This window comes from Salmo salar, chromosome ssa04 (assembly GCF_905237065.1).
Source record: "Salmo salar chromosome ssa04, Ssal_v3.1, whole genome shotgun sequence".
Lineage (NCBI taxonomy): Eukaryota > Metazoa > Chordata > Actinopteri > Salmoniformes > Salmonidae > Salmo > Salmo salar.
In genome coordinates, this window is record NC_059445.1 from 35679993 (window position 1) to 35824171 (window position 144179).

Below are 144179 nucleotides of genomic sequence, written 5' to 3' on the forward strand. Positions count from 1 at the left end.
TTGACACAATAAATTAGAAAACGAGTCGTTTTCCGTTTTACCAGTCTCCATTTTGACCGATGCAAACCTGTGATGTTAACTCCGTAGATGCTATTCTCGACACAACCAACAGCGATATTTGAAGCCATGATGTCGGCAAGCAGCGATGATCAACACGGTAATCCATTGTGCACCCCAAGGGTCTATTCTCGGTTGGTGAACAGTTCAATGTTAATTGTCATGTTGACTTGTTTAGCCCAAATCACACAATTTATCGGTCTTCAACAGTGCTGGGCAATCTTATCAACAGAGGGCTTTTGTCATGGCAGGGTTATGTTCTTAAACATTATTTAAGGAGACATTATGAATCTAGGAGTATTTATATAAAACTGTATTACAGATTAAATTCATCATATTCTGAGCCAAGACTTATATTATTTGCATCATTGGTGTATCTGGTTGGTCCCACACTGGCCTTTGGTGGATAAGATTTAATACCTTTGCTGAGACAATCCATGGTTGGTGAACAAAACTGCACTCACACTGGCAGCCCTCAGGTTTGCTATGGAGTCTGTACCTTATAATTCCCGTACTGTAAATCTCATTTCATCTGCTGGTTGAGAGAATGCCAAGAGTGTGCAAAGCTGTCATCAAGGGTGGCTACTTTGAAGAATCTGAAATATAAAATATATTTGATTTGTGCAACACTTTTTTGGTTACTACATGATTCTGTGTTATTTCATAATTTTGATGTCTTCATTATTATTTTACAATGTAGAAAATAGTAAAAATAAAGAAAATCCCTTGAATGAGTATGTGTGTCCAAACTTTTGACTGATACTGTATATTTTCCCAGGGAAGAGAACACACTTGGAGCACAACCAGCGAATACCTGAACTTCATGAGGGTGACCGAGGCCTCATACCTGGAGACACTTGAGGCCCAGCGTCTTCTTCTTCTTCTTCTTAGGCAGTCATTATAAAATAATTATTTGTTCTTAACTGACTTACCTAGTTAAATAAAGGTCAAATATTTTTTTTAAAAGAATTATTCAGTGAGGTTTTTCGGTGGTTGGCATCCAACGTTATGGTGCATTATTGCCACCTACTGTGAGGCACAGCGTCAGCAGCAGGATCAGCACTTCAATCAGCTGTGTGAAAATAAGGCAGCAGCCAGGGTGACTGAGATGGCCCAGACAGCCTCGTTTAACAGCCTCAAAGCTGTATTTCGACAGTTTGTCCAGGCCATAAAAGGACATCAGACACCAGCAACAGTCTCGTCACTAGACTAAAGTTGTATGAAAAAAAAAAAAAAAAACGTTTTATTCACTTAAATTTGTGCTACATTAAAAGCATTGTGAATGTGGCTTTCAATTACTGTTCATTGAATTTAGCATACTGTTAGACAATGAAAAAAATGTACATTTTGGAGCATTAAACTTCTGTAAACATGTTTACTTAAACATTGGTCGAAAATAGAAGATACAATTGTGTAGTGGGTAAAAACAGGTCTAATAGTAAAATGAACATAAGGCAGTATATAGTAGTACTTTATTAATCCCCAAGGGTAAATTCATGTAATAGGGGGTAACCACTGAGTTAAGGGACCAGGCTCAGTCTGTCATGCTAGTAGTTTTGTTGGGTTCTCATGGGGACCGCATAAGAACCCTTTTTTTCAAAGAGTGTAGCCTATATCTGCAGACCAGAGATGCGGTAAAGAGGTCAATGGAATGCAGACTGTGGGAGATAGAAGAAGGATGCAGGATTGGCCTACATTCAACAAATCTGATCTAACAAAGTGGATATTCGTCAAATCCGCCATGATTGATGTTACTGTAACAGGCCCACAATGGGGTTACTAAAGTCAGATTTTGATATATTTGGCTGTTTTCACTGCGTAACATTTAGAAGGTTTAGAAGAAATGGCTGCTAAATGCTAACTTCTGTTCGTATAAGCTGGTAGCATAGCTAGCATACAGAGATCGGTGGTGGTAATCGTCGTTTTTAACAGCAATCTATACTATTTAGAATGCAAAATTAAAGAGACGGCATACAGATACTGTACTTTCCCACTCCAACTCTCCCTCAATTATACGTTAACAACGTATTCATTGGACTATTGTTTCCCATAGATTACCATCCTCAGAACTGCACAGAAATGCTATAAACTATATTAGCATTGATCATATCCATGATTACTCAATATCACCAGTGTAACATTAAGGGTAAACTATTATCTCTTGTATTGTGCTCTCATGACAAAAACACCAAATGTTATCTTACCCAGGCAGGCAGACAGCTGTGGCTAGGATGTATATGATCTTCTCTAAAGCAAAAAGACTATAAATACAAAACAAAGCAGAATATGGAAGATCAAAAGATGTTCAGTTTAGTTACATTTATCTAAATGCATAAATTCCCCTAATACAATAGGTTAATCCACTATTCACTACTCTACGTTGACAAGTTATGATCAAACGAGATCTGTGTGTGTCTGTGTGAGCAAACTTTGTTAAAAATGTAGCACAAGCCTCAGGCGGGTCAGGACAGATAAAAACAAAAAACAGGTACCTGCATGTTCCAAGATCTGTTTATTCATTCACATGAGCAAACGTGTCATTTTAGAAATATGTTCACAGACTATTATTATTGTGATCTAACTTTATAAATTGTGAAATTTTACATTCCCGGGGAAAAGCCAGCCAATGATATCCCCATAAATAAAATGGACAAGTGTCTGCCTGTCCCCAGTCTCGATTACATCTCCAACCTTGTATAAAGTCATAGGTTTGTAGCTACAGTAACTGTAATAGGGGAATAAAACGTAAAATGTTTCTACATTCATGCCAAGTTGTATTGTTCATTTCATAAATGTGTTTTAAATAAAACTATTATTGTTAATTCAGTTAAATATTGCTTGACACAATGCACACATGAAAAATGTGCTCAAGCCTATAACAAAACAGATTATGGTTTAGCCAATGCGAAGTAATTATGTTATTAATCGATGATAATACAATTAATGATGATAATAACACTGCATAACATTTAGAAGGTTTAGAAGAAGTAGCTGCTAAATGCTAACCCCCCATTTGTATAAGCTGGTAGCATAGCTAGCATACAGAAATCAGTGGTGGTAGTCAAGGTTGTTTTTAACTGCTTACAGTTGATTGGTGACGATGACATAAACATGTATTCGGGTCGACATCCATACAAGCATTATACTCAGATTTTTCCATTAACATAGTGTCAAATACACATATGAACTAAATGCCTAAATGTAGGTACATTTAGCTGGGGAGGCAATGAGGAGATTCAGGATCTTTCCCACACGGCATATTTCCCCCACACGTTTCCATGGCATTTCCATTATATGGGTCGAGTTCCATTGATCTCTTTACTGCATCTATACTAGCAGACCATATTCTAAGAACATATTCTAAGCATTCTAAATAGTATAGATTTAAAAGGCACAATTCTGTGTGAGTGCAATTATGCTACATTAACGAGATAATGATAAGCTATATTTTTCATGATTATGTTGAACAGCAGCTATAATGGTTTTATAATGGTTCTTCACAGCCACTTGGCTTCCAGCAGCAAAAAAAGTGACGTCACAGTCAACATCAACATGCTGCCATGCTCACTCCACGCTGAACACTGGAGGAGTAGCTCTAAGAGAGAGAGAAGCAAACACAAGTTGAAGTGAAGGACTCGACAGGGGCAGCCTTTCTCACACAAATCTTTGGTCTATTAAATCAAAAGCCCCAATGAGGGAACTTTTTACTTCCATATCACTTCACCATTTCCACTGAAAAGCAAATGATAACCACACAAACATGAATTCTATTGACATAGATCAACCGTTCTGTTTTCATATTAGGGTAACTAGGAAACTCAACTTACAGTTGCTCTCAAATAGCAATGTGGATGCACAGTTTAATGAATGCAGAACTGGAAATAACAGAAGTTTGAAAAAATACTTACTCTTTTCCACAGTGGAAGTTTTTGACACCGTCTCTTTCTGCTTGATGGTGCAGGTGAAGTTCTTGGGCTTGTCGTCGGAAAAGCCAGTGAGGTTGAGACGGCAGGTGGTGATGCCTTCCATGATGGCGACAGCACCACGGTTCTTGAAGGTGGGGTCCTGACTCTTAGCAGGGTCTGTGCTGCCCACCACATTGTTCTCCTGGGTGTATGTGCAGATAGGAACTGGTGTCGCAGCTGTCAGCTCGTATTTACAGTCCATCCTCAGGTTTTTCTCCTTCGTCAGGCAGGAGGTCAGCTTAGTCACCTTCTGGGCTGAGGCAAAACCTACAACACAGGGACGTTACAAAAATGCTTCACCACTCCAACACTCTTTCAAATGTATAAAATAAATAAAGAGAAACACTGTGCATAACAATGCGCCTAGATTTTACTCTTATTTTTTAACTATCAAATGTATCCTCAACAATATGTTAATTTGACTTTTAGGCTATTTTATCAGCTCAGTCACCTTCTGGGTTAAGGCAAACCCTAAATCACAGAGACGGCATACAGATACTGTACTTTCCCACTCCAACTCTCCCTCAATCATATGTCAACAACATATTAATTGGACTATTGTTTTCCATAGATTACCGTCCTCAGAATTGCACAGAAAAGCTATAACCTATATTAGCATTGATCATATCCATGATGACTCAATATCACCAGTGTGACATTAAGGGTAAACTATTATCTCTTGTGACAAAGCATTGTGCTCTCATGATGAAAACAGCAAATGTTATCTTACCCAACAGGCAGACAGCTGTGGCTAGGATGTACATGATCTTCTCAACTTCTCTAAAGCAAAAAGACTATAAATACAAAACAAAGCAGAATACAGAAGATCAAAAGATTACACCCATTTGTACGTGCATCACTCATTCACTATGAGCAAATGTGTCATTTTAGAAATATGTTCACCATCTATTATTATTGTGATCTAAGTATGCAACTTTAGAAATTGTAAAATGTTACATTCGTAGGGAAAAGCCAGCCAATAAAATCTTCTCCCCATACCTAAAAGGGACAAGTCTCTGCCTGTCCCCGGTCTCGATTACATCTCTAACCTTGTATAAAGTCATAGGTTCGTAGCTACAGTAACTGTAATAGGTGAAGAAAACGTAATGCCAAGATGTATTGTTCATTTCATAAATGTGTTTTAAATAAAACAATGTATTATTGTTAATTCAGTTAAATATTGCTTTATACAATGCAGACATCAATAATGTGCTCGAGCCTATAACATACAGATTATGGTTTAGCCAATGTGAGTTATGTTATTAATCGATGATAATACAAGTAATGTCTCTTACCTTAACGTTGAAGGAGTTGAAGCTGTGCTCGGATGTGTGATGTTAGGGGTGGATAATGTCGGCTCTCAATGAGATGCAGAGAGAGGGTTGGGAGAGACAGAGAAAAAAGGAGGGACGGGGTGTGTCAATGTTGTTTATCAAAATGACATTGCACAGTTTAGACTACACACTAGAGGGATTGTGGGAGAACACTGGTAGGCTGCAGGTCTACCAAGGTCTATTTATCTATTTTAGATGGCCAGTTGGCCACAGCATGCATTGCGATAAATATTCAGCCCATGACTGTGCTGTATTTCCTGAATTGTGTAATACAATTATTATAAGATTTTTTTTAAAATTATATCTTAATTCCCTGGCCATCTCTTCAGCTCTCTGTCCTTCCTCACTTGGCCTGAGTGTGTAGCAAATTATTGATGTAAACAGTCATTATAAGGCCTTCTGCTTTTCCATAATGTGGTTGCAGAGGCCATTTCTGAAATGATGTATGCCCATAGGGACTCAACTCCAGTTATCAGACACCACATAGTTCCTGGAATCAATATCCTGAATCTAATGGGTTAGTTCAAGTGTATAGTTTAGTGACAACCAATATAGACGTTTTCATTTGCCATCCAAAATGTTCCTTTTGTGCATAGATATGGTCAGCTTTAATGATTAGTTTTAAACATACAAGATGCAATGTAGCCTATTAATAGACTCTTTTCCTTTTCAAATCTGAAAGCTCCATCACTAGATCAGATTGTTTTATTTAACATGTTGAAAAGTGCAACAAAAGTTAATGTAAATTAGTTTAATGTTCCAGGGACACACAATATGATTTCAGCACCTCACTGCCATGGACAGTGCCCTGGGCTTGTGGAGCTCGGCCGGTCGTTGACAGGTGTCTCCAGCATCCACAAAAAGCTCTCCCCAGAAATGTATGCGATCTGTTGTTGTGTCATTACTATCATTAAATGTGAAGACCGTTATTTTATCAAATCAATTCTGTATGTGTAATTGTTATTACGTGATTAAACTAATCATGTAAACTTAATTAACTAGGAAGTCGGGGCACCATGGAAAATGTTGATTTACAGAGCAATGATATTCCGAATATAACTCTTCAGATATTTTAATATCTGATCGATTCGTCATTCTCATTATTATTACCTTGTTAGGCTCATTACAAATGTCGTAAAATTGTTGGTTATCTGCACGAACCCTACCATAAATTATGAATTAGCGATATGCACATTGGCTTAATTATTTATTTACTAACTAGCTAACTAAATAATCACAGAAATACATGACAAACAAACAGTAGATATTGGTTACTAACAATGATAGGAAAGTCCCTAGTGGGCTTAGCCGATATGACAGCTTGGTAGACAAAAGGAAAGGGTAGGACTGAGAAAGAGCGGGAAAGACAAAATCGATTCATTACACACAGTCTATAAATATATTCATTGAAATGCTAATCCTTTGCACATGAACGGCCGCTCATTTCTGAATAATTGCAATGTATATATATTTACACCTGTATGCCGTTGTTGTCTTCTCTGTTGGAATCCTTGATCATCCTGTAGGGTTCATCGGAGTCTCTGGTTAACTTTCATAGAAATCACAGTCTTTCGTGGTTGTAGGTGGTTAGAATACATACTTCAGAGTACGATTCAGAAATGTTCTCATAGAAAAGTTGCTTCGGCGGGTGTCGGTATTCTCGTTCTAGGTTTACGTAATTTCTAGCTGCAGACTAGTAATTCGTGTAATCTAGAATTTGCTCCTTCTGTAGTGAATCGATAGTCTCAGAGTTTAACCATTTGCAACCTTAGCTTACATCGTGGTTTGCATGGTCCTAACCATTCGAGACGTCTGGCTTACCGTGGGTCTCTTTGGCATGAAATGTACATTTTGTCACGGGTGGTTTTATACGTTTCAGTAGAAAAGGCCGGTTCTATGACGCCGACGTAATGCCTATGCTCACGTGGGCGTGGCCACTGACTAGTTAATCTTTATATGAAAATCCATCTTTTCTCACTTAGAAGGTTAACATCACATTACATCTTTTCACAAATAGTTTCATTCTTAATGACATATGTTTCACAATATTTAGATGGAAACCTGACAGCTGGGAAATGAACACTTTGTTAGATACCGTTATGTGTGTTTCCTGTCCTCCATGAGATCACCAAATGAAACACTCATCATGACTGTCCCCTAAGTGTCCACGGACCATTCCCACATTCTCAAAGGTAGAAATAGATCCTCCCCCCAGGGCATGTCATGACACTGTAGTCAGTACAAAACCATTTAAACATCCGTATCATTGTATATTTTGCAATAAAATGTCAATTCTTACATTAGTTGACAAATATACACTATATATAAAAAAAAGCATGTGGACACCCCTTCAAATTAGAGGATTCGGCTATTTCAGCCACACCCGTTGCTGACAGGTGTATAAAATCAAGCATGCAGCCATGCAATCTCCATAGACAAACATTGGCAGTAGAATGGCCTTACTGAAGAACTCAGTGACACCGTCATATAATGCCGCTTACCAAACAAATCAGTTTGTCAAATTTATGCCCTTCTAGAGCTGCCCCGGTCAACCGTAAGTGCTTTTATTGTGAAGTGGAAACATCTAGGTGCAACAACGGCTCAGCCGCTAAGTGGTAGGTCACACAAGCTCGCAGAACGGGACCGTCGAGTACTGAAGTGCGTAGCACGTAAAAATCGTCCATCCTCGGTTGCAACACTCACTACCGAGTTCCAAACTGCCTCTGGAAGCAATGTCTGCACAAGGACTGTTCATCGGGGGCTTCATGAAATAGGTTTGCATGGCCAAGCAGTCGCACCCAAGCATCGGTTGGAGTAGTGTAATGCTCGCCGCCATTGGACTCTGGAGCAGTGGAAACACGTTCTCTGGAGTGAGGAATTACGCTTCACCATCTGGCAGTCTGACGGATGAATCTGGGTTTAGTGGATGCCAGGAGAGCAATCCCTGCTCGAATGCATAGTGCCAACTGTAAAGTTTGGGGGATGAGGAATAATGGTCTGGAGGTGTTTTTCATGGTTCGGGCTAGGCCCCTTAGGTCCAGTGAAGGGAAATCTTAACGCTACAGCTACAGAAACTGTAACTCGACTGAGGGAAGTCACAGATAATTGTATGTGTGGGGTACACAGATGAGGTACTCAAAAATCATGTTAAACCCTAATATTGCACACAGAGTCCATGCAACCTATTATGTGACTTGTTAAGCAATTTTCTTTCTCCTGAATTGATTTAGGTTGGCCATGACAAAGGGGTTGAATACTTATTGACTTTATGGTTTATTGTGTGTAGGCCAGTGACAAAACATCTCAAATTTAGGCTGTAACAGAACAAAATGTGGAAAAAGTCAAGGGGTGTGAATACTTTATTAAAGCACTGTATGTCTTACTGACACGTAGCTGGATCATGGTGCTATGCACGTAGTACTCAGTGGATTCTCCATGCAGCGGCAGGATTGGACGACGGCTTCGAGGAATATGAAATAAGGAGTGTGTTTCTTTTCATAAATAAAAACTGGTGTGCTGTAACGATCGTCGTATATAGTGGACCAAGGCGCAACGGGTGGAGTGCTCATTTTATCTTTTATTGAACACTAAACAAACAAAACAAGAAACCGTACGAACGAACAGTATTGCAGGCTAACACACAGAAGTGCAAAAACAACTTCCCACACTTCCCATTACAAACACACCCCTACACATACGACCTTCATTCAGTGGCAACGAGGAACAGCTGCCTCTAATTGAAGGCCAATCCCAATTAACTAAAGAGAACTAAACACCCTAGATCTAACATAGAAATACACTAACCTAGAACATAACCCATAAACCCCGGAACACTCTAAACAAACACCCCTCCACATAACACATATCCCAACAAACCCCGAACCACATAAAACAAACACCCCCCTGCCACGTCCTGACCAAACTACAATAACAAATAACCCCTTTACAGGTCAGGACGTGACAGTACCCCCCTCCCAAAGGTGCATACCCCGGATGCACCTCACACAAAAATAAACACAAAAATAAACCCCCTCAACTAAAGGGAGGGAAGAGAGGGTGGCTGCCGTCACCGACGGTTCCCGTGCTACACCCCCCCCCCTCCCCCAAACCTTCTACTGTGGAGGTGGCTCAGGCTCTGGCCTTAGTCCCCCACCTAACCTGTCCACCCCCGCTGAATACCTCGGGCTGAAGCGCGTCGCTGTAGACCTCGGGCTGAAGCGCTTCGCTGTAGACCTCGGGCAGAAGGGCGACTCTAGGAGCTCCGGACTGTAGGGCGACTCTGGGAGCTCCGGACTGTAGGGCGACTCTGGCTGCGACGGTTCCGGACTGTAGGCCGTCTCTCTCGGTCCCGGACTGTAGACCGTCTCACTCGGTTCCGGACTGTAGGCCGTCTCACTCGGTTCCGGACTGTAGGCCGTCTCACTCGGTCCCGGACTGTAGGCCGTCTCACTCGGTCCCGGACTGTCTCTCTCGGTTCCAGACTGTGGGCCGTCTCTCTCGGTTCCGGACTGTGGGCCGTCTCTCTCAGTTCCGGACTGTGGGCCGTCCCTCTCGGTTCCGGACTGTGGGCCGTCTCTCTTGGTTCCGGACTGTGGGCCGTCTCTCTCGGTTCCGGACTGTGGGCCGTCTCTCTCGGTTCCGGACTGTGGGCCGTCTCTCTCGGTTCCGGACTGTGGGCCGTCTCTCTCGGTTCCGGACGGTTCCGGACTCTCTACGGGGCACTGTCGCCGGAAGCTCTGGACGGGGCACTGTCGCCGGACACTCTGGACGAGCACTGTTGCCGGACACTCTGGACGAGGCACTGTTGCCGGAAACTCTGGACTAGGCACTGTTGCCGGACACTCTGGACGAGGCACTGTTGTCGGAAGGCCTGATGCGTGGGGCTGGCTTAGGACGCGCCAGACTAAGGACATGCACCACAGGGCTAGTACGAGGAGCAGGAGCAGGAGCAGGACGAGCTGGACTGGGCTGACGCACTGGAGGCCTAGTGCGTGGGGTGGTAGTGGAGGTACCAGACTGGAGACATGCACCCCAAGGCTAGTGCGAGGAGCAGGAACAGGACGAGTTGGACTGGGCTGACGCACTGGAGGCCTGGTACGTGGGGATGGTACTGGAGGTACCAGACTGGAGACACACACCTCAAGGCTAGTGCGAGGAGCAGGAACAGGACGAGTTGGACTGGGCTGACGCACAGGAAGCCTGGTGCGTGGTGCTGGCTTTGGAGACGCCATACTGGATACACGCACCTCAGGGCTAGTGCGAGGAGCGGGAACAGGATACACTGGGCCGTGAAGGTGCACTGGCGGTCTCGAGTGCAGTACTGGCACCACCCTTACTGGCTGGATGCCCGCTTCCCCCTGGCAAATGCGGGGCGCTGGCACCGCGCACACCTGCCTGTGAATGCTCGGCCTCGACGCCGTGTGCATCACCCCATAGCACGGGTCCTGACCAGTAACATGCTGCCTCCGGTAATCACGGGGAGTTGGCTTGGGTCTTAACCCTGGCCCAGCCAAACTACTCATGTGCCCCCCCCCAAAAAAAATGCTTGGGGCTGCCTCTCAGGCTTAAATGCCAACCGTGTATCAATATAACAGTCCCGGTCCACTCCAGCCTTCCTGCATGGTCCATTCCCAGCTAAAATCTTCTCCCAGGTCCACGACTCCCGATAGCCTTTCTCCAGCTCCTTACCCCGCTGCTTGGTCCATTGTTGGTGGGAAGTTCTCTAACGATCGTCATATATAGTGGACCAAGGCACAGCGGGTTGAGTGCTCATTTTATCTTTTATTGAACACTAAACAAACAAAACAAGAAAATGTACGAATGAACAGTATTGCAGGCTAACACACCGAAGTGCAAAAACAACTTCCCACACTTCCCATTACAAACACACCCCTATACATAGGACCTTCAATCAGAGGCAACGAGGAACAGCTGCCTCTAATTGAAGGCCAATCCCAATTAACTAAACATAGAACTAAACACCCTAGTGTAACGGCCGTCGTTAGAGAAAGACCAAGGTGCAGCGGAGGATGTGTTCATCTTGAATGAATTTGAATACAAAAAGAGAACACTTGACAAAATAAACAAAATGACAGCCGATAGTTCTGTCAGGTACTAACAACGAAACAGAAAGCACTAAACAGAAATAATCACCCACAAAAACCCAAAGGAAAAACAGGCTACTTATGTGTGACTCCCAATCAGCAACAACAAACTACAGCTGTGCCTGACTGGAAGCCACACGGCCAAAATCAACTAAACAAACCAACCTAGAAAAAAGAACATAGAACGCCCACCCAATGTAACACCCTGGCCTAACCAAAATAACAAACAAAAAAAAACTTTCTATGGCCAGGGCGTTACATCTAGATCTAACATAGAAATACACTAACCTAGAACATAACCCATAAACCCCGGAACACTCTAAACAAACACCCCTCTACATAACACATATCCCAACAAACCTCGAACCACATAAAACATACACCCCCCTGCCACGTCCTGACCAAACTACAATATCAAATAACCCCTTTACTGGTCAGGACATGACATGTGCTGCTTCAAGTGTGAAGGAAATCTGAAGCTTTTGCTCACCTGATATTGAATACCTCATGAAAAGCTGCAGATTATTTTATCTACCAAGAGAGTTCTCATCCATAATTATCATGGCTGTCTACATCCCTCCACAAGCCAACATAACTCTTGAACAACAAAATGTATAGGGCCATAAACAAACAAGAAACGCGGGTAGACTTAAAACCGTCCTACCTCACTTTTATCCACACGTCTCCTGTGCCACTAGGGGCGCTAAACCACTTTTATTCTACCCTCATCCTCCCTTTGGCGAATCTGACCATGACTCCATTCTTCTGCTTCCTGTTTACAAACAAAAGCTCAAACAGGAAGTACCAGTGATGCGCTCAATACAGAAGTGGTCGGATAAAGCGGACATGAGGCTACAAGATTGTTTTGCTAGTACAGACTGGAATATGTTCTGGGGTTTCTCCGATAGCATTGAGGAGTTTACCACAACAGTCACAGGCTTCATCAATAAGTGCATAGACGATGCCATCCCCACAGTGACTATAAGAACTTATCCAAACCAAAAACCATGGATTACAGGCAATATCCACGCTGGGCTAAAGGCTAGCGTTATCGCTTACAAGGAACAGGACACGGACATGGAGACATACAATAAAGCCCGCTACGACCTCCGACAATACATCAAACATGCAAAAGAACAATATAGGAGGAAGGTGGAATCCTTTTACCCTGGCTCCAAAGCTAGTCGTATGTGGCAGTGCTGGCAGACGATAACAGATTAAAAAAGGGAAACCCAGCTGTCAGTTGCCCAGCGATGCAGAGCTCCCAAATTAGCTAAATGCCTTTTATGCTCACTGTGCCTTGTGTGAAAGCCGCTGTTTTTCTGTATGACTGAGTGATCTGATGTGAACAAAGTGTTTAAACAGGTTAACAATCACAAGGTGGCCGGGCCAGACGCAATACCAGGGTACGTTCCCAAAGAATGTGCAAACCAGCTGGCAAGTGTCTTCTTGGACATTTTCAATCTCTCCTTGTCCCAGTCTGTAATCCCAACATGTTTCAAGCTGACCATCATTGTCCCTTTTCCCAAGAGCCTAAATGACTATCGCGCTGTAGCACTCACATCTGTAATTATGAAGTGCTTTGAAAGGCTGGTCATGACACACATAAACACTATCATCCCAGATACCCTAGATCCACTGCAATGCGCATACTGCCCCAACAGATCCACAGATGACACAATGTTAATTGCACTTCACACTGCCCTCTCCCACTTGGACAAGAGGGGAAATTACTATGTGAGAATGCTGTTCATAGACTACAGCTCAGCGTTCAACACCATGGTCCCTTCAAAGCTCATCACCAAGCTAGGGACCCTGGACTCATGTACATACAGTGCATTCAGACCCCTTGACTTTTTCCCAAAAATTTTACGTTACAGCCTTCTTCTAAAATGAATTAAATTACATTTTAATGACAAAGCGAAAACATAATTTGTAGACATTTTTGTAAATAACAGAAATACCTTATTAGTATTCAAACCCTATGCAATGAGACTCGAAATTGAGCTCAGTTGCATCCTGTTTCCATTTATCATCCTTGAAGTTTTTCTTGATTGGAGTCCACCTGTGGTAAATTCAACTGATTGGACATGATTTAAAAAGGCACAAACCTGTCTATATGAGGTCCCACAGTTGACAGTGCATGTCAGAGCAAAAACCAAGCCATGAGGTCGAAGGAATTGTCCGTAGAGCTCCGAGACAGGATTGTGTATTATTGTTTACTTTTCTTATCATTACATCCTGTGATGTGATTCTCAAGGATGTCTCTTATTGCCACTTATTCTGTGCGTCCTAACATTGGTCTCCACAACATCTGTGTTCTTCTGGACTCCCCGGGGTCCTCGGATGTTTCCCTGCCTCACCTACATGGAGCACAACCTACGGGTGGATTGAGTTCCCAGGACCTCAGACTGGGGGCGAAGGACTGGGGCAAAGGTTCACCTTCCAACACGACAACGACCCAAAGCACACTGCCAAGACAACGCAGGAGTGGCTTCTGGACAACTCTCTGAATGTCCTTGAGTGGCCCAGCCAGAGCCTGGACTTGAACTCGATCGAACATCTCTGGAGAGACCTCAAAACAGCTGTGCAGCGATGCTCCCCTTCCAACCTGACAGACCTTGAGAGGATCTGCAGAGAAGAATGTGAGAAATTCCCCAAATACAGGTGTGCCAAGCTTGTAGCATCATACCCATGAAGAATTGAGGCTGTAATCGCTGCCAAAGGTGCTTCAACAAAGTACTGAGTAAAGGGTCAAATCAAATCAAATTTTATTCGTCACATACACATGGTTAGCAGATGTTAATGCGAGTGTAGTGAAATGCTTGTGCTTCTAGTTCCGACAATGCAGTAATATCTAACAAGTAATCTACCAAATTCACAACAACTATTTTATGCACACAAATGTAAGGGATGAAAAAGAATATGTACGTACAGTTGAAGTGAAAAGTTTACATACACTTAGGTTGGAGTCATTAAAACTTGTTTTTCAACCACCCCACAAATTTCTTGTTAACAAACTATAGTTTTGGCAAGTCGGCTAGGACATCTACTTTGTGCATGACACAAGTAATTTTTCCAACAATTATTTACAGATTATTTCACTTATAATTCACTGTATCACAATTTCAGTGGGCCAGAAGTTTGCATACAGTTGTTGACTGTGCCTTTAAACAGCTTGGAAAATTCCAGAAAATGATGTCATGGCTTTAAAAGCTTCTGATAGGCTAATTGACATCATTTGAGACAATTGGAGGTGTACCTGTGGATGTATTTCAAGGCCTACCTTTAACTCAGTTCCTCTTTTCTTGACATCATGGGAAAATCAAAAGAAATCATCCAAGACCTCAGAAAAATAGTTGTAGACCTCCACAAGTCTGGTTCATTCTTGGGAGCAATTTCCAAACGCCTGATGGTACCACGTTCATCTGTACAAACAATAGTAAGTAATAAAAATCATGGTACCACGCAGCCGTCACACCGCTCAGGAAGGAGACACGTTCTGTCTCCTAGAGATGAATGTACTTTGGTGCGAAAAGTGCAAATCAATCCCAGAACAACAGCAAAGGACCTTATGAACGCTGGAGGAAACAGGTACAAAAGTATCTATGTCCACAGTAAAACGAGTCCTATATCAACATAACCTGAAAGGCCGCTCAACAAGGAAGAAGCCACTGTTCCAAAACCGCCATAAAAAATCCAAACTATGATTTGCAACTGCTCATGGGGACAAAGATTGTACTTTTTGGAGAAATGTCCTCTGGTCTGATGAAACAAAAATAGAACTGTTTGCCCATAATGACCATCGTTATGTTTGGAGGAAAAAGGGGGATGCTTGCAAGCCGAAGAACACCATCCCAACCATGAGGCACGGGGGTGGCAGCAACATCAAATCAAATTTATTTATATAGCCCTTCTTACATCAGCTGATATCTCAAAGTGCTGTACAGAAACCCAGCCTAAAACCCCAAACAGCAAGCAATGCAGGTGTAGAAGCACGGTGGCTAGGAAAAACTCCCTAGAAAGGCCAAAACCTAGGAAGAAACCTAGAGAGGAACCAGGCTATGAGGGGTGGCCTAGATGTTCAAATGTTCATAAATGACCAGCATTGTCAAATAATAATAATCACAGTAGTTGTCGAGGGTGCAACAAGTCAGTAACACAAGAGTAAGTGTCAGTTGGCTTTTTCATAGCCGATCTTTGAGAGTATCTCTACCGCTCCTGCTGTCTCTAGAGAGTTGAAAACAGCAGGTCTGGGACAGGTAGCACGTCCAGTGAATAGGTCAGGGTTCCAGCAGGTCTGGGACAACAGGTCTGGGACAGGTAGCATGTCCGGTGAACAGGTCAGGGTTCCATAGCTGCAGGCAGAACAGTTGGAACTGGAGCAGCAGCACGGCCAGGTGAACTGGGGACAGCAAGGAGTCATCAAGCCAGGTAGTCCTGAGGCATGGTCCTAGGGCTCAGGTCCTCCGAGAGAGAGAAAGAAAGATAGAGAAAGAGAGAATTAGAGAGAGCATATTTAAATTCACACAGGACACCGGAAAAGGCAAGAGAAATACTCCAGATGTGACAGACTGACCCTAGCCCCCCGACACATAAACTACTGCAGCATAAATACTGGAGGCTGAGACAGGAGGGGTCAGGAGACACTGTGGCCCCATCCGATCATGTTGTGGGGGTGCTTTGCTGCAGGAGGGACCGGTGCACTTCACAAAATAGATGGCATCATTAGGCAGGAAAAGGATGTGGATATATTGAAGCAACATCTCAAGACATCAGTCAGGAAGTTAAAGCTTGGTTGCAAATGGGTCTTACAAATGGACAACGACCCCAAGCATACTTCCAAAGTTGTGGCAAAATGGCTTAAGGATAACAAAGTCAAGGTATTGGAGTGGCCATCACAAAACCCTGACCTCCATCCTGTAGAAAATGTGTGGGCAGAACTGAAAAACTGTGAGCGAGCAAGGAGGCCTACAAACCTGACTCAGTTACACCAGCTCTGTCAGGAGGAATGGGCCAAAAGTTACCCAACTTATTGTGGGAAGCTTGTGGAAGGCTACCCGAAACATTTGACCCAAGTTAAACAATTTAACCTCCCTGGACAAGGTGGGACGCAAATACCTCATAAATGCTATAACTTCAATTTCTCAAACATGTGACTATTTTACAGCTATTTAAAGACAAGACTCTCGTTAATCTAACCACACTGTCCGATTTCAAAAAGGCTTTACAGCGAAAGCAAAACATTAGACTATGTCAGCAGAGTACCCAGCCAGAAATAATCAGACACCCATTTTTTCAAGCTAGCATATAATGTCACAAAAACCCAAACCACAGCTAAATGCAGCACTAACCTTTAATGATCTTCATCAGATGACACTCCTAGGACATTATGTTATACAATGCATGCATGTTTTGTTCAATCAAGTTCATATTTATATCAAAAACCAGCTTTTTACATTAGCATGTATTTGATACATTATGAATATGGTATTCAGGTGAGGTTATCTATGAGATTATCTGTTTACTGTTGTGCGCATTCAGTTTGCCTACAAAATAGCTTTACACACATACCTCAATGGAATATTAAACTAGTAAACTTCCGGCGAATTTACTAACAATTTACTAAATTACTCACGATAAACGTTCACAAAAAGCATAACAATTATTTTAAGAATTATAGATACAGAACTCCTCTATGCACTCGATATGTCTGATTTTAAAATAGCTTTTCGGTGAAAGCACATTTTGCAATATTCTCAGTAGATAGCCCGGCATCACAGGGCTAGCTATTTAGACACCCAGCAAATTTAGCCTTCACCAAAATCAGATTTACTATTACAAAAGTTTGATTACCTTTCCTGTTCTTCGTCAGAATGCACTCCCAGGGCTTCTACTTCAATAACAAATGTTGGTTTGGTCCAAAATAATCCATAGTTATGTTCCAACAGCGGCATTTTGTTTGTGCGTTCTAGACACTATCCGAATGGTAAATAAGGGTCACACGCACGGCGCATTTCGTGACAAAAGATTTCTAAATATTTCATTACCGTACTTCGAAGCATGTCAACCGCTGTTTAAAATCAATTTTTATGCCATTTTTCTCGTAAAAAAGCAATAATATTCCGACCGGGAATCTGCAATTAGGTAAACAGCCGAAAGAAAATATATCACTGGGTCGACTCGGGCACGCGCCTAATTCCTTTGTCCTCTGATCGGCCACTTGGCAAAGGCGATTATGTGTTTCAGCCTGGGGCTGCCTCGATATCATTCAGCTTTTTCCCGGGCTCTGAGAGCCTATTGCAGCCATAGGAAGTGTCACGTTACAGCTAAGATCCTGACTCTTCAATAAACAGAGGCAAGAACAACAACACCTTGTCAGACAGGCCACTTCCTGCATGAAATCTTCTCAGGTTTTTGCCTGCCATATGAGTTCTGTTATACTCACAGACACCATTCAAACAGTTTTAGAAACTTTAGGGTGTTTTCTATCCAAAGACAATAATTATATGCATATTCTAGTTACTGGGCATGAGTAGTAACCAGATTAAATCGGGTACGTTTTTTATCCGGCCGTGCAAATACTGCCCCCTATCCCCAACAGGTTAAGGTGACTAGTGATACCTTTATTAAGTCCATTTATTAGTGGCCAGAGATTTGAGTCTGTATGTTGACAGCAGCCTCTCTATGTTAGAGATGGCTGTTTAACAGTCTGATGGTCTTGAGATAGAACCTGTTTTTCAGTGTCTCAGTCCCAGCTTTGATGCACCTGTACTGACCTCGCCTTCTGGATGATAGCGGGGTGAACAAGTAATGGCTCGGGTGGTCGTTCCTGTGACATCGGGTGCTGTAGGTGTCCTGGAGGGAAAGTAGTTTTCCCCCGGTGATGCGTTGTGCAGACCGCACTACCCTCTGGAGAGCCTTGCGGTTGAGGGCAGTGCAGTTGTCATAACAGACGATGATACAGCCCGACAGGATGCTCTTGTGAGTTTTTAAGTGACAAGCCACATTTTTTCAGCCTCTTGCGTCTTCTTCACCACGCTGTCTGTTTGGGTGGACCATTTCAGTTTGTCCGTGATGTGTACTCCAAGGAACTTAAAACTTTCCACCTTCTCCACTACTATTTCATCTATGTGGATGGGGAGCGCTCCCTCTGCTGTTTCCTGAAGTCCACAATCATCTCCTTTGTTTTGTTGACGTTGAGTGAGAGGTTATTTTCCTGACACCACACTCCGAGGGCACTCACCTCCTCCCTGTAGGCCGTCTCATCATTGTTGGTAATCAAGCCTACCAAACTTGATGATTGAGTTGGAATCGTGCATGGCCACGCAGTCATGGGTGAACAGGGAGTACAGGAGAGGGCTGAGAACGCACCCTTATGGGGCCCCAGTGTTGAGGATCAGCGAAGTGGAGATGTTGTTTCCTACCTTCACCACCTGGGCTCGGCCCGTCAGAAAGTCGAGGACCCAGTTACACAGGGCGGGGTTGAGACCCAGGGTCTCGAGCCTAATGACGAGTTTGGAGGGTACTATGGTATTAAATGCTGAGCTGTAGTCACTGAACAGCATTCTTACATAGGTATTCCTCTTGTCCAGATGGGATAGAGCAGTGTGCACTGTGCAGTGTGATGGCGATTGCATCGTCAGTGGACCTATTGGCGCGGTATGCAAATTGGAGTGGGTCTAGGGTGTCAGGTAGGGTGGAGGTGATATGCCCCTTGACTAGTCTCTCAAAGCACTTCATGATGACAGAAGTGACTGCAACGGGGCGATAGTCTATTTGTTCAATTACCTTAGCTTCCTTGGGAACAGGAACAATGGTGGCCATCTTGAAGCATGTGGGGACAACAGACTGGGATAGGGATTGATTTAATATGTCCGTACACACACCAGCCAGCTGGTCTGCGCATGCTCTGAGGACGCGGCTAGGGATGCCGTATGGGCCTTGCCTTGCGAGGGTTAACACATTTAAATGTTTTACTCATGTTGGCCACGGAGATTGAGAGCCCACAGGCTTTGGTACCGGCCGTGTCAGTGGCACTGTATTGTCCTCAAAGCGAGCAAAGGAGATGTTTCATTTGTCTGGGAGCAAGATGTCGATGTCCGCGACGGCTCTGGTTTTCTTTTTGTAATCTGTGATTGACTGTAGACCCTGCCACATACGTCTCGTGTTTGAGCCGTTGAATAGCGACTCTACTTTTTCTCTATACTGACTCTTTGCTTGTTTGATTGCCTTGCGGAGGTAATAGCTGCACTGTTTGTATTCAGTCATGTTTCCAGTCGCCTTGCCATGATTAAAAGCAGTGGTTTGTGCTTTCAGTTTTGTGTGAATGCTGCCATCAATCCACGGTTTTTGGTTCGGAAATGTTTTAATAGTCACAGTGGGTACAACATCTCCGATGCACTTGCTAATATACTCGCTCACTGAGTCAGCGTATACATCAATATTGTTGTCTGAGGCTATCCAGAACATATCCCAGTTCACGTGATCGAAGCAATCCTGAAGCGTGGTATCTGGTTGGTCAGACCAGCGTTGGACGGACCTGAGCACGGGCGTTTCCTGTTTTAGTTTCTGTCTATAGACTGTGAGCAACAAAATGGAGTCATGGTCAGATTTGCCGAAAGAAGGGCGAGGGAGGGCTTTGTATGCATCACGGAAGTTAGAGTAGCAATGATCCAGAATGCTAGCAGCCCATGTCGCGCATTCGATATGCTGATAGAATTTAGGAAGTCTCGTTCTCAGGTTAGCTCTGTTAAAATCCCCGGCTACAATAAATGCAGTCTCAGGATATATGGTTTCCAGTTTACATAGAGTCCAATGAAGTTATTTCAGGGCCGACAAGGTATCTGTTTGGGGGGATATACACAGCTGTGACAATAATCGAAGAGAATTATCTTGGAAGCTAATGTGTTCTCTGTCAGATGAACAAAAGGACTTAAGTTCCTGTATGTTGTTGTGATTACACCATGAGTCGTTAATCATAAGGCATACACCCCCACCCTTCTTCTTACCAGAGAGATGTTTGTTTCTGTCGGCGGGTTGCATGAAGAAACCGGGTGGCTGTACCGACTCTGACAACATATCCCGAGTGAGCCATGTTTCCGTGAAACAGAGAATGTTACAATCTCTGATGTCTCTCTGGAAGGCAACTCGTGCCCTAATTTTGTCCTCCTTGTTGTCTAGAGATTGGACATTGGCGAGTAATATGCTCGGGAGCGGTGGATGGTGTGCTCGCCTTCTGAGTCTGATCAGTAGGCCGCTCCGTCTGCCTCTCCTGTGGCGCCCACTTTGTTTTGGGTTGGCCTCTGGTATAAGATCCCATGTCCAGGGTGGAGGTCCGAACAAAGGATCCACTTCGGGAAAGACCTATTCCTGGTCGTAATGTTGGTAAGTTTTCATCACTTTAATATCCAATAGTTCTTCCCGGCTGTATGTAATAACACTTGAGATTTCCTGGGCTAACAATGTAAGAAATAATACTTAAAATAATACATAAAAACAAATAACTGCATAGTTTCCTAAGGACCTAAAGCGAAGCGACCATCTCTGTCAGTGCCCTCTTAAATCTGAATACTTAAGTCTGAATACTTATGTAAATGTGATATTAAAGTGTTTTTTTACATATATACACTGCTCAAAAAAATAAAGGGAACACTTCAACAACACATCCTAGATCTGAATGAAAGAAATAATCTTATTAAATACTTTTTTCTTTACATAGTTGAATGTGCTGACAACAAAATCACACAAAAATAATCAATGGAAATCCAATTTATCAACCCATGGAGGTCTGGATTTGGAGTCACACTCAAAATTAAAGTGGAAAACCACACTACAGGCTGATCCAACTTTGATGTAATGTCCTTAAAACAAGTCAAAATGAGGCTCAGTAGTGTGTGTGGCCTCCACGTGCCTGTATGACCTCCCTACAATGCCTGGGCATGCTCCTGATGAGGTGGCGGATGGTCTCCTGAGGGATCTCCTCCCAGACCTGGACTAAAGCATCCGCCAACTCCTGGACAGTCTGTGGTGCAACGTGGCGTTGGTTGATGGAGCGAGACATGATGTCCCAGATGTGCTCAATTGGATTCAGGTCTGGGGAACGGGCGGGCCAGTCCACAGCATCAATGCCTTCCTCTTGCAGGAACTGCTGACACACTCCAGCCACATGAGGTCTAGCATTGTCTTGCATTAGGAGGAACCCAGGGCCAACCGCACCAGCATATGGTCTCACAAGGGTTCTGAGGATCTCATCTCGGTACCTAATGGCAGTCAGGCTACCTCTGGCGAGCACATGGAGGGCTGTGCGGCCCCCCAAAGAAATGCCACCCCACACCATGACTGACCCACCGCCAAACCGGTCATGCTGGAGGATGTTGCAGGCAGCAGAACGTTCTCCACGGCGTCTCCAGGCTCTGTCACGTCTATCACATGTGCTCAGTGTGAACCTGCTTTCATCTGTGAAGAGCACAGGGCGCCAGTGGCGAATTTGCCAATCTTGGTGTTCTCTGGCAAATGCCAAACGTCCTGCACGGTGTTGGGCTGTAAGCACAACCCCCACCTGTGGACGTCGGGCCCTCATACCACCCTCATGGAGTCTGTTTCTGACTGTTTGAGCAGACACATGCACATTTGTGGCCTGCTGGAGGTCATTTTGCAGGGCTCTGGCAGTGCTCCTCCTTGCACAAAGGCGGAGGTAGCGGTCCTGCTGCTGGGTTGTTGCCCTCCTACGGCCTCCTCCACGTCTCCTGATGTACTGGCCTGTCTCCTGGTAGCGCCTCCATGCTCTGGACACTACGCTGACAGACACAGCAAACCTTCTTGCCACAGCTCGCATTGATGTGCCATCCTGGATGAGCTGCACTACCTGAGCCACTTGTGTGGGTTGTAGACTCCGTGTCATGCTACCACTAGAGTGAAAGCACCGCCAGCATTCAAAAGTGACCAAAACATCAGCCAGGAAGCATAGGAACTGAGAAGTGGTCTGTGGTCTCCACCTGCAGAACCACTCCTTTATTGGGGGTGTCTTGCTTATTGCCTATAATTTCCACCTGTTGTCTATTCCATTTGCACAACAGCATGTGAAATTTATTGTCAATCAGTTGTAACGCCCTGGCCATAGAGAGGGGTTTTTTGTTCTTTATTTTGGTTAGGCCAGGGTGTTACATTGGGTGGGCGTTCTATGTTCCTTTTTCTATGTTTTGGTATTTCTTTGTTTTGGGCCATGTGTGTGGCTCCCAATCAGGCACAGCTGAAGCTCGTTGCTGCTGATTGGGAGTCACACATAAGGAGCATGTTTTTCCTTTGGGTTTTGTGGGTAATTGTTTCTGTTTTGAGTATTTTCCTAACAAGACTGTTTGCTGTCGTTTTTTGTTCATTTTGTAGTGTTCTCTTGTTTCTTGAATTAAAATTCTAATGATGAACACATCCTCTGCTGCACCTTGGTCCCCTCTTCCAGACATCCGTTACAGAATTACCCACCGAAAACGGACCAAGCAGCAGAGGAAGGAGAGGCACCAGGAGAAGGACTCATGGACTTTGGAGAAGATGGAGAGGATCGTTCAGGATTCCTGGAGATGGGAGGAATTACTGGACGAAGGTGAACCATGGGCTCAAGCTGGGGAGTATCGCCGCCCGCAGTGGGAGATCGAGGCGGCGAGAGCTGAGAGGCGCTGGTACGAGGCAAGGGAGCGCAACGGACACGGGAGGCAGCCCCACAATTTTTTTTTGGGGGGGGGCACACGGGGAGATTGGCAGAGTCAGGTGGTAGACCTAAGCCAATGCCCCGTGCTTACCGGAAGCAGCGTGGTACTGGTAAGACACCGTGTTATGCTGTGGAGCGCACTGTGTCCCCAGTGTGCGTTCAAAGCCCGGTGCGCTACATACCAGCCCCCCGCAAGTGCCATGTGAGTGCAGGCATCGAGCCAGGGCGGATGGTGCCAGCTCAGCGCGTCTGGTCTTCAGTGCGCCTCCTCGGTCCAGGTTATCCTGCGCCAGCGTTGCGCACTGTGTCTCCAGAGCGCTGGGAGGGTCCAGTTCGCCCAATGCCTGCTCTCCGCCCGTGCCGGGCCAAAGTGGGCATTCAGCCTGGAGTGTGGGTAAAGAGTGTCCGTACCAGAACTCCAGTGCTCCCCCACAGCCCGGTTTATCCTGTGCCTCCTCCTCGGACCAGGCCTCCAGTGGGTCTCCCCATCCTGGTCCATCCTGTGCCACCTCCCAGGACCAGGCCTCCAGTGGGTCTCCCCATCCTGGTCCATCCTGTGCCACCTCCCAGGACTAGGCCTCCAGTGGGTCTCCCCATCCTGGTCCGTCCTGTGCCACCTCCCAGGACTAGGCCTCCAGTGGGTCTCACCTGTCCAGCGCTGCCCGCCAGTCAACAGTCGTCAGAGCTGCCCGCCAGTCAACAGTCGTCAGAGCTGCCCGCCAGTCAACAGTCGTCAGAGCTGCCCGCCAGTCAACAGTCGTCAGAGCTTCCCGCCAGTCAACAGTCGTCAGAGCTTCCCGCCAGTCAACAGTCGTCAGAGCTTCCCGCCAGTCAACAGTCGCCAGAGAGGTCAGACTGCGCTGAACTGCCGGAGTGGCCAGACTGCGCTGAACTGCCGGAGTGGCCAGACTGCGCTGAACTGCCGGAGTGGCCAGACTGCGCTGAACTGCCAGAGTGGCCAGACTGCCCTGAACTGCCAGAGTGGCCAGGGACGCCCGCCAGCCCGGTGAGTCCTGTGCCTACGCCTAGGGCCAGGCCTCTGTCCTGTCTCCCCAGCCTGGTGAGTCCTGTGCCTGTGCCCAGGGCCAGGCATCCATCATGTCTCCCCAGCCTGGTTAATCCTGGGTCAGTGCCGTCGGAGCCGCCAGGGACGCCCGCCAGCCGGGCGCAGCCAGGGACGCCCGCCAGCCGGGCACAGCCAGGGTCGCCCGCCAGCCGGGCGCAACCATCGCCGCCCGCCAGCCGGGCGCAACCAGGGTCGCCCGCCAGCCGGGCGCAACCAGGGGCGCCCACCAGCCGGGCGCAACCATCGCCGGTCGCCAGCCGGGCGCAGCCATCGCCGCCCGCCAGCCGGGCGCAGCCATCGCCGCCCGCCAGCCGGGCGCAGCCATCGCCGCCCGCCAGCCGGGCGCAGTCAGCGTCGCCCGCCAGCCGGGCACAGTCAGCGTCGCCCACCAGACCTTCGGCGCGGCCAGGTGTTCCACATAAGAGGGCGACGTCAAGGGTGGAGCAGAGGCCATGTCCCGCACCTGAGCCGCCGCCGTAAGAAGGCCCACCCAGACCCTCCCCTTCAGAGTCAGGTTTTGCGGCCGGAGTCCGCACCTTTGGGGGGGGGGGGTACTGTAACGCCCTGGCCATAGAGAGGGGTTTTTTGTTCTTTATTTTGGTTAGGCCAGGGTGTTACATTGGGTGGGCGTTCTATGTTCCTTTTTCTATGTTTTGGTATTTCTTTGTTTTGGGCCATGTGTGTGGCTCCCAATCACGCACAGCTGAAGCTCGTTGCTGCTGATTGGGAGTCACACATAAGGAGCATGTTTTTCCTTTGGGTTTTGTGGGTAATTGTTTCTGTTTTGAGTATTTTCCTAACAGGACTGTTTGCTGTCGTTTTTTGTTCATTTTGTAGTGTTCTCTTGTTTCTTGAATTACAATTCTAATGATGAACACATCCTCTGCTGCACCTTGGTCCCCTCTTCCAGACATCCGTTACATCAGTGTTGCTTCCTAAGTGGACAGTTTGATTTCACAGAAGTGTGATTGACTTGGAGTTACATTGTGTTGTTTAAGTGTTCCCTTTATTTTTTTGAGCAGTATATATATATATATTAGCAGAAATGTCTTCACCCGTTTTTGCTTTGTCATTATGAGGTATTGTGTGTAGATTGATAAGGGGGAAAATAACGAATTAATTAATTTTAGAATAAGGCTGTAATGTAACAAAATGTGGAAAAAGTCAAGGGGGCTGAATTCTTTCCGAATGCAGTGTATCTACCTCATACCTTGTACCTCTGCACGTTGGTCTTGTACTGGTGCTCTCTCTATATAGCTCCATTCTTTTGTATTTTATTTTATTCCTTGTGTTCTTGTTTTTAAGCTCTGCATCGTTGGGAAGGGCTCTGAGCAAGTATTTCATGGTAAAGTCTAAAGCAGGTGTATTAGGCGCATGTGAGAAATACAATTTGATTCGATCATACTAATTTGAGTGTCGTGTATTTATGTTTACTGTTACCTCTAATCTATAAAACCAGGCTGGACTGCACAGCAGCCATGTAATCGCCCACGCCCTCCCTACTCTGGCACTGTATCAGCCAATGACTGTATATACGAAGGTATCAGCACGCTTGGCTACATCGCATCTCCTTGCCGGATAGCCTTTGCTGTATCAGGACAGGACGTCACGGCTTTGACCTAGGGCAAAGAAGCACGAGTTACCCCCTTCCATCAGGTAAATGCGACAGAGTTATTTGATTGACTATTTGATAATGTTATATGCTTTCATTCTACAATTGGGTATAATGCACCATCGAAAATAGTAGGCTCTAGCAAATCGCCCTTTTCGAGACGCTTTCAAGCTGTCCTCTATTTAAACTCTCTATAAGGCTATGCTGTAAACGTGCTGTTTCATAGAAGCCGGTTTGGTGCAGTGTTATTTAAAATGAGACCGCATGGGCGTAGGCTTGTCTCCCCGCAGGCTCTTAGGATTTGTGTGGGTCCCGTTTAGACGAAAATATTATGTAGATTGTGCTGGCTGTGTGGGCTCTTTAGCCTACTCTCCAAAATATATGTCCAATGTCATTTTGGCTACAATGCCGAGTTTAACAGCCAAAATATTTTTTTATCCTGTTGGGATGATTTACATTTTTACATGATCGTGGAAGACGTGTGCTCTTGATAAGGCATGCAATGTGAAGGTATTTTTTATTTCACTTCTGGTTCTTAGTAGGGATGTAGTCTATCCCACTATTCACAGTGGTCTTTGTTGAAATTTGGCACGCAGAGCATCTGAACATACTTCAGTTTATCGGGCCGAGCACGCACGAGCCAGCAGGTGCCATGGAGTCGCATCTCTCTGCCACCGCATATCTCGTCCTAGGTAATGCACTCACTCTGCATGACAATCATCTGGGGTTTTTTGGGGGGGGGGGTCTACAAAACCTGCTTTCTAATCTTCCTTTGGCTATGAACTATTTCCTCTGTATTATTGTTTACGTTTCTTATCATTACATCCTGTGATGTGAGTCTCAAGGATGTTTCTTATTGCCTCTTATTCTGTGCGTCCTAGCATTGGTCTCCACAACATCTGGGTTCTTCTGGACTCCCCGAGGTCCTCAGATGTACCCATGCCTCACCTACATGGAGCGCAACCTGCGGGTAGACTGTGAGTTCCCTGTGGAAGACAACCCTGCACACCTAGGCCCCTACTGCGAGTACAAGCAGGACAGCCGACTGGTGGGATTTGATTGTTTTTGATAGATTTTCGTTCTCTTATTTTTCTCTTTCTTTATTTACACTGAGTGTAAAAACATGAGGAACGCCTGCTATTTCCATATCATAGACTGACCAGGTGAATCTAGGTGAAAGCTATTATCCCTTATAGATGTCACATGTTAAATCCACTTTAAATCAGTGTAGATGAAGGGGAGGAGGCAGGTTAAAGAAGGATTTTTAAGCCTTGAGACAATTGAGGCATAGATTGTGTATGTGTGCCATTCAGAGGGTGAATGGGCAAGACAAAAGATTTAAGTGCCTTTGAACGGGGTATGGTAGTAGGTGCCAGGCGCACGTACTGGTTTGGGTGTGTAAAGAACTGCAACGCTGCTGGGTTTTTCACGCTCAACAGTTTCCCACGTGTATCAAGAATGGTCCACCATCCAGCCAACTGTGGGAAGGATATCCAGCCAACTGTGGGAAGCATTGGAGTCAAAATGGGCCAGCATCCCTATGGAATGCTTTCGACACCTTGTAGAGTCCATGCCCCAACGAATTGAGACTGGTCTGAGGGCAAAAGGGGTGCAACTCAATATTAGGAAGGTGTTCCTAATATTTTGTACACTCAGTGTATATTTATTAAATTATTTATTTATTGCATTTAACCTTAATCTTCCCCTATATGCATTTAGCAGCGGCACACTGTTGATTTTAGACGTTTAAGTGTAAACTTAAATGACTAAACCAGATATAAAGTATGTAGAAAATATAATGGTATCAAGGCACAAGGCGAGACCCAAATGCAGACACAGGAGGCAGTTGGAGTCTTACAATGTTTATCAATCCAAAGGGGTAGGCAAGAGAATGGTCGTGGACAGGCAAAAAGGTCAAAACCAGATCAGAGTCCAGGAGGTACAGAGTGGCAGACAGGCTCGTGGTCAAGGCAGGCAGAATGGTCAGGCAGGCAGGTACAAAGTCCAGAAAACAGGCAAGGGTCAAAACCCAGGGGGACTAGAAAAAGGAGAATGCAAAAAGCAGGAGAACTGGAAAAACGCTGGTTGACTTGAAAACATACAAGACGAACTGGCACAGAGAGACAAGAAACACAGGGATAAATCCACTGGGGAAAACAAGCAACACCTGGAGGGAGTGGACAATAACGAGGACAGGTGAAACTGATCAGGCTGTAAGAAATGGAGCAATATATTTAAAAATAAGATCATCTTTGAGAACTAACAATCACCAAAGGGAAAAACTAGACAGACAGTGAGAATCTAAAATACCAAAAATGTCATGAGGCCCCCATTGATTTTGTTATAATGTTTGAGTCACTCAGATAGCATAAGAATAGCATCTGCCACATGGCAAAATGTGTAGAATTGCAGGAAATTAGTTTTCAAACTATAAAATGTTCTCTATGCCCCATAACAAAATGTGTGGAATTGCAAGAAATTAGCTTTAAAATGCCCACTACCACGCTAACTTAGCCACCGCTGCTGAAAATAATCATAGTAGAACACTGAAGCAAGTAAATTAAGAAAAACATCTAATTCACAATAGGTGGGCAGCACCTACCCCAACGCTGTGTCCCTGGTGTCCACAGACAACCGAAGGAGGGCCAACGTGAGCCTGGTCAACCCCACCGTGTGTCGTCTTACCTGGGCTCCGATGGCGGACGATAAGCCCTACACCTACACCTGCAGGGTGTACCAGGGGTCTACCTGGAAGGAGAACAGCATGGCTGTACACCAGCGTGAGTCATCATGGGTACAGGGATGAGCAGGAGGAAGGACAACTGAGATAGGAGTGGGGAGGGGAGTCAATATAGTTGATGGTGCAAACATATACAAACATAAATGATTGCAAAAAATGCAAACATATACAGCATTGGAGTTGTTCAGTGGGTTGCCCAAAGATATTAATTTACTCAATCAAATAAGCAGTAGGGTAGACAAGAATTATGACAAGAATTATGAAAGTATTTCCAAGCAAAATTCTCTTTGTGGATCTCTTTGTGTATATGTAGACCTATTTGTTCTTGTGTTATTGCACATCCATACAGATGAAGTGTGCATTTCGAAAGACATTTGAGTAATTTTAGTCTGGAAAATAAGTATGAAATCAAAAACTAGTACCTAAGTATAATTGAAAGAGAAGTGTGATGACATGATCTTTCAATAATGACTTGATGTAGTAGACAATATTAGCATTTTTCTAAATGCAATTTTATTTGTTGCAAGGGTTTGTTTGTTGTGTTTGTGTACAAGTGTTTAAATCTGATGGTCTGTTTTTGTCTGTCTAGGAATTCTTCCAATCTGTTCAGCCCTCAGCGTGATGTTCCATACTGGGCTATTTCTTCTGTCCCTTGTGATGTCACTTCCTGTAACTATGGGTCTCCTCTCTCCCTGATCTCCTTTCAATGTACAGATAGCTAGATGTTGTTACATGTTTTTAAACAGATTTTCATATCATTATTATAGTACACAATAATAACTACAATTTATTGAGATCATAGTCAATGTGTAATGAAACAGTGGTACGTTGGAGGCTGTGGCTCCATATTCACTGTTTTCTGACCACTTCAATGATCACTTTAAAAACTGATCCATCAGACTAGATCTTATTCTGTATTATCTATTCTCTATACTTTAGGCTTTGCTTTTGGAGTATCAGGTGAGAATCCTGTCAAAACAATTTCTTTATATCAGTCAAACTTTCAGAACGTCCAGACTTTCAGGCTCTCATCAGCCCTTTGGCTCAGGGATGCTAGTACTGGAATGGGTGGTCATGTCCTAAAGAGATTCACAATGGCTATGTTTACACAGGCAGACCAATTTTGATATTTTTCCACTAATCGTTTTTTTAAACAATCAGATTAGTTAAAAGCAGCCTTTGTGTAAAAGCAGCCTTTTTTTGGGGGGGGGGTATATTTTACAATAGTTATCTTGTTATTTTTAGAACCACCCTTCAGCTTCATTCAACCCCTCCCATCTATCTCTGAAAACCCTCAGGTTTTTTGCAGAGTTAGCTCCAGGTAAACGTTGCAATTCTTCAGTACCAAAACAAATGATCTAATGATTCTGTTTCTTCACAGCAAAATCTGCAGAGCTGGGATGGTTGTATAATCATTTAAATTATTTAACTAAGTTTTGAATCCAGCATCATTTTATGTATCAGTTCATGAACCATGAATTCATTAGGCCTATGGATTTTACATGTCTGGGCAGGTGCACAGCCATGGGTGGGTGGGAGCCTTTTATTGTCCCCAGCACAATGTGCACCTGTGTAATGATCATGCTGTTTAATCAGCTTCTTGATATGCCACACCTGTCAAGTGGATGGATTATCTTGGCAAAGGAGAAATGCTCACTAATAGGAATGTAAACACATTTGTGCACAACATTTGAGAGAAATAAGCTTTTTGTGCATATGGAACATATTAGATCTTTTATTTCAGATAATGAAACATGGGACAAACATTTTACATGTTGCTTTTATATATTTGTTCAGTGTATATAGCACAGCTGTATTGTCACAGTTGACTTGGACTGGTGTAAGGCGGAATCAGATGCAGGAGACAGGTGCTGGAGATGAGTGTCCTTTTAATAATTTGACACACAAAACAAAACCGCACAAGGCACAGGGCGCTACAGACAGACTGCCTGGGAAAAACACATTCCCAATGAACAAAATATATATATAAGTGGCACAAAAAGGCACGGGGCGCAGCCCGGTAAATCCTCTCTTCGTGAAACTGTCAGAAACAAACCCATAATAAAACACGGACCACCGTCCTGAGTAGACAATGAACAATCCGACACAAAACCCCAACTGAAAACACACACTAATAAGGCCCCACTAATGACAGACACAAAACAGGTGCGGAACAGACAGACGAAACCAAAAGACACAGAACCAACGATCGGTGGCAGCTAATAGGCCGGCGACGACGACCGCCGAGCACCGCCCGACCGAGGAGGGGCGCCACTTTCGTTGGATCCTGTGACATGTATATTTTTTGCTCCGTAAATGAAACTGGCATACTTTTTTTATTCATCACAATTTTCATTAACCAATTTTGGTCTTTAATGAAGGGGCGACAGACAAGTTTGCAAACGCAGCCTTTGTGAATCTCTTTAGGACATGATCACCCATTCCCATAGTAGCATCCCTGTAGCATTGAGGAGATAGTGGGGGGTGAAAAGTAAGGCCAACACTACCGTATCAGAGTGTGTATTTGGCTCACAGCCCCTGATTCTGGGGCACTTAAAGCTGCAATATTGTATGTAACTTTTTGGTTGACCCAACCAAATTCACATTGAAATGTGATATGTCATTCTCATTAAAAGTCTTAAGAAACTGTGGATCTGTTCTATGTGCGCTATGTCTATGCTTTCCGTGCTTAAGTTTCTTTTTGTATCTTTTATGTTTGGTTTTGTACACCAGCTATAAAGAGCTGGTTATACGTTGTTTTTGTACTTGAAAAAAATTAGGGCAACTATTATAATTTTAGTAACTAGGAAATGGCAGAGTGATTTCTGCCTATTGCATCATTAAGGATTTCCTCTGAATTACCATTAAGATAATGGATGAAATGGAAATGATTGGCTATGGAATGACTAAGATATTTACATGTCAGGTGGTATATGTTGTAACTATTCAATAATTGGTTAATGATCAACTCTTGCCTTTTATTTCAATCTCAAAGTATTTAGAAACCTTTCATGGATGCAAAGAAATCTGACGCTCTCTTTAGTTTGAAAGTTTTGTTTACATTTTGTCATTCCCATATGTTCTTGTAGATTTCATACAGTAGAAGCTTGAGCTTAGCTAAATTGTATATCAAAGGAAACATTACACTTAGTGATATCCCCTGTATTGCATAATTACCGATTGCTGATTAGCCATTGAAAGTTCAAGACATGTCAGGACTGTGTTAAATGTTTTGATACTCAGCTTCACATGGCACATTATTCGTTATTGTAATAATGTATTAAATCTATAGGCAACAATTATATTCAACATTTTGTAATGTTATTTTTAAGAAAATTATTAAGTGGAATTGCTTACAGATGTATCTTGCCAAAAATGATTGATCAAATTGTACTTTCACTGCACCATAGCATTATTTTGGAAATAATTATATAGGTTATTACAAGTAAAAGTCTTTCATATGCTTTGCAGATGTAAAAATTCTTGTAGCAATTTTTTTTAGGACTCATCATGGAGGTCATTCTAGATCTTTGTCCTCAAAAACCTCCAATCACTGTGAATGAGTTCAGAGTCTAGAAGACCACGCTGAAATCGAGGCTGTTTTAGGACAAGCCCAAATGATAGAAAAGTTATTTAGATAATAAGATCAGGTGGTGAATGAATGAGATAGTTATGGTAGTAAATCAAATGAACTAACTAAATGTTTCTGGACAAAAAAACTGACTAACTGAAATTAGCACTTGGAAATGGACCAGGGTCTCTGATACACATGACCATCACGTGTCCTGATAGTCGTTAGTACGTTGATAGTTTGTTGATGTTAGTTTATGGTATGTGCAGAATGAAAGAACATGTAGATGTGATAAATATGTCTAGTTGATGATGTCATTAGCTGCTTTCATTCTCTTCCTTTCTCATTCTAATGCTCTTATTGCTCCCACGCACAGCTTACACTGGCACTGCGCTAGCTATCTGCACATGCTTCAAGTGCCTAGGCTTTTTGAATGCTGCGTTATTGTTCATATCGGTATCTGTGTCCTTGCAGACAATTCTGCTTCTCTTACACGGCACACCTTACTTAGCAAATATCCTATGTGCTGTACCTTTTTGTTTTTATCACTGTAATAATAGTCTAGTCTTCCATGCACTGAAATCTCATTGTAGTTTGACTGCTTTGCAAAGTGGGATTTGTGAATGTGATGTGTACACATTAGTTTGCCAAACCAGTGTTTTCTCTCCTTTCTTTCTTGCCACTGAATGTGTACAAAATGCAATAGCAAGAAATAAAAGGTATAACAGTAAAAATTGTATTTTTGTCTTGCTAACATTTCAGCATCTTCACTTTATTTCCATGATGTTCACAGACAATCTACTGTATATATGCTATTGGCAAGTTTGGTGTTGGTACAGTATACATTCATTTCAGATTTTGGAGGAAGTTATTATAGAATCATAAATCTCTCTTTGGAACATTAAACTTTTTTTGACCAGGTCATGTGTTTTGTTCTCGTCCCTGGGGCCTATGCCTCAGGGCTCCAGTACTGTGACAATGCAGTCTGACACTAGAGAAGAGGAGAGCACCTTCACTGTGGATCAAACCAACACGCTTCTGTAATTGCTGAGGGAGCTGAGGGTACTGCCTGTGTCTCTGTAGCAGAGTTGGAGCAGACCTTATGCCACTAGATGGCGGTCCAATATGAAAATAAACATGGCTGAGAATAGTATTGAGAATTGTGCCATTACAGACCCAGCATGCCCTATATACACTATACAGTGCATTCGGAAAGTATTCAGACCCCTTCCCTTTTTCAACATTCTGTTACATTACAGCCTTATTCTAAAATTGCTTAAATATATTTTTTGTCCTCATGAATTTACACACATAATGACAAAGCAAAAACAGGGTGTAGCGAAATGCTTGTGATCCTAGCGCCAACAGTGCAGTAATATCTAACAATATACAAGAATAAACATGATGGAATGTATAGACATTATGGACAATATATGGATAGAATATGTAGTATATCTGAAGAATACATAGGATAGAATAGGGTATGTTCTCATCAATCTACACGTAATGACAAAGCAAAAATAGGTTTTTAGATTTTTTTGCAAATGTATTAACAATAAAAACAGAAATACCTTATTTACATAAGTATTTAGACCTTTTGCTATGAGACTCGCAATTAAGCTCAGGTGCATCCTGTTTCCATTGATCATCCTTGAGATGTTTCTACAACTTGATTGGAGTCCACCTGAGTTCAATTCAATTGATTGGACATAATTTGGAAAGGCACACATCTATCTATATAAGGTCCCATAGTTGACAGTGCATGTCAGAGCAAAAATCAAGCCATGAGGTCGAAGGAATTGTCCGTAGAGCTCCGAGACAGGATTGTGTCGAGGCACAGATCTGCGGAAGGGTAGCAAAAAAAAGTATGCAGCATTAAAGGTCCCCAAGAACACATTGGCCTCCATCATTCTTAAATGGAAGAACTTTGGAACCACCAAGACTCTTCTTAGAGCTGGCTGCTAGGCCAAACTGAGCAATCAGGGGAGAAGGGCCTTGGTCAGGGAGGTGACCAAGAACCTGGTGCACTCCGACAGAGCTCCAGAGTTCCTCTGTGGAGATGGCAAAACCTTCCAGAAGGACAACCATCTCTGCAGCACTCCACCAATCAGGCCTTTATGGTAGAATGGCTAGACGGAAGCCACTCCTTCGTAAAAGGCACTCGACAGCCCACTTGGAGTTTGCCAAAAGGCACCTAAAGGACTCTCAGACCAAGAGAAACAAGATTCTCTGGTCTGATGAAACCAAGATTGAACTCTTTGTCCTGAATGCCAAGTGTCACGTATGGAAGAAAACTGGCAACATCCCTACGGTGAAGCATGGTGGTGGCAGCATCAATCCAGTCAGGATTGGGGTGAAGATGAACAGAGCAAAGTACAGAGAGATCCTTGACGAAAACCTGCTCCAGAGCACTCAGGACCTCAGACTGGAGCGAACGTTCCCCTTCTAACAGGACAATGACCCTAAGCACACAGCCAAAACAACGCAGGAGTGGCTTCGGGACAAGTCTCTGAATGAGCTTGAGTGGCCCAGCCAGAGCCCGGACTTGAACCTGATGGAACATCTCTGGAGAGACCTGAAAATAGCTGTGCAGCGACGCTCCCCATTTAACCTGACAGAGCTTGATAGGATCTTCAGAGGAGAATGCAAGAAACTTTCCAAATACAGGTGTGCCAAGCTTGTCACGTCATACCCAATAAGACTCAAGGCTGTGATCGCTGCCAAAGGTGCTTCAACAAAAGTACTGAGTAAAGGGTCTGAATACCTATGTAAATGTAATACTTCAGTTTTTTTAATATTTATACATTAGCTAACATTTGTAAAAAAAAACATTTTTTGCTTTGACATTATGGGTTATTGAGTGTAGATTGATGTTTAATTTAATTTAATTCATTTTTAGAATAAGGCTGTAACGTAACAAAATGTGGAAAAAGTCAAGGGGTCTGAATACTTTCCGAATGCAATGTGGGAGTGTATCATCCTATTTCACAGAAGTGCAGATGGCTCCTAATAAGAATACATGTGATAAAGTTTCACCCGACATTTCCTTCGGTAGATTAAACATGAATTCCCCCATCTACATTCAAACCCATCTACACACGTCCTCAGGGCAGTACTGCAGTTATCTAGAAATAGATGGGAAGATAAATTGAGGGCAAGTGGTGGAGTAGAGGTGGGACTACAAATAAAATAAAATGTTATTGGTCAGCATACACATATTTAGCAGATATTATTGAGGGTGTAGCGAAATGCTTGTGTTCCTAGCGCCAACAGTGCAGTAATATTTGACAATATACAATAATACAAATGATGGGATGTATAGACATTTTGGACAGTATATGGACAGAATATGTAGTATATCTGAAGAATACATAGGATAGAATAGTATATGTACAGCAATAGTTAAATAGGATATGCCTTTACAAGAACACAGATTATAATGTACATATGAAGTGGGTAAAACAGTATGCAAAGATTATTAAAGTGACCAATGTTCCATTATTAAAGTGACCAGTGTTTCATGTCTATGTACATAGGCATCAGCCTCTAAGGTGCAGGGTTGAGTAACCAGGTGGTAGCCAGCTAGTGACCATGACTAAAGTTCAGGGCAAGGTAGTGGTGACTATTTAACAGTGATGGCCTTGAGATAGAAGCTGTTTTTCAGTCCCAGCATTGATGCACCTGTACTGACCTCCCTTTCTGGACGGTAGCGGGGTGAACAGGCCGTGGCTCAGGTGGCTGATGTCCTTGAGGATCTTTTTGGCCTTCCTGTGACACCGAGTGCTGTAGATGTCCTAGAGGACAGGCAGTGTGCCACCGGTGATGCATTGGGCAGACCGCACCACCCTCTGGAGAGCCCTGCTGTTACGGACGATGCAGTTTCCGTACCAGGCGGTGATACAGCCTGACAGGATGATCTCAATGGTGCATCTGTAAAAGTATGTGAGGGTCTTGGGGGCCAAGCCACATTTATTCCGCCTCTTGAGATTGAAGAGGCGTTGTTGCGCCTTCTTCACCACACTGTCTGTGTGGGTGGAACATTTTGGATTGTCAGTGATGTGTACGCCGAGGAACTTGAAGCTTTTCACCTTCTCCACTGCCGCCCCGTTGATGTGGATAGGGGCGTGCTCCCTCTGCTGTCTCCTGAAGTCCACGATCAGCTCCTTCATTTTGTTGACGTTCAGGGAGAGGTTATTTTCCTGGCACCACTCCCCCAGGGCCCTGTAGGCTGTCTTGCCGTTTTTGGTAATCAGGCCTACCTCTGTTGTGTTGTCTGCAAACTTGATGATTGAGTTGGAGACGTGGATGGCCACGCAGTCATAGGTGAACAGGGAGTACAGGAGGGGGCTGAGCACACACCCTTGTGGTGCCCCTGTGTTGAGGATCAGTGAAGTGGAGGTGTTGCCTACCTTCACCACCTGGGGGTGGCCGTCAGGAAGTCCAGGACCCAGTTACACAGGGCGGGGTTCAAACCCAAGGCCCCAAGCTTAATGATGAGCTTGGAGGGCACTATGGTGTTGATTGGCTGAGCTGTAATCAATGAACAACATTCTTACATAGGTATTCCTCTTCTCAAGATGGGATAGGGCAGTGCGCAGTGCAATGGTGATTGTGTCATCCGTGAATCTATTGGGGTTGTATGCAAATTGCAGTGGGTCTAGGGTTTCAGCTAAGGTGGGGGTGATATCATCCTTAACTACTATCGCTAAGGGGCGATAGTAATTTAGTTCAGTTACCTTCGCTTTCTTGGGTACATGAACAATGGTGGACATCGTGAAGCAAGTGTTGACAGCAGACTGAGATAGGGAGAGATTAAATATGTTCGGAAACACTCCAGCCAGATGGTCTGTGCATTCATATGGCTACACTGCGTTGTTGAGAGGGAGTGATCTATGAATACTCTGTTGACCACATATGGTAGCAGAGGGAAAAGTACCAACATTTACGAGACCAAAATCCATATGGTCTTGATTCCCAACATATTGCTTTGTATGGGGAAAGGAGGAGTGGAGAAGATACATTCTCATAGAAGTATAGCCTGCATTAATTTATTGTTAAAGGGGAACTGGTAAAAGTATACCGGATTGTTTATTTGATTTAGTGAGAGTGCAATGGTTAGAGATGGGGGGAGAGAAAGGGAGAGCGAGAAAGAGAGAAAAAGATGGGGGGGTGGGGACAGAAACAGTAGAAGTCGTCTAAAGTCAAAATAAAACTGTTACAGAGCTAAGTGAAAGTGAGAGTTAAACATGAAATACAACTCAATACATGTGCAATAAATCTGCCCGGCTGGTTTCTTGACAAAACACAATTTTACTGTTCTCTCTTCCATTCTCCTGCTGCCCCCTCCTCCTATCAGCAGCTTGGTTTTACTTCTGATGTCTATGGGGCTGTGAATTAAGAGAAGTAGTGAAGGTGAAGCTCAACACGATGAGGTGTGACATTGACTATCTGGAAGATGTTCTCTCTCTCTCTCTCTCTCTCTCTAAGGATTTTCCAACGAAAAGATAGGGCGTGACAAACACAATAATGTCCAAACGAGGATATCAAAAGGTTTAGCATATCAAAAATCAGTAAATGGGCCAAAACTTAATAATCTAAAAATAATAACATAAAACCCCCAAAATATTACATACATACCAAAAACAACACAGATAAATACAAATTTAAATATTATTCACAGTTACACCACAATAGAAATGGACTTCAGTTATATCCATTTTTACCTTTAAGGTCCATTAGACAAAGCAATAAAGGGGCCCAAAGTATATTGAAAATCGTTGTTTACCCAGAAGAGAGTACGTTACTTTCTCATAGCTAGCCAGCTGTGCCATAGTTGTGGCCCACTCATCAAATCAAAGGGAGGTGGACAGTCTTTCTTCCAATACCTTAGGCTTCGGAGTAAGTGTTTAGCTGTCATGATGGCCAGAATAAGCCATCTCTGTAACAAAGACACAGGAGTCAGGTGCAGTTGGAGAGTTTAATAAAAACAAACACGTAATGATACAAAAACAAGGACTGCATCTGAACATAGAAACAGAGACAATAACACCTGATGGGAAATAACAACAGAGTGCTATATACAGTGGGGAGAACAAGTATTTGATACACTGCCGATTTTGCAGGTTTTCCTACTTACAAAGCATGTAGAGGTCTGTAATTTTTATCACAGGTACACTTCAACTGTGAGAGACGGAATATAAAACAAAAATCCAGAAAATCACATTGTATGATTTTTAAGTCATTAATTTGCATTTTATTGCATGACAAGTATTTGATCACCTACCAACCAGTAAGAATTCCGGCTCTCACAGACCTGTTCTTTAAGAAGCCCTCCTGTTCTCCACTCATTACCTGTATTAACTGCACCTGTTTGAACTCGTTACCTGTATAAAAGACACCTGTCCACACACTCAATCAAACAGACTCCAACCTCTCCACAATGGCCAAGACCAGAGAGCTGTGTAAGGACATCAGGGATAAAATTGTAGACCTGCCCAAGGCTGGGATGGGCTACAGGACAATAGGCAAGCAGCTTGGTGAGAAGGCAACTGTTGGCTCAATTATTAGAAATGGAAGAAGTTCAAGATGACGGTCAATCACCCTCGGTTTATAGCTCCATGCAAGATCTCACCTCGTGGGGCATCAATGATCATGAGGAATGTGAGGGATCAGCCCAGAACTACAAGAAAGGACCTGGTCAATGACCTGAAGAGAGCTGGGACCACAGTCTCAAAGAAAACCATTAGTAACACACTACGCCACAACTTTGGAATCATGCTTGCGGTCATTGTCCATTTGGAAGACCCAATATCCCTTTGAGCATGGTGAAGTTATTAATTACATTTTGGATGGTGTATCGATACACCCAGTCACTACAAAGATACAGGTGTCCTTCCTAACTCAGTTGCCGGAAAGGAAGGAAACCGTGACGCAGAGAGAAACAAACCGTGACGCAGAGAGAAACAAACACTACTCAAAATATAATAACCCACAAAACCCAGGAAGAAAAACCTCTACTTAAATATGAACTCCAATTAGAGACAACGAGGACCAGCTGCCTCCAATTGGAGATCAACTCCCCAAAAAACAACATAGAAGTAGAAAACTAGAACTAAACATAGATATAGAAAACATAGGGGGAAAAAAATACAAAACACCCCCTGTCACACCCTGACCTACTCTCCCATAGAAAATAACATCTTACTATGGTCAGGACGTGACAGTACCCCCCCCACCCCCCCAAAGGTGCAGACTCCGAATGCCACTAAACAAAACACAAACAAAAACTAAAGGGAGGGTTGGGTGGGTAACTCCTATCTATGGCGGCTCTAGTGCAGTCCACATAACCTTATCCTCCAGCAGAGGAGGCGGCTCCGGTGCGTAACCCCCGCTCCACCCGCTGATCCCTTAGTACCACCGGACCGTGGATCATCGTCGGAGGAACCGGACTGTAGATCATCGCTGGAGGTTCTGGGCTGCAGGCCGCCGCTGGAGGCTCCGGACTGGGGAGCGTCGCTGGAGGCTCCGGACTGGGGAGCGTCGCTGGAGGCTCCGTGCCATGGATCATCACTACAGGTTCCGCGCCATGGATCATCACTGGAGGCTTTGTGCCATGGATTATCACTGGAGGCTTTGTGCCATGGATCATCTCTACAGGCTCCGGGCCATGGATCATCCCTACAGGCTTCTTGCCATGGATTATCCCTACAGACTCCGGGCCATGGATTATCTCTGGAGGCTTCAGACCATAGATAATCACTGGAGGCTTCTTTTGTGGAGCTGGAATAGGTCTCACCGGACTAGAGAATGTAGCTGAGAGTTCTGGACTAGGGAACGTCGCTGGAGGCCAGGTGCGCGGAGCAGGCACAGGGTATACTGGGCCATGGAGGCGCACTGGAGGTCTGGAGCTTATGGCTGGCACAACCCTTCCTGGCTGGATAACCTCCGTGGCCTAGCAAGGGCGGAGCGCTGGCACGGGACGAACTGGGCTGTGCAGGTGCACTGGCGACACAGTGCGCAGAACTGGCGCAGGATATACTGGACCGTGGAGGCGCACTGGAGGTCTGGAGCGTATGGCTGGCACAACCCGACTTTGCTAGATGCTCAACCCAGCTCGACAACTGCAGGGTGCGGGCACAGATCGCACCGGCCTGTGAGTGCACACTGGCGACACAGTGCACATCACCGCATAACACGGTGCCTGCCTCGTCACTTGCTCCCCACGGTAAGCACGGGAAGTTGGCTCAGGTCTCCACCCTGACTCCGCCAATCTCCCCGTGTGCCCCCCTCCCCCAATTTTTTGGGGGGCTGCCTCTCGCACTTGCCTCGTGGTCGGTATAGTGCCTCATAATATCGCCGCTCCGGTTAACCTGTTGAGGGTAGGGGGCAGTATTGACACGGCTGGATAAAAAACGTACCCGATTTAATCTGGTTACTACTCCTGCCCAGTAACTAGAATATGCATATAATTATTGGCTTTGGATAGAAAACACTCAAATGGCAGGTCAAAACCTGAGAGATTCCTTTACAGGAAGTGGCCTGTCTGACCATTTATTGTCTTTCTTTGACATCTCATTCCAAAACTTAGGATCTCTGCGGTAACGTGACACTTCCCACGGCTCCAATAGGCTCTCAGAGCCCGGGAAAAACCTGAATGTCGTCATTCCAGCCCCAGGCTGAAACACATTATCGCCTTTCTCAAGTGGCCGATCATGGGACAGTGGGCTTAGGCGCGTCCACTGGCCGCCCCCGTCTTTGTGTTTTTTCCTCTGTTTACCGAAAAGGAGATTCCCGGTCGGAATATTATCGCTTTTTTACGAGATAAATTACATAAAAATTGATTTTAAACAGCGGTTGACATGCTTCGAAGTACGGTAATGGAATATTTAGAATTTTTTTGTCACGAATTGCGCCTTGCTCGTAACCCTGATTTACCCTTTAGGTTAGTGTCTAGAACGCACGAACAAAACGCCGCTATTTGGATATAACGATGGATTATTTGGGACCAAACCAACATTTGTTATTGAAGTAGAAGTCCTGGGAGTGCATTCTGACGAAGACAACAAAGGTAATAACATTTTTGTTATAGTAAATCTGATTTTGGTGAAGGCTAAACTTGCCGGGTGTCTAAATAGCTAGCCCGTGATGGCTGGGCTATGTACTTAGAATATTGCAAAATGTGCTTTCACCAAAAAGCTATTTTAAAATCGGACATATCGAGTGCATAGAGGAGTTCTGTATCTATAATTCTTAAAATAATTGTTATGTTTTTTGCGAACGTTTATCGTGAGTAATTTAGTAAATTGTTAGTAAATTCCCCGGAAGTTTGCTAGTATGCTAGTTCTGAACGTCACATGCTAATGTAAAAAGCTGTTTTTTGATATAAATATGAACTTGATTGAACAAAACATGCATGTATTGTATAACATAATGTCCTAGGATTGTCATCTGATGAAGATCATCAAAGGTTAGTGCTGCATTTAGCTGTCTTCTGGGTTTTGGTGACATTATATGCTAGCTTGAAAAATGGGTGTCTGATTATTTCTGGCTGGGTACTCTGCTGACATAATAATGTTTTGCTTTCGTTGTAAAGCCTTTTTTAAATCGGACAGTGTGGTTAGATTAACGAGAGTCTTGTCTTTAAATAGCTGTAAAATAGTCATATGTTTGAGAAATTGAAGTAATAGGATTTTTAAGGTATTTGAAAATCGCGCCACTGGATTACACTGGCTGTTGCGTAGGTGGGACGAATTCGTCCCGCCTAGCCCAGAGAGGTTAAAAAAGGCACACGTAGCCTACATATCAATGCATACACACAAACTATCTAGATCAAATAGGGGGAGACACTGTATCATGAGGTGTTGCTTTATCTGTTTTTTGAAACCAGGTTTGCTGTTTATTAGAGCAATATAAGATGGAACGGAGTTGCAATAATGGCTCTATATAATAATGGCTCTATATAAAATGCTTTCTTGAATATGTTTTAGATTTGGGGACTGTAAAAAGACCCCAGGTGGCATGTCTGGTGCTGCAAGAGCTTTATGTAAATTGACTATGCAAACAATTTCGTATTTTCAACACATTAATGTTTCTTATAAAAATAAGTGATGCAGTCAGTCTCTCCTCAACTCTTAGCCAAGAGAGACTGGCATGCATAGTATTTATATCAACCCTCTGACTACAATGAATAGCGAAACATGCCGCTCTGTTCTGGGCCAGCTGCAGCTTAACTAAGTATTTCCTTGCAGCACTGGACCACATGACTGGAGAATAATCAAGATAAGACAAAACTTGAACCTGCAGAACTATTGGAGTGCGGTGTCAAAGAAGCAGAGCATCTCTTAATTACGGACAGATCTCCTCTCCCCATCTTTACAACCATTGAATCAATATGTTTTGACCATGGCAGTTTACAATCTAAAGTAACGCCAAGTAATTTAGTCTCCTCAACTTGCTCAGCAGCCACACCATTCATTACCATATTCAGCTGAGGTCTAATACCAAATACAATGCTCTTAGTTTCAGAGATGTTCAGGACCAGTTTATTACTGGCCACCCATTCCAAAAGGCTACATATATTAATATGGGCTATTTTCAGCCCTTTCCTGGGTAGCTAATCAGAGATAGACATAATACTGGAAAGAGCAAACAAAGCAAGAGAACAAAATACATTCAGCAGTCTATTAATCAATTGGTGTGTGTGTATGTGCTGCGGGGTTAAAGCTACGAACCCATAGGATTGGCTCTCTCATCCCCTCCAGGCTTCTGGGAGGGAGGGTGGACAATGAGCCTGTCATAGCGGATGTAAACAATGTCCTCATGCGCTCTGGCAGCTTTCATGGCTGGGATCAGTTCTTTCCTCCTCTGGCGCACAGCTCTTTCCTCTGGCACACAGCTTCAGGATTATCCTCATTGAGGAAGATATACGTTCCTCTCAAGTTCTTGGCTCTTTCCAGAACAGCTACCTTGTCCTTAAAACTCAGGAACTTGACCACTATCGGCCTGGGCCTGTCACCTGGGCCGGTGATGGGTTTTCCAGTCCTTTGGGTGTGCTCCACCTCAATCTTCTTGTGGTCCATCTTCAATTTATCAGAGATAATTTCCTTCACTTTGTCCTCGGACTCCGTCCAGGTCTAATGTGGAAATTCTGCAATTCAGTCCACAACCATGTTGCTCCGCCTTGATTGTCCCTCAATATTTATCCGTCATTGTTATCATGGATTCACACACAGAACTGATGTATCTCAATGACTTACAGATTGCTGTCATCTTGCCGTTCTCCTGTTTCACCTCATCGAGCTGACCCTGGGAGAACTTCAAACTGATCTTCAGGTCCTGTACCTCTCTGGTCAGGTCGTCCATTCTTTTATTAGTTGAATCGACCAGTATTTGGACAAAACACTTGAAGCTATTTTCTTGTTGTTGTAACAACTGCTTGTAGAACTATTTCTGTTCGTTTAAAAGATCTTTCATGTGTGATAGAGAGACACCACTGTCCTCAATGATACTCCCGCCGGCTTTGGCCTTTGTCATGGTAGCTAGCAACGTAGGTTACAGTGTTAGTCGTTGCGGTTCCAGACAGGTCAGGTCACATGGAAGATTGAAAACAACAAACAGCAGGAATCTAGACAGACATCAACCCGGGACAATCCACGGTCCCAGCCACAATGGCTAACTGCGTTGCGGGCTGCGTTCAAGCTCTCAAGAAACCCAGCTAGCTTGATAAGCAGCTAGCTAGCAGCTAGGCTAGCTGAAACCCCAAATACCTCCTTAGTCAGCAGGATCACTGGACAGACACTAGCAGTCCCAGCAACTGATGCCAACTGCGTTGTGGGATCCAAACTAAAAAGTTAGCTATCTACTAAGAAATTTCCAATACACTTTCAAAACAACAAACAACAAACTTTTTCAAAACAACAAAACCAAGCTCTTCCTCGTTCAACCGGAAGTGGTGATGTTAGTTCTGCATGTGCATTTATGAGCAATGTGTGCTGCTTTGTTTTGAGCCACCTGCAGCTTTGCTAGGTCTTTCTTTGCTCCTCTTGACCATATTAACAGACAGTAATAAGATGGGACAAGACCAGAGCCAACCTCTTAAGGATCTGCCCATTTTGTTCAATTTTCGCCTAAAATGACACACCCAAATCTAACTGTCTGTTGCTCAGGACCTGAAGCAAGGATATGCATATTCTTGATAAAATTTGAAAGGAAACACTTTGAAGATTGTGGAAATTTGAAATTAATTTAGGAGAATTTGTGGGTATGTAAGTTTTAGGTTTCCCATTGGTTTTGGGAACGAAGCCATACATTTCCTGACCAGTAAAACTGAACATTTTTTAAACGTTCTGAGAATGGAAGTGAACATTTTGCCTGTTCTGGGAAAGTCCATTTTTAGGTTGCAGGGAGGTTCTAAGAACATTTTACTATGGTTTCCTAAATGTTTTGCTGGGAAGTTTTATTAACGTTCTGAGAAGAGAACATTCTCTAAATGTGAATGTTTCAATGAAATTTAAAGGTTATTTGGAGGTTTTTGAATAACTTTCTTTAAAACCTCTAATTAGCCTGTTGGGGCTAGGGGGCAGTATTTTCACGGCCGGATGAAAAATGTACCCAATTTAAACAGGTTACTACTCTGGCCCAGAAAATAGAATATGCATATTATTAGTAGATTTGGATGGTAAATACTCTGAAGTTTCTAAAACTGTTTGAATGGTGTCTGTGAGTATAACAGAACTCATATGGCAGGCAAAACACCTGAGAAAAATTGAATCAGGAAGTGGGAGAAATTAGAAATGTAGTTTTTGTTTTGAACCCCTTGAAAAACTACAGTGACATAGGATTTACGTTGCACCTCATAACTCTTCCATTGGCTGTCAACAATCTTTAGGAACTGGTTTCAACCGTCAGCTGTTACCAGGCAGATAATTATGGCTCAGTCAATCATTGGCCAGTCTGAGGGGAGGTGTCTTATGATGCAAGTGCATGTGACTTCGTCGTTTTTTTATTTTTCTTCTGGGATGAATACCTATTGCCCGGTTGTAAAATTATCGCAATTTTACGTTAAAAAATACCCTAAAGGATTGATTGTAAACATCGTTTGACGTGTTTCTACAAATGGTAATGGAACTTTGAACATTTCGTCTATGGATTTGCGTCCACGCCACATGGCATTGTAAAGTGTTCTGGATGGGTCAACAAAACGGACGTATTTGGACATAAATGATGGACTTTGCAGAACAAATGAACATTTCTTGTGGAAGTGGGTGCCCATCCGAGTGCATTCCGCCGAAGATCAGCAAAGGTAAGTAAATATTTCGAACATATTGTTAGAGATTTGTCGACGCCGTGGTTGTAGGCTAACTGTATAGCTTAGCATTGAAGGTTAAGTTCTCAGTACTCAGTTAAGTACTCAGAATATTGAACAATGTGCTTTTTTCCGTAACGTTATTTTGAAATCTGACAAAGTGGTTGCATAAAGGAGTAGATTATCTCTAATTCTTTAAATAATTGTTATACATTTTTATCAACGTTTATAAGTTCTTCTGTAAATTAAATGTGCCTATTCACCGGAAGTTATGGGGAGAAAACATTTTCTGAACGTCACGCGCCAATGTAAAAATTGGGTTTTTGGATATAAATATAAACTTGATCGAACAAAAAACGCATGTATTGTCTAACATGATGTCCTAGGAGTGTCATCTGATGAAGATTGTCAAAGGTTAGTGCTTCATTTTAGCTGTATATCTGGTTTTGTGATGGCTATCGTGCTTGGAAAATGGCTAAATTTTTTTGTTGCTGAGGTGCTATGCTAAAATAATCGAATGTTTTGCTTTCACCATAAAGCCTTTTTGAAATCGGACAATGTGATTGGATTAACGAGTAGAGTATCTTTAAAATGCCGTATAATACTTGAATTTTAATTTTGAGATTATTTTGTTTTGAATATCGCGCCGTGCTATCTCACTGGTTGTTGTCCAACCAATCCCGTTAGCGGGATTGTATCTCGAAGGGGTCCTCAAGAGGATCGGCCCCTTTTTTTTCCCAATTTTCGCCTAAAATGACATACCCAAATCTAACTGCCTGCAGCTCAGGCCCTGAAGCAAGGATATGCATATTCTTAATACCATTTGAAAGGAAACACTTTGAAGTTTGTGGAAATTTGATATGAATGTAGAAGAATATAACATAATAGATCTGGTAAAACCAACTGTTTCTTTTTGTACCATCAATTTTGAAATGCAAGAAAAAAGGCCATAATGTATTATTCCAGCCCAGTTGCAATTTAGATTTTGGCCACTAAATGGCAGCAGTGTATGTGCAAAGATGTAGACTGATCCAATGAACCATTGCATTTGTGTCCAAAATGTTGTCTAAAGACTGCCCAAATGTTCCTCATTTGTTTATTAAGAACTTTTCATGTTCAAAACTGTGCACTCTCCTCAAACAATAGTATGGTATTCTTTCACTGTAATAGCTACTGTAAATTGGACAGTGCAGTTAGATTAACAAGAATTTAAGCTTTCTGCTAATATCAGAGATGTCTATGTCCTGAGAAATTTTCTTGTTACTTACCACCTCATGCTAATTGCATTAGCCTACATTAGCTCAACCGTCCCTAACCCTAACCCAGGGGACCCACTGATCCTAAAGAAGACCCCTTGAATTATGAAACGTGCAAATTGTTATTAGCCCATACAAATGTCCTAAATACAATTTAAAGGAAGTTTGTTCTGAAGTGTTTGTCCTATATCTGAGAGATACTGTATAAGAAAGATCAGAAAACATTTGTCATTTTTTGTATTTAACCCCTTCTGCTTGGCACTAAACAATCTCTATATACAGTATACTTCCATAAATGTTTTCAACTGGTTCCGGGGGACCTTCAGACGAGTCTTATGAGGCCTGCGGGCATCCTAGAGCAAAACAATGTGTTCGTTGTGTTTGTGAGAGTCTCACGAACACTATTGGTGTGTAGCTCAAACCATTTGGACACTACTTACAGAAGTTGTCAGATCGGCTGTATCGACATCAGATGAGTCCCAAGACGCTTGTGGGGGTAGTAGAGCAAAACAGAGAACACCATCATGTTCGGGAGAGTCTCATGTTTTGAATTAATATCCTAATTACATTTCTGCAGGGGTGTGGACATTAACCTTAGGGGTTAATTAAACAACATTCTTAGAAAGTTCTTTAAACTTTACTTATTTTTTCTTGTGGCTTTTCTGGAAAGTTTTCTTAATGTTCTGAGAACATGACTTTAAAATAGAACCATGAGGAAACCTGTAGAAAACATTATGCTAAAGTACTGAAATTCCCACAGAACGTTGATTCTTAATAGTCTCTGTACGTTCTGAGAACATTACTTTAAATAGAACCATGACGAAACCTGTAGGTAACATAATGCTGAAGTACTGAAATTCCCACAGAAGAATGTTACTTCTTAAAGTTCTCTGAACTATTTGAGAATATTACCAATGTCAAACCAATTGGAGAACATTCCTAGGCCATTGCCAAAATTTAAATGCAATGTAATCATGTTTGAACATTTAGGAAACATTCTGTTAAAGTGATAAAATACCAAAAAATTTCGTTTTTTTGTCAAGTTACTTAAATGTGTTGAGAACGTTCCAAAGCCAAGCAACTATCCTGCACCAATTCCAGAAATGTATGGGAAGGTTGTATGCAAAATAACCATAGGTCAACCACACTCTCATCAAGCTCTAAGAAACATATGGTTCTCGGAATGTTATGTGCTAGCTGGAAGATATTTCATCCCTAATAATCTTGATGAATATACTATCTTTCAACAGAGACATGCTTAAACTCCTTCTTCGGCTCTTACGAGTCTGCGAGAACTGGGAGAGGTAAATAAACACAGGTGCGTGGTCCGAAATGACTATATTACCTATGGTAGAACTGACAGTGATATCCACTAGTGACTGAGATTAGGAAGTAATCAATCCTAGTGTAAACAATATGAGGAGAAAAAATATAATAGTCCCTCCAATCTGTGTGCATTAAACTCCAGGTGTCTTTTAAACCTAGGTCTTCAGCTAGTAGTCTTATTGCAGCTGCAGATTTACCCTCCACACTATTTCTCAGCTGAGACTTGTCCAGATCTTGGTCTAGGATCTGATTGAAATCGCTCCCCCCAATATTATTGAGATGTCTCCCAATTCTAAAACAGTTTGAGATAACCCATGACAAAAATCGAGCATGTTTGCAATAGGTGCATATATATTGCATAGAACAACTGATGTTCCCATCAGGAGCCCAAACACTATTATATAGAGACCGTCTCAGTTAGAACATTAGTTTCTGTAAAGTTGACAGTCTTGTGTATGAGAACAGATACGCCTTGTTTTTACCTGTACCTGGGCTAGAGAAAGCCTTTTATTCAAATGTGTCTCCTGGACAAAAGCTATATCAGCTTTAGATTCATTGAGATATGCTAACGTTTTCTATTATTGATTATATGATTATCCCATTTGAAAATTCCAGCTGGCTACTTTTAATTCAGCTCAGTCTGTCAATAGCTAGGTTTCTATCCAATTGGCAACAGATTTTCATGCAAATATTTAACAATCGGCATAAAAACAATGTGCGCATTTTCCCACCATATAAGAAGTTATGCGTGATGACGTAGTGCACATAAAAATACCTTTTGTGGTTAAATTCCCATTTACCAAATAAAAAACACGAATTAAATGGGTTTCCATCGCATTTTAAACTGTACTGACGGTTTTCTCACTAAAAATGTTGCGTTATATAGCGAGTGTGCCAACAGCCCGCAGTATGCTGTTGGCTACAGTGCACGTCTAGCCTACGTGATGAGATTATTATGGACAAAAGAGCAAAATAATTTTTACTTGCCAAACGCAAATGTGTCACCAGAATAAGAATAAAACTCTCGATAATGACTGAAAAGGAGCATCAAGCTCATCACCTTGCAGTTTCACCATCATGTGAAGTTCATCATAATTGATTTCATCTGTAGCCTAATAAACTGCTTGCTTTCCAGATGATTCGTAGTGGGAGGACCACACGACCTGTCACATTTCCACATTTTGTTAAGTTACAGCCTTATTCTAAACTGGATTAAATAAACTGTTTTCCTCATCAATCTATACACAATACCCAATAATGAGAAAGTGAAAACAGGTTTCTAGAATTATTTTCTAATGTATTAACCCATTCAGACACTTTTCTATGAGTCTCGAAATTGACCTGTTTCTATTGATCATCCTTGAGATGTTTTTGCAACTATGGTAAATTAAATTGATTGGACATGACTTGGAAAGGTACACACCTGTCTATATAAGATCCCACAGCTGACAAATTCAATTGATTGGCCTTCCCTGTAGCTCAGTTGGTAGAGCATGGTGTTTGCAACACCAGGGTTGTGGGTTCGACTCCCACGGGGGGCCAGCACAGAAAAAAAAAAAAAAAAAAAAACATGTATGAAATGTATGCATTCACTACTGTAAGTCGCTCTGGATAAGAGCGTCTGCTAAATGACTCAAATGCAAATGTAACTTGGAAAGGCACACACCTGTCTATATAAGGTCCCACAGTTGACAGTGCATGTCAGAGCAAAAACCAAGCCAAGAGGTCAAAGGAATTGTCCGTAGAGCTCCGAAAGAGGATTGCGTCGACACACAGATCTGGGGAAGGGTACCAAAAAATTCTGCAACATTGAAGGTCCACGAGGATAACAGTCTCCTCTATCATTCTTAAATGGAAGAAGTTTGGAACCACCAAGACTCTTCCTAATGCTGGCCGCCCGGACCAAACTGTACAATCGGGGGAAAAGGGCCTTGGTCAGGGAGGTGACCAAGAACCCGATGGTCACTCTGACAGAGCTCCAGAGTTCTTCTGTGGAGATGGGAGAACCTTCCAGAAGGACAACCATCTCTGCAGCACTCCACCAATCAGGCCTTTATGGTAGAGTGGGCAGACGAAAGCCATTGAAGATTGAACTCTTTGGCCTGAATGCCAAGCGTCACGTCTGGAGGAAACCTGGCACCATCCCTATGGTAAAGCATGGTGGTGGCAGCACCATGCTGTGGGGACGTTTTTCAGCGGCAGGGACTAGGAGACTAGTCAGAAAGCGAAAGATGAATGGCGCAAAGTACAGAGAGATCCTTGATGAAAACCTGCTCCAGACCTCAGACTGGGGTGAAGGTTCATCTTCCAACAGGACAACGACCCTAAGCACACAGCCAAGACAATGCAGGAGTGGCTTCAGGACAAGTCTCTGAATGTTCTTGAGTGGTCCAGCCAGAGGCCGGACTTGAACCCGATCTAATATCTCTGGAGAGACCTAAAAATAGCTCTGCCTCGATGCTTTCCATCCAACCTGACAGCTTGAGAGGATCTGCAGAGAAGAATGGGAGAAACTCCCCAAATACAGGTGTGCCAGGCGCCATACCCAAGAAGACTCGAGGCTGTAATCGCTGCCAAAGGTGATTCAAAAAAGTAGAGTAAAGTGTCTGAATACTTATGTAAATGTGTTATTTCAGTTTTTTTTTAATACATTTGTAAAAAAATTCTAGAAACCTGTTTTTGCTTTGTCATTATTGTTTGAAGATTGATGAGGGGGAAAAATGATATAATCCATTTTAGAATAAGGCTGTAATGTAACAAAATGTGGAAAAGTCAAGGGGTCTGAATACTTTCCAAATGCACTGTAAATGGAATTTATAAATTTAAGAGAGTCACCCTAATTTCACTCTCCGACAACCTGACACTCTATGCAACTGCAATACCCATGTCAGTTATAGTAGGCTTTTTGAAGGCTTTCTCTCACCTATAAGTAGAGCCCTGTATTTTGGTTGATCATGTCACATGACCTGGATTTTAAAAATGCTTTAAAGCCTCTTCATCAAAAGTTCTATATATGACAGATGGCCCAGCATCATCCTCAGACAATTGCTTAAATTTTTGGTCTAATATTCATTTCTGAAAAATTAGACCCCCCTCCCACAAATCCAACTCCAGTAACTTAAATTAGGAGAGAGGCGTGGGTGTAACGATCGTCGTATGAATTGGACCAAGGCGCAGCGGGTTGAGTGCTCATTTTGACGTTTATTTTAAATAATCACAACACTTCACAAAAACAAGAAAACATGAAAACGGACGACAACATAACAGTTTGCAGGCTAACCCTAGCAGTGCAAAACACAATCTCCCACAATCCCCAAAATAAACAAACGCCTAATTATAGGACCTTCAATCAGAGGCAACGATAACCAGCTGCCTCCAATTGAAGGCCCCAATCCCAAATACTAAACATAGAAATAAACACCCTAGAAACAGACATAGAACTGTACAACATAAAACTAAACCAAAAACCCCAGAAACATAAATAAAACGCCCCTCTACATAAACACACACTCAAAACCATATAAAACAAATACCCCCTGCCACGTCCTGACCAAACTATAATAACAAATAACCCCTTTACTGGTCAGGACGTGACAGTACCCCCCCCCCAAAGGTGCAGACCCCGGATGCACCTGACAACAAAAATACCCACAAAATAAACCCCTAAACTAAAGGGAGGGAAGGGAGGGTGGCTGCCATCACAGACGGCTCCAGTGCTACACCCCCCTACCCAAACCTCCTACAGTGGAGGTGGCTCAGGCTCAGGCCTTAGTCCCCTACCTGACCAGTCCACCCCCACTGAATACCTCTGCCTGAAGTTTGTCACTGTGGACCCTGGACTGTACTCTGGGAGCTCGGGACTGTAGGACGACTCTGGGAGCTCCGGACTGTAGGACGACTCTCTTGGTTCCGGACTGTAGGACGACTCTCTTGGTTCCGGACTGTAGGACGACTCTCTTGGTTCCGGACAGTGGGCCGTCTCTCCTGGTTCCGGACAGTGGGCCGTCTCTCCTGGTTCCGGACAGTGGGCCGTCTCTCTTGGTTCTGGACACTCTGGACGAGGCACTGTTGCCGGACACTCTGGACGAGGCACTGTTGCCGGACACTCTGGACGAGGCACTGTTGCCGGACACTCTGGACGAGGCACTGTTACCGGACACTCTGGATGATGTACTGTCGTCGGAAGCTCGGGACTGGGCTGACGCACTGGAAGCCTGATGCGTGGGGCTGGTCGTGGAGGTACCAGACTGGGGACACGCACCTCAGGGCTAGTGCGGGAGGCAGGAACAGGACGTACTGGACTGGGCTGATGCACTGGAAGCCTAGTGCGTGGGGCTGGTACTGGAGGTATCAGACTGGAGACACACACCTCACGGCTAGTGCGAGGAGCGGGAACAGGATACACTGGGCCGTGAAGACGCACTGGCGGTCTTGAGCGCAGTACTGGCTCCACCCTTACTGGCTGGATGCCTGCTTCCCCCTGGCAAATGCGGGGCACTGGCACCGCGCACACCGGCCTGTGAATACTTGGCCTCGACGCCGTGCGCATCACTCCAAAGCACGGGACCTGACCAGTAATAGGCTGCCTCCAATAAGCATGGGGAGTTGGCTTGGGGCTTAACCCTGGCCCAGCCAAACTGCCCGTGTGCCCCCCCAAAAAAATTATTGGGGGTGCCTCTCCACTTCTACCTGCTTCCCAGGCAGGCTGTCACAATGGTCCAGTAGTTGTTCCCACGTCCAGTCTATCCTTGCCTCTAATACCTCCAGCGACCAGGATGCCATCACCTCTCGAGCGCTCTGCTTTCTCCACTCCAGGTGCTGCTCCCTTCTTTCCCTGGCCCAGGATCCTTGCTCCTCCTGGGACAACTGCTTGGTCCGTTGTTGGTGGGAGGTTCTGTAACGATCGTCGTATGAATTGGACCAAGGCGCAGCGGGTTGAGTGCTCATTTTGACGTTTATTTTAAATAACCACGAACACTTCACAAAAACAAGAAACCGGACTACAACATAACAGTTTGCAGGCTAACCCTAGCAGTGCAAAACACAATCTCCCACAATCCCCAAAACAAACAAACTCCTAATTATAGGACCTTCAATCAGAGGCAACGATAACCAGCTGCCTCCAATTGAAGCCCCAATCCCAAATACTAAACATAGAAATGAACACCCTAGAAACAGACATAGAACTGTACAACATAGAACTAAACCAAAAACCCCGGAAACATAAATAAAACGCCCCTCTACATAAACACACACTCAAAACCATATAAAACAAATACCCCCTGCCACGTCCTGACCAAACTATAATAACAAATAACCCCTTTACTGGTCAGGACGTGACAGTGGGATATAAAAGAAAAAAGTAAAAGATGACTCGTTCCAGTAGCCCAATAACTCTACCTACATTCTAAACCAACATGGTAAGAAATAATCATAGCAATGGCTAAAATAAATAACTTATCTGACAGTCCTTGATGGTCCTGATTCAAACAGATTTTTGGATTCAACAGTCCTCCCTGGTGGTGCATCTCTAGATGAAGGCTGATGCTTCATCTGGTGAGTCAAACTTGTGCTTGATCTCCAGTATTGCAGAACTAACTCAATCCCCCACCATTTCAGATCTGTTTTCACCTGTTTGAAGGCCATCCTCTGGTCTGCAAAGCTGAGTGTGCAAAGCTGTCATCAAGGCAAAGGGTGGCTATTTGAAGAATCTAAAATATACTTTGAGTTGTTTAACACTTTTGTGGTTACTACATGATTCCATATGTGTTATTTCATAGTTTTGATGTCTTCACTATTATTCTACATTGTAGAAAATGTAAAAAACAAAACAAAGAATGAGTAGATGTTCTAAAACTTTTGACCGGTAGTGTATTTAAAATCATGTTCTCAGGACATTTAAGAAAACTTTTCATAAAAACAAAAGAAAACATTAATGACGTTCAAAGAATGTTCTAAGAATGTTATTTAAAAACATATACATTCCGTTCTCGGCATCAACAAAACTCTCTCTGTCCTCTATCTTGTTAAGTGTGTTCAATAGTTTTTGCCGCTCCCACTAATTGGTCTTAATGAGTGCTTATTTCCTTTTGAAATGGGGTCTGTTTGAATAGATTAAAATGATCAGCTTTGTATTAGTTAAAAAACAAGGCACGTTAGCTCCATAATGGTGGCGCAGTGGACAAATTCCCATGGATGGAGAACCGAAGATCTTGGGTTCAAATCTTACTCATTGGTTTAAATCTCACTGATGCTTTGCCACAATATATAAATATATTTTTGCATGATTAATGCCTAAGGAAATTAGTTTCCATGTGTCCTATTTCAAAACAGTTCAACTAAGCTAGCAATGTTGTTGAAACGTTCTCAAAATGTTATTTATCTACCTTCATATATTCTATAATTTCCGTTCTGAGAATGTTAATACAATCTCCCAGGAAAACTTTCAGGGAACCATAGTAAAATGTTCTCAGAACCTCCCTGCAGCCTACAAATAAATTAACGTTCCCAGAACAGGCAGAATTTTGACTTCCGTTCTCAGAACGTTTTATCCATCAGGTAACTCATGGCGTCATTCCCAGAACCAATGGGAAACCAAAAACGTATGTTCCCACAACTTCCAAGGAGCCAAATGTGCTAGCTGGGCTGCCATGTCACCTTTCTCTTCCTCTCACTGCCTGGAAAATCTCCTCCTTCCCCTAACGCAGCATGTTGACCATGTTGTTCCAGCATGGTCGGAATCTCCTGTATGTAGGGGTATCATGTCCTTGTTTTCTGCCATCTCAGGACCGCCCAAGATTTTAATATTATCTCTGTTATCCAAATGATCCATTTTTGCATTTCCTTCTGGATTTCTTCTATCCAGTCTTTCACAGTGATGGCGGCATTTTCCAATGTTGCTATACGGTCCTTTGCTTCGCCAACGCAGTTGCTCAGTGTATACATTTTCCCCATCTTGGTCTTCATTTCTGATGATTCTTATTTTGCAGGGACACACAAATTGCTCTGATTTCTGAGGCAAGAATGCTCAGTGTGGGCTCGCCAGTGGCAGTATCTGGCTTGGCTGGCCTATCTGGCCTGTGAGAAGCGTTCATTTTCTTGCTAAACTTGGGGGGTTGTGTCAGCAGTGAATCCTTTGCGCACTTTGATTTACGGCTATCCCGGATACATTTATTTTTTGTTGTAACAAAGCTGCCTCTCACTTGCATGAGAATAATTATGCTCCAAAATTGCTAAATATCATTGTCAAAATCAATTTAGTGTCGAGTTCCCCGGAGGTCCTCAACTACACAGCCACCCTCGTCGAGCGCACATGTGCCCTCCCTCTTTCTCAACCTCTACTCTCTCTTTCTGTAAGTGAGCTTTGAAAGTAATCACTGTCCATCAAAAGGCTAAGGGAGAGTCACATAACACATTACCAATTAACCAAATTGCCATTTGAAGTGAAAAATAAGACATTGAGAGACTTATTGAACTGACCGTGTGTTATATTGATTTTCTATTGCCTTTAGCTGCAGGCTGTCCCCTTCAATGAAGTGGCGTGTTTACTAAAGGTCTGGCAGTGGACCAATGACATCACACTCTCTAGACAACAGTTTGGTGATATAGAACACTTTTCAAACCATCTGTGAAAATCACTTAACCCCCCAATTTACTGTTGACTTTTCACTAAATAGCCAGGTGTATTGCAAAGAGCATGAGCAGTGGTTTGTGGGACTAGTGAAGAGGTGTGTGTTAACCCTTACTAATGATTTACCTCCAGCAGCATCTGTTGAATGGTTCATTCCCCTCTCTTCCTGCTGTTCATAGTAAAGCCTAAACTCCAACAGAGCTCATAACAGCCACTGAATGTTGTTAGAGCTGACCATCATCAATTAAGATAAACATGACAGATCATTTTAACCAGGATTAACCAAGCATATGAATCCCCATAATCACCAAAATTGCTGTTACAGTTTTAAGAAAGAGTAATAGGCTGATGCCAAGTGATTCAATTCAGATAAAGTGGCGCAGCAGTGGAACTACAACTTCTCCACTGCTGAACGTTTTATTTGTTAATTAAGACTTCAAAGTAACAATATTTATTTACAATGTATTTACAAAACCAAGTCAAATTAGACATAGTGTTTCATACAAAAGGTGCGAATATGTTATTATAATAGAATAAACATAATACACAAAACATACATCATTCAAATTTGACAGATGTACATGGTTAGGGACTTCAATAGTCCCTGTTTATAGATATACTGTAAATAGACATGATAACAGTTCAAGATTATTGCAAGTTACCAGTAAAGGTTTATATATTTAAGGCAACACTAAGCCAACATGGGGGTACATAACATATTAATTAAATACAGGATATAAAATACTCACAATAACAAAGTAACATCAAAAGTAGAGTAATTTCTCTTTACCACAGGTTGTGCCATTACTTCAGTTACGATGAAGAGTTATAGTATAGGGACTGGAACACGACAGACTAGAGGGGGAATAGAGGAGCAACCAAACAAAACATGGAAAATAGAAAAGAGAGATGGAAACACATGTTGTTGCTCTTACTGTCAATGACAACCAAGTATGTAGACTCCACTCTTTGAAGTGCTCTGCAGAACAATGGAGTGTCTCATTACATGTGTTGTGTATTGCTTTCTACTGCAGCATCAAATACAGCACAAGGTGGTCCGCTCTTTTACTTTTCACTTATGACAGAGTGCATAGCTAGCCTACAGACTCTGTCCCCCTGATATTCTCCCTTGCTCTGAGTCTCAAATGTTTGGTGATGACAAGTGTTGTTTCAAGTTGTCATCATGGCTGTCCTGCCTTGATGCCATCAGTACGGGTATTGCTTCTGTCTCTTCCCAGCGAAGCAGGCCATCCAGGTACATAACATCATGGCTGCTGCTGCCCCTGCTCCTGTGCAGTAGAACGCCCAGCCAATCTCACAAGAACCTGGAGACAGACAGACAGACAGACAGACAGACAGACAGACACAAACAGTGAATTAGAATCAGAGCTAACATAGCATAATATGAGCTGTGACCAAATTGAATGACTTGTTAATAATCAACGTGTGACTTGAATATGATGATGTTGTGTGGATGTGACTGTGTGTAGATGTTTGACCCGTACCAAGCTCAAAATGGTTGGATATGTTGCTGCATGTCTGTCGGACTTCCTCACTGTCCCAACCTAGAGGGTAGAGTGCACACCCCGACCCAATCAGCAACGCTGTGCAGAGAGAGAGAGCGAGAGAGAGAGAGAGAGAGAGAGAGAGAGAGAGAGAGAAGCATGTGCTAAGCTATGTCATAACAAACCCATCATACAGTGAATAGTGCAGCTTGCATTATTCAAAACCACTTAAGTTAAAAAGCTAACACGTTCCACTATGTCACATGATTTCCTGAGATGGTACTTTCATCAAGAGCCTACGAACACTTCCCAACATATTTATGTGGGCAGTGAAGGCAAAACTTTTACTCCAGCATTGTGGATTTGATATCAAATGTGTTATATGAGGAACCAGTACAGAACGTAACCTTTTATTTGAGGGTATTTTCATACATATCTGTTTTACCATTTACAAATTAATGCATTTTATTTATCTAGTCCCCCCATTTGAAGGTGTCATAAGAATTTGGACTAATTCACTTATAGTATTAAATTTAGCATTTGGTCCCATATTCTTAGCACGCAATGACTACATCAAGCTTGTGACTCGACAAACTTGTTGAATGCATTTGCAGTTTATTTTGGTTGTTTCAGATTATGTTTGCCCAACAGCAATGAATGGTAAATAATGTAGTGTCTAAGGCACTGCATCGCAGTGTTACGGCGTCACTACAGCCTGGGGGTTGTGTCACAACTGGCCGTGACTGCGAGTACCATAGCATGGCGCACAATTAGGCCAGCGTCCGAGTTAGGGGAGGGTTTGACAGGGGGGGCTTTGCTTGGCTCATCGCTCTCTAGCGACTCGAGGGGGTTTGCTTTGCTCATCGCTCTCTAGCGACTCCTTGTGGTAGGCCAGTTGCCTGCAAGCTGACTTCGGTTGTCAGTTGAACGGTGTTTCCTCTGACATATTGGTGCAGCTGGCTTCCGGGGTTAAGCGAGCTGGTGTTAAGAAGCAGTGTGGCTTGGCAGGTCATGTTTCAGAGGACACATGACTCGACTTTCGCCTCTCTCTCGAGCTTGATTGGGGAGTTGCAGCGATGAGACAAGATCGTAATTGGATATTACAAAATTGGGGAGAAAAAGGGCGTAAAAAAATAATGTAGTGTCATTTTGGAATTTAGTATAGACGCAACGATGTGTTTTGATTGGCCAATGCATCTTAACTAAAGTGAGTTTTTCCCCTTCCTCTGTCAATACCCATATTCTTGAACAAAATTTGACACCTCAGCTGAGAACTCCATTCCCTAAATGGTCAGCCGATGGCGCCACGTCTGTTTGCTAGTTTTCTGTCAAAAAGGGGGGTCGAAATATTAGCATTATGCCATAAGCGAGACCTCAGGAGACATTTAAGAAATGACACTCGAATCACAGGAAAGGATAAAATGCTAACAGCTAATAATTATATTTTGTTGGAGGAGAAACAGAAAAGATAGACACAATTAGGTTTATAGATCATACAGTCTCAGTTAACGTGAGAATGTAGAATGTCTTGATTGGAAATCTATTTAGTCTATGTTGAGGAATGTGACGTCGTTCTCTTGTCTAGACTAATTGGCACCGTTAGCAACCAGTAGCTAGCGGCATAAGTTATTAGCTAACTAGCTAACTACATAACGTTATATTCTGACATCATTGACGCTATATATATTTTGTTAAATTGTTAGCAATATTCACAATTGAATTCAAATCAGAATGCTTTAATTTAATATGTTTCTGTTAGCTTATGTTGTAGCTAGGTAGCTAGCTAGCTAACTGTTGTTAGCTAGAAGGCTCCAGAGTTGAATGTCCCTTCCCAGTGACCAACAACTAGCTAGTAACATTATAGCCATAGCTACCTCTCCGACCGGTGATGGCCACAGAGGAGGAATGCCTCTGCTGTCAGGAGTGTGTACAAGGGCAGGGACTGCTAACAGAAATTGAGGAGCATGCATGCCTCCTCGCCCACCCCAGCATTGCACCCCACACTGACAAAGGTATACTTTCCACCTTCCACATGCTGAAGAGGAACTGTAGTAAGCAGCCCAGACCAGAGGGAGCGGGAGGACAGATGTCCATCAGGTTTGTTATTTCATTAAATTCATTACTTTTTTGACAAGTTCCTTTGCTGCACATAAGTTAGCTAACGTTAGCTAGAACCAGTCTAGCTAACTAGCATTAGTAACTTGTCACGCCCTGATCTGTTTCACCTGTCTGTGTGATTGTCTCCACCCCCTCCAGGTGTCGCCCATCTTCCCCATTATCTATCCCCTGTGTATTTATACCTGTGTTCTCTCTTTGTCTGTTGCCAGTTCATTTTGTTCCTCAAACCTACCAGCGTTTTTCTCCTTGATCCTGCCTTGTCTATTTTCCTGTTTTTCTAGTTTTCCCGGTTTTGTCCTTTCTGCCTGCCCTAACCCTGAGCCTGCCTGCTGTCCTGTACCTTTGCCCTCTACTTTGGATTACCGACCCCTACCTGCCCTGACCCTGCCTGCCATCCTGTACCTTTGCCTGCCTGTATTCGAATTAATACACTTTTGTTACTTTGACATTGTCTGCACCTGGGTCTTACCTTCAAACGTGATAGTAACTAGCTGGCAGTAGCCAGCTAACTAGCCACGGTAGCTAGCTAGACTGGTTCTACCTAGCTAGCTGACTTGCGTCACCAGGTCACGTTAACCTTACATTAATTCATTTCCATACGAATAGCTAGCTACATTGTGAAAAAGTAATGAAACAATTTAGCTAGCTACCAAACAAACTTTCCCATACTGATGTACTCATACCTTTCTGAAAAGCCCATGGCTTTGTATAAAGACATGTTCATTCAACGTTTTGTGTGGAGGATGTAGCATAACTGGAAGGAATGTCACTTTTTATTTTCACCCATTCAAACCTACCCATTCATTAAAAAAATCCCCCAGCCCCACATATTACAATTATCAATGGCAATGATGGTATCGGGAGAGACAGAACCTGTTACCAGGTGAGGGACATGAATGTCTTGCTATCTATGGTGCCCGACAGATATTTGTTTAGTTCTTTGTAGACAATTCTGCCTGCCTTCTGGTGCCTGGAGTGGGTCATGCGAGGATAGTGGCTGGGGCCAGAACCCCAAGTGGTGCTGTGGCATGTGTTGTCAGCTCCACCAGGAGCAAATTCCCCTTTCCTGGTGGGCACTACGTGGGGTTCCTGGAGGTTGAGGATTCGCAAGATATATAATATATTAAATGTTTTATTAAACAAAAGTATAAAAACAGGCCAACTGCACGTCCTTGTCATTATTCGATTCATAACTTTGGTGAGGGGTTTGAAACAGTGGAACAGGTTTAGAGGAGGGTAAATAAATCAGGCCACAAAAGTAAAATGCATGCTTTATTCAGATACACAGATGTCTCCAACTACAGACTCGTGCTGTGAACTTCAGGTAGCCACTATTCATGGTGGGCAGGGTAGCCCTAACCCTACTGAGAAGACTGGTGGTACCTGCAGGGAAGAAAATACAGACAGAGAAAAGTCAGGTAGTAATAAGTCTTACCAGGTACCATTGGTCTCTAAAAATCCATTCTCTCCTACATCCACATCTCTGTGACTGGGAAAGTAATACCTTGACACAATATGTAAGGTCAGGGTTAAGTTTAAAATAAGGGTTATGGTAAGGGTTAAGGTTAGTGCTAGGGTTAAGTTTAGGGTTAGGATAAGGGTTACGGCTAGAGCTAGGGTTAGTAGGTAGAAATGTTACTGATGGTCTGTAGCAGAGGTGGGACCAGTTCACTATTATTCGAGTCACAAGCAAGTCTCAAGTCACAAGCTCCGAGTCTCAAGTTGAGTCCCAAGTAGAATGGGTTGAGTCAAGTCCAAGTCGTGCATTCTAAGGGCAAGTCAAGTCAAGACAAGTTTTTCAAGTCAAGTCTCAAGTCAAGTAAAAAAAATATATAATGGAAAAAAATGTAACACGAGGAATAAATACACAATGAGCAATGATAGCTTGACTATATACATGGGGTACCAGTATCAAGTCGATGTGCAGGGGTACAAGGAAATTGAGGTAGATATGTACATATAGTAGTGCAATGACTTTGACTACAAATCATTGTCTATTTATTGAGGCTACCAGACAGCCCTTTACATTATTTTGGCTACAACACATTTTGATGATGTAATTGTCAGCAGAAGGCAAGGCATGTTGACGTGCTCTGTGTAGATTTACACTGATTGTACAAGACATTAAGAACACCTGCTCTTTCCATGACATAGACTGACCAGGTGAAAGCTATGATCCCTTATTGATGTCACTTGTTAAATCCACTTCAAATCAGTGTAGATGAATGGGAGGAGACATGTTAAAGAACGATTTTTAAGCCTTGAGACATGGATTGTGTAAGTGTGTCATTCAGGGTGAATGGGTAAGACAAGCTATTTAATGGGGTATTGTAGTAGGTGCCAGTCGCACCTGTTTGTGTCAAGAACTGCAACACTGTTGGGTTTTTCACGCTTAACAGTTTCACGTGTGTATCAAGAATGGTCCACCAGGACCTGAAACAAGGATATGCATATTATTGATACCTTTTTAAAGGAAACACTTTGAAGTTTGTGGAAATGTGAAATTAATGTAGAATATAACATTAGATCTGGTAAAAGACAATACAAAGAAATAAACATGCGTTTTCAATTTTTTTTATCATCTTTGAAATGCAAGAGAAAGGCCATAATATACGGGATCAATATCATGCCAAATGTAAATCACTTTCCACAAATGTAAATCACCAATCCACAAATGTAAATCACTTTCCACAAATGTAAATCATTTTCCACAAATGTAAATCGCTATCCACAAATGCTGTTCACTATCCACAAACAAACACATTTTGATTTGTATTTGTAAATCGAGGGCCTTAAGTAAAATGACTGCCATAAAGATATGCACATAGGAGAGATATGCACAAACATGACAGATATGGCAAACCTGCAACTCCATATTTGGAAGAGTTTAGGTCACTGGACTTTTGTCAGGGATTCAATGAGAACAAAAAGACAAGTTCTCATACCTAGAAAAACGTTCTCATGGCAGAAATCGATTTGTAGTCGTAGAAAACAGTTATCACGCGTATAAAAAAGTTAGCACGCATAGAAAGCGATTTGTAGTCTATAAAAAAAGTTGATCCAATAATGCTGTTGACCAGGATCAGTCGTTGGTGCGGAAACAAGTGGGTGAGTGTAACCGGTGTGAAATGGCTAGTTAGTTAGCGGTGTGCGCTAATAGCGTTTCAATGAAGTAGGTGTTTCCTTTGCTCTGCAAGGGCTGCGGAATGTTGTTGAGCAATGGGTAACGATGCTTTGACGGTGACTTGTCGATGTGTGTAGAGGGTCCCTGGTTCAAGCACAGGATGGGGCGAGGAGAGGGACTGAAGCAATACTGTTACAAAGTCTGATCCCATATCCTACACCTCCCCTCTACCTTTTACATGCCTCTCCTGGGGAAATAGTTAGAGGCCTCAGGAATACTTGTCTCCTTAATGCTCATCGTCTGTGCAACATGAGACAGCAGATGGATTATAATCACTTACAATGTATGACATGTGCTATCACACTGGCCAGCTAATTCAACTATTTGGGTGATGAACGGGTGTACACCGCAATAATGTTGCAAATATAGAGTAATCTAGGGCTATGGTTTTGATTATTTACGTTGGACATAGTATGGGTACAAATATGGTTAACATATTTGTCATGGCAGTTTGAAGGAGCGGACCAAGATGCAGCGTTTTCGTAGTTCCACATGTTTTATTAAATTAGTGTGTAACGGTCGTCGTACGTAATGGACCAAGGCGCAGCGGGTTGAGTGCTCATCAAATCAAATCAAAATCAAATTTATTTTGAACACGTAACAAACAAAACAAGAAAACGATCGAACAGTATTGCAGGCTAACACACAGCAGTGCAACATCAACTTCCCACAAAGGGACAGGTGAAACAGGGCTACCTAAGTATGACTCTCAATTAGTAACAACGATGTACAGCTGTTCCTGATTGAGAGCCATACCAGGCCAACACAAAGAAATACACAACATAGACAGATCCTAGAAATACAAAACATAGAACATAACCAAAAACCCCGGAATACTCTAAACCAACACCCCTCTACATAAACACATATACTAACAAACCCCAAACCACATAAAACAAACACATTCCCCTGCCACGTCCTGACCAAACTACAATAACAAATAACCCCTTAACTGGTCAGGATGTGACACAGTGAAACCGAATGCAACCATTAAACATTACAAGTATATACAAAACAACAAACCGTGACGCTGGAGGAACAAAAACCTCACGAAGAACAATCACCCACAAACACCTGTGGGACAAACCTAACTTAAATAGGACCTCCAATTAGAGACAATGACAACCTGCTGCCTCTAATTGGAGTTCATGCCAAACACCACCAACATAGAAATGCAAACCTAGAACCAAAACATAGACATACAAAACCCAGACAAACACCCCCTGTCACGCCCTAACCTATTCTACCATAGAAAATAACACTCACTATGGTCAGGACGTGACAATATTAGGGTTAAAATACTATAATTTATGCAGCCTTGAAAGGCAGGCATCAAAATGGCCGAACGAGAGGCTGCCAGCAGTTTATAGAAATCGCTTTCTACGGGTACAAACCTTTTTTCAATGACTACAAATCGCTTTCTACCGTGAGAACTTGTTTTCTATGTGTGAGAACTTCTTGTCTACGCGTGAGAACTTCTAGTGTTTTTCTTGTCGTTAAATCCCTGCCAAAAGTGCGGTGACCTAAGCGCTTCCAAATATAAAGTTGCAGGTTTGCCATATCTGTCATGTTTGCGCATATCTCTCCTATGTGCAAATCTTTATGGCAGTCATTTTACTTAAGGCCCTCGATTTACAAATACAAATCATAAGGTGTTTGCTTGTAGATAGTGAATTGCACAGGGCGGCAGGTAGCCTAGTGGTTAGAGCGTTGGACTAGTAACCAACTAGTGCCTATTTTCAATGTTAGCTAGTTAGACACGAATAAAGCGACACTTATGCCTCGATCACACCTACAGCGTCACTGCTCAATATCATATGCAGCATAATCTGGCTATGTTTTAGGGACTCCTGAGAAAACCAGCAAACCAGGCTGTCGTCTCGGGAAACAGAGGATGTAAAGAATCTAGCTAGCCAAAGCATTTACTGCAAATTGAATGTACAATTGTGTAAGCTTACCTTGCCATGCAATGCAGCTGAAGTAACATAGCTAGCTAACTATTTACTTGTTATTGCGTAGTGGAGGATACAAATAACTGTATGCCTATGCATGTGTAGCTAGCTACAGTATGCATGTGTAGCTAGCTACAGCTATCATAGTTGTTGTATCAACTTCAAGACTGAATGGCATTAATGAAGCCTATGGATTGAGTAGAATATAATAACTTGATTGTGCCAAGGAAGCAAGTTCTATATACATGTACTGTAGTTATTACCACGCATGAGATCCCCACATTGTAGCCTGTACATTGAATACATTCACTGATCATGTACTCTTCCTTGGCAAATAAAGGTGTGGTTCAGGTATGAATCTCTGTGAGACATTCTTTTTCAGTCATATCCAACACCAGGTGTATCAAACTCCATTATTTGAATGATGCTGTAACTATGCAATAGACTTGAAACATGATTTAAGTAAAGGCTGATTTGTAATTCATATATACAGAAACAAAACTATGCATATCTAACTCCCTTCATCTGAATTAATCTGAGGACACTGGATAGTATTTCAATGAGATACTTCATTTCAACCAGTGGAGAATGTGAAACGCTTTATTGAAAGAAGTTCATTATCCAGGTGTTATAAATATATAATACATGCATTCTACTTATGATAATTGTAATATTATAAATACAAGTTCAATCTGTACTTCAATGCACATATGGTGTGCATTATAAAACGAGGAAGAGAGACGGTGTAGAAGACAGAAAGGGAAAGGGGTAAGAACAGAGGCTGACAGCATATGATTAATGAATTACAGTGCTACCTAAATATTCTCTCAGTTCATCACAATTACAGTGTCTCTAGCGGTGTCTCCTAACCAGCCTTGGGCCCCCAGTTGGCCCGAAGGTTATCTTAAGAGCGGGTGAGGTGGCGATGACGGGACTGGCTTCCTCTCGCACATCAAAACATAACTGCAGACAAGAGACAGATGGATAGAGAGAGGGCACGATTAAGCCTTTTTTTTTTTATTTTTTTATTCTAACACGGTCAGTCATCATAATCGTCAGGAGGTGAAATGCAAAACTGACCTTGGAACATTAACTTTGGGACTACTACATCTCTATTTCAAGGTAAAGCATCTCTTTAATAATACTTCCTGTTGACCTGACCTCTCACTTATGATCATGCTGTGCCCTCTGTGTCAGCCAGTTCAGATGCGGGAGGGGTTCACCAACACAGCTGATATAACCTAGAGGATTTAGGGAGAAGGGGGAGAGACTGTTATTGTGTGTGTGTGTGTGTGTGTGTGTGTGTGTGTGTGTGTGTGTGTGTGTGTGTGTGTGTGTGTGTGTGTGTGTGTGTGTGTGTGGTCTCACCTGGTGTCCACACTAAGTGGCTACAGAGTACTTTATGCTGAAAAACAGACACATGAGGACAAACAATAGAAGATAATGTCATTATTAGACATAAATACCACTTTAAGCTTGGTGATGACTTGATCATTTGAATCAGCTGTGTAGTGTTAAGGCAAAAACCAAAATGTGCCAGATGTTTGGAGCATTCCGATATTCCACAACTGGTGAGGCGTCAGGTTCGCCTCTGTACTTAAAGGGTGATTATTCCAACTCTCTGTGAAATGCTGCAGATCTGCCCGCAGACGAGGTAGGAACACATATCCCACACATAAGAGGTGGATAGAATTCGACAGGTCAAGGTATCCTTCTTCCTCTAAACTATGCATGTGAGACAGGTACCATGTACAACAAGACAGGCAGAGAGGAAGAGAGAAAAAGTACACAGAACAGTTTAATTACCTCTGGTTATGGACACTTTTGCCAGCAATAAAGCTTCCATGGCCTGTTCCTCGGACAGTGAACGTTTGGAAAAATCTACATTTTCGACTCCTTTATCAGCTCGGCACTCTGAAAGTAAAGAAAATATCTTATTTTTTGTAGATATGAAAACAATAACTGAGACATGACTTTCAATCTAAAGCAGCAGATGTCATTTTCTGGATGCGTCAATACAGCACAGAAAGCTTAACACCAGACTGGTATTGTGGTTGTTCAATAGGTGATGGGAAATATGCAATATGTATACAAAATAATATACTACCTGTAGTATCGTGAAAAAAAGCATTAGAATAAAAGTGAAATGTTTAACCTATTAACCTGCTTCATTATTTATGTATTACCAGTTGATGAAGAACAATTCCAATTTCATACATCATTGAAAATTTGTCTAGGAATAAGTAAGAATAAAAAAAGTTAAAATAACTTCTTAGATTTGATGGAGACATTATACATCTTAATACCTTAATACCAATTTATGATTTGTATCAATGTGGATGAGAGACAGGGGTGCAGCATGGGGATGGGGCATCCTTGCCTTAATGGTGCTGACTTTCTGGTCTAACTCTTCATCTGACATATCAGAATAGCATTCCCTGACAGACATATTGTGTTCTTTCATCCTTCTGTAAAAAAAAGCTAACCGTTACACTGTCATGAAATATGATTATATATCGACTATGAAACAAATAGGACATGGCCTGCTTATGAGTTGCCATGAAAGAAAGTTTGATTAATTCAGCTGAAAATGGTAAGAACAGGCATTCGTAGCTAAATGCTTTTGGTTAGTTTGAGAATAATAATTGCATGATTTATCATTATACGGTATGTATGTAATATAGTAGAATGTTACTAACCGACACTGTTGTAGGAGCTAACTACTAGATATGTAGAAGTTGGATGGAAGAACGCCCAGTGCTGCTTACCTGAGATGCCATCATCACACAGTCCTTCTTCGTAGGTGTCCGCTATGACTTCCTTTGTATCGGAAAGAAAAGCTGAACAGTATTGGTTGTAGCCAAACTGACACTCAAAAAAATGGCCAAAATGGAGGACGGTTGATAGCGAGTTTTGTTTTCAAATACATTTTTTGTTCTGAAAATATTTTGGGGGAATAAAATGCATAAACTTTTGCTCTCTATTACAAAATATTTGACTGCAAAAAATGTTTTCACTTTGAAGCCTCGTTTTTGCTTTCAGAAAAATTATTTGTGACTTGAAAATAAAAAAGTTTTGCTCTCGACAAAAATACATTAATTTGTTGCAAGTTGGAGAGGGGTGCTAATAGCGGAACAATAGACTATTCAACATTTACTAAAGAATAGCCGAGCTAGGTGTGAAAAAAAAACGTCCTATCATAGACCAGATTTGCCCTAACGACCATGGGGGAGTTAGAGCATTGATTATACTTTTGGGTCCCAATGCACTACTGTGTCTCTAACTGACAATGAATGGGCAATATAAACCACATAATCAACTGATAAATGTGCAGGACTTCAAATGAAACAAGCAGGGAGCAGGTTTCTAACCCTCAACCTTCTTGCCTGAAGTCCAGTGCGCTATCGACAGTGCACCAAAAGCATGCTCAAGCCGCAAAGTCAATAGAGCGCGTTCTCGCGGTAGCTTGCTACTCAATGTAATAAAGTAATGACTTTTCAAATAAGTTACCTTACACGTTTATGTTGGCTGACAATTTGCTAGCTACGCTGTGTACTTACATTCTGTGTGTGTACTTACATTCTGAAATCTTGCTCTGATTTATCATCCCAAGGGTCCCAGAGATAACATGAAGTGTTGTTTTGTTAGATAAAATCATTTTTCATATCCTAAAAAGGTCCATATAGCATACACAATCGATTTTGTATTTCCACTCGTCCAATTTGCAAAGAAAGGAATCTGTGAAAATCTAACCTTAAACATTGTTTCAACCAGTAAAATGACATTCATATTTATTCCTCAGAGATCCTAGAATGTAACCAGACTTCACTATATCATTAGGAGTGTAGTATATCCTATAGGACACCAAATCTGGTCAGAGTGCGACGCCTTCATGGCACGCCGATGATACGGGTGGTCTTCACTTTGATTGACTATAACTTTGTCAAATAAGCACCAATCGGGGTCAAACAAAGCTGGCTAGATAGCCAATGAGCTGGGCTCTACCGGAGTATGCAGAACCCTGTATCTGTCACACAATTTTGCTGCTAACCTTGTGCGACTGCAAGCCTTTTCCTTTTGGACAAAAATTGCTTAAAATATGGAGAGTTATGAAGTTATGACAACTGGGTGTTTTGCAAATGTTGAACTTACAATATGGCTACTAATACTGGAAAAGCTAAATCAATTCCAAGTATACAGATTTGACGCTATTCTTGCAGAAAAATGTAATGTAAATGTAAATGTGTCATTCACGATTTGCCCAAATGAACCTGGGTGACTTCACACTAAATGTCATGTAGCTTGCTCATACTTCAAGTTATCAATCTGAAACTTTGCACATACACTGCTACCCACTTGTGGGACACCATCGGAATTACAACCAGAGTGATGGCTAAATTTGGGACCTTTCTGTTGCATTTCAAAGATGGTGGTTGAAAAAAATACAAAAAAGACAGTTGTTGTTTTTCTTTGTATTTTCTTCTACCAGATCTATTGTGTTATATTCTCCTACATTCAATTCACCTTTCCACAAACTTCAAAGTGTTTCCTTTCAAATGGTACCAAGAATATGCATATCCTTGCTTCAGGGCCTGAGCTACAGGCAGTTAGATTTGGGTATGTCATTTTAGGTGAAAATTGGGAAAAAAGGGGTCTATCCCTAAGAATTAAGAACTAATTCTTATTTACAAGGACAGCCTACTCCTTCCTCCCCATTGGGGGATTGAGCCCCTGTCTCCCGCATGCCTGCAATATGGAAGACTATCAAATGCTTCTCAAAGATGCCCTCTGGTGGTCAAACTAGCAATAACTTGCATTAACAAAAGAAATGGCTGACAAATAGATAACGTGCCACAGAATGCTGCAGCAGCCCGCAAGGTGTGCCGCAACTTTTAAAGGAGGAACCACTGTAGTGTGAAATACTCACAGTGCCTTCAGAAAGTACACCCCTCAACTTTTTCAACATTTTGTTGTGTTACAAGGTGGGATTAAAACTTATTTAATTGTAATTTTTTGTCAACGATCTACACAAAAACATAGTTATGTCAAAGTGGAAGAGAAATTCTAACATATGTAAAACATTCATGAAAATAAAATACCTATAAGTATCTTATTTACATAAGTATTCAACCCCCTGAGTTAATACATGTTAGAATCACCTTTGGTAGCGATTACAGCTGTGAGTCTTTCTGGGTAAATCTCTTAGAGCTTTGCACACCTGGATTGTATAATATTTGTCAAATTGGTTGTTGATCATTGCTAGACAGACATTTAAGTCTTGCCATAGATTTCAAAGCAGATTTAATTCATTCACAGTCTTGGTAAGCATCTCCAGTGTAGATTTGGCCTTGTGTTTTAGGTTATTGTACTGTTGAAAGGCGAAATCATCTGCTATTGTCTAGTGGAAAGCAGACTGAAACAAGTTTTCCTCTAGGATTTTGCCTGTGCTTAGCTCCATTCCATTTCTTTTTTATCCTGGAAAACTACTCAGTCCTTAACAATTACAAGCATACCCATAACATGATGCAGCCATCCCTATGCTTGAAAATAGTGTGAGTTGTATTCAGTAATGTGTTGTATTAGGTTTTGCTCTAAACATAACAATTTGTATTCAGGACAAAATGTTAATTCTTTGCCACATTGTATGCAGTGTTTCTTTAGTGCCTTGTTGCAAACCGGATGCATGTTTTGGAATATTTTTGTTCTGTACAAGCTTCCTTCTTTTCACTCTCTCAATTAGGTTACTATTGTAGAGTAACTACAATCTTGTTCATCCATCCTCAGTTTTCTCCTATCACAGTCGTTGAACTCTGTAACTGTCTTAAAGTCACCATTGGCCTCATGGTGAAATCCATGAGCGGTTTCCTTCCCCTCCAGCAACTGAGTTAGGAAGGACGCCTGTATCTTTGTAGTGACTGGATTTATAGATACACTATCCAAAATGTCATTAATAACTTCACCATGCTCAATGGGATATTCAATGTCTGTTTTTAAAAACATTTTTAAACCATCTACAAATAGGTGTCCTTCGTTCACTGCTCGACTTTACAGATAATTGTGTGTGAGGTACAGAAACGAGGTAGTTATTCGAAAATCATAATATGCACTATTATTGCACACAGAGTGAGTCCATGCACCTTATTATGCGATTTGTTACGCAAATTGTTACTCCTGAACGTATTTAGGCTTGCCATAACAAAGGGGTTGAATACTTATTGACTCAAGACATTTCAGCTTTTCATTTTTAAATAATTTGTTTAAAAAAAAATCCTAAAATATAATTCCACTATATTGTGTGTAGGCCAGTGACAAAGACATCTCAATTTAATCCATTTTAAATTCAGGCTGTAACACAACAAAATGTGGAAATAAGTCAAGGGATGTGGATACTTTCTGAAGGCACTGAACTGAAGGCACTGTGCATGATCCTGCCAGCTGTAGCTTATTGATTTACCACATGAAAAGGTGTCAGGATTGTTTTTGTGAAATTATATAGCTACTTCCTTTTCAAACTGTGTGAAAAGTTGGACACCACCGTATCTCACTTTATGTGCAGTAAATGTCCCTCTAACTGACTGTGTATTTTTTAACAGTGATGGTAGTAGCTAAACCAGACTGAAAGTGTTGATTTGAAGGTGTGATGTGAGATGATAGTGGAGGTCCAAGCAACTGGAGCATGTGGCAGGAGGACTTTGGGCGGTGTCCCAAATAGCACCCTATTCCTTATATAGTGCACTACTTTTGATCAGGGCCCATAGTACTCTGGTTTAAAAGTATTGCACTCTATAGAGAATAGGGTGCCATTTGGGACGCACACAGACACTGTGGTCTGGGTTTATAACCTGGAGTCAAATACAGAAACACCACAGATAGTCTGCATGGTGACATGCTGTTTGTCTTTGACTGTCTGTCTGTTTCTTTCGGGAGGTTGTAAGAAGTTACAGATGAAAGCATGAATGCAGTGTCACCAGCAGTAGGCTATATCTAACAAAGTATATTGTTATGGGAATGGCAATTATTCAGAATATTCTGAAACCCTGACCTGAGAAGAAGAAGAATTTATGTTTTGCTCTTATTGAAAAGCAAATTCATTGGGAGCTTAGGGAGAGGTATTTTATTTAAGAGCCCTCTGAAGAACTTTTCGAATATAACTCAGCCAGCTGACACAAGTAGAAACCACTCACATGCATAGATAGATACATTGCATTGTCTTGTATTCAAATCATCCTCTTAGTTTGCTGCCAGCCCAGGCCCACTATATCATTGTGTCTTTCTCTAAGCCCCTTTTGTCTGTATGCATTGAATCCTTTCTATAGACATTCCACACATGCCTAAGTGTCTCCCTCCATTTCTTATGAATACAACCCCAGAAAATCCAGTATGTGTCATTTTAGACTCTTTACAATCGAATCCCAAATCATTCAAGGCATTTTCATCTGGGTTAAAAGGCTTTGCGAAATGTCCACAGACTACTGACTGCAGTATATGAGAGCAGGAGAGAGTAGTAGGAGAGAAATGCCTGTCTGGGAATAAACCACACCCTGAACATGACCTATAGGTTATTATGCCCTGAGTGATGCCATAAAGGAACAAGGTGATACAATAGAGGTTGGGTCCGTCTGTGAACGTTATCAGATAATACAGATAACAAAACCAAAGTGGGAAAAACAAAGAGGGTGAAAAATAGAACAAAATAAAACAGATAACAATCACAGAATATTAAAAGCGACACTTCACTATTTTAATTAAACAATAATTTTCTTAGGACCTTTTCTTATCTTTTGGACTACAAAACATAGAAAACTTAAGTTTTTACTTATGTAGACACTGGTATGGTGCTTGAGATGATAGGACGTTAAAAAGTGGTGGTGTCCCTTTAAATGGTTACTGCATAGTGTGAAGGTTTAGGGAAAAGTGAGTCACGCCTAATTAACATTATACTGACTCTTGAGTGATTTGGTAAACATTTATCTACAGCTCCGAACTTATCAGGATGGTGAAATGCATACTACAGTGAAGAACTCCAGCCAGAGTCCTGAGCTCTACCACTCTTTAGGAGAGCACACACGCACGCACACACACACACTTCAACATTTTGTCTCTCAGACTTCGATAAGATTTCCAAGATGTCTATGTTAGCTCTTAGAAGAAACATTGACCAGATTTTCACCACAGATTTTCCTTCCAATCCTCATAGTTTTCACGACTGGCAAGTTCATTCCTTTTAGTTGAGTCATTATCTGTGCACCCCTTAGAATAGTCTTGCCTAGTTAACTGACTTGCCTAGTTAAATAAAGCTTAAATAAAACATTTTAAATAGTCTTGGAAGGAGAACTGCCTGATGACCCACGAGAACAGCTGCCCTCTCTGCAGTGAGTGTGTTCAAACGTCGAGCCGTTGTTGTGTCCCAGAGAGAGTTCCTACCGACAGCTCTCTGATCTCACTACAGAACAGGTGGCATGCTGTCGGCAGCCCTCTGTCGGAGTCGCTCGACAGCACAACCAAACCTTAAAACTGTTCACTAAACTTGACGTCTCTACAGAAACAGGTGGTGCGCCGCACCGTCAAGAGGCTCTGCTGTCGAAGACTAGCTTTACAGGACCTTAAAACTGTTCACTCAACACAAGAGCCCCAAACAACATAGAGACAGCTGGAATGACAACTGTGTGTTGTTTAAACTGTTATGGCTAGGGGCAGTATTTTCACGGCTGGATAAAAAACGTACCCGATTTAATCTGATTATTAGTCCTGCCCAGAAACTAGAATATGCATATAATTATTAGCTTTGGATAGAAAACACTCCAAAGTTTCTAAAACTGTTTGAATGGTGTCTGTGAGTATAACAGAACTCATTTGGCAGGTCAAAACGTGAGAAGATTCTGTACAGGAAGTACCCTGTCTGACCATTTCTTGCCCTTCTTTGTCATCTCTATCCATTACAAAGGATCTCTGCTGTTACGTGACACTTCCTACGGCTCCAATGGGCTCTCAGAGCCCGGGAAAAAGCTGAATGACGTAATTCAAAGCCCTGGCTGAAACACAGGAGCGCTTTTGCTAAGTGGTCTATCAGAGGACAAAGGGCTTAGGCTCGTGCACTGGCCGCCCCCGTCTTTCTGTTTTTTCCTCTATTTACCGAAACACAGATTCCCGGTCGGAATATTATCGCTTTTTTACAAGAAAAATGGCATAAAAATTGATTTTAAACAGCGGTTGACATGCTTCGAAGTACGGTAATGAAATATTTAGAAATCTTTTGTCACGAAATGCGCCATGCGCACGACCCTTATTTACCATTCGGATAGTGTCTAGAACGCACGAACAAAACGCCGCTATTTGGATATAACGATGGATTATTTTGGACCAAACCAACATTTGTTATTGAAGTAGAAGTCCTGAGAGTGCATTCTGACGAAGAACAGGAAAGGTAATCAAACTTTTCTAATAGTAAATCTGATATTGGTGAGTGCTAAACTTGGTGGGTGTCTAAATAGCTAGCCCTGTGATGCCGGGCTATCTACTGAGAATATTGTAAAATGTGCTTTCACCGAAAAGCTATTTTAAAATCGGACATATCGAGTGCATAGAGGAGTTCTGTATCTATAATTCTTAAAATAATTATGTTTTTTGTGAACGTTTATCGTGAGTAATTTAGTAAATTCAATGCAAAAACTTCAATTTTTCAAACATATGACTATTTTACACCATTTTAAAGACAAGACTCTCGTTAATCTAACCACACTGTCCGATTTCAAAAAGGCTTTACAACGAAAGCAAAACATTAGATTATGTCAGCAGAGTACCCAGCCAGAAATAATCAGACACCCATTTTCAAGCTAGCATATAATGTCACATAAACCCAAACCACAGCTAAATGCAGCACTAACCTTTGATGATCTTCATCAGATGACAACCCTAGGACATTATGTTATACAATACATGCATGTTTTGTTCAATCAAGTTCATATTTATATCAAAAACCAGCTTTTTACATTAGCATGTGACTAGCATTCCCACCGAACACTGCCGGTGAATTTACTAAATTACTCACGATAAACGTTCACAAAAAACATAACAATTATTTTAAGAATTATAGATACAGAACTCCTCTATGCACTCGATATGTCCGATTTTAAAATAGCTTTTCGGTGAAAGCACATTTTGCAATATTCTCAGTAGATAGCCCGGCATCACAGGGCTAGCTATTTAGACACCCAGCAAGTTTAGCACTCACCAAAGTCAGATTTACTATAAGAAAAATGTTATTACCTTTGCTGTTCTTCGTCAGAATGCACTCCCAGGCCTTCTACTTCAATAACAAATGTTGGTTTGGTCCCAAATAATCCATTCTTATATCCAAATAGCGGCGTTTTGTTTGTGCGTTCAAGACACGATCCGAAAGGGTAAATAAGGGTGACGAGCATGGCGCATTTCGTGACAAAAAAAATCTAAATATTCCATTACCGTACTTCGAAGCATGTCAACCGCTGTTTAAAATCAATTTTTATGCCATTTTTCTCGTAAAAAAGCGATAGTATTCCGACCGGGAAAGCCTGTATACGTACAAAGAGAGAGAAAATAAATACATCTCGTGCCCTCGTGCACGAGCGTGAGTCTCAGAGTACTCTGACCAACCACTATCCAAACGCGATAATGTGTTTCAGCCAGAGGCTGCCTCGATATCATTCAGCTTTTTCCCGGGTTCTGAGAGCCTATGGGAGCCGTAGGAAGTGTCACGTTACGGCAAAGATCCTCAGTCTTCAATAAAAAGAGCCAAGATGAACAACAACTTGTCAGAGAGGGCGCTTCCTGTTTGGAATCTTCTCAGGTTTTTGCCTGCCGTATGAGTTCTGTTATACTCACAGACACCATTCAAACAGTTTTAGAAACTTTAGGGTGTTTTCTATCCAAAGCCAATAATTATATGCATATTCTAGTTACTGGGCAGGAGTAGTAACCAGATTAAATCGGGTACGTTTTTTATCCGGCCGTGTCAATACTGCCCCCTAGCCCTAACAGGTTAATGGGGGCCTGTTTTTCCCTCCTTTTCCTATAGTCCACAATCAGCTCCTTTGTCTTGCTCACATGTAGAAGCAGATGTAGAAGCATCTTTCACACCGCCCTCCTCTCATAAAACTCACCCAAACAGGCCTACTCCACTCACAAGACTAATTGTATGCATAGTATGCAGTGAGCAATGCAGAGTGGGGAAAGATCATTATTTTTTACTCAATACACTGTACAACTTGAACTATTAATAACTTGACACAAGCTAACTTTTTCACCATATAACAAGATAATATTTTCATCCAGCATGAACTCTGACTCAACTTTCTATATTCTTCTTTAGCCCTCTCAAAGATAAGGGAATGATACAGTGTTTGCATTAAGCACAGCTATGTGAATGATAATAACAAACCAAGGATATGCCTTTGAGAGCATGAAGGGGAGAACAATGAGGAAATTAGCTAGAGGGATAAGGATAACAATAGTTGGGCTAACTTACTGTGATTATGGTAAGACTTTTCCATCCTCAGTGTCTGACACATTTCAGCTTTGCTACATCGCTGCAAAAGTAATTTCCCACAACCAATCTATCGTTGTCTGATTCATTTTTGAAGACTTCATCTTTGAAGACTTTTTAAAATACTAATTAAAGGTCAATTGTCATTGTCTATTGGCATTGCCTGCAGCAACGAGTGTATTATAGTGTTTCCCACGACCTTCTTTTCACTCTAGGAAAAGAGACCATGGGGAGACATGGAATGAGGTTGGGCCAAGGGCTGGAAAGTAGGAAAGGAAAACACAACCCCCACAATTCTGTCTGGGGAAAAATAGTTTAGCTGAACATCAAAAGCAATATGGATTCTAAACTCAGCAAAAAAATAAACATCTCTTTTTCAGTGCCCTTGTCTTTCAAAGATAATTCGTAAAAATCCAAATAACTTCACAGATCTTCATTGTAAAGGGTTTAAACACTGTTCCCATGCTTGTTCAATGAACCATAAACAATTAATGAACATGCACCTGTGGAACGGTCGTAAGACACTTACAGCTTACAGACGGTAGGCAATTAAGGTCACAGTTATGAAAACTTAGGACACTACAGAGGCCTTTCTACTGACTCTGAAAAACTCCAAAAGAAAGATGCCCAGGGTCCCTGCTCATCTGCGTGAACGTGCCTTAGGAATGTAGATGTGGCCAGGGCAATAAATTGCAATGTCCGTACTGTGAGACGCCTAAGACAGCGCTACAGGGAGACAGGACGGACAGCTGATCGTCCTCGCAGTGACAGACCACGTGTAACAACACCTGCACAGGATCGGTACATCCGAACATCACACCTGCGGGACAGGTAGAGGATGGCAACAACAACTGCCCGAGTTACACCAGGAATGCACAATCCCTCCATCAGTGCTCAGACTTTCCGCAATAGGCTGAGAGAGGCAGGACTGTTGTAAGGCATGTCCTCACCAGACATCACTGGCAACAACGTCGCCTATGGGCACAAACCCAGACAGGACTGGCTGGACCAGACAGGACTGGCAAAAAGTGCTCTTCACTGATGAGTCGCGGTTTTGTCTCACCAGGGGTGATGGTCGGATTCGCGTTTATCGTCGAAGGAATGAGCGTTACACCGAGGCCTGTACTCTGGAACAGGATCGATTTGGTGGTGGAGGGTCCATCATGATCTGGGGCGGTGTGTCACAGCATCATCAGACTGAGCTTGTTGTCATTGCAGGCAATCTCAACGCTGTGCATTACAGGCAAGATATCCTCCTCCCTCATGTGGTACCCTTCCTGCAGCCTCATCCTGACATGACCCTCCAGCATGACAATGCCTCCAGCCATACTGCTCGTTCTGTGCGTGATTTCCTGCAAGACAGGAATGTCAGTGTTGTACCATGACCAGCGAAGAGACCTGATCTCATTCCCATTGAGCATGTCTGGGACCTGTTGGATCGGAGAGTGAGGGTTAGGGCCATTCCCCCCCGAAATGTCCAGGAACTTGCAGGTGCCTTGGTGGAAGAGTGGGGTAACATCTCACAGCAAGAACTGGCAAATCTGGTGCAGTCCATGAGGAGGAGATGCACTGCAGTACTTAATGCAGCTGGTGGCCACACCAGATACTGACTGTTACTTTTGATTTTGAACCCCCCTTCGTTCAGGGACACATTATTCCATTTCTGTAAGTCACATGTCTGTGGAACTTGTTCAGTTTATGTCTCAGTTGTAGAATCTTATGTTCATACAAATATTTACACGTTAAGTTTGCTAAAAATAAATGCAGTTGACAGTGAGAGGACGTTTATTTTTTTGCTGAGTTCATAATGGTTGGAAAAGGATAGTGCTCCAAATTTGGTAGGAAATAATCTTCAAAGGAGAACCTTTTTCATTATTTCCTCGACCTGATATGAATATGCCAAATGCATACAAAATCCTCAACTTTACTGGCAATTTATCAGTCTGTAACAGATAAGATCTGTTAGGTATGCCAGTGCCAATGGAACCACTTTGAAGATTTTGCTTCCCTGAAATAGATCATGCAGCTGCTTAAGCGAATCTTGACAAAATTATTACAGAACAAGTGCACAATATTGCTCATACAGAACCCCGAGGCCCCCTAACGGCACTACTGTAGTTCGGCTATAACATTTCTCTGACAGCCATCTGCTTACTGTATGAATCAGCTTAAATAAAGAACTGATATGCCGTCATAGCTGCTCTGATGTTGCCCTTTTATGAAGCTGCCAAGTGCTATTTTTGGATACAGGAAAAGGACCTTGTCTTAATGGAATAAGATACACAGTGACATTATTTGTGTATTTTAACTGCTTAGCAACTCCCTTTGGGGATTCCAATTCCAGCCTGTTTTGATTAGTGACATTCTATACATTCTGCAGAACTGAGGTGACTTTCACAAAAACAACACAATAGTGTTCGCTCCGAATTCACAATAACAACATATTGTTAATGCAGCTCCCTTCAGGTGGCTAACCTACGATAACCTTAGTGTTTGTGCTAACTGAACTGCCCAACAGGGCATGAAGTCATTACAATTCGGAGGGCACAGAGGAGCTGCAGCAACCCTTCACTGTTACCCAACCTTAACCTCAAGCTGACCTGGGACAGTCAAAACAGCTCACTTCCTACCTTGCTATTGTATCAGAACCTGGTGACCTCACCCCATTGGGAGAGGGAGGGGGGATGAGGGAGGGAGATCTATTGTCAGCCGCAAAAACATAATTTGTTCCAGTCACAGAGCAGAACACACACACTTTAGATTAGATAGGTGAGGCCTCAACTCCACACCTGCTTGCTCACGTCACAACAGAAATGTCTTTCTGCTGAAAAGGTCAAGTGTGGAATTCTAGTGCCACTGACCTACAATTCCTTGTCTTTGTTATGTTGAAGTGATTGTTTTTCCCCATTTCTATATTGGAGTGAATATAGAGCCTCCGGTCAAAGCGGTAACAGAAAAACATCTCTCTTCTTCTACCCTTTTTAGAGCCTTTCCCTTCTTAGGCAATAGACAAACATCATCCATCAACTTTCTATGACAAAGCTGAGGCTTTTTTTAAACAAAAAAATAAGAGTACAGATTATTGTATGGGACAATATACAAACGTTTTTGTGAAAGATAATTTTGAAAAATAAAATGTATTTGTTTCCTTTTCATTTTGAAAATGTAATGGATTGAAGTTTATCTGTTGATGTAAAAATCGAAATTCACAATTTTAAGGTTGTGTCATTAGTTTTGGGGTGGGGTTGTGAGAAATTATTGTGAAAAAAATGGGGTCCCCAGAAATTCTGGCGGAAAAAAATTGGGTCCTTGCTGAATACCACTGGGCTAACTCAATCAGCCAAAGACACAAAGTGTAAAAACAAAAGTTGAAGTAGTATCAGTCCTACTGGCTCCAATCCCTTTCGTGTTTAGTTTTCTGTTACTTTTTAATATGACTCCTTTCAACATGCTAGGGAGTCTTGTGTCCTGCTACCCTTCTCTGCTCATTATTCATTACCAGACGCCGGTGAAATCCTGGCTCACGTATACAAGCTGCTGCAGATGGCTGCATTAAAACAAATACTATTAAGGGAGAGGCGACACCTTAGGGCTGTCAAAGTTTATTTTATTTAAACCTGATGCACTTCAAAAAATGTCTAATGTTTCTGGATTCCTCAATAAACAGGACAGGTCCACGACCTCCACAATGAGAGAGAAAATGCTAAGTCATTCCTTAAAGAGCAAGGGCATACTGCACCTCAAGTGTACTTTTTTCCAAATACAGTAAGACTAGTGCAAGTGTATTGAGTCAAATCCAATAAAAAAATCTAACGGAAGCGAGATGGCGCATGCGAGCAAGATGTAACATCATTGCCAGAGCAAATACTTGAGTTGAGAGAGAAGAAATGTGGTAGAGCAAGCAAAGGATGGTCCAGCGAGCGCAGGCCAGCGTGGTGCACGCAAATTAAACTTCAGAGCTTGTGAGTGGGACTTTGAGTGAGCAGAACTGCATTGCTGCATGTAGTAAATTCATTGGAGGAGCGATTTTTGTTTTTTGTCAAGACTCAGAAATTGCTGAACTCTTCCGAATACACCAGATCCCCAAACAATGTCTCCTCTCCCTCTCACACCAATTTTCCAATTTGCTCTCCAAAATCCATTTTGCTCTCAACTGTTTACTATAATTTTATATCAGGGGAAAATTCTAGCCAATGAACATAGCCTGTAGCAGTCTACTGAAACGCAATTGGTCAGGTTTTGAACCAATCCGGCTTTACTGCCCTTTTTTTATCACAGATGAATGGGGATGGTGAAAGGTGAATGATGGCTGACAAAGAGGTAAGTTTGCTCATTTTTAGTAGAGAAACTAGCTAAACAACGAACTAGCTAGTTAACCAACTAGGATTACAATATTGAAATTTAAGTAGATAGCTATTTGGTCCTTGTTCTTAAAGAAAGCAATTGATGAGGCAAGCTAGGTTAACGTCAGTTAGCTAGGAAGCTAACTAACGTTAGCTAACTAGTTAAGGTTTAACCCTGTGGTTTAACCAAAGCCAAGGTGGTTTCGTTTTCTATACCGTCTCTGGTTTAACTAAAAGCATTGTAGCTAAGTCTAGGGCTCCCGAGTGGCGCAGCGGTCTAAGGCACTGATTGACGAGGGGGAGCCAAGAGAGGTCAAGAGCCAAACCAAATAAAGATTTGATAACTTTTAGTCTGTCAGTTTTTGTGCAGTTACAATAAATGAAGTCAAACCATTTATCTCTCCATCCAGGTCCACGGTCACTAATATGTGGTAGTGACGTTTTTATCTGCTTAGCTGACAGAGATAGGAGATACAGAAGTCCATTCTGTTCCAAGTAGGTTACATTGGCCCTCCTCTATCCACAGCACTCTGGAGATTTCCTGCAGGTAACCACGCCACCCACCAATCACCCTCATTACTTAATCATTAGTGGTACTGAGAGTTCCTCTAATTACTTTGACGGTGTATGAAGGCATTGTATATAGGACATTTGTCATGTATAGATGATGATAATGATGACCAGCTGCTGTCTATTGGTTAGAAAGATGGTTCTATACAGAGTATGGTTCTATACTGAATGTATAGGATAGTCATTGCTCAAAAATATGTGGAATGTAGGTAAGGGATGAAGCTCTCCACAAGGTAGGTTGGGCATGAAATTACAGCAGGCTGTTTAATACTGAGCCTTGTTGACTGACAAGTGGCGTGGATTCGAACAGGGTAATTCCATGGAAACAGAGTGATGCTGAGACTCAGGTTTTTCCACTTTAAAATGTATGTCAAACAAACCAATAATTGCAAATTGTTAACAGTTCATAGAGTTGTATGGTTTGTTACATTTTGAAATCAGAGGTTTTTGTTTGACATACATTTTAAAGTACAAATCTGAGGGATCACTCTATTAACATGTAATTGCCCTACAGCTCAGTCCCACAGTGTGTTATCACTTATCTGGCTAAATGATTAGCAATATTTGCCTCTTTTGATACAGCCACAGCTGTCTTAACCTGTCTGGGCTAGGGGGCAGTATTTTCACGGCCGGATAAAAAACGTACCCGATTTAAACTGGTTACTACTCTTGCCCAGAAATGAGAATATGCATAGTATTAGTAGATTTGGATAGAAAACACCCGAAAGTTTCTAAAACTGTTTGAATGGTGTCTGTGAGTATAACAGAACTCATATGGCAGGCAAAAACCTGAGAAGATTCCAAGCAGGAAGAGGCCTGTCTGACAATTTGTTGTCCTTCTTTTGCATCTCTATCGAAATTACAGTATCTGTGCTGTTACGTGACACTTTCTAAGGCTTCCATTGGCTCTCTAAAGCCTTCAGAAACCGGATTGATGCGTCTCCTGTCTCTGGGCAGATAACAGCAGCAGAGTTTGTCAGTGGACTGCCTGGTGACAGAGAGATTGGAGATGCGCGTTCACGAGACCTCGCCATTTTTTTCTTTCCCTCTTTGAATGAATACAACGTTGTCCGGTTGGAATATTATCGCTATTTATGAGAAAAAGGAACATTTTGAATTTTTTTGTCACGAAATGCGCTCGCGCGTTACCCTTTGGATAGTGACCTGAACGCACAAACAAAACGGAGGTATTTGGATATAACTATGGATTATTTGGAACCAAAATAACATTTGTTGTTGAAGTAGAAGTCCTGGGAGTGCATTCTGACGAAGAACAGCAAAGGTAATCCAATTTTTCTAATAGTAATTCTGAGTTTAGTGAGCCCTAAGTTGGCGGGTGTCTGAATAGCTAGCCTGTGATGGCCGAGCTATGTACTCAGAATATTGCAAAATGTGCTTTCGCCGAAAAGCTATTTTAAAATCTGACATAGCGATTGCATAAAGGAGTTCTGTATCTATAATTCTTAAAATAATTGTTATGTACTTTATCAATGTTTATGATGAGTAATTTAGTAAATTCACCGGAAGTTTTCGGTGGGTATTCTAGTTCTGAACATCACATGCTAATGTAAAAAGCTGGTTTTTGAAATAAATATGAACTTGATTGAACAAAACATGCATGTATTGTATAACATAATGTCCTAGGAGTGTCATCTGATGAAGATCATCAAAGGTTAGTGCTGCATTTAGCTGTGGTTTGGGTTTTTGTGACATATATGCTTGCTTTGAAAATGGCTGTGTGATTGTTTTTGGCTATGTACTCTCCTAACATAATCTAATGTTTTGTTTTCGCTGTAAAGCCTTTTTGAAATCGGACAATGTGGTTAGATTAACGAGAATCTTATCTTTCAAATGGTGTAAAATAGTCATATGTTTGAGAAATTGAAGTTACAGCATTTTTTAGGTATTTGTATTTCGCGCCACGCGATTCCACTGGCTGTTGAATAGAGTGGGATGCTAACGTCCCACCTAGCCCATAGAGGTTAAAATGGACTGTTACCTTGAATGCAACATTAAGATCTTAAAACATTTTAACTCTAATTGAACTCTGCGACATTTCCTGACATCTTATTTCCTCTCTCTCGTTCACTCCAGCTGTTCTCAGGAGACATGTCAGTGTGTGTAGAGAACACGTTTGACCAGGTGGAGTCAGGCTTCTACTTCATCACCCTGGACCACTACACGAATGAGGCAGAGGATCTCAAGTTTGGACCAGTGAGTCACCAACTCATCTTATGCCCTACACAACTCAGCACATATGTATCGCTCCACCTTCCACAAACTCCCGTACCCTTCTTTTGTTTATCTTTTTAACAATGTTAATGGATTGTACAAGTTGGGACTTCGATTCCATGCTAAATCTAATTCCATCTTCTGTATTGTTTTGCCCTCTCTATAGATTATGCTGATGCTCCACTGTAAGAACCTGGAGATCTTCACTGGTTCTGAGGGAGGTGACGTGGCCACAAACAGTGCCTGGGACGCCTTCAGCTCTACCGCTGTCTAGAGAACAGTCGGAGGGTGGTCAAGACATCTGCCACAACTTCGTGTCAGCTCTGCTTCACCTGGGATCTAAAGGTATGGCACCGCACTACCAACAGTCATGTATAATGACCTTTTAAGGAGCCGGGTAAATAGAAAAAGGGCTTGATTGAAAAAAACAGACCACTATCCCTTTAAAGAACAGTCTTGATAATAAAACGTAGTGAAAGCGCATTTATGTTTGTCATGACTTGGATATCACAATCTTCCCTGCTTCTATCTTAAAAATCCTGACATTGCTGACATGTAAAGTAAGGATAGTGAGGAAAAAGATTGTGATAAATTCACTGCTGCTTTGCAGTTTTAAACCAAGTCAGGATTTTACATAATCCACCAACTGCCTCCCCCTGAAATTGAGTGTAAGCACCTTCTGTGTATATTTCTGTAAATATAGACAGTACTGTAGCTATTCCTGCATAATGAGGTGAGTGTGTGAGAGAGAAGCATAAAGTAGCCCACCACAAAAATGCTGTGATTAAAATGATTTCGCAGAAGACCACTCACTCTCTCCCTTAGAATACCACAGAAATAAAGCTTTCCTCTCAGAAACGGAATATGACACAAATAGAACTCAGCTGTAAAGTAGACTTGAGCCTTAAAGAGATTCCCCAGACAGATGTTGACGGCCTCCGTGAACAGAACACAGTCTTTCTGACATCTTTGTATGTCTCTCTGTGAAGTCTGTATACACTGAGTGTATACAGACTTCACAGAGAGACATACACAGAGACTGACCAGGTGAATCCAGGTGAAAGCTAAGATGAAAGCAATGATCCCTTATTGATGCCACTTGTTAAATCCACTTCAGTCAGTGTAAATTAAGAGGAAGAGACAGGTTAAAGAAGGATTTTAAAGCCTTGATATAATTAAGATGGGCCAACATCCCTGTGGAACGATTTCGACACCTTGTAGGAGTCCATGCATGGACTAATTGAGGCTGTTCTGAGGGCAAAAATGGGTGCAAATCAATATTAGGAAGGTGTTCTTAATGTTTTGTAAACTCAGTTTACAGTATGTCTCCAGTGAGCACTGAGCAGCAGATAGAGTTTCCCATACTAGACATGAAGGATCCTTACAGCCAGGATCTCTGGTACAGGAATATGATAGGGGACAATGTTTTAATTCACCACTAGTACCAATAGAAACCCACATCTGGACATACTTGAGCTCCAACACACGAGGTGGTTCAGCCAAAAGTACCACACCTAGAAAGTAGCTTGGCCTTCTTTGTATGGGGGACAGTGCTCTCTTTCTCTTAAAAAACCCATCTGAAACATCTGGACACACTCAAGCTCTAACTTAACACAATATAGCTAGTGCAGCCAAAAGCACCACAACTAGAAACACATTGGTAAAAGGTGAAGAGTGGGGAAGCCTGCAGTTGTAAGAAAAGTCTCACTGATTACAGGACTCAAAGAAGCAGATGCTGACATACTTTTGGTCATGTAGTGTATGTGGACACCTGCTTGTCAAACATCTCATTCCAAAATCATGTGCATTGATATGGAGTTGGTCCCCCCTTTGCTGCTATAACAGCCTCCACTTGTCTGGGAAGGCTTTCCACTAGATGTTGGAACATTGTTACAGGGACTTGCTTCCATTCAGCCACAAGAGCATTAGTGAGCTTGGGCACTTTCTCTTAAAAAACCCATCTGAAACATCTGGACACACTCAAGCTCTAACTTAACACAATATAGCTAGTGCAGCCAAAAGCACCACAACTAGAAACACATTGGTAAAAGGTGAAGAGTGGGGAAGCCTGCAGTTGTAAGAAAAGTCTCACTGATTACAGGACTCAAAGAAGCAGATGCTGACATACTTTTGGTCATGTAGTGTATGTGGACACCTGCTTGTCAAACATCTCATTCCAAAATCATGTGCATTGATATGGAGTTGGTCCCCCCTTTGCTGCTATAACAGCCTCCACTTGTCTGGGAAGGCTTTCCACTAGATGTTGGAACATTGTTACAGGGACTTGCTTCCATTCAGCCACAAGAGCATTAGTGAGCTTGGGCACTTTCTCTTAAAAAACCCATCTGAAACATCTGGACACACTCAAGCTCTAACTTAACACAATATAGCTAGTGCAGCCAAAAGCACCACAACTAGAAACACATTGGTAAAAGGTGAAGAGTGGGGAAGCCTGCAGTTGTAAGAAAAGTCTCACTGATTACAGGACTCAAAGAAGCAGATGCTGACATACTTTTGGTCATGTATTGTATGTGGACACCTGCTTGTCGAACATCTCATTCCAAAATCATGTGCATTGATATGGAGTTGGTCCCCCCTTTGCTGCTATAACAGCCTCCACTTGTCTGGGAAGGCTTTCCACTAGATGTTGGAACATTGTTACAGGGACTTGCTTCCATTCAGCCACAATAGCATTAGTGAGGTCGGGCACTGATGTTGGGCGATTAGGCCTGGCTTGCAGTCGGTGTTCCAATTCATCCCAAAGGTGTTTGATGGGGTTGAGGTCAGGGTTCTGTGGAGGCCAGTAAAGTTCTTCCACACCGATCTCGACACCATTTCTGTGTGGACCTGGATTTGTGCATCGGGGCACTGTCATGCTGAAACAGGAAAGGGCCTTCCCCAAACTGTTGCCATAAAGTTGGAAGCACAGAATCGCTTAGGATTTCATCGTATGCAGTAGCGTTAAGATTTCCCTTCACTTGGAACTAAGGGACCTAGCCCCAACCATGAAAAACAGCCCCAGGCCATTATTCCTCCTCCACCAAACTTTACAGTTGGCACTATGCATTCGTGCAGATAACATTCTCCTGGCATCTGCCAAACCTAGATTTGTCCGTCGGACTGCCAGATCATGAAGCGTGATTCATCACTCCAGAAAACGAGTTTCCACTGCTCCAAAGCCCAATGGCAGCGAGCTTTACACCACTCCAGCCGATGCTCGGCCATGGAAATCCACTTCATGAAGCTCCCGACAAACAGTTCTTGTGCTGACGTTGCTTCAGGAAGCAGTTTGGTACTCGATATTGAGTGTTGCAACCGTTAAGCACTATGCTCTTCAGCACTCGGCGGTCCCGTTCTGTGAGTTTGTGTGGCCTACCACTTCGCGGCTGAGCTGTTGTTGCTCCTAGACGTTACTGCTTCACAATAACAGCACATACAATTGACCGGACCAGCTCTAGCATGGCAGAAATTTGACAAACTGACTTGTTGGAAAGGTGGCATCCTATGACAGTGCCACGTTGAAAGTGACTGAGCTCTTCAGTAAAGCCATTCTACTGCCAATGTTTGTCTATTTAAATAATATTTTTTTACCTTTATTTAACTAGGCAAGTCAGTTAAGAACAAATTCTTATTTTCAATGACGGCCTAGGAACAGTGGCCTTGTTCAGGGGTAGAACGACAGATTTGTACCTTGTCAGCTCGGGGATTTGAACTTGAAACCTTTCAGTTACTAGTCCAACACTCTAACCACTAGGCTACGCTGCTGCTGCCTATGGAGATTGAATGGCTGTGTGCTCGATTTTATACACCTGTCAGCAACGGATGTGGCTGAAATAGCCGAATCTACTAGTTTGAAGAGATGTCCACATACTTTTGTATATGTGACTCGTTTCAGGAAACCAGGCATATGTCGCGTGTCACTACTTTACAGGAGACCATTTCGACATAAACTTTTTTAATCAAAATGCGTTTTTGGGCAGAAATGCCTTCTGGAACATATGAACTTTCATGTGCCTTAATAACAAACTTGTATGCAATCTGTAAATACTAATACAATTGTTATATTACGAGCGTAGTTGGTTTAGCCACAGAAAAAGGTGGCAATCTTCCCATTAGCCATGATTGGCTTAGATAATAAGTGGGCTAGATATGCCGAGAGATGAGTTCGGATTGGTCTGCCATGTAGCATGCTTCTGTCTACTTGAGCTGGTCAGTATGTGTAGGTAATCCTGTCTAACGCAGCATTTTTAAATAATATATTGCGTAGTAGAACTGCATAAGCATTGTCAACATGCATGTGTAAAGTTATATTGTCTGACATTTTGTCATTTATACCATTGATTTTTGTTGTTGGTAACATTAGAAATAATTGATGTTGAGTCATCAAAATTGAATGATCATATCCTTAAAATGTTTACTAATGAATGTAGCAACAGTTAGGTAGATACAAAAACCATATTCAATTGGGCCACTCTGATGCCAGAACACCAATACGCAATACCAGTGACGCAAGGTAACACCAGTAACACAATGTGAAACCAATGACAAACATAAGATTATTTCAAACAAATGTTATAAATTCATTAGTAATATTTTTAATTACAAATAATTTCAGATTTCATAAGATGGGTTGATTTAATATGAACAATAAAATGAGGGTTATTGTTCAAAGACTAAGATCAAAAGATGAAGCCTATTGACTAAAATGTGTCTTTCATAACACAACATTGTTATACAATCATATAAAACATGTCCACTAGAACATTAGAAACAAAAAAATGTAACATAAACTAAAACTGGTTTCCTAACCACACTGATAAACATTTTGTATGCAGTAAAACATGTTCATGGAATTTTTCCTGTATTGTTCTTCACTTTTACTTCAGACATGTTTGTCTTTGCCAAGTTATTGTGTCACGTCCATCTCTTATCATCTCCATTGCTTTCTAGCTACTGACGGCTTCTTCACTAGTAGCCAGTTCACATATGCCACTTTCACACAGTCAGGTGCTCTTCCAAGTACTTCCAGATACTGTGACAAATTTGAACTGATCTTTTGTTCACTTGCAGTGGCTCTGGCATCAGACAAACAATCTGGTCATCCCCATACCAGTTTATATTATCTCTTGGGCTTGGCCAGTAGAACTTGTTGACACCATTCCTGTGCATGCACTTTACTTTGACATTATGTTCTTCAACCTCCAGTACAATGCAAGGGTATGGTTGTTCATCGTAGTTCACGATACACCACTGTCCACTGTGGTGAGACTCGATGACATGTGGACGAAGTGGAGCTGAGGTATCCAGGTCGATGACATCTGGTTGTTGTGGAGGTGAGAGATCATGGCCATTAGCCGTCATTGTCGGGAGGGTGACTTCTTGGAGTCCGTAACATGGGCAATCCCACATGCTTGGCAGAGACAATTTACGTTTCTATATTTTAGGATGCCAGCAGTGATTACTTACAACCTGGTGCATTCGCATGGTTCCTTTTATGGTAACCAGAGATACTTCCTCTGTGCCTTTCTTTCCACCTCTTCCTCGCTGACATAATGCAACTGTATTTGACTGCCAGAGTCCCTCAACTCCTGGTAGAAAGACATTGCATCCGTTATGTCTCTCCCGTGGCCGACCAAGAGGTCGGCTGACCTCTTCATTGAACCCCCCACTCCACCCGGAGCACCTTTTCCGTGACTGGCGTCAAAAAAGTTCCACGTAGTCCCCTGGAAGCCCTTCATGTAAGGTTCTGTGTAAACTATGTAAAAGTTGCCCTTCTATTTACAGTTGAAGTCGGAAGTTTACATACACCTTAGCCAAATACATTTAAACTCTGTTTTTCACAATTCTTGATATTTAATCCTAGTAAAAATTCCATGTCTTAGGTCAGTTAGGATCACCACTTTATTTTAAGAATGTGAAATGGCAGAATAATAGCAGAGAGAATGATTTATTTCAGCTTTTATTTCTTTCATCACATTCCCAGTGGGTCAGAAGTTTACATACACTCAATTAGTATTTGGTAGCATTGCCTTTAAATTGTTTAACTTGGGTCAAACGTTACGGCTAGCCTTCCACAAGCTTCCCACAATAAGTTGGGTGAATTTTGGCCCATTCCTCCTGACAGAGCTGGTGTAACTGAGTCAGGTTTGTAGGCCTCCTTGCTTGCACACACTTTTTCAGTTCTGGACACACATTTTCTACAGGATTGAGGTCAGGGCTTTGTGATGGCCACTCCAATACCTTGACTTTGTTGTCCTTAAGCCATTTTGCCACTTTGGGGTCATTGTCCATTTGGAAGACGCATTTGCAACCAAGCTTTAACTTCCTGACTGATGTCTTGAGATGTTGCTTCAATATATATCCACATCATTTTCCTGCCTGATGATGCCATCTATTTTGTGAAGTGCACCAGTCCCTCATTCAGCAAAGCACCTCTACAACATGATGCTGCCACCCCCGTGCTTCACAGTTGGGATGGTGTTCTTCGGCTTGCAAGCCTCCCCCTTTTCCTCAAAACATAACAATGGCCAAACAGTTCTATTTTTGTTTCATCAGACCAGAGGACATTTCTCAAAAAACTAAAATCTTTGTCCCCATGTGCATTTGCAAACCATAGTCTGGCTTTTTTAATGGCAGTTTTGGAGCAGTGGCTTCTTCCTTGCTGAGGGCCTTTCAGGTTATGTCGATATAGGACTCATTTTACTGTGGATATAGATACTTTTGTACCTGTTTCCTCCAGCATCTTCACAAGGTCCTTTGCTGTTGTTCAGGGATTGATTTGCACTTTTCGCACCAAAGTACGTTCATCTCTAGGAGACAGAACCCGACTCCTTCCTGAGCGGTATGATGGCTGTGTGGTCCCATGGTGTTTATACTTGCGTACTATTGTTTGTACAGATGAACGTGGTACCTTCAGGCGTTTGGAAATTGCTCCCAAGGATTAATCACACTTTTTTTTCTAAGATCTTGGCTATTTCTTTTGATTTTCCCGTAATGTCAAGGAAAGAGGCACTGAGTTTGAAGGTAGGCCTTGAAATACATCCATGTCAATTAGCCTATCAGACGCTTCTAAAGCCATGACATAATTCTCTTGAATTTTCCAAGCTGTTTAAAGGCACAGTCAACTTAGTGTATGTAAACTTCTGACCCACTGGAATTGTAATACAGTGAATTCCAAGTTAAATAAATCTGTCTGTAAACAATTGTTGGAAAAATTACTTGTGTCATGCACAAAGTAGATGTCCTAACCGACTTGCTAAAACTATAGTTTGATACCAAGACATTTGTGGAGTGGTTGAAAAACTAGTAAACTTACGACTTCAACTGTATATTGTGTGGCAGGGCAATCACTGAAGAAATGAAGGTGTTGCATGGCAGGGTACTGGTGTTTTATCATGTCCAGAATGGGGTCCAGGTGAGCCCATATGGTTGCTGGATAATGCCTTCTGCTGGGTGAGATGGTGCAGAAGGAGATGGGGGGCTCCTCTGCCACATAGAGGACACCAGTGTGGAGCGTCACTTGCTTGTGTGACCCCCGAAGTGAACTGACTGGATCTCTGAATCATACTTGCAAGTGATGTGTGATTAGAATATTGAAACAGTTATACAATGCAAAGTATTTTTTTATATAATTGTTGAGGGTTTTATAAAACATTACGTTGAGAAAAAAGTTTGTGCTGTTATTGGCGTTATCGTCACTGGGGTTACCAGCAAGAACAGTGACGATAACACCAGTGACAAATCTGCAGACAAGATGGCATATCTAAGATTGTGGCCACTGTGGCTCAAATCACACTTCTTAAATAGTAAATAAATGACTTAATCATGCAATTTTATCAATAATTTTAATCCAATTTCCTTTCTCCTTACTATAAACTGTATAACAAAAGTAACACATCTTAAGTCCCCACATGAAATTACCAAGTTAATCATGAAATTGTTGACATATGAAGAGAGAGTGCACACTCACCATGTGCTTTTCAAAACAGTCTCATCTCCAATGAACCTTTGACCCAGGAAGAACTTGGCAAGGATGTTGCATTTTCATACATTTTAACACAAGTGACATGAAATTGAGGGACAGCTATTACTTGTAAATTGCATGCTCTACAATATCTAAAAAATTTTTTTGCAATATAACTGTCTTACATATGGTTTATTAATAATAAAACACTTAAATATGGAAAGCCACCATTTTCGTAGACTGACCTGCTTGGGTTATTGATGCTGGGTTATTGGTGCTTGGTTATTGAGATATGACTCAGTGGGTCAGATCAAAAGACTGAAGGTATTGTTTAGTAGGGGTGTGGCTTTCAGATAGTTATTTTTAGCCAGCTGTGAGAGTAAATGTCAATCCTGTTAATCTGTTCTGTTGTATCACATGTTAAGGTTGAACTAAGGTTGAGCTTCAATGACGTTCCCTAAAAGCCTATGTAAATCCCATTGTTGTGATGCAACAAGGTGGTATACCTTAATATGCAATATGGTTGTATAAATTATTATAATATGTAATAAATAATCAGAATATTCTAGAATGTGCAAAATAAAAAATACAAATCGCCTAAATTAAATGCAGTATGTACACTTAACATAATGAACAGAAATGACATACTACTTGTCAAACAGAGAACTGATACTGTATACTGGTTGTTAGGTTGGGATTGGCGTGGGGGGTCCGTGGGTGGTTTTTACATTTTTGGGGGAATCCCTCATGTCTTACTCATTGGTAGGAAGAAGGTGGATCCAAATCAGATGTTCGGTACTATATTTATTTAAAATGATCTGAATCCTATAAATGAAAATTGAGAATTTGGGTGCAATCAATTAGCTTAATTTCTCTGAGATAAAATTCAATTTCAACAAAATAATGTTTCAAGAATGCCAATCTTACCGGTTTCTAACTACATAAATAATTTCAGAACATTCTGTGATGGTGGGTGTAATGCCTTGCTGAAGTGACATGCAATGACTCTCCTGTCTGTGGCTGCAGCCCCCAGATCCTAACCCTGCTGGCCTGACTGAGCAGTGGAAGCAGAGGACCAGGTGAAAGAGACAGGCTCAGATAAGATAATATTCATCCCCCCTATTGAGGCATGAAGCAGACAGCAGGGGAGCTGGCAGGCTATATGGTCACAGAAGAATATCCAGCCAGCCAGAGCCTGTCGAGGATGCATCCCAAATGCATCCGAAAAAACTAGATCACCTTTACCCCACACACAGAAACGCATACATAGCTCTCCCTTGCCCTCCATTTGGCTAATCTGACCAAAACTCTATCCTTCTAATTCCTTTTTACAAGCATAAACTCAAAAACAGGAATTGCCAGTGATGTGCTTAAAACGGAAGTGGTCCGATGAAGCGGATACTAAGCTACAGGACTGTTTCACTAGCACACGCTGGAATATGTTCTAGGATTCATCCGATAACATTGAGGATTTTTACCACCTCAGTCACCGGCTTCATTAATAAGTGCATCGACGACGATGTCCCCCCAGTGACTGTACGTACATATCTCAACCAGAAGCCATGGATTACAGGCAACATCCGCACTGAGCTAAAGGCTAGAGTTGCCGCTTTCAAGGAGCGGGACACTAATCCGGATGCTTATTTATTTTATTTATTTATTTTATTTCACCTTTATTTAACCCGGTAGGCAAGTTGAGAACAAGTTCTCATTTATCTTGGCCAGGTCGCAATTGTAAAGCAAAGCACTTCGACAACATACAACAACACAGAGTTACACATGGAGTAAAACAAACATACAGTCAATAATACAGTAGAAAATAAGTCTATATACAATGTGAGCAAATGAGGTGAGATAAGGGAGGTAAAGGCCATGGTGGCAAAGTAAATACAATATAGCAAGTAAAAACACGAATGGTAGATTTGTAGTAGAAGAAAGTGCAAAGTAGAAATAATGGGGTGCAAAGGAGCAAAATAAATTAAATAAATAAATACAGTAGGGGAAGAGGTAGTTGTTTGGGCTAAATTATAGATGGACTATGTACAGGTGCAGTGATCTGTGAGCTGCTCTGACAGCTGGTGCTTAAAGCTAGTGAGGGAGATAAGTGTTTCTAGTTTCAGAGATTTTTGTAGATTTTTGTAGTTCCAGTCATTGGCAGCAGAGAACTGGAAGGAGAGACAGCCAAAGGAGGAATTGGCTTTGGGGGTGACCAGAGAGATATACCTGCTGGAGCGCGTGCTACAGGTGGGTGCTGCTATGGTGACCAGTGAGCGGAGATAAGGGGGGACTTTACCTAGCAGGGTCTTGTAGATGACCTGGAGCCAGTGGGTTTGGCGACGATTATGAAGCGAAGGCCAGCCAACGAGAGCGTACAGGTCGCAGTGGTGGGTAGTATATGGGGCTTTGGTGACAAAACGGATTATAAGAAATAAGAAATTCAGCTACGACCTCCGATGTGAGTAAGACCTTTAATCCTTTGACACGTACGAACACACGGTGTGATCATTCTGCAGTGGTCCCTGCAGTGTACGCTCAAACCGGTGTGATTAGAACACTTCACTAAAACGTCTAGTTATGATTGACGAAACAGTCAGCGTTTGAGCTCGCCACACTGTTTTTTCAAATAAACATTTTGCACAAACTCAGTCTTTACAACATTGTGTCATCAATGTGAACAGTTTATTTTTGGATGCAGATGTTCAGACATTCACAGAAGTAGCAACAGCATAACACAATTCTCAACCAAATCTGAAAAAAATGTAGACTGCAACCGAGTAAAGAGTGAGATAACACAAGCGGTCATATTTAGCCAACTCTTGGGTGATAGAAACCATAATATGAATTAGCGTATAGCAATTACTATTTACAATTCATCACATCATGGGTGAGCTCACCAGTGATCGAAATAATTGAGTAAAATTATGGTGGGTAGTTTATGCACGCCGCCATGATTGTTTTTCTTCGTCAATCAAAGATGAGAAGATTAGTTGGGTTTGTTTGCAGAATGCATGTTGAAGGCGAAGGGGGTGTGTCGTCTACCTTCATTCACTTTCCATCATTAATTTCTGGAAGTTTGCTTGAAAGACGAGTGAACCATCCCTTAACCTCATTTGGCTATAACATCTTTGGTCTGACAGACATTTACGTGACACCCAGAATGCATTGAATGATGTCAACAAACATGGCTTCACACATAGCTGGCAAATAGCTTAGCAGTAGCTCATCATAAATCAGTACAACCTTCAAAAAAGTACTTTACACGCGTGTCCATTACAATCTATGCAAGAATCAACATTTTTGATTAGTCAACAGTACTTGAAAATGTGAATAAAACAGAAAATAAATAAATGATTACCACACAAAACATTTTCTAATAGTTATTTGTTGATACAAGTTGCCCGTCCTGGTGTTATGATAACTGATGACAGAAGGTTTGTTTATGCTTCTACCAGTGGCTAGATGGAGAAGCTAGGCCTACAACAGCTCTATCTATCTATCTATCTATCTATCTATCTATCTCTCTAACTGTAGCATTGTAGCTAAGCCTAACCCTTTTCCTAACCTTAACCTCATTCTCTTAACCTCCTATGTTAATTCACCTAATCTACCACGTTAATTATCCTAACCTGCTATGTAAACAAACCATCTGTGGAGACAAATCATCAGTATCACCACACCGGCAGCCAATCACGTCACCCCTGACACTCACTTGGAGACAGTGTTGTTGATTACAAGACCATGGTGATTGCCTACGGAGCTGTGAAGGGAACGGCACCTCCATACCTTCTGGCTCTGATCAGGCCCTACACCCAAACAAGGGCACTGCGTTCATCCACCTCTGGCCTGCTGGCCCCCCCTACCTCAGTTCCCGTTCAGCCCAGTCAAAACTGTTCGCTGCTCTGGCACCCCAATGGTGGAACAAGCTCCCTCACGACGCCAGGACAGCGGAGTCAATCACCACCTTCCGGAGACACCTGAAACCCCACCTCTTTAAGGAATACCTAGGATAGGATAAAGTAATCCTTCTAACCCCCCCCCCCCCCCCTTAAAAGATTTAGATGCACTATTGTAAAGTGGTTGTTCCACTGGATATCATAAGGTGAATGCACCAATTTCTAAGTCGCTCTGGATAAGAGCGTCTGCTAAATGACTTAAATGTAAATGTAAATGATTATGTATGTAGCTGTAGCAATAGCAATGTATTTCAAAAGGAGACAACTGTCCCTCTGAAGTCATAGGTCCCTCTGAAGATGCTGGTGGTGATGTAGTCAGACCAACAGTGGGTGAAGTACAGTTAGTCTGCGATAGTTGGAAGGTCTCCAGCCATTTCACCCCTCCTGGCCCTGCAGTTGGCTTTGATGAGTTCTAGTCTGGAGTGCAAAGCCACCTTTAGGCAGGGCAGAGCTATGCAGGCCAAATACAGGCCAACGCAATGGTCATGATAAGGTCAGCCTGGGCAGCTTCAGGATATAACACAAGGTAATACCTATTTGACGGAATTAGCATTTGCATTGTTTTATAGAATTAATTGAAAAATGCGAGAGCCTGAAGTTCCTCGTTGTCCACATCACTAAGGAATTATCATGGTTCACACACACACACCAACACAGTCACGAAGAAGGCACGACAACACTTCTTCCCCCTCAGCAGGCTGAAAAGATTTGGCATGGGCCTTCAGATGCTCAAAACGTTCTACAGCTGAACCATTGAGAGCATCTTGACTGGCTGCATCACTGCTTGGTATGGCAACTGCTTGGCATCCGACCGCAGGACGCTGCAGAGGGTAGCTCCCTGCCATCCAGGACCTCTATACCAAGGGGTGTCAGAGGAAGGCCCCCAAAAAATTGTCAGACTCCAGCCACACAAGTCATAGACTGTTCTCTCTGCTACTGAACAGCAACTTTTGGCTCATCACATACTGTATACTGCTGCTACTGTTTATTATTTATACTGTTGCCTAGTCACTTTATCCCTTCCTATATTTACATATTACCTCATACCCCAGCACATCTACTCGGTTACCGGTACCCCATGTATATAGCCAAGTTATCGTTGTGTATTTATTTCTTGTGTTATATTTCTATTATTTATATTTGTCTCTCTCTGCATTGTTAGGAAGAGCCTGAAAGCATTTCACTGTTCGTAAACAACAGGTGTAGACTAAGCATGTGACAAATAACATTCGATTTTGTTTGAAATGGCACCCTATTCCCTTTATAGTGCACCACTTTTCATCAAAAGTAGTGCACTATAATAGGGAATAGGTTTTTATTTGGGATAGTCCCAGAGACTTCAACATCTAAAACACCACATTCCAGAGATTATAACACTCGGCTCTCTACTGCAGATCTGCATAATGCTGGGAAGAGAAAGGAGCAGAGAAGGGCATGATTCCTCTGATCAAATTTCACTATTGCAGACATCTACAGTGTAGTCCGCGTATTTTATAGCACTATTTATTTTCTGTCATATTAATTTGATCCCAGTGTATGTAAACAGTTTAACTTCCAAACTAAAATGTTGATATTTTGGTGAAAAAACTAACTGGGAAGGAGTTTGACTGTGTCTATTGGAAAAGATCAGAACAACGTGCCAGAGAAAGGAGTGAGGAGGAGATTGTGAACGAGTGGGAGAAGATAACTTCAGTATGTACTGATAATGAAGTGTTCGTAGATTAGGAGGTGTGTGTGAGAGAGAGTGAAAGAGTGAGAGTGTGTGAGTGAGAGAGAAAGAGAGAGACAAGGGGGTGCAATGAAGCTGGAAGGAAATATAGTGTGACGGTTTACAGTGAGTCTGTGACTATGGTTATAGAGGCTGGGAATAGATACGTGTGAGTGGGAAAATTAGGTCAAGACTGACTGACTGAACTGAGCAGTAGCGGCAGCACTACAGAGCACAGCATGGGTCGATGTCTTCTTACAAACCTCTGAAGTGCCATAGGCCACAACACACCGGCAGAATAGGTGCCAGGAGAAAATTCTGTGTTTACATCCGGCACCGTATAAGACTTCTTACACTATCTTATGGGGATGGCATCCTTTTAACTAAAGCAATAACATTCTCTCTTCATCTCGTCTCACTTCGGTTATGGGTACTGTATACACAACACTAAGGGCAGGATTCAATCCAATGTCAAGTGCGTAACACGGCACGATGGGATTGTATCCCGACCTAAATGCCAAACACTGAATAACATGTAGTTGCTGGTTTAATACTGAGTGGATGTCCTTCAATCAGTCAGGTAGCCATAACTCCTCTCGTCTGCCAAAACAATGTTGAGGTACTCTCATTTAGCCCGCACAGTTCTGTTTTAAATCAGGACACCCCCTGTGAGGATTCTTAATTATTGTGCCTCTAGATGTCTCACCACCATGACTCATACATATTCATTCTTTCTTTCTTTCTGGTTTCTTTTTCACACCCTTCGGCGAGTCTTTGAAGTTGTATTCTGAAATTGTCAGTCTGCTGCTCAGATGAAAGTAGGGAGCCGTCTTGCTTTTGCCTGTTTTTTTGTCAGAGGTTGTTGTGTTGTAAAGCTCAGCTCTTTACATGGAGAAGAAGAAGAAAAAGAGGGAGACTGTTTCAACTGGTATCAACTCCAGTCTGATGTTGGAAGAGCAGAAGTTTCCAAGCCACATAGGGAGTGTGATTTGGATAGAGCATCTCCAATCTTCAAACCATGACCGTAGGGTGTAATTGGGTTTCTTCCCCCTGGTCTGAAATGACATCTCCTTTGCAGTGCCTCTCTCCCCAACGTTGTCTCAGAGCATTTCGTATTATTCTGTACACAAATCCGAAACACTACGTTTAGTATGATATGTTACGTTTCATATGGTATGTATTCATTTGTGGATGTCCGTCACCCATTTCTTACGAACAAAAATATAAATACAACATGTAAAGTGTTGGTCCCATGTTTCATGAGCTGATTATTTTTTTGTTTATGCTTATTTCTATCAAACGTTTTGCACAAATGTGTTTACTGTACATCCCTGTTAGTGAGCATTTCTCCTTTGCCAAGGTAATCCATCCACCTGACACGTATGGCATATCAAAAAGCTGATTAAACAGAATGAAGTTTACACAGGTGCACCTTCTGCTGGGGACAATAAAAGCCTACTCTAAAGAAATGCCGTTTTGTCAAACAACACAATGCCAAATTTTGAGGGAGCGTGCAATTGGCATGCTGACTGCAGGAATGTCCACCAGAGCTGTTGCCAGATAATGAAATGTTCATTTCTCTTCCATTTGCCACCTCCAACATTGTTTTAGATAATTTGGCACTACGTCCAACCGGCCTCACAACCGCAGACCACGTGTAACCACGCCAGCCCAGGACTTCACCTGCGGGATCATCTGAGACCAGCCACCCGGACAGGTGATGAAAGAGTATTTCGGTCTGTAATAAAGCCCTTTTGTTGGGGAAAAACTCATTCTGATATGCTGGAAGGGTTAGCTAACATGTTAAATAGTTGCAAAGTAGCTAAAAAGTAGTAAGTAGTTGAAAAGTTGCAAATGAGCTAAAATGCTAAAGTTGTCCGTGATGAGATTCTAACTCGCAACCTTTGGGTTGCTAGACGTTTGCGTTATATACCCACCAACCAACCACCCTACTTACATTTTTGCCTTAAGTAACCATCTGTCTTATGTAACCATTCCAAAAGTTAAATATTATACTAATGTCCTGCATTTACATTTACTGTGTTACGTCTAGTCTCCCCCATTGTAGTACCTTTCTTCACATTTGCGGTGCCTCTCTCCCCCATTGTGGTGCCTCTCTCCCCCATTGCGGTGCCTCTCTCCGCAATGGGGGAGAGACTTCACGGTTGTCAGCAGGCCCCAATAAGGCCAGTCAGAGAGACAGAGGCACTGAGTCTTCTCAATCACTCCACTGAGCTCAGATTGAGACAATAGTATGTGTGGGTGGCGGTGAGAGCGCACCTGTGTGTTCAAGCATGTTAATAATGAATTAATTTCAAAGCTGCGAAATGCTTGACGAAGGAGAGCTTTATGGGAATAACAATCCTAGATGATTGTGAGAGAAAGACTATCTCATATCATACCGTGGAGGATGGTTCAACATATTTACAACATTAGATAGTGTTGCTACAACACAGGATATCCATCAAGTAAACAATGTCTATACTGGTTTACAGTGGATATACTGTACATTTCTGATTTGGAACATATTGTATATACAGCATTCTTGTGATCCTAGATGTATCAAATGCTTTGGACATTCCAGCACATTGCAGAACTGAGTTACTGCACTTGCAGATAATACAATTACAAACATTGTGTCTGATTGGGATGTTTAGTTCATTCCAAGTTTGGGCTTGAAGCAGAGGTTATCCTGGTATGTTGCATACTGTAGCTCCCTTGCAGTCAAGTGAACTAGAAATCACATTTCCTTAAACACTTTGGGTGAAGGCCGGAACTTAAAGTTTAGACAAAAAGCAGTAGGGCACGGTGGGGTAAATTGAGCAATTTTTTAACAATCAGCATCAATCTGTCAAGGGAAATATAGTATTCTTTCTAACAAGGATATCTACATATATTTCAGGATGTTGTGTATTCCTGGAGATAAATCAGAATTCAGGTAAACATTACAGTTTGAAAACATAGCTTGTCCAAAACAAAGTTGTCTCGGGTAAGGGGTAGGCCTACATTGAGCCGTGGGACAGGGTAAGTTAAGCCACCTACACATTTCTGTAATGAATTAAATTACAAATCACTTCCAATAACTTTTAATCACTTTTTTTAATCACACACATTTTAACACAGGCTTAACACCTAACAAACAATTTGTACTTTTTTAAAACACTTTTAACATACAGTGGGGGACAAAAGTATTTGATTCCCTGCTGATTTTGTACGTTTGCCCACTGACAAAGAAAGGATCAGTCTATAATTTTAATGGTAGGTTTATTTGAACAATGAGAGACAGAATAACAACAAAAATATCCAGAAAAACATGTCAAAAATGTTATCAATTGATTTGCATTTTAATGAGGTCAATAAGTATTTCAGATAATATTTTTGCAGGAATCTCCTTGCGAATGATTTTGCCGAAGATTGTATCTCCGCAGGCCTGGGCGTTTTTTGTCCAGTATTTTTTGTTTTTTTGTTGTGCGCCTATTTTGTTATTTTTATTAAGTGAAGTGTTAATTATTATTATCAAAATATAGGACAAAACACACATCACGACAAGAGACACCACAACACTACATAAAGAGAGACCTAAGAAAACAACATAGCATTGCAGCAACACAACATGGCAGCAGCCCAACATGGTGGCAGCACAAAACATGGTACTAACATCGGGCACAGACAACAGCACAAAAGGCAAAAAGGTAGAGACAACAATACATACGCAAAGCAGCCACAACTGTCAGTAAGAGTGTCCATGATTGAGTCTGAATGAAGAGATGGAGATAAAACTGTCCAGTTTGAGTGTTTGTTGCAGCTTGTTCCAATCGCTAGCTGCAGTTGAGACATGGATTGTGTATGTGTGCCATTCAGAAGATTCAAAAGATTTATTGTAAGTGCGTTTGAACGAGGTATGGTAGTAGGTGCCAGGCACACCGGTTTGTTTCAAGAACTGCAATGCTGCGGGGTTTCTCACGCTCAACAGTTTCCCGTGCGTATAAAGAATGGGTCACCAACCAAAGGACACCTAGCCAACTTGACACAACTGTGGGAATAATTTCATTCAACATGGGCCAGCATCAGTGGAACGCTTTCCACACCTTTTAGAGTCCATCTCCGGACAATAAAAAACATGGAATAATGTATTTAACCTTTATTTAACTAGGCAAGTCAGTTAAGAACAAATTCTTATTTACAATGATGGCCTACACCTCTGCAAATTGGGGGGGGGGGGGGTGCAACAGGAAAGTGTTCCTAATGTTTGGTATACTCATCGTATAGAAACGCAGGAGAAATCATGTTTTTGACTCCAATGGGTCTTTAAGGAGGCGAGAGTAAGATAAAGTTAGCAATATAGACTTATGGTTGTGGGTTTAAGAGAGAGAGGGATATAAATTATTGTAGGATTAAAAAGACTGCAAAGGATGAGCTTTAGAGAAATCAGAAGTGGGAGAAGAAACGGTAGGAAGAAAAACAGCAAACGTGGGCTACGTTTGTGTAAAGCCTGTCGCATGCATCCCAGTTGAAACAGTTTGAGCATATACACTGCTCCAAAAAATTAAGGGAACACTTAAACACATCCTAGATCTGAATGAAAGAAATAATCTTATTAAATACTTTTTTCTTTACATAGTTGAATGTGCTGACAACAAAATCACACAAAAATAATCAATGGAAATCCAATTTATCAACCCATTGAGGTCTGGATTTGGAGTCACACAAAATTAAAGTGGAAAACCACACTAAAGGCTGATCCAACTTTGATGTAATGTCCTTAAAACAAGTCAAAATGAGGCTCAGTAGTGTGTGTGGCCTCCAAGTGCCTGTATGACCTCCCTACAATGCCTGGGCATGCTCCTGATGAGGTGGCGGATGGTCTCCTGAGGGATCTCCTCCCAGACCTGGACTAAAGCATCCGCCAACTACTGGACAGTCTGTGGTGCAACGTGGCGTTGGTGGATGGAGCGAGACATGATGTCCCAGATGTGCTCAATTGGATTCAGGTCTGGGGAACGGGCGGGCCAGTCCATAGCATCAATGCCTTCCTCTTGCAGGAACTGCTGACACACTCTAGCCCCATGAGGTCTAGCATTGTCTTGCATTAGGAGGAACCCAGGGCCAACCGCACCAGCATATCGTCTCACAAGGGGTCTGAGGATCTCATCTCGGTACCTAATGGCAGTCAGGCTACCTCTGGCGAGCACATGGAGGGCTGTGCGGCCCCCCAAAGAAATGCCACCCCACACCATGACTGACCCACCGCCAAACCGGTCATGCTGGAGGATGTTGCAGGCAGCAGAACGTTCTCCACGGCGTCTCCAGACTCTGTCACGTCTGTCACGTGCTCAGTGTGAACCTGCTTTCATCTGTGAAGAGCACAGGGCGCCAGTGGCGAATTTGCCAATCTTGGTATTCTCTGGCAAATGCCAAACGTCCTGCACGGTGTTGGGCTGTAAGCACAACCCCCACCTGTGGACGTCGGGCCCTCATACCACCCTCATGGAGTCTGTTTCTGACCGTTTGAGCAGACACATGCACATTTGTGGCCTGCTGGAGGTCATTTTGCAGGGCTCTGGCAGTGCTCTTCCTGCTCCTCCTTGCACAAACGTGGAGGTAGCGGTCCTGCTGCTGGGTTGTTGCCCTCCTACGGCCTCCTCCACATCTCCTGATGTACTGGCCTGTCTCCTGGTAGCGCCTCCATGCTCTGGACACTACGCTGACAGACACAGCAAACCTTGCCACAGCTCGCATTGATGTGCCATCCTGGATGAGCTGCACTACCTGAGCCACTTGTGTGGGTTGTAGACTCCGTCTCATGCTACCACTAGAGTGAAAGCACCTCCAGCATTCAAAAGTGACCAAAACATCAGCCAGGAAGCATAGGAACTGAGAAGTGGTCTGTGGTCTCCACCTGCAGAACCACTCCTTTATTGGGGGTGTCTTGCTTATTGCCTATAGTTTCCACATGTTGTCTATTCCATTTGCACAACAGCATGTGAAATTTATTGTCAATCAGTGTTGCTTCCTAAGTGGACAGTTTGATTTCACAGAAGTGTGATTGACTTGGAGTTACATTGTGTTGTTTAAGTGTTCCCTTTATTTTTTTGAGCAGTGTATTATGATGACATTTTAGTTCGTTTTGATGTCAGGCAGGGTTTTTTTTCCCGGCTGTTCGCGCACACATTTTTTCTTGAGGAAAGTCGAAGTTCGGTAGCCAAAGTCTACGACCTTTCATTGGTGATTGGTCAACAGTAGGGGATGGGAACTTTGGACGGGATTCTTCCATTAAGTGTTTGTTGTCATTTAACGAGAGCACAGCAGCAGCTACGCCCTACTAGATTTCATGAAGTACTGCACCAAGTATCTTAGCTAGACGTAAAATTGTGGAACTAAAACATCCTCTGCAAAAATGTAAACATTACAGATCTCTTGATTTATCTTAGATAAATTCTGATAATTTTGAGGAAGCATTACTAGTTATGTTGTTGCACGGTGGCTCAAGAGAGATTAACAGCAGCAATATTGCCGTTTTTTTTTCAAGTTTTTCAAGCAAAGGTCTTTAGGGAGTATGCGAGCACATACAGTCGCTTCACCTAGCCAAGTTCTGCTGGGCGCAAACCGAACCTATGTATGCGGATGACTCTTAAGAATCCACCCCTTTCTTTAAATTTTCGCCTAAAATTACATACCCAAATCTAACTGCCTATAGCTCAGGCCCTGAAGCAAGGATATGCATATTCTTGGTACCATTTGAAAGGAAACACTTTGAAGTTTGTGGAAATGTGGAAGAAATGTAGGAGAATATAACACAATAGATCTGGTAAAAGATAATACAAAGAAATAAAACAACCGTTCTTTTGAAATGCAATATTAACATATTTGAAATGCAAGAGAAAGGCCATAATGTATTATTCCAGCCCAGGTGCAATTTAGATTTTGGCCACTAGATGGCAGCAGTCTATGTGCAAAGTTTTAGACTGATCCAATGAACCATTGCATTTCTGTTCAGAATTTTAGGTCAAGCCTGCCCAAATGTGCCTAATTTGTTTATTAAAGGAAGCGTTTCACCTTATTAAAACTAGAATTCAGTTCACGTAACAGGATTGAGGGACAGACGTAAATGAATCACTAATCACTTGAAATAAAAAAAAATCTTCAGAAATGACTTGTCAAAGCAAGAACATCCCTTTACAATGATGGTGAAAACATGGAGAAATTTGGGGGTTAAGTGGGTTAAAACCTTCCTAGAAGTCGTAAAAACATGACAAGGGACATGTTAAAATTGAGATTTTTGGCACTTTAGCAAGTCTTTATTGAAATAAAAAATCTGATTTATTGAATTTTCCATGTTGTCTATACTTAAGGGCTCTTCATCTAATATAACAGGCTTTTAAAACGCAATATTGGTGCACAATTTCTTCTTAAAATATCAAAGGGACGCAAACTGTACAAAATGTATTAGCTGAACAACCCACCTACCCTGACCATTGGCCACACAGTAAGAATAGCAGTCAACCAACCCAGCACCATTCCATTTAGCCTTCTAGAACCCTTACAGAACACTGACCACAGAGTAAAGAACTTCAGACAGTCACCAACCAAACTGTTATAACCAAGGAGAATAAAACATCTACTGTGATTGGCTTCTAAAAGCAGGACAGTGTGTGCAGCAGCAGTGTTGACAGACAGTGTCCGCCAGGCAGCATGGTTTTCAAATGAGGGGAAATTAGAAAGTTGGTCACGAGGCAATTTACAGCTGTTAATTATGCAACGCAACCACTCTGCATATTTAACAACCTGCCTGAGAGGCAGTGATTTACTCCATATTGGATGTCTAAATGACTGTACTGTGGTGTGTGTGTGTGTGTGTGTGTGTGTCTGGTTCGCTTGCCTGCGTGCGTATGGGGTTAGGATTCCGAACAACGTCTGAGACTTACCTCCTTGTCTGAGACTAACCTTGACAGCTATAGAGAGAAAGGGATCAACTGAAGTAAAGTTGTCTGTATTTACAGGCTATAATATAATGAAAGCCAATAGATTTTCCATTGAGGGTGGTTGGTCAGAGGAGGCATAATGTCACTGGCACGTCCATGAGGCTGGAGAACAAAGGAGACTGTGTAGCTTTCAAAGATATCCCTCTGGGCTGCATCCAGCCTGCCAGTAGCCCTACTGTGCCTAAACAGACTAAACAGACTGGTCCCAATACATTTGCCATTCTCTCTGGACTGAACCCTTTTACTGTGTCTTTTACTTGTTAAGATGGTTCTAAAACGTCCCAATTGGTGATGTTTGTATAATAAAAATGTTTGTCAATAACTGGAATTTAAGCAAAGAGTGATGACGCAATATATATATTTTTTTTTATCTGAATCTCACATTTCCATGATTGCTACAAGTTGGCCTCATTGCTAATGTATTCCTATAAAGACTGTTGATAAAAGGGTGGATTGGAATCTCTGTCTAAACCTTGGGTGTTTGCATAGTGATTATATATCTTATATCTTCAGACTTTCACAGAGTCTGCCTGCTGCTACAGTAATTCAGCCCAGGAATGACAGTATTAGCAAACGCAAGATGTTGTCTGGGGGATATGTTCAGATTAAACAGAACCAGAATGAGGCAGGGAAACACTCAAAGTGAAAAACATGGCAAAAATCACAAGGAAATAAAAACCTATAATGGAAGATCTTATCAGCACAACAGATCCGTTTCTTCTTGCCAACTGATTGCTAAAAACTGCAAAGCTAAATCATTTGCGGATGCGGTATTGTGAGTGTACCCATAGATATCAGCTTTCCCTGCACACATAAATGAATTGAGAAGATCTAATGTCTGATAGTGAAAATGAGAGCAGTTGCAGGCAGCAGCCAACCAAAACAGTATACAGAAGCCCACCCTAAGCACTGGAGCATGGCCTGCCCTCACAGCCACATAGCAAGGCAGCATAACCTATTATGTGGCCATGGAAAGTGGCAGCTGTAGGTGGCTTTATATTCTGGAGTGGTGAGATGGTGGGGGTGGCGGGGAGGGTTTAGAAAGTCCTGCACTCTGACATTCTATGTGAATTCCAAGGCATTCCAAACATTCCGTAGGCAGACTCAGAGGCCCCTGACACGCTCTCCAAAACCCACAAGAATGGAATGGACAGTGACACCATGACACACACGCATACGGAAAGTATTCAGATCCCTTTACTTTTTCCACATTGATCCTTAGAAAACCCTTTTGCAATTATGTTAGCACAGCTGAAAACTGTTGTTCTGATTAAAGAAGAAATAAAACTGTCCTTCTTTAGACTGGTTGAGTATCTGGAGCGTCAGCATATGGGGGTTCGATTACAGGCTCAAAATGGTCAGAAAACAAATAACTTTCTTCTGAAACTCGTCAGTCTATTCTTGTTTTGAGAAATGAAGGCTATTCCATGTGAGACATTTCCAAGAAACTGAAGATCTCGTAAAACGCTATGTACTACTCCCTTCACAGAACAGCGCAAACTGGTTCTAACCAGAATAGAAAGAGGAGTGGGAGGCCCCGGTGCACAATTGAGCAAGAGGATAAGTACAATAGTGTCTAGAAACAGACGCCTCACAAGTCCTCAACTGGCAACTTCATTAAATTATACCCGCAAAACACAAGTCTCAACGTCAACAGTGCTGGCCTTCTAGGCAGAGTTACTCTGTCCAGTGTCTGTGTTCTTTTGCCCAACTTAATCTTTTATTTTTATTGGCCAGTCTGAGATATGGCTTTTTCTTTGTAACTCTGCCTAGAAGGCCAGCATCCCGGAGTCGCCTCTTCACTCTTGACGTTGAGGCTGGTGTGGGCCTCTGTACGCCTATGTAGATATTCCATTAAAAAAAATCTGCCGTTTCCAGGTACAATAGTTATTTACAACATTAACAATGTCTACACTGTATTTCTGATCAATTGGATGTTATTTTAATGTTACATTTTTTTGCCTTTCTTTCAAAAACAAGGACATTTCTAAGTGACCCCAAACTTTTGAACGGTTGTGTGTGTGTGATATATATATATATATATATATATATATATAGTGGCTTTTGCCTGAAGTTTGGACAAAACAAGCCACAGATCTGGTTTCTGGGAAAGAAACTTGTTTGTTGTTTTAGCAATTAATGAATGCGTTTTCCTTCAAATCTCCCTTTTTTTTGACAGGATGACATCTCTTGGAGGATAATTGACATATTTACATGAGTGAGTCTCCAGTTGAGAAGGGTATAATTTCCACAGCAGCACGTTCAGTCTCTATTTGTGGAACCAAACTTTGAGCCAATCCAGTCCATGCTGTCTTCAGGTCACTGATTTACTCTACTGCTATTCCTTCATGCTCTCTCTCTCCATTTCTTTCTCTCTCTCTCTACCTCCCTCTCTCTGTCCTTCTGTCTCTTTCCTCCCCTCTCTACTCCCCTCCACTTCCTATCTCTCCCTCTTTTGATGAACTGCCGGGCCATACATAAGGGAGACTGGAGGTATGGGGCCCTTTGTGGGAAATGAATGGGAGATTGATTGCAGAGAGAACAGTGTTATACTTCAAAAAACCAGAGTTGAGACCAGGGAGAAGGAAAGAGAAACAAGAGGGATTGGGTGGGAGATGAGCAGACAAGTACCACCTGGCACCTGTTGATATGTATGATGCAGTAGATTGATAGAAGAACTGATAGACAGAGTGACCAAACAGACAGACGGTGAGAAGCATGAAAATAAACAGACAGAATGACTTTTTTGTTCCTTCTCTCTCACTTCCAAGAGGAGAAATACTTCTAAGAGCACATATTTTGTGCTTTACCATACAATAATATATGATATAGCCTCTCAAGCGAATAGGATCAATTTCACAGCTTTGGTTTAGCTTTTGCTGTTGGTTTCTGGATAACTCGTAAATCGTCTGAAACAGTGAAATATTACCTATGCAAGGCTCCATCTGAACCTCATCCTTCATACTAGGATTTAAAGCATGCAAAACAGAACATATAGCCCTATTAAAGTGATACACCACTCCGTTTTTATAGTTTACTGTGCTACTTGCGTCGGCTCTCTCCTTCTCTCATCAAGCCCCACCCACAGTCACTCAATGAGCGCAGTTGTTGTTGCTCGACCACGAGATCATTTGCTGACCGTTCACTCTTTAGTCTGCATGATTACAGCAGATGCAACAATATGTTGATGACAACAATGCAGCTTTCCACTTTGCTTCCTAATATAAATCCTCAAGTGTTCCATAATTATACTATTAGTTTGTGTATCTTACTGTCTGCAAACAGCTAGTTTGTCTATTCTTATCAAGTTGCTAAAATAAATTGTGTTAGCTGCTTATGTTAATTGCTATTAAGTTGGCTAGCTAGCTAATAAATGTACTGAGTCAATACAGCCTCACACAAGTGCTGGTGTAGGCCAGCATGTTGTTTGTGCAATGGTATATTCTAAATCAGAGAGGAATAGGTGAAGCATGAATGTTAGCTACATGAAGAAAGAGAAAACATTTAATGTAGCCAAAGATTATATGGTCCTACTCCCCTGGAAACACTGACCAACACTTTTGTTCCTACCCTGTCACAATAATGCCTCAATAGAGATCCTATTAGCTAGTATTCTAATTCCCAGCCTCTTGGTTGTTTCATGTCAAACAACACTGTATTCAAAGTGCCCTCTATTACATTTGAACTATAGAATGTTGCATTGTTGGCGCTAGAAACATAAGCAATTTGCTGCACCTGTGATAACATCTGCAAAACTGTGTACACGACCAATAAACATTGAATTGATTAAGAATGACAAATCATTCTATTTCCTTGATTCCAACAGTTCACCCAAAAGTGTTGATCTAAATCGCAAGTCAAATCGCAATTACAATATTTGGTAAACAATAAGGCCAACATTTTTTGCCCATATTGTGCAGCTCTACGTGGCAGTAAACAGAGTGTGCAAAGCTGTCATCAAGGCAAAGAGTGGCTAAAATCTCATAAAACATACACTTTTTTGGTTACTACATGATTCCATCTGTTATTTCATAGTTTTGATGTCTTCACTATTATTCTACATGTAGAAAAAAAATAGTCAAACTAAAGAAAAACCCTGGAATGGGTAGGTGTGTTCAAACTTTTGACTGATACTGTATGTCTTGCCACCCTAGGGTCATGCACACCTCATAATGTTTAACTTGTATTATTCAAAAACATAAAATACCAGCATACTGGCCAAAATTGGAAAAATATTGTGATATGTTATTTTGGCCATAACGCCCAGACCTAGGGTAGAATTATTAGCTTGCTCGCTCCTTTAGCTCAACCCACTACCATGCCGCAATCATCCTAGAAAACCGGTAAGTATTCAGACCCCTTGACTTTTTCCATATTTTGATACATTACAGCCTTCAAAAATGGATGAAGTACATTTTTTCTCTCATAAATCTACACACAATAGCCCATAATGGCAATCACAGAGGTCAGACGTTTCTTGTAGTTGGCCACCAGGTTTGCACACATCTCAGGAGGGATTTTGTCCCACTCCTCTTTGCAGATCTTCTCCAAGTCATTAAGGTTTCGAGGCTGACGTTTGGCAACTCGAACCTTCAGCTCCCTCCACAGATTTTCTATGGGATTAAGGTCTGGAGACTGGCTAGGCCACTCCAGGACCTTAATGTGCTTCTTCTTGAGCCACTCCTTTGTTGCCTTGGCCGTGTGTTTTGGGTCATTGTCATGCTGGAATACCCATCCACGACCCATTTTCAATGCCCTGGCTGAGGGAAGGAGGTTCTCACCCAAGATTTGACGGTACATGGCCCCGTCCATCGTCCCTTTGATGCGGTGAAGTTGTCCTGTCCCCTTAGCAGAAAAACACCCCCAAAGCATAATGTTTCCACCTCCATGTTTGACGGTGGAGATGGTGTTCTTGGGGTCATAGGCAGCATTCCTCCTCCTTCAAACACGGCGTGTTGAGTTGATGCCGAAGAGCTCCATTTCGGTCTCATCTGACCACAACACTTTCACCCAGTTGTCCTCTGACTCATTCAGATGTTCATTGGCAAACTTCAGACGGGCATGTATATGTATTCTTGAGCAGGGGGACCTTGCGGGCGCTGCAGGATTTCAGTCCTTCACGGCGTAGTGTGCTACCAATTGTTTTCTTGGTGACTATGGTCCCAGCTGCCTTGAGATCATTGACAAGATCCTCCCGTGTAGTTCTGGGCTGATTCCTTACCGTTCTCATGATCATTGCAACTCCACGAGGTGAGATCTTGCATGGAGCCCCAGGCCGAGGGATATTGACAGTTCTTTTGTGTTTCTTCCATTTGCAAATAATCTCACCAAATGTTGTCAACTTCTCACCAAGCTGCTTGGCGATGGTCTTGTAGCCCATTCCAGCCTTGTGTAGGTCTACAATCTTGTCCCTGACATCCTTGGAGAGCTCTTTGGTCTTGGCCATGGTGGAGAGTTTGGAATCTGATTGATTGCTTCTGTGGACAGGTGTCTTTTATACAGGTAACAAGCTGCGGTTAGGAGCACTCCCTTTAAGAGTGTGCTCCTAATCTCAGCTCGTTACTTGTATAAAAAGACACCTGGGAGCCAGAAATCTTTCTAATTGAGAGGGGGTCAAATACTTATTTCCCTCATTAAAATGCAAATTAATTTATAAAATTTTTAACATGTGTTTTTCTGGATATTTTTGTTGTTATTCTGTCTGTCACTGTTCAAATAAACCTACCATTAAAATTATAGACTGATCCTTTCTTTGTCAGTGGGCAAACGTACAAAATCAGCAGGGGATCAAATACTTTTTTCCCCCCACTGTACCATGGCTATGCCTCCATGGGATGACAATGCCCCATCCACAGGGCACGAGTTGTCACAAATTGTTTGATGAGCATGACAACGATGTAAACCATATGCCATGGCCATCTCAGTCACCAGATCTCAACCAAAGATTGTCTATTATATTGACAAGACAGCTGTAACAATGGAAATAGATGTCCTCAAAGATAGAAGGCAGGCAAGAGGAGGAGAGATCAGGTGGGACCATTCTAGCCAATGAAAGGACAGATAAGCGTGTGAACAACAGGCCATGTTTGTATCTGTGCCACAATGGTGTCTGTGACAGCATGGGCAGCACCATTGAGGCTTAGTCCATTTTCTTATTCATTGGCTGATTGCTACCAACTCATAGCCAGTTGACAACTTTAAAAAATGGTGGAAGCCCTCAATGGCAATGTGCATGGTAAACCGATTATATCCAGTGGCGACCCGTCATTCAGGGCAGGTGGGCCACATTTCTTTGGGGGGGGGCTTTCCCGGTTTTGCATGTTATTTTGGCATTAATACGTGTCACATCAGTTTGTAAACAATGTAGAACAATATATATATATCATTGAGCTAACCTGTTAGGGCTAGGGGGCAGTATTGACACGGCTGGATAAAAAACATACCCGATTTAATCTGGTTACCACTCCTACCCAGTAACTAGAATATGCATATACTTATTACATATGGATAGAAAACACCCTAAATTTTCTAAAACTGTTTGAATGGTGTCTGTGAGTATAACAGAACTCAAATGGCAGGTCAAAACCTGAGAGATTCCTTTACAGGAAGTGGCCTGTCTGACCATTTGTTGAACTTCTTTTCCATCTCTATCATTTACTAAGGATCTCTGCTCTAACGTGACACTTCCCACGTCGTCCATAGGCGCTCAGAGCCCGGGAAAAAACAGAATGTCGTCATTCCAGCCCCAGGCTGAAACACATTATCGCCTTTCTCAAGTGGCCGATCAAGGGACACTGGCTTATGCGCATGACCCCGACCGCCCCCGCCTTTGGGATTTTTTCCTCTGTTTGCCGAAAAGGAGATTCCCTGTCGGAATATTATCGCTTTTTCACGAGAAAAATGTCGTAAAAATTGATTTTAAACAGCGGTTGACATGCTTCGAAAGTACGGTAATGGAATACTTAGAATTTTATTGTCACGAATTGCGCCATGCGCGCGACACTTCTTTACTATTTCGGATAGTGTCTGGAACGCATCGAACAAAACGCCGCTATTCGGATATAACGATGGATTATTTTGGACCAAACCAACATTTGTTATTGAAGTAGCAGTCCTGGGTGTGTATTCTGACGAAGACAACAAAAGGTAATCAAACTTTTATAATAGTAAATATGATTATGGTGAGTGCTAAACTTGCCGGGTGTCTAAATAGCGAGCCCGTGATGCCTGGGCTATGTACTTAGAATATTGCAAAATGTGCTTTCACCAAAAAGCTATTTTAAAATCGGACATATCGAGTGCATAGAGGAGGTCTGTATCTATAATTCTTAAAATAATTGTTATGCTTTTTGTGAACGTTTATCGTGAGTAATTTAGTAAAATGTTAGCGAATTCCCGGAAGTTTGCGGGGGGTATGCTAGTTCTGAACGTCACATGCTAATGTAAAAAGCTGGTTTTTGATATAAATATGAACTTGATTGAACAAAACATGCATGTATTGTATAACATAATGTCCTAGGGTTGTCATCTGATGAAGATCATCAAAGGTGAGTGCTGCATTTAGCTGTCTTCTGGGTTTTGGTGACATTATATGCTAGCTTGAAAAATGGGTGTCTGATTATTTCTGGCTTGGTACTCTGCTGACATAATCTAATGTTTTGCTTTCGTTGTAAAGCCTTTTTGAAATCGGACAGTGTGGTTAGATTAACGAGAGTCTTGTCTTTAAATGGCTGTAAAATAGTCATATGTTTGAGAAATTGAAGTAATAGGATTTTTAAGGTTTTGAAAATCGCGCCACAGGATAGCAGTGGCTGTTACGTAGGTGGGACGAATTCGTCCCGCCTAGCCTAGAGAGGTTAATAAAGCCACATACAAACATGGTCTCTTTTTTTGTTTTCTTGAGTAAGGCAGCCTATCTCAGTGCTTTCTGTGGTGGTGGTGGTGATACAAGCCAGCAGAAAATACAGAGCGTTGAGACGTGATTGGCTCAGTGTTCTGTCACTCATGGGGACAGAACATCACCGCCAAGTCTAAGGGTAGAGCTACATTAGAAGTGCCCATCCTAGAAGGCACAAGGTCATTGGCCACAGATAAAATGATGTCAAATCACGTTATATCTAGTGGCTTTGATTGTACTGATCATGTCAATATCATACTTCAATATCTTAGCAAGCAGTTATCATCATGAATCAAATCGACAATCTTCTGGCAAATCCTTTTTAATCCTTGTCATATGAAGAGAAATAATGAAGAAATTATAGATAAAACGTATCGGTGCTCATCGGCCATAAACAACAAGTTGGAAATCGCGAATTCAACAATGAGTGGTTTGGAAGGAATCAGTGGCTTGCAAAGCAATCACTAGCCTGCTACTTAGTGGATTAGCAGTGTGGTCACAAGTCTAAGATTAAAGGGTCTCTTTTCCTAGTTTAAAATTATAAACATTGAACATTGGCCATGCTGTCAATGAAGCATGATTTGTGCCGCGCTCAAAACAACAACTTAACTCAGAACTGCAAAATCTGACAGTGAGTTCAAGACAACTGGGCACTTGGGAAAACTTTCATTCAACTGAGAATTGTAAATTCGGAACTTGGGCTCCTTTCTAGATCTACGACCTGAAGATCACTGACATCATCATGATTATACACCCCCCCCCCCGAGTTCCCAGTTGTCTTGAAAGCACCATACCTTCACAGAATGCCAGACTTTGATGACAAAGTTTGCCCTCGAAGGACCACCGCGCCACCTTCAAGTGAGCACAGACCAAGTCCAAAAATGTCTTGTATGATGCTGCATAAATTATGTAATATGCCAGGGAGATATGTATACTGTAGCTAAGAAAGTAATAATACGTGTATGTTGTGTAGTAAGCTGTTAGTAGCCCATGTGCCTCACCCTAATAATTTGGTATATTTTCACCTCTTAATTTCACCTACTGTTCTGACTTGGTGTACATGTAGCCTATAGACTGTTTTTGAGAAATGTAATCATCGAACATTGTAAGAGCTTTCATTGTCTGTTTATATGCCCCCTTTATTTATCCTACGGTTCTGACTTGGTGTACAGGTAGAAGACTAAGAACAGCCCATGTTCTGAATTCTGTTGGTGTACATTTCAAAAGTGCTGAACAAATTTATATTGACTACGTCCGTCTTAGCTCGCTCAATGTCTCTTATCCGCTTGTTGTCCCCTTATGCCATATTTTGTACACCGCGATTGTCAGTAGAAACCATATTTGTGTAAGCAAGTCAGCCATATCAGCTATGTTTTTTTAAAAGGCAGTAAATGAGGCTGAATGAACTATTTTGCTGCCAGACAAGGCTCCGCTGATAGCCAGGTGTAGCAGTGGTAGCTGCCGTTGGGACTGCTGTTGGGACTCTGCTGTTGGGACAGCTTTATGTAGGCCCTAACAGTTTATGGGCACCGTTTGTCACCATTATAGTGCAATTAATGTATTGTGTAGTGGCTTTGCTGGCATGCATCCCACAATATTTTTTTTTGCCCCACCAAGATTTACATGCTAAAAATTGCCACTGGTTATATCCATGATGATTCCTCTATCTCTATGACAGAAGGCATAACGCCCAGATAAGTTGTATTTAACGTCGCCGAAACACCACGGGCATCCAGTAATATATCAGTGCTTTTATAACTTAACCATTACAAAATGTCTATTCGATCAAATAAGCTTTACGTAGCAAATTGGCAATTACATTTTTTTGTTGACCAAATTCAACACTTCCTCATTGACCTCCATACAAAAATTCCTCACTTCATGGGCTTATTTTTGTGGACAAATTTAGGGTGGAGTAAAACCTCTCACTTGGTCTCTTCCACTCTGTCTTAAACCAACTGAACACTAATGGGAGATTCTGGACAGCGTTTTCCACCACCATAAAAAAAACACCAAATGATGGAATTTCTGGTGGAAGAATGGTGTAACATACTGTAAGAATATGTTGAAGATAAATACACAACGCAGAGACAGAGGACTAGAGGTCAAAAGGACGAAAGGTCAAAAGGACGAGAAGTCAAAAGAGTAATAACGATCAATAGAAAGTGCTTTTTCTGTAATAGGGGATTAATGAGCAAAGGGTCAGAAACATGGGAGGAATATGTCTTCTGAAATAGGATACTTGTTATTTGACCATTGGCTAGTTTTATTGCAAGGAATTCTAATTGGTCAACCACAGGCTAGGGCTGGGTTATAAAACTACATGTTGTCCCTTTGTTCTGGGGAGAGAATCACTGGAGAGAACCACTGGAGAGAATCACTAAGAGCATCACTAAGAGCATCACTGAGGACAGGGGAGCATGACCATCTACTTCCAAGCATGATTTGTCCTTTTTGAATACACCTATTTTCCTCCCCCTGATTTGCCTTGTGGTCTGTGTTATTAAAGAATAACATAAATTGCTAACAATACCTCCAATGGAGTTCCAGACACTTGTAAAATCTATGCCAAGGCACATTGCTGTTCTGGCTTGTGGCGGCCCAACACCCTATTAAGACACTTCATGTAGGGGTTTCCATTATTTGGCAGATGCCTGTATATTTAGTATTATAGCTAATATTCTCATTCTTGTCCATGTTGTTTTCATACTTTTTATGTGTATCGCTTTGGCAACATTGCCCTCGTCATTCATGCCATTAAAGCATACCGAATTTGAGAGAGACAGAGCGAGGACTCCAAGGCCCTGATACGCAAGCATGAAGAGGTCACACTTAATCAACCCCAGTCCCCCACACTGGCTGAATGAAAATAGCGGTCAAAGTCTTTATACAGATGGAGGAGAGGGGGATGAGTGCATGAGGGGGAAGAGAAGCAGTATGCTCTGATTTAATGCTGAGGCCTTTCCTCTATAAGAGGCATTTTACTTTAGAGGACACACACCACATGTTGAGTGTGTTGCATCTGGATCAGGAAGTCCCCACCATCACCACCTCATTTCTCTCTCCTCAGACCCCCAAGGTTCGAAAAAATAAGACAAACAGTGAAACCAAGAAAAACGTTGTGGAGTCGCTGTTCAGCCCAGCTTCATTCTATTAAATCATATCAAGATAACATTCTACACCCATTGGTGGAGGAGTCAGTCTACTCATTATTGTATCCATCCATCAATCCATCCTTCCACCCATCCAATCTTCAAATCACTTAAAAACCAACAGCGCAATGATTTTAACTTACCCCCTACAAACTGGATGCCCCCGGCCACCCGTCCAATGGTCCTGGAGATGAGGTCAGATACACAGCAGCCCATCAGGGCCGTGAGGGACACCAGGAGCAGCAGGCCACAGCCCACCCCTGTCACCACCGTACAGATCCTCCACTCCAGACTGGGGATACCCTGAAACGAGGCGTAACGCCCGCACTGCTCCAGCATCACCGTGGCCTGGTGAACCTCATCACGCACCGGGTACGAGCACCGCCGGAAGGTCCCAAAGGAGACCGGTTTACCCATCTGGGACCCTAGGAGCCAGTATGGCATAAAGAAACCCACACAGGAGGCCGCCGCACACAGGAAGGAGAGCAGAGCCCACACCACGCCCGCACATGTCAGGCTAGAACCCATATCTCAGTATCTCAGTGACCAGCAACAACGATGACCCCAATTTTTTTTTTTTTTTATCCCACAGAAGTTGTTTGCTTTTATCAGCAGCTCTGTTGTTGATGAATAATGTCCAGGCTAGCACCAGCAGTGTTCCTCATCCAGCCTCTTCTCTGTATGATGACCCCTGGTGAGAGAGAGAGGGAGAGAGAGAAAGACCGAGGGAGAGAGAGAGAAAGACATAGGGAGAGATAGAGAAAGACCAAGGGAGCAAGACAAGAGAGAGACCGAGTGAGGGGGAGAGAAAGAGAGACCGAGTGAGGGAGGGAGAGAGACCGAGTGAGGGAGGGAGAGAGAGACCGAGTGAGGGAGGGAGAGAGAGAGAGAGAGAGAGAGAGAGAGAGAGAGAGATTGGATTTGAGGTACAGACAGGAAAAACAACTATACTGTCACTGGATACATGAAGGTTAGTACCCCATGGGGAATAACATCAGATTAAGGGATCATTAACTAAAAAAGACTTACAGTGCTATTAAATAATGCAAGTGGCAACTCTTGACTTTGTTAATGTGCCCTTAATTTCAACGGGTGATTCATTTTAACAATACATACGTGTAATTATTTACATAGGTAATAATTATAATAGCTTCCTACATAAGTACAATACTGCATATGAGCTTTAAAATTCAGACGTGCTAAGCCTTAGCCTACTAATAATAACCCAAGGCAATCAAGGCTATTTTTAGAATGTAATGGCCTGACAAGTCTGCAGTGTTTATTTCCATAACAAAAGTTGCTAAATATAAACATAATTACCGCTCAGGCATAGATGTCCGTGTGTTCATAGATATTTCCTAATTCCTTTCATCTCGGCACCATAGGCGCTTAATTTCGAAGCAAACATACATTGTGTCGAGCATTCTATTCTATTCTTGTAACGCAAGGGAAAGTTTTCAAAAATCTTACGTTTCAATTCCTCAACGTGATCCCAAACGTGTAGGTGAGAGGTGGATTTCAAAGTTCAATGTAATTGATAAAGAGCAGAGCAACAAGACTTCAATAAAGTGCCCACCGTCGGTACAGCTCTCGTTTATCGAAAAAAAATATACAATATGTCAAACTCGCTCAGTTACTATAGGCAAAGCGGTCCGCGTTCTGGAGTTAACGGGAAACTGAAAACACCTCTGTCCCAATGCAGTGACCAGAGCAACATTCCTTGGCTTCGAAGTGAGTGACGACGACGTCGGCTTGAACACAATTATTCTGTGAGCAGCAGAATGAGGGTTGGTTTCTGTTTGCCTACTGCGGTTGCAGCTTGGTCTCATAGACTAGACGTAACACAGTACATTTAAATCCGGAACAATCAATTTAGTATGTTACATATGGTATGGTTACATGAGACAAAAGGTTATTTAAGGCAAAAACGAACAGCCTGGTCTCAGTCTAGACGTAACATAGTAAAGGTAAATCCAGGACAATCAAATGTATATAAGATGTTACGTTTGGTATGGTTACATAAAACAGAAGGTTACTTAAGGCAAATAGGAAAGGAGGTTGGTTGGTCGCAATCTAGTCCCAGAGCATTTCTCATTATTCTGTATGTAAATCTGAGAAACTTAATTTAGTATGATATGTTACGTTTTGTATGGTTTGTATTAATTTGGGGATGTCCATCAGCCATTTTATGTGTTACAAATTACAATTCGTATTATATGTTACTAATGTGCAAAACGTATGATATGATATTCTAGCTAGGTGGCTAATGTTAGCTAGGCTAGGGGTTATGATTAGGGGTTACGGTTAGGGTTAAGTTTAAGAGTTAGGTTAACTTGTTATGGATAGGGGGCAGTATTTTCACAGCCGGATAAAAAACGTACCCGATTTAATCTGATTATTACTCCTGCCCAGAAACTAGAATATGCATATAATTATTAGCTTTGGATAGAAAACACTCCAAAGTTTCTAAAACTGTTTGAATGGTGTCTGTGAGTATAACAGAACTCAAATGGCAGGCCAAAACCTGAGAAGATTCTGTACAGGAAGTACCCTGTCTGACCATTTCTTGGCCTTCTTTGCCATCTCTACCCAAAACAGGGGATCTCTGCTGTAACGTGACATTTTCTAATGCTCCCATAGGCTCTCAGAAGGCGCCAGAACGTTGAATGATGATTTTGCAGGCCATGGCTGAAAAACAGTAGCGCATTTGGTAAGTGGTCAATCTGAGATCAATGAGACTGGGGCGCGCGTGCACGAGACGACTCCATGTTTACATTTTCAGTCTTTGAACGAAAACAACGACTCCCGGTCGGAATATTATCACTTTTTTACGAGAAAATCGCATAAAAATTGATTTTAAACAGCGTTTGACATGCTTCGAAGTACGGTAATGGAATATTTTGAATTTTTTTGTCACGATACGCGCCGGGCGCGTTACCCTTCAGATAGTGTCTTGAACGCACAACAAAACACCGCTATTTGGATATAACTATGGATTATTTGGAACCAAACCAACATTTGTTATTGAAGTAGAAGTCCTGGGAGTGCATTCTGACGAAGAACACCAAAGGTAATAACACATTTCTTATAGTAAATCTGACTTTGGTGAGTGCTAAACTTGGTGGGTGTCAAAATAGCTAGCCATGATGGCCGGGCTATCTACTCAGAATATTGCAAAATGTGCTTTCACCGAAAAGCTATTTTAAAATCGGACATAGCGATTGCATTAAGGAGTTCGGTATCTATAATTCTTTAAATAATTGTTATGTTTTTTTGTGAACGTTTATCGTGAGTAATTTAGTAAATTCCCCGGAAGTGTTCGGTGGGAATGCTAGTTCTGAACGTCACATGCTAATGTAAAAAGCTGGTTTTTGATATAAATATGAACTTGATTGAACAAAACATGCATGTATTGTATAACATAATGTCCTAGGAGTGTCATCTGATGAAGATCATCAAAGGTTAGTGCTGCATTTAGCTGTGGTTTTGTTTTTTGTGACATTATATGCTAGCTTGAATAATGGGTGTCTGATTATTTCTGGCTGGGTACTCTCCTGACATAATCTAATGTTTTGCTTTCGTTGTAAAGCCTTTTTGAAATCGGACAGTGTGGTTAGATAAAGGAGAGTCTTGTCTTTAAAATGGTGTAAAATAGTAATATGTTTGAAAAATTGAAGTTTTCGGATTTTCGAGGAGTTTGTATTTCGCGCCACGCCCATCATTGGATATTGGAGCAGGTGTTCCGCTAGCGGAACGTCTAGATGTAAGAGGTTAAAAGGTTAGGGGAAGTGTTAGCGAAAAGGGTTAAGGTTAGGGGAAGGGTTAAAGTTAGGGTTAGGGGAAGGGTCAGCTAAATTGGTAAGGAGTTGCAATGTATCAACCCCTATTACTAGCCTGTTCAACCTCTTTCGTGTCGTCTCAGATTCCAAAAGATTGGAAAGCAGCTGCTGTCATCCCCCTCTTCAAAAGAGGGGACACTCTTGACCCAAACTGCTACAGACCTATATCTATCCTACCCTGCCTTTCTAAGGTCTTCGAAAGCCAAGTCAACAAACAGATTACCGACCATTTCGAATCCCACCGTACCTTCTCCGCTATGCAATCTGGTTTCAGAGCTGGTCATGGGTGCACCTCAGCCACGCTCAAGGTCCTAAACGATATCGTAACCGCCAACGATAAGAAACAATACTGTGCTGCCGTATTCATTGACCTGGCCAAGGCTTTCGACTGTGTCAATCACCACATCCTCATCGGCAGACTCAATAGCCTTGGTTTCTCAAATGATTGCCTCGCCTGGTTCACCAACTACTTCTCTGATAGAGTTCAATGTGTCAAATCTGTTGTCCGGGCCTCTGGTAGTCTCTATGGGGGTGCCACAGGGTTCAATTCTTGGGCCAACTCTTTTCTCTATATACATCAATGATGTCGCTCTTGCTGCTGGCGAGTCTCTGATCCACCTCTACGCAGACGACACCATTCTGTATACTTCTGGCCCTTCTTTGGACACTGTGTTAACAACCCTCCAGACGAGCTTCAATGCCATACAACTCTCCTTCCGTGGCCTCCAACTGCTCTTAAATACAATTAAAACTAAATGCATGCTCTTCAACCGATCCTGCCCGCACCTGCCCACCCGTCCAGCATCACTACCCTGGACGGTTCTGACTTAGAATATGTGGACATCTACAAATACCTAGGTGTCTGGTTAGACTGTAAGCTCTCCTTCCAGACTCACATCAAACATCTCCAATCCAAAGTTAAATCTAGAATTGGCTTCCTATTTCGCAACAAAGCATCCTTCACTCATGCTGCCAAACATACCCTTGTAAAACCGACCATCCTACCGATCCTCGACTTCGGCGATGTCATTTACAAAATAGCCTCCAATACCCTACTCAATAAACTGGATGCAGTCTATCACAGTGCCATCCGTTTTATCACCAAAGCCCCATATACTACCCACCACTGCGACCTGTACGCTCTTGTTGGCTGGACTACAATCTACCATTTCAGTGTTTTACTTGCTATATTGTATTTACTTTGCCACTATGGCCTTTTTTGCCTTTACCTCCCTTATCTCACCTCATTTTCTCACATTGTATATAGACTTATTTTCTACTGTATTATTGACTGTATGTTTGTTTTACTCCATGTGTGACTCTGTGTTGTTGTATGTGTCGAACTGCTTTACTTTATCTTGGCCAGGTCGCAATTGTAAATGAGAACTTGTTCTCAACTTGCCTACCTGGTTAAATAAAGGTGAAATAAATAAAATAAATAAAAAGTATCTAAAAAAATAGTAAGTAGTTGAAAAGTTGCTAGATAGCAAAAAATGCTGAAGTTGTCCGTGATGAGATTCAAACTCGCAAACTTTTGGTACACCTGACCAACCCCCCTACTTTTGTTTTGCATGAAATAACCATCTGTCTTATGTAACCATACAAAACGTAACATATTATACTCATTTCAGTATTTCTGATCAGATTTACTATATTACGTCTAGTGTATGAGACCAGGCTGAAAGTAGGGCAATATAAAACTAATGGACATCAATCTAATTATCTAATACACTCGTTCAAACAGGCATCACTGTCCACTCACGCTTATCAATCTAATGATCCAATAACTCGCATGTACCCGCACGCATACACCAAGTTTAACCCTGTTAATGTCAGACTAAAGGCATACACTCTTCTAACCGCGATGGTGGGTTAAGAGCACAAACAAAAATTGTTTTGGTCACTGTCACTGAATGCGAAAAGAACTGGGGTTAAGTCCCTTTCAGTCTGCCTCCGAATTCGCCATACAACGTTCTGCTGCGTAGCCTAGGCGAAAAAAATCTGTGCATAATGGCAACTATTAACGACCTTATCCATGGTGTTTTATCAACAGTAGTATTTCAGTCTCATTGCAACTATCCTTCTAACGACTATAGGCTAGTAGGCTGCGTGAGCACACCCAATAAAATGAATTATCTTGGCATCCTGCTCTCCAAATTTGCTACAACACCGCTATTTTGCAGCCCATTATAAACTTATAGCGGCACATTAGATTCAGTACCCTAACCTGTAGGCTAATCGTACATTGCACAGTGGGCAAGTGAAAGTAAATTATAGGCATAAACAACGGCCGTGTAGGAATAAACAATGGAGAAGGGGTCGGAGGAGAGGCAACTCAGAAACACTCCTGCATGCGCAAAGCAGCTGATCTGAGGCACTGTTTGAATATATTCATGGGTGGATTCTCCCTCTCTTGAAACAGTCAATGATCCAAATATAGGCCTATTAGATCAATTATGATAGGCTATATGCAGTACCAGTCAAAAGTTTGGACACACCTACTCTTCCAGGGTTTTTCTTTATTTTTACTATATTCTACAATGTACAATAATAGTGAAGACATCAAAACTAGGAAATAACACATTGAATCGTGTAGTAACCAAAAAAAGTGTTAAACAAATCAAGATATATTTTATATTTGAGAATCTTCAAAGTAGCCACCCTTTGCCTTGATGACAGCTTTGCACACTCTTGGCATTCTTTCATCCAGCTTCACGAGGTAGTCACCTGGAATGCATTTCAATTAACAGGTGTTCAAAACCTGAGGTGACAAGGTAAAAACCTGTCGTTCTGCCCCTGAGCAAGGCATTAACCCACTGTTCCCCGGGCGCAGAAGACCTGGATGTCGATTAAGGCAGCCCCCCGCACCTCTCTGATTCAGAGGTTAAATGCCGAATACACATTTCAGTTGAAGGCATTCAGTTCTACAACTGACTAGGTATCCTCCCTTTCCTTTCCTTTCCTTGCTAAAAGTACATTTTTGGAATTTATTTCCTTCTTAATGTGTTTGAGCCAATCAATTGTGTTGTGACAAGGTAGGGATGGTATACCGAAGATAGCCCTATTTCACAAAAGACCAAGTCCATATTATGGAGAACAGCTCAAATAAGCAAAGAGAAATTACAGTCCATCATTACTACGGGATTGGTGTCCCGAAATCGGGCCAGCTGTTGCTAAATATGCGATAATGTTTTTGTTTTTTTTCACCTTTATATCACCAGGTAGGTTAGTTGAGAACAAGTTCTCATTTACAACTGCGACCTGGCCAAGATAAAGCAAAGCAGTGCGACAAAAACAACACCGAGTTACACATGGGATAAACAAATGTACAGTCAATACACAATAGAAATATATGTATACAGTGTGTGCAAATGAAGTAAGGAGGTAAGGCAATAAATAGGCCATAGTGGCAAAGTAATAACAATTTAGAAATTTACACTGGAGTGATAGAAGTGCAGATCAGGATGTGCAAGTAGAAATACTGGTGTGCAAAAGAGCAGAAAAGCAAAAATGGGATGAGGTAGGTAGTTGGTTGGATGGATAGGCTATTTACAGATGGGCTGTGTACAGCTGCAGCGATCGGTAAGCTGCTCTGACAGCTGATGCTTAAAGTTAGTGAGGGAGATATAAGTCTCCAACTTCAGTGATTTTTGCAATTCGTTCCAGTCATTGGCAGCAGAGAACTCGAAGGAAAGGCAGCCAAAGCAGGTGTTGGCTTTGGGGATGACCAGTGAAATATACCCGCTGGAACGCGTGCTACGGGTGGGTGTTGCTATGGTGACCAGTGAGCTGAGATAAGGCAGAGCTTTACCTAGAAAAGACTTATAGATGACCTGGAGCCAGTGGGTTTGGCGATGAATATGTAGCCAGGACCAGCCAATGAGCGTACAGGTAGCAGTGGTGGGTAGTATATGGGGCTTTGGTGACAAAACGGATGGCAATGTTATAGACTACATCTAATTTGCTGAGTAGAGTGTTGGAGGCTATTTTGTAAATGACATCGCCGAAGTCAAGGATTGGTAGGATAGTCAGTTTTACGAGGGTATGTTTGGCAGCATGAGTGAAGGAAACTTTGTTGTGAAATAAGAAGCCGATTCTATATTTAATTTTGGATTGGAGATGCTTGATGTGAGTCTGGGAGGAAAGTTTACAGTCTAACCAGACAGCTAGGTATTTGTAGTTGTCCACATATTAAGTCAGAACCGTCAAGAGTAGTGATGCTAGTCGGTCGGGCGTGTACGGGCAGTGATCGGTTGAAGAGGATGCATTTAGTTTTACTAGCATTTAAGAGCATTTGGAGGCCACGGAAGGAGAGTTGTATGGCATTGAAGCTTGTTTGGAGGTTTGTTAACACAGTGTCCAAAGAAGGGCCAGATGTATACAGAATGGTGTCGTCTGCGTAGAGGTGGATCAAAGAATCACCCGCAGCAAGAGCGACATTGTTGATATATACAGAGAAAAGAGTCGGCCCGAGAATTGAACCCTGTGGCACCCCCATAGAGACTGCCAGAGTTCCGGACAACAGGCCCTCCTATTTGACACACGGAACTCTATCTGAGATGTAATTAGTGAACCGGGCGAGGCAGTCATTAGAAAAACCAAGGCTAATGAGTCTGTCGATAAGAATACGTGATTGACAGAGTCGAAAGCCTTGGCCAGGTCGACGAAGACAGCTGCACAGTACTGTCTTTTATCGACGGTGGTTATGATATCGTTTAGGACCTTAAGCGTGGCTGAGGTGCACCTGTGACCAGCTTGGAAACCGGATTGCATTGCAGAGAAGGTACGGTGGGATTCGAAATGGTCGGTGATCTGTTTGTTCACTTGGCTTTCGAAGACTTTAGAAAGGCAGGGTAGGATGGATATCGGTCTGTAACAGTTTGGGTCTAGAGTGTCTCCCCCTTTAGAGAGGGAGATGACCGCAGTTGCTTTCCAATCTTTAGGAATCTCAGACGATATGAAAGTGAGGTTGAACAGACTAGTAATAGGGGTTGCAACAATGGCGGTGGATAATTTTAGGAAGAGAGGGTCCAGATTGTCTAGCCCAGCTCATTTGTAGGGATCCATATTTTGCAGCTCTATCAGAACATCAGCTGTCTGGATTTGGGTGAAGGAGAATCGGGGGGGGACTTGGGCCAGTTGCTGCGGGGGTGCAGAGCTGTTGGCCGGGGTTGGGGTAGCCAGGTGGAAAGCATGGCCAGCCGTAGAGAAGTGCTTATTGAAATTCTCGATTATCGTGGATTTATTGGTGGTGACAGTGTTTCCTAGCCTCAGTGCAGTGGGCAGCTGGGAGGAGGTGCTCTTATTCTCCATGGACTTTACAGTGTCCCCAATTTTGGGGGGAATTAGTGCTGCAGGATGGACATTTCTGTTTGAAAAAGCTAGCCTTTGTTTTCCTAACTGACTGTATATATTGGTTCCTGACTTCATACATTCAGTTATCTTGCTCTGATTTGTCATCCTGAGGGTCCCATTATAATAATGCAAAAAAAGTATAGAAAATACATGTTTTTTGGTTTGTATTATCTTTTACCTGATCTAATATGTTATATTCTCCTACATTAATTTCACATTTACACAAACTTCCGAGTGTTTCCTTTCAAATAGTATCAAGAATATGCATATCCTTGCTTCAGGTCCTGAGCTACAGGCAGTTAGATTTGGGTATGTCATTTTAAGTGGAAATTGAAAAGAAGGGTAAGATCATGAAGGTCAGTCAATGAAGAAAAACTTGTAAAAGTTTCTTCAAGTGCAGTCACAAAAACCATCAAACGCTATGATGAAACTGGCTCTCATGAGGACCGCCACAGGAAAGGAAGAACCAGAGTTACCTCTGCTGCAGAGGATACGTTCATTAGAGTTACCAGCCTCAGAAAATGCAGCCCAAATAAATGCTTCACAGAGTTCAAGTAACAGACACATCTCAACATCAACTGTTCAGAGGAGACTGCGTGAATCAGGCCTTCATGGTCGAATTGTTGCAAAGAAACCACTACTAAAGGACACCAATAAGAAGAGACTTGCTTGGGCCAAGACACACAAGCAATGGACATTAGACTGATGGAAATCTGTCCTTTCGTCTGATGAGTCCAAATTTGAAATTTTTGGTTCCAACCGCCATGTCTTTGTGAGACGCAGATTCGGTGAACGGATTATCTCCGCATGTGTGGTTCCCACCTTGAAGCATGGAGGAGGAGGTCTGATGGTGTTTAGGTGCTTTTCTGGTGACACTGTCAGTGATTTATTTAGAATTCAAGGCACACTTAACCAGCATGGCTCAGCATATGTGGGAACTTCTTCAAGACTTTTGGAATGCATTCCAGGTGAAGCTGGTTGACAGAATGCCAAGAGTGTGCAAAGGAAGACCACTAAAAACCCTGACATTTCCATCCCCAACTACAACATCTTCTGACAAGATAGAACTGCCAAAGGGGGCGGTGTTGCAATCTACTGCAGAGATAGCCTGCAGAGTTCTGTCTTACTATCCAGGTCTGTACCCAAACAATTCGAGCTTCTACTTTTAAAAATCCACCTTTCCAGAAACAAGTCTCTCACCGCTACCGCTTGTTATAGACCAACCTCTGCCCCCAGCTGTGCCCTGGACACCATATGTGAATTGATCGCCACCCATCTATCTTCAGAGATTGTGCTGCTAGGTGACCTAAACTGGGACATGCTTAATTAACACCCCGGCCATCCTACAATCTAAGCCTGATGCCCTCTATCTCCCACAAATTATCAATGAACCCACCAGGTACAACCCCAAATCCGTAAACACGGGCACCCTCATAGATATCATCCTAACCAACTTGCCCTCCAAATACACCTCTGCTGTTTTCAACCAATATCTCAGCCATCACTGACTCATTGCCTGCATCCGTAATGGGTCTGCGGTCAAATGACCACCCCTCATTACTGGCAAACGCTCCCTAAAACACTTCAGTGAGCAGGCCTTTCTAATCGACCTGGCCCGGGTATCCTGGAAGGATATTGACCTCATCCCGTCAGTAGAGGATGCCTGGTTATTCTTTAAAAGTGCCTTCCTCGCCATCTTAAGTAAGCATGCCCCTTTCAAAAAATGTAGAACCAGGAACTGATATAGACCTTGGTTCTCTCCAGACCTGACTGCCCTTGACCAGCACAAACACATCCTGTGGCGTTCTGCATTAGCATCGAAAAGCCCCCGTGATATGCAACTTTTGAGGGAAGTTAGGAACCAATATATACAGGCAGTTAGGAAAGCAAAGGCTAGCTTTTTCAAGCAGAAATGTGCATCCTGTAGCACAAACTCAAAAAGGTTCTGAGACACTGTAAAGTCCATGGAGAATAAGAGCAACTCCTCCCAGCTGCCCACTGCACTGCGGCTAGGAAACACTGTCACCACCAATAAATCCATGATAATTGAGAATTTCAATAAGCATTTTTCTACGGCTGGCCATGCTTTCCACCTGGCTACCCCTACCCTGATCAACAGCCCTGTACCCCCCACAGCAACTCGCCCAAGCCTCCTCCATTTCTCCTTCACCCAAAACCAGATAGCTGATGTTCTGAAAGAACTGCAAAATCTGGACCCCTACAAATCTGCTGGGCTAGACAATCTGGACCCTCTCTTTCTAACATTATCTGCCCGAAATCGTTGCAACCCCTATTACTAGCCTGTTCAACCTCTTTCGTATCATCTGAGATTCCCAAAGATTGGAAAGCTGTCGCGGTCATCCGCCTCTTCAAAGGGGGAGACACTCTACACCCAAACTGCTACAGACCTATATCCATCCTACCCTGCCTTTCTAAGGTCTTCGAAAGCCAAGTTAACAAACAGATTACCAACCATTTCGAATCCCACCGTACCTTCTCCGCTATGCAATCTGGTTTCAGAGCTGGTCATGGGTGCACCTCAGCCACGCTTAAGGTCCTAAACGATATCATAACCGCCATCGATAAGAGACATTACTGTGCAGCCGTGTTCATCGACCTGGCCAAGGCTTTCAACACTTTCAATCACCACATGCTTATCGGCAGACTCATTAGCCTTGGTTTCTCAAATGATTGCCTCGCCTGGTTCACCAACTACTTCTCTGATAGAGTTCAATGTGTCAAATCGGATGGCCTGTTGTCCGGACCTCTGGCAGTCTATGGGGGTGCCACAGGGTTCAATTCTCGGGCCGATTCTCTTCTCTGTATGTATCAATGATGTCGCTCTTGCTAGTGGTGAGTCTCTGATCCACCTCTACGCAGACGACACCATTCTGTATACTTCTGGCCCTTCTTTGGACACTGTGTTAACAACCCTCCAGACGAGCTTCAATGCCATACAACTCTCCTTCTGTGGCCTCCAACTGCTCTTAAATACAAGTAAAACTAAATGCATGCTCTTCAACCGATCGCTGCCTGCACCTGCCCACCCATCCAGCATCACTACTCTGGATTTTTCTGAGAACATGTGGACAACTACAAATACCTAGGTGTCTGGTTAGACTGTAAGCTCTCCTTCCAGACTCACATCAAACATCTCCAATCCAAAATTAAATATAGAATCGGCCTCCTATTTCGCAACATAGCATCCTTCACTCATGCTGCCAAACATACCCTTGTAAAACTGACCTTCCTACCGATCCTCGACTTCGGCGATGTCATTTACAAAATAGCCTCCAATACCCTACTCAATAAACTGGATGCAGTCTATCACAGTGCCATCCGTTTTGTCACCAAAGCCCCATATACTACCCACCACTGCGACCTGTACGCTCTCGTTGGCTGGCCCTCGCCTCATACTCGCCACCAAACCCACTGGCTCCAGGTCATCTACAAGTCTCTGCTAGGTAAAGCCCCGCCTTATCTCAGCTCACTGGTCACCATAGCAGCACCCACCCGTAGCACGCGCTCCAGCAGGTATATCTCACTGGTCACCCCCAAAGCCATTTCTTCCTTTGGCCACCTTTCCTTCCAGTTCTCTGCTGCCAATGGCTGGGATGAACTGCAAAAATTACTGAAGCTGGAGACTCATATCTCCCTCACTAGCATTAAGCACTAGCTGTCAGAGGAGCTCACAGATCACTGCACCTGTACATAGCCCATCTATAAATAGCCCATCCAACTACCTCATCCCCATACTGTATTTATTTATCTTGCTCCTTTGCACCCCAGTATCTCTACTTGCACATTCATCTTCTGCACATCTACCATTCCAGTGTGTAATTGCTATATTGTAATTATTTTGCCACCATGGCCTATTTATTGCCTTACCTCCCTTATTTGCACACACTCTATATAGACTTTTTCTACTGTATTATTGACTGTGTGTTTGTTTATTCCATGTGTAACTCTGTGTTGATGTACAGTATGTGTTGAACTGCTTTGCTTTATCTTGGCCGGGTCGCAATTGTAAATGAGAACTTGTTCTCAACTAGCCTACCTGGTTAAATAAAGGTGAAATGAAAAAAATAAAAAATGTATCTACAATGTAGAAAATAGTCAATATAAAGAAAACCCTTGAATGAGTGAGTGTGTCCAAATTCTTGACTGGTATTGTAAGTTATAAAGAAATAATCACTTGTCTGACATGACTTGGGTGGTAGCCTAGCATATTATCTCCTTTCACTATCCATCTATAGGCGATGTCTTCAAGGATGGGAGGAATGAAGGATGCATAGGTTATCCCAAAAAAGAGGCATCGTCTCCTTCATAGTTTATTTGTCTCAGCTATACCGCTAACACTGGTTCACCTTGTAGAGGCTAGTGGCTAGACCTGTTGGCTGTTAGTAATTTTACGTTCCATTATTATAACCTGTCTCAGAAGTGGCTTTACCCAAAACCCTGCCCCCTTTCCCATGGCTATGCAAGGTCCATGACCAGTGGCGACCCGTCATTTAGGGCAGGTGGGGCATGTTTTGCATGTTATTTTGTCATTAATACGTGTCACATATCAGTGTACAAACAATGTAAAAGATAAATAATTAATTGAGTTAATAAAGTCGTGGAAAATTGGTCTCTTTTTTGAGTAAGGCAGCTCCAAAATGCAGGTTTTTCAGCCTAGCTCCCTGCTATCTGTGGTGGTGGGGCAGCCAGTGGAAAATACGGAACATAGGGGTTGGTAATGTTCTCTAGGTGCGCTGTGATTGGCTCAATGTTCTGTCACTCATGGGGACGCTACGTCACCGCAAAACCTACAGGGAGAGATAAAAAATTCAAGCCACTTGGGTGCTGCCATTGAGTTACATTCGAAGTACCCATCCAAGAAGGCTCAAGGGCATTGGCCGCAGATAAAATAACGTCAAATCACATATCTACATTAGCTTTGATGTCAACATCATACTTCCAAAATCTTAGCTAGCAAGCTTGCAGTTATCATCATGAATCAAGTCGACAATCTACTGTCAAATCCTTTTCAATCCTTGTTATATGAAGAGAAATTATAGATAAAACGTATCGGTGCTCATCGGCCATTGGACATAAACAACAAGTTGGAAATTGCAAATGAGTGGTTTGGAAGGAATCAGTGTGTCAAAGATGTCGTAAGAATTGGACCAAGGTGCAGCGGGAACGTGTATGCACATCTTCTTTATTATATAAAAAGAAGGAAAAAACAAACAAAACACGTATACAAACGCAACGAACGACACTAACAGACCTGTCAGGCGAACATACACTAAACAGGCGACAACTACCCACAAATCCCAATACAAAAACACCCCTATACATAGGATCTTCAATCAGAGGCAACGAGGAACAGCTGCCTCCAATTGAAGGTCCATCAAAACCCTAAACATAGAACTAAAAGGACTAGACTCGAACATAGAAATAACTAACATAGAATATAAACCAACAAACCCCGGAACACATAAACCAAACACCCCTCTACCTAAATACATAGCCCGAACCACATAAAACAAACACCCCCTGCCACGTCCTGACCAAACTACAATAACAAATAACCCCTTTATTGGTCAGGACGTGACACAGTGGCTAACTGCAAGCATTTCAAAGCAATCACTAGTCTGCTATTCAGTGGAGTGGGTGTGTGGTCCAAGTCTTGGTTTAAGGGTCTCTTTTCCGAGCTTAAAACGATAAACATTGAACATTGATCATGCTGTCAATCCAGCATGCTGTCAATCAGCATGACTTCTGCCGCGTTCAAAACAACTGGAAACTCTGAACTGGGAATTCTCAGACTTCAGTGAGTTCAAGACAACTGGGAACTCAGAAAATAACAAGCTCCGACTGGGATAATACGTTTTTGACCGTCATCCAATTCAGAATTTTTGGGCGGCAGGTAGCCTAGTGGTTAGAGCGTTGGATCGAATCCCCGAGCTGACAAGGTAAAAATCTAGCGTTTGCCTCTGAGCAAGGCAGTTAACCCACTGTTCCTAGGCTGTCATTGTAAATAAGAATTTGTTCTTAACTGACTTGCCTAGTTAAATAAAGGTTAAATAAAAATATATAACATTTAAAAATTAAAAAATTGCAAGTAGGGATCTTTGGCCTCTTCCTTGAGCTCCGACCTGAAGATCACTGATGTCATCAATTCTTAGAGTTTCCAGTTGTCTTGAAAGCACCATAAATCCAGAGAATGCTAGACTTCGATGACCAAGTTTGATAACAAAATTTGCCCACGAAGGACCACCGCGCCACCTTGCTCTTCAAGTGAAAGGAACTAGACACGGACACGAATGATCCATTGATAGTTTGTTGTAACCAAGTATTGGTGCTAATCGTGTGTTATTGGATGCTAGCATGCTAGTTAGCTACGGCGTCATAAGACACGGTGCACTGGGTGGATTTCACGGAAGAATACTGGACCAAGTTATCTAGCTGAATAAACTAAGTTTGAGCCTATTCCTGGGAACATTGAACCACTGTAGTTTACATCAATTATCATTTCTAAGTGGAAGTTGGAATAGTTATATTTGAGTGTTTCAGCGAATGGTTAGTGAGGGAGGCCCTGCTCTCTCGCTTCCCCAGTTGTTTAGTTAATTTTCCTTCCAATCTCCTTTGCATTAGCGTAGCCTCTCCTGTAGCCTGTCAACTATGTGTCTGTCTATCCCTGTTCTCTCTTCTCTGCACAGGCCACACAAACGCTTCACACCGCATGGCCGCTGCCACTCTAACCTGGTGGTCCCAGCACGCACAACCCACGTGGAGTTCCAGGTCTCCGGCAGCCTCTGGAACTGCCGGTCTGCGGCCAACAAGGCAGAGTTCATCTCAGACTATACTACCCTCCAGTCCCTCGACTTCTTGGCGCTGACGGAAACATGGATTACCACAGAAAACACTGCTACTCCTACTGCTCTCTCCTCGTCTGACCACGTGTTCTCGCATACCCCGAGAGCATCTGGTCAGCGGGGTGGCGGGACTGGAATCCTCATCTCTCCCAAGTGGACATTCTGTCTTTCTCCCCTGACCTATCTGTCTATCTCCTCCTTTGAATTCCATGCTGTCACAATCACTAGCCCATTCAAGCTTAACATCCTTATCATTTATCGCCCTCCAGGTTCCCTTGGAGAGTTCATCAATGAGCTTGACGCCTTGATACGTTTCTTTCCTGAGGATGGCTCACCCCTCACAATTCTGGGTGACTTTAACCTCCCTACGTCTACCTTTGACTCATTTCTCTCAGCCTCCTTCTTTCCACTCCTCTCCTCTTTTGGCCTCACCCTCTCACCGTCCCCCCCTACTCACAAGGCAGGCAACACGCTTGACCTCATCTTTACTAGATGCTGTTCTTCTACCAATCTCACTGCAACTCCTCTCCAAGTCTCTGACCACTACCTTGTATCCTTTTCCCTCTCGCTCTCCTCCAACACTACTCACTCTGCCCCTACTCAGATGGTATTGCGCTGTCGCAACCTTCGCTCTCTCTCTCCTGCTACTCTCTCCTCTTCCATTCTATCATTTCTTCCCTCTGCTCAATCCTTCTCCAACCAATCTCCTGATTCTGCCTCCTCAACCCTCCTCTGCTCCCTTTCTGCATCCTTTGACTCTCTCTGTCCCCTATCCTCCCGGCCGGCTCGGGTCTCCCCTCAGGCTCCGTGGCTTGACGACTCATTGCGAGCTCACAGAACAGGGCTCCGGGCAGCCGAGCGGAAATGGAGGAAAACTAGCCTCCCTGCGGACCTGGCATCTTTTCACTCCCTCCTCTCCACATTTTCTTCCTCTGTTTCTGCTGCTAAAGCCACTTTCTACCACTCTAAATTCCAAGCATCTGCCTCTAACCCTAGGAAGCTCTTTGCCACCTTCTCCATCTCCGGCGCGGCTCACTCTTGGATTGCGTCCTACCTGACAGGTCGCTCCTACCAGGTGGCGTGGCGAGAATCCGTCTCCGCACCACGTGCTCTCACCACTGGTGTCCCCCAGGGCTCAGTTCTAGGCCCTCTCCTTTTCTCGCTATACACCAAGTCACTTGGCTCTGTCATATCCTCACATGGTCTCTCCTATCATTGCTACTCAGACGACACACAATTAATCTTCTCCTTTCCCCCTTCTGATAACCAGGTGGCGAATCGCATCTCTGCATGTCTGGCAGACATATCAGTGTGGATGACGGCTCACCACCTCAAGCTGAACCTCGGCAAGATGGAGCTGCTCTTCCTCCCGGGGAAGGACTGCCCGTTCCATGATCTCGCCATCACGGTTGACAACTCCATTGTGTCCTCCTCCAGAGTGCTAAGAGCCTTGGCGTGACCCTGGACAACACCCTGTCGTTCTCCGCTAACATCAAGGCGGTGACCCGATCCTGTAGGTTCATGCTCTACAACATTCGCAGAGTACGACCCTGCCTCACACAGGAAGCGGCGCAGGTCCTAATCCAGGCACTTGTCATCTCCCGTCTGGATTACTGCAACTCGCTGTTGGCGGGGCTCCCTGCCTGTGCCATCAAACCCCTACAACTCATCCAGAACGCCGCAGCCCGTTTGATGTTCAACCTTCCCAAGTTCTCTCACGTCACCCCGCTCCTCCGCACACTCCACTGGCTTCCAGTTGAAGCTCGCATCTGCTACAAGACCATGGTGCTTGCCTTACGGAGCTGTGTGGGGAACGGCACCTCCGTACCTTCAGGCTCTGATCAGTCCCTACACCCAAAGAAGGGCACTGCGTTCATCCACCTCTGGCCTGCTCACCTCCCTACCTCTGTGGAAGCACAGTTCCCGCTCAGCCCAGTCAAAACTGTTCGCTGCTCTGGCACCCCAATGGTGGAACAAGCTCCCTCACGAAGCCAGGACAGCGGAGTCAATCACCACCTTCCGGAGACACCTGAAACCCCACCTCTTTAACCTGTTATGGATAGGGGGCAGTATTTTCACGGCCGGATAAAAAACGTACCCGATTTAATCTGATTATTACTCCTGCCCAGAAACTAGAATATGCATAGAATTATTAGCTTTGGATAGAAAACACTCCAAAGTTTCTAAAACTGTTTGAATGGTGTCTGTGAGTATAACAGAACTCATTTGGCAGGCCAAAACCTGAGAAGATTCTGTACAGGAAGTACCCTGTCTGACCATTTCTTGGCCTTCTTGATTATCTCTATCCAAAACAGGGGATCTCTGCTGTTACGTGACACTTCCTACGGCTCCCATGTGCTCTCAGAAGGCGGAAAAAAGCTGAATCGTGGCTTTGCAGGCCCTGGCTGAAAAACATTAGCGCGTTTGGATAGTGGCCGGTCAGAGAACTATGAGACTGAGGCTCGTGCACGAGTCGACTCCATGTTTACTTTCTCTCTCTTTGAACGAAAACCACCACTCCCTGTCGGAATATTATCGCTTTTTTACGAGAAAAATTGCATAAAAATGTATTTTAAACAGCGGTTGACATGTTTCGAAGTACGGTAATGGAATATTTCGACATTTTTTGTCACGAAACGCGTCGGGCGCGTAACCCTTCGTCACCCTTGGATAGTGTCTTGAACGCACGAACAAAACGCCGCTATTTGGATAAAACTATGGATTATTTTGAACCAAACCAACATTTGTTATTGAAGTAGCAGTCCTGGGAGTGCATTCTGACGAAGAACACCAAATGTTATCAAACTTTTCTAATAGTAAATCGGAGTTTGGTCAGGGCTAAACTTGGTCGGTGTCAAAATAGCTAGCCGTGATGGCTGGGCTATCTACTCAGAATATTGCAAAATGTGCTTTCACCGAAAAGCTATTTTAAAATCGGACACCTCGATTGCACAAAGGAGTTCTGTATCTATAATTCTTAAAATAATTGTTATGTATTTTGTCAACGTTTATCATGAGTAATTTAGTAAATTCACTGGAAGTTTACTAGTATGCTAGTTCTGAACGTCACATGCTAATGTAAAAAGCTGGTTTTTGGATATAAATATGAACTTGATTGAACAAAACATGCATGTATTGTATAACATAATGTCCTAAGATTGTCATCTGATGAAGATCATCAAAGGTTAGTGCTGCATTTAGCTGTGATTTGGGTTTATGTGACATTCTATGCTAGCTTGAAAAATCGGTGTCTGATAATTTCTGGCTGGGTACTCTGCTGACATAATCTAATGTTTTTCTTTCGCTGTAAAGCCTTTTTGAAATCGGACAGTGTGGTTAGATAAAGGAGAGTCTTGTCTTTAAAATGGTGTAAAATAGTCATATGTTTGAAAAATTGAAGTTTTTTTTTTTTTTAGGAATTTGTCATTCGCGCCACTTCCGCCGCTAGCGGAACGTCTAGATGTAAGAGGTTAAGGAATACCTGGGATAGGATTAAGTAATCCTTCTAAACCCCCCCCCCCCCCTACCCTCCCCCCCAAAAAGATATAGATGTACTATTGTAAAGTGGTTGTTGCACTGGATATCATAAGGTGAATGCACCAATTTGTAAGTCGCTCTGGATAAGAGCGTCTGCTAAATGACGTAAATGTAAATGTAAGTGAGCACAGCACAACAAGGTGAGTCCAAAAATGTCTTGTATGCTGCTGCATAAATTATGTAATATGCCAGGGAGATATGTATACTGTAGCTAAGAAAGTAATGCTAATTGTATGTTGTGTAGTAAGCTGTTAGTAGCCCGTTAGTAGCCCATGTGCCTCACCATAATAATTTGGTCCCTTTTCCCTACATAATTTAGCCTACTGTTCTGACTTGGTGGTGCACATGTAGCCTATAGACTGTTTTAGAGAAATGCAATCATTGAATATTGTAAGAGCTTTCATTGTCTGCTTATGAGCCCCCTTTATTTATCCTACGGTTCTGACTTTGTGTACAGGGAGAATACTGTAAGAACGGCCCCTGTTCTGAATTCTGTCACTGCACATTTCAAAAGTGCTGAATAAATAGTTATATTGACTTTGTTCGTCCTAGCTCACTCATTAATGTCTTAATCGAAATTACGGATTGCCTCTTATCCGCTTGTCATACCCTCATGCCATAGTTTGTACATCTCAATTCTCAGTAGAAACCACATTTGTTTAAGCAAGTCAGCCATATCAGCTGTTTTTTTAAAGGCAGTAAATGAGGCTGAATGAACTGTTTCGCTGCCCGACAAGGCTCCACTTGTAGACAGGTGTAGCAGTGGTAAGGTGTTGGGTCTGCTGTTGGGTCTGCTGTAGGCCCTAAGAGATCGTGGGCACCATTTGTCACCATTACAGTGCAATTCATGTATTGTTTAGTGTTGTGTTGTGTAGTGGATTTTCTGGCATGCATCAAAACTATTTTGGGGGAGTTTTCCCCACCAAGATTTACATGCTAAAATCGCCGCTGTCCATGACAGGGGTTTGAGGCAGCTCTTGAACCCGACAGGGGCGTGCAATCCTTACCCACGCAGTCCGTGACTTAAATTCACAAGATAATAAGCATAGGCCTATGAGGCTACTTCATTTGAAGTGCAGCCTACATAAAACACCATGTCATTACGCACACATTTGTAAGTTTACCTTTCGTTTCAACTTAGCTGTTACTCTCTTAAAGATACTATGAAAGGTGTTGACATATGCATGGGATTGAGGATAACATTGTAGCAAATTCAAAGGGCACCATGACAGGTACTTATACACGTAACTACGTGTCTCTTCGCAGTCTGACATGGCCGTTAGAATGGTATTTCTTTGGGGATACCTGCATACACAGACAACCCACCTGTCTCTACCTCAAATCAAAATGTATTAGTCACATGCGCCAAATACAACAGGTGTAGACCTTAGTGAAATGCTTACTTACGAACCCCTAACCAACAATGCAGTTTAAAAAAATCCGGATAAAAATAAGAGATCATAGTAACAAGTAATTAAATAGCAGCAGTGAAAAACGAAATAACAATATATACAGGGGGGTGCCGGTACAGAGTCAGTGTGCGGGGGCACCGGTTTGTTGAGGTAGTATGTACATGTAGGGAGAGTTAATTAAAGTGATAATGCATAGATGACAACAGAGAGTGGCAGTGGTGTGGAGAGGGGAGGGGGGGCACAATGCGAATAGTCTGGGTAGCCATTTGACTAGATGTTCAGGAGTCTTATGGTTTGGGGGTAGAAGCTGTTTAGAAGCCTCTTGGACCTAGACTTGGCGCTCCGGTATCGCTTGCCATGTGGTAGCCGAGAGAACAGTCTATTACTGGGGTGGCTGGAGTCCTTGACAATTTTTAGCGCCTTTCTCTGACACCGCCTGGTATAGAGGTCCTGGACGTCAGGAAGCTTGGTCCCAGTACTGGGCAGTTCGCACTACCCTCTGTTGTGCCTTGTGGTCGGAGGCTGAGCAGTTGCCATACAAGGCAGTGATGCAACCAGTCAGGATGCTCTCGATGGTGCAGCTGTAGAACCTTTTGAGGATCTGAGGACCCATGCCAAATATTTTTAGTCTCCTGAGGGGGAATAGATTTTGTCGTGCCTGCTTCATGACTTGGACCATGTTAGTTTGTTGGTGATGTGGACACCAAGGAACTTGAAGCTCTCAACCTGCTCCACTGCAGCCCTGTCGATGAGAATGGGGGCGTGCTCGGTCCTCTTTTCCTGTAGTCCACAATCATCTCCTTTGTCTTGATCATGTTGAGGGAGAGGTTGTTGTCCTGGCACCACACAGCCAGGTCTCTGAACTCCTCCCTATAGGCTGTCTAGTTGTTGTCGGTGATCAGGCCTACCACTGTTGTCATCGGCAAATGTAATGATGGTGTTGGAGTCATGCCTGGCCATGCAGTCATGAGTGAACAGGGAGTACAGGAGGGGGCTGAGCATGCACCCCTGAGGGGCCCCTGTGTTGAGGATCAGCATGGCAGATGTGTTGTTACCTACCCATAGGCCGCCCCCAGGTGTTATCAGGAAGTCCAGGATCCAGTTGCAGAGGGAGGTGTTTAGTCCCGAAGTCCTTAGGTTATTGATGAGCTTTGAGGGCACTATGGTGTTGAACGCTGAGCTGTAGTCAATGAATAGCATTCTCACATAGGTGTTCCTTTTGTCCAGATGGGAAAAGGGAGTGTGGAGTGCAATAGAGACTGCATGATCTGTGGATCTGTTGGGACGATATGCAAATTGGAGTGGGTCTAGGGTTTCTGGGATGATGGTGTTGATGTGAGCCATGACCAGCCTTTAAAAGCACTTCATGGCTACAGATGTGAGTGCTACGGGTCGGTAGTCATTTAGGCAGGTTACCTTAGTGTTCTTGTGCGCAAGCACTATGGTGGTCTGCTTAAAACATGTTGGTATTACAGGGAGAGGATGAAAATGTCAGTGAAGACACTTGTTAGTTGGTCAGCGCATGCTCGTAGTAAACGTCCTGGTAATCCGTCTGGCCCTGCGGCCTTGTGAATGTTGACCCGTCTAAAGGTCTTACATCGGCTGCAGAGAGCGTGATCACACAGTCTTCCGGTACAGCTGGTGCTCTCATGCATGTTTCAGTGTTATTTGCTTCGAAGCGAGCAGCGAAGTAGTTTAGCTTGTCCGGTAGGCTCGTGTCACTGGGCAGCTCTCGGCTGTGCTTCCCTTTGTAGTCTGTAATGGTTTGCAGGCCCTGCCACATTTGACGAGCATCAGAGCTGGTGTAGTACGACTCGATCTTAGTCCTGTATTGATGCTTTGCCTGTTTGATGGTTCGGCGGAGGGCATTGCGGAATTTCTTATAAGCTTCCGGGTTAGAGTCCCGCTCCTTGAAAGCAGCAGCTCCAGCCTTTAGCTCAGTGCGGATGCTGCCTGTAATCCATGGCTTCTGGTTGGGGTATGTACTTACGGTCACTGTGGGGACAACGTCATCGATTCACTTATTGATGAGGCCAATGACAGATGTGGTGTACTCCTCAATGCCATTGGAGGAATCCCGGAACATATTCCAGTCTGTGCTAGCAAAACAGTCCTGTAGCTTAGCATCTTCTTCATCTGACCACTTTTATATTGATCTAGTCACTGGTGCTTCCTGCTTTAATTTTTGCTTGTATGCAGGAAATAGGAGGATGGAAGTAGGGTCAGATTTGGCATTTGGGTGCGAAGGAGAGCTTTCTATGCATCTCTATGTGTGGAGTGTAGGTGGTCCAGAGTTTTTTTCCATCTGGTTTCACATTTAACATGCTGATAGAAATTTGGTAAAACTGATTTAAGTTTCCCTGCATTAAAGTCCCCGGCTACTAGGAGTGCCGCTTCTGGGTGAGCGTTTTCTTGTTTGCTTATGGCGGAATACAGCTCATTCAATGCTATCTTAGTGCCAGCCTCTGACTTTGGTGGTATGTAAACAGCTACAAAGAATATAGATGAAAACTCTCTCGGTGGGTAATGTGGTCTGCAGCTTATTTAGAAACTCTACCTCAGGCGAGCAATAGCTCGAGACTTCCTTAGATATCGTGCACTAGCTGTTGTTTACAAAAATACATAGACTGCCGCCCCTTGTCTTACCAGATGCCGCTGTTCTATCCTGCCTGTACATCGTATAACCAGCCAGATGTATCTTTCTCCGCCTCCTCTTCACGCAGATTGCTGGGGTAGGGACCTGTTCCCGAGGGAGCCTTATATCCTCTGCTTCGGGCTCATCAGAGTCATGAAAGAAGAAAAAGGATTCTGCTAGTCATTGGTGAGTAATCGTAGTCCTGATGTCTAGAAGTTATTTTCGGTCATAAGAGACGTTAGTGGCAACATTATGTACAAAAAGAGTAAAAAAATAAGTTACAAACAACGCAGATAAACAAACAAAAAAACACAATTGGTTGGGGACACGTAAAACGTCTGCCTTCTGCTTCGGTACCATCTTACATGGTGGTGAATGTTGCAACACAATCTCACACTCAATTCGTGCAAACATGTACAAAATGTATTTTGTGTGGCTTAATTCATGTGAAAGTACAAAAAAAATGTTTTGACTTCATTCGTAGGAAAATACACATTTTTGTGCGACTTCATATGGAAATACATTTTTGGGGGGCAAACTGTAAAAATCTTTTGAAAGTTATTGGAGAAATGCAGAAAACAAACCTGTTAGCAACCCAATATTGTTAATCAACCAGTGTCACCGAAATACTTATATAATAGTAGCCTTACGTTTATTTTTTGTATTTTTATTAATGCCAATACTGTTTTCTATGCTTGTTTTCGCTTAATACTTTGGGATACTGGTGCTATGTCAGATTTTATGAGGGTCGCCAAAAAACTGTATTTGTCTTTCTTTTTTTGTGGTATTGATAAAGGTATTATAAGGGCCATAGGCGGAAATCCCAGGGGGACCGACCCCCCCATCCTGGAAAAAATATGATTTGTCCCCCCCAATATATCACTGTAAACATAATTATGTAATTTAAATAATATGAATAATACGCAATGAAAGCAATTGTGCTGATTATAGACACTTAATAGCGCGTTTATAAATTTCAAAATATTGCGACCCCCCCACCCTTTGCCTGGTAGACAGGTGGTTTGATCCACTGCTAGTTCCTTAGTTGTCAAGGTAACAGAGGGGTCGTGTCTACTGTGTGAAAGGCACTCAATGCACGTAACTGACGTAAGGTTCATCCAGTCAATCGTGCCAATGCAATGTTTTGTTTTATGTTGGCAGGGTTCACACACACACTAGCTGAATTTGCAGAGCTAGCGCGCAAATAGTAACTATTAAGCTAGCTAGTACCTATTCCATTTATGTGGCGTCGTCAAAGATGGAATCTTTTCTATCGTCAATTTATTCCAAGATCAGCATGCTAGTGAGTTAGTAAGTTAGTGCTTCAAAGTCCCTGTGATAAGGTCCAAACTGAACAGAACTACACTCTGTTCTACCATTGTCTTAAATATATCTAATGGTCTCGTTGCAAAAGCTAAATTGTCGCAAGGGAACTTTTATTTATTTATTTTATTTCACCTTTATTTAACCCGGGTAGCAAGGATTATAGCAAACACCACTGAAACGGAATTGGTGCTCGCTAGCTTTGCAAATTCAGCTATTGTTGGAAGCCAGCCAATATGAAACAAATGATTAAAATTACAAAAGGATGCAGCATATGTTGTGTAAATGGTGAACTCATACAGCTGTCACCTCTTGTCACTGCAATCCGTTTCACATTTGCTAGCTACCTTTTAGATCGAAGTCCATATAGAATGATAGAAGATAAGATGATAGAAGCCCATCTCCTACTGTAAATAACCTACACACTGTGTGTGTAGCCAGCCAGCCAGCCAGACGGCCAGCCAGCCAGCCAGGTAGAAAAATGGCAGAAAAAAGAAAAAAGACGGACATCATTTTTCAGTACACCAAAACGCAAAGTAAGAACCCTAGTAGCCTAATATCTCAAAGACTAGTTGATAAAATGTTCATAAGAAAGAAGTGAAATGCTAATAGAAATGTTTCACATTGATGTCATTAGGCAGAGCAGGCAACAGATGGCACACAGACAGCAGAGTTGGGGACAGATATGCAGGGACAGACTGGCAGAGACAGGGAGTCTCAGGTAAGTTTGAGTCTTTGTTTGGCAACATTATGACAGGTTCACATTTTTTTAAACTTGTAAAATAGGGACAAAATTGGAAAATACCATAGATACCCCCACTCTCAACCTAAACTGGTGACTGAACTAAGATTTGTTTATTAAGGCAATGATATTGCTGTTGTGAATAATTGTGTAGTTTTGGGTACCGGTAGTTAGGAGTACGGCAAACACCTTATTTCTTTTCTAGGAGACACACTGTGAGTCAGTGAGGGTAGTGAAAGGGAAAGAGCCAGGGAGAGAGACTTCAGAGGACAGTGTCACAGCCACGGCAGGACCAGGTGTCACCCTTGTTACCAGCAGCACCAGTATAGGGGACAGTGGCACAGCATTGTCCAGTTACCTCAGTGATGGCACAAAACCATATCAGCCACACCCACAATTTATAGAACCGCAAACTCTTGCCAACAGAGTGTTGACGTTTCAAGAGAGATGGTTTCACGATTTCCCCTGGCTACATTATAACCCATCAATAAAAGGAGTGTTGTGTTTTCGCTGTAGCCAAGGGTTTTCAAGCCAGCCATCTTTTGGCCAAAGAGCAGATGCTGCCTTCATTAGTGCAGGATTTAGGAACCTTTTGCAATTATGTTAGCACAGCTTAAAACTGCTCAATCAATAAATAACATGTATTTACAAAGCCCTTCTTACATCAGCTGATGTCAAAGTGCTGTATAGAAACCCAGCTTAAAACTCCAAACAGCAAGCAATGCAGATGTAGAAGCACGGTGGCTCGGGAGAAACTCCCTAGAAAGGCCGGAACCTAGGAAAAAACCTAGAGAGGAACCAGGCTATGAGGGGTGCCCAGTCCTCTTCTGGCTGTGCCGGGTGGAGATTATAACAGAACATGGCCAAGATGTTCAAATGTTCATAGATGACCAGCAGGATCAAATAATAATAATCACAGTGGTTGTAGAGGGTGCAACAGGTCAGCATCTCAGGAGTAAATGTCAGTTGGCTTTTCATAGCCGATTATTCAGAGTATCTCTACCACTCCTGCTGTCTCTAGAGAGTTGAAAACAGCAGGTCTGGGACAAGGTAGCACGTCCGGTGAACAGGTCAGGGCTCCATAGCCGCAGGCAGAAAATTTGAAACTGGAGCAGAAATATGACCAGGTGGACTGGGGACAGCAAGGAGTCATCAGGCCAGGTAGTCCCGAGGAATGGTCCTAGGGCTCAGGTCCTCAGAGAGAGAATTAGAGGGAACATACTTAAATTCACACAGGACACCGGATAAGACAGGAGAAATACTCCAGATATAACAGACTGACCCTAGCCCCCCGACACAAACTATTGCAGCGTAATTACTGGAGGCTGAGACAGGAGGGGGCGTCCGACGATACCCCTGGACAGGGCCAAACAGGCAGGATATAACCCCACCCACTTTGCCAAAGCACAGCCCCCACACCACTAGAGGGATATCTTCAACCACCAACTTAGTATCCTGAGACAAGGCCAAGAATAGCCCACAAAGATCTTACCCACGGCGCCAACCCGGACAGGAAGATCACGTCAGTGACTCAACCCACTCAAGTGACGCACCCCTCCTAGGGACGGCATGGAAGAGCACCAGTAAGCCAGTGACTCAGCCCCTGTAATAGGGTTTGAGGCAGAGAATCCCAGTGGAGAGAGGGGAACCGGCCAGGCAGAAACAGCAAGGGTGGTTCGTTGCTCCAGTGCCTTTCCATTCACCTTCACACTCCTGGGCCAGACTACACTCAATCATAGGACCTACTGAAGAGATGAGTCTTTAATAAAGACTTAAAGGTCGAGACCGAGTCTGCGTCTCTCACATGGATAAGCAGACCATTCCATAAAAGTGGAACTCTGTAGGAGAAAGCCTTGCCTACAGCTGTTTGCTTAGAAATTCTAGGGACAGTAAGGAGGCCTGCGTCTTGTGAACATAGCGTACGTGTAGGTATGTACGGCAGGACTAAATAGTTAGGAGACATAGTTAGGAGCAAGCCCATGTAATGCTTTGTAGGTTAGCAGAAAAACCTTGAAATCAGCCCTAGCCTTAACAGGAAGCCAGTGTAGAGAGGCTAGCACTGGAGTAATATGATCAAATTGTTTGGTTCTAATCAAGATTCCAGCAGCCATGTTTAGCACTAACTGTAGTTTTTTTACTGCTTTATCTGGGTAGCCAGAGAGTAGAGCCTTGCAGTAGTCTAATCTAGAAGTGACAAAAGCAGTGATTAATTTTTCTGCATCATTTTTGGACAATCTTTCAGATTTTTGCAATGTTACGTAGATGTAAAAAACAGCTGTCCTTGAAACAGTCTTGATATGTTCGTCAAAAGAGAGATCAGGGACCAGAGTAATGCCGAGGTCCTTTACAGTTTGATTTGAGACAACTGTACAACCATCAAGATTAATTGTCAGATTCAACAGAAGATTTATTTTTTATTTTACCTTTATTTAACTAGGAAAGTCAGTTAAGAACAAATTCTTATTTTCAATGACGGCCTAGGCAGGGGCAGAACTGCCTTGTTCAGGGGCAGAACGACAGATTTGTATCTTTGGACCTAGAACTAGCATCTCTGTTTGTCCGAGTTTAAAAGTAGAACACTTGCCACCATCCACTTCATTGTATCTGAAACACAGGCTCCAGGGAGGGACATTTTTGGGGCTTCACCATGTTTCATCGAAATGTACAGCTGTGTCGTCCGCATAGCAGTGAAAGTTAACATTATGTTTCCGAATGACATCACCAA

General features: G+C 42.6%; 3 protein-coding genes and 1 long non-coding RNA gene across 7 annotated transcripts in view; 2 read left to right on the forward strand and 2 right to left on the reverse strand.

Annotated features, from left to right (window-relative positions):
• Positions 1-1345, forward strand: part of LOC123742443 (uncharacterized) — a 1967-nt gene extending 622 nt beyond the window's left edge. The window contains exons 2-3 of the long non-coding RNA XR_006769603.1: positions 88-157; positions 836-1345. This is a non-coding gene — a long non-coding RNA (uncharacterized lncRNA). The remainder of the gene's footprint in view (positions 1-87; positions 158-835) is intronic.
• Positions 1346-2550: 1205 nt separating this feature from the next.
• Positions 2551-5578, reverse strand: thy1 (Thy-1 cell surface antigen). Of its 2 annotated transcripts, none has more exons than XM_014195869.2 (4): positions 5318-5578; positions 4753-4802; positions 3966-4289; positions 2551-3652 (listed from the first exon to the last, which is right to left on the reverse strand). In XM_014195869.2, the coding sequence occupies exons 2-4, from the start codon at positions 4784-4786 to the stop codon at positions 3555-3557; spliced, it is 456 nt and encodes a 151-aa protein (XP_014051344.1). In that variant the 5' UTR covers positions 4787-4802; positions 5318-5578; the 3' UTR covers positions 2551-3554. The 2 variants fall into 2 exon arrangements, with proteins under 2 accessions (XP_014051344.1, XP_014051343.1); XM_014195868.2 differs by having other exon boundaries at positions 4753-4816; positions 5318-5508.
• Positions 5579-25675: 20097 nt separating this feature from the next.
• LOC123742444 (uncharacterized) lies at positions 25676-31891 on the forward strand. The gene is made up of 5 exons (XM_045716862.1): positions 25676-25886; positions 26439-26534; positions 26724-26890; positions 28430-28622; positions 29172-31891. Exons 2-5 carry the CDS (start codon positions 26495-26497, stop codon positions 29276-29278), a joined length of 507 nt encoding a protein of 168 aa, XP_045572818.1. The 5' UTR covers positions 25676-25886; positions 26439-26494; the 3' UTR covers positions 29279-31891.
• A 24136-nt stretch (positions 31892-56027) lies between these two features.
• lhfpl6 (LHFPL tetraspan subfamily member 6) lies at positions 56028-117571 on the reverse strand. 3 transcript variants are annotated; one of them, XM_014195872.2, is made up of 4 exons: positions 117219-117571; positions 115892-116439; positions 57174-57272; positions 56028-56993 (listed from the first exon to the last, which is right to left on the reverse strand). In XM_014195872.2, exons 2-4 carry the CDS (start codon positions 116274-116276, stop codon positions 56875-56877), a joined length of 603 nt encoding a protein of 200 aa, XP_014051347.1. In that variant the 5' UTR covers positions 116277-116439; positions 117219-117571; the 3' UTR covers positions 56028-56874. The 3 variants fall into 3 exon arrangements, with proteins under 3 accessions (XP_014051347.1, XP_014051346.1, XP_014051348.1); XM_014195871.2 differs by having other exon boundaries at positions 117069-117530; XM_014195873.2 differs by lacking the exons at positions 56028-56993; positions 57174-57272 and adding an exon at positions 60551-60674 and having other exon boundaries at positions 117069-117538.
• Positions 117572-144179: the final 26608 nt, after the last annotated feature.

Coding starts and splice junctions, on each gene's coding strand:
- thy1 (XM_014195869.2), bottom strand. CDS start 4,786: ATGTACATCCTAGCCACAGCTGTCTGCCTGTTGG. Junction 4,290..4,752: donor CACAGCTGTCTGCCTGTTGG/GTAAGATAACAT, acceptor CCTGTGTTGTAG/GTTTTGCCTCAGCCCAGAAG. Junction 3,653..3,965: donor AACTTCCACTGTGGAAAAGA/GTAAGTATTTTT, acceptor TCTCTCTCTTAG/AGCTACTCCTCCAGTGTTCA.
- LOC123742444 (XM_045716862.1), top strand. CDS start 26,495: ATGGAGTCGCATCTCTCTGCCACCGCATATCTCGTCCTAG. Junction 26,891..28,429: donor ACAAGCAGGACAGCCGACTG/GTGGGATTTGAT, acceptor AATTCACAATAG/GTGGGCAGCACCTACCCCAA. Junction 28,623..29,171: donor CAGCATGGCTGTACACCAGC/GTGAGTCATCAT, acceptor TTGTCTGTCTAG/GAATTCTTCCAATCTGTTCA.
- lhfpl6 (XM_014195872.2), bottom strand. CDS start 116,276: ATGGGTTCTAGCCTGACATGTGCGGGCGTGGTGTGGGCTCTGCTCTCC. Junction 57,273..115,891: donor GGGCATCCAGTTTGTAGGGG/GTAAGTTAAAAT, acceptor CTCTCTGCACAG/CGTTGCTGATTGGGTCGGGG. Junction 56,994..57,173: donor ATCCAACCATTTTGAGCTTG/GTACGGGTCAAA, acceptor GTCTGTCTCCAG/GTTCTTGTGAGATTGGCTGG.